Genomic DNA, 144,179 nt, shown 5'->3' on the forward strand with positions numbered 1-144,179 from the left:
TACTTTTTTAGACCAAGCAGAGGAAAAAAATATGGACTCACTCAATTCTGAGGAATAAATTATGGAATCACCCTGTAAATTTTCATCCCCAAAACTAACACCTGCTTCAAATCACATCTGCTGGTTGACATTGACCCTATGTCATGACATTGACCCTATGTGTCTTTTTGCAAGGAATGTTTTCACAGTTTTTGCTCTACGGCAAGATGCATTATCTTCTTGAAAAATGATTTCATCATCCTCAAACATCCTTTCAATTGTCCAAAATATCAACGTAAACTTGTGCATTTATTGATGATGTAATGACAGCCATCTCCCCAGTGCCTTTACCTGACATGCAGCCCCATATCATCAATGACTGTGGAAATTTACATGTTCTCTTCAGGCAGTCATCTTTATAAATCTCATTGGAACGGCACCAAACAAAAGTTTCAGCATCATCACCTTGCCCAATGCAGATCCGAGATTCATCACTGAATATGACTTTCATCCAGTCATCCACAGTCCACGATTGCTTTTCCTTAGCCCATTGTAACCTTGTTTTTTTCTGTTTAAGTGTTAATGATGGCTTTCGTTTAGCTTTTCTGTATGTAAATCCCATTTCCTTTAGGCGGTTTCGTACAGTTCTGTCACAGACGTTGATTCCAGTTTCCTCTCATTCGTTCCTCATTTGTTTTGTTGTGCATTTTCATATTTTGAGACATATTGCTTTAAGTTTTCTGTCTTGACGCTTTGATGTCTTCCTTGATCTACCAGTATGTTTGCCTTTAACAACCTTCCCATGTTGTTTGTATTTGGTCCAGAGTTTAGACACAGCTGACTGTGAACAACCAACATCTTTTGCAACATTGCGTGATGATTTACCCTCTTTTAAGAGTTTGATAATCCTCTCCTTTGTTTCAATTGAAATCTCGTTGGAGCCATGATTCATGTCAGTCCACTTGGTGCAACAGCTCTCCAAGGTGTGATCACTCCTTTTTAGATGCAGACTAACGAGCAGATGTGATTTCATGCAGGTGTTAGTTTTGGGGATGAAAATTTACAGGGTGATTCCATAATTTATTCCTCAGAATTGAGTGAGTCCATATTTTTTTCCTCTGCTTGGTCTAAAAAAGTAACCGTTACTGACTGCCACAATCTTTTTTTCTTGATTTCTTATAGTGTTTCTTAAAGCCAGAAAGTTGCCATTTGAAATGACTTTAGTTTTGTGTCATGTCTGTGATCTGCTTTTTTTCTACAAAATTAAACAACTGAATGAACATCCTCCAAGGCCGGTGATTCCATAATTTTTGCCAGGGGTTGTATATATATATATATATATATATGTAATGACCAATATTTTAACTCAAAACTTTACATGTTTTTTCCTCAGTAACTGTAATGATATCAGTTACATTTGTTTTGTAATTTAATTACTTATAACTCTGTTATATGTAACTAATTACTCCCCAACAGTGCACATCGTTAACACCATCATGAAGATATTGATCAATTTGAGAGAAAAGATACTGAGCACTGACTTCAGTTTTGCCATTTTTACTGATAAAATCTCAATTTCATGACCAAATAGAAAACAGCGATAACTGTTTGAGGCAACACTAAACCGCTAACAAAACACAAACATTCACAAACTGTTTTCTCTCTTCCTCCCTCTCATTCTATTCTTGTCTGAGACTTCTGTTTTTCTTCACCCATTTACTACGTTCATTTCTTCCATGCATCAGGCTGCTGTTATTCCACAGTGGCAGGCCTGATGCTCACTTGATTACAGCCCTGACATTCAGACCCAGAGCTGAAAATATCTTGGGAAGTGTTTAGCCCAGTAACTGTGGCCAGTGGAACGAAATATACTCCTACAGACATAAATACAGACATCCATTGTTCTGACTCACTGCTTTCCTCTCTTCCTGCTCTCACTCTCTCCATTCTTCTTCTTGTTTGTCTGCAGATTTTCTCCAATAGCTGCTTTGCTTTTAATCATTTCCTATTCCTATTTCCTGTATGTAATTACCTTTAACAGAATACAACGGGCACACGTACATAACCATCTCCCCTCGTTCCCCGTTTCTCTTTTTCCATGCCCTCTCAATCCCCGTCCTCCCTCCTCCCATTTTTCCTCCTCTCTCCTGACCACTAGCATTTGTGGTCGGTGTCCTCTTTAGGGACCGCAGCCACTGAGCCGCAACCCAAAACAATGTGAGCTATGCAGTAAACAGACAACACCATCAGACTCCACCACATATCACTGCTGGGAACTACAGCGCCGTTATTCACACACTCTGAGTGGCAGCAAAGGCTACTGACGTATGCTTTGTGCAAACTAGTGCACATATTGTGCAAAATCTGCAGACAACATGTGTACAGAAGTGCAAACATAAGAAGCAGCTTTTGGAGTTTTATAAATGGTTTTCTTTCCAAATACATCACCTCATTATCTATGAGGTTTTTTCTCTGGTTTTAAGGCTTCCTCCAATAAATCATGGGGCATGACCACACCAGAATTACCTCATAAATCGTACGAGGTCTGTGATGAAAAAAGAGGTCCTTTTTATTTTTTTCAAAAAATAAATGGATTTGATTCATATGTTTTTACATCAGACAAGCTTGAACCCTCGTGCGCATGCGAGTTTTTTCACGCATGTCGGTGACGTCATTCGCCTGTGGGCAGGCCTTGAGTGAGGAGTGCTCCACCCCACCCGTCGGAATCTCTTTGTCTGAATAGCCGCTGCGGACGGCGCGCGTTGCTTTATCAACATTTTTTCTGGACCTGTGAGGAATATCCGAGTGGACACTATTCGAGAAATTAAGCTGGTTTTCGGTGAAAAGTTTAACGGCTGATGAGAGATTATGGGGTGTTTCTGTTGCTGTAAGGACTTTCCCATGGAGCGGGACGTCGCGCAGCGCTTCCAGGCACCGTCGTCGGCCTGTTTCGACCTGAAAACATCCTAATTTAAGGCTTAATTCACCCAGGACGTCGTGAGAGAACAGAGAAGATTCAGAAGAGGCCGGCGTGAGGACTTTATGCGGACATTCCACTGTTTAAGGACATTTTGTAATGAAAGACGTGCGCACACAGATTCGCCGAGTCGTCACAGAAACGACTCGGCGAATCTGTGTGCGCCGCGACAGGAAAAACACCTCCGTGTTGAAAACCATTTGTAAGGGCAACGGAGGTGTTTTTCCTGTCACGACCCCCTGCGGTCGGGTCCGGCCTGACATGCGACTCTGCCCGCACGTTCTTTCATTACAAAATGTCCGTTAACAATGGAATGTCCGAATAAACTCCTCATGCCGACTTCTTCTGAAAGTTCTCTGTTCTCTGACGACTTACTGGGTCAACAGAGCCTGAAATGTGGAAGTTTTCAACTTGAAACAGCGAGACGCTGCCGCCTCGAAGCACAGATCGCCATCAGGCGCCGTGGGCCGTCCTTAAAGCGACACTACCAGACCAAAATCTCTCATCAGCCGTTAAAATTTTTACCGAAAACCAGCCGAATTTATCGAATGGTGTCCACTCAGTTGTGCCTTACAGTTTTTGAAAATTTTTTTATCAAACAAAGCAGCAGTGTCTGAGCCATTCCTAAACAATGAAAAATCGACGAGAGGGTGGGCCACTCCTCACTCAAAGACTGCCCACAGGCGAATGACGTAACCAACAGGCGTGAAAAAACTCTCGCATGCCCACGAAGGTTCAAGCATGTCTGATGTAATCACACGTGATTCAAATCCATATGGTTTTTGAAAAAAATAATAAGGTCCGTTACTTTTATCACAGACCTCGTATTTGTCACATCGCTGGCTCACCTCATGCGAACAAAGCTGGGACTCGCTCTTATGTAGCACACACATACAACTCAACATTCCATGGTCAAGTGGAAGCGCAAACTAGAAGCAAAATTGATTTAATGTAATTGTTCCTAGAATTTATTGCCTTTTTCACACAGAGAGTACTGAGCTCCTTGTGTCACAAGAGACTTTGGATTTAAAACTTCTGGGGGCTCTTGGAAGCAGGATATCTCACCATATTCCCCAGTGGATAATATCAGCCCTGTAACTTTGTAAAAATAGCTATGTAATATCTGACAAAAAATATCAGCATGCATTTTACATTATTTATGGCTATATTAGATAGATAGATAGATAGATAGATAGATAGATAGATAGATAGATAGATAGATAGATAGATAGATAGATAGATAGATAGATAGATAGATAGATAGATAGATAGATAGATAGATAGATAGATAGATAGATAGATAGATAGATAGATAGATAGATTGATTTATTGTCATTACAAAAGTGCAATGAGATTTCTTCACACCCAATCACTACTTACTTTTACTTCTTTCCCTCAATTACCAAAACGACAAGAGTCACAGAATATTCTGTTACATTAATAGACAATATTTTATTTAATAACTTAAATTATGCAATGAAATCTGGAATATGTTTACGGATATTTCAGATCACTTTCCAATATTTCAAATTGTGTAATTGGAAAATTGTTATATGCCAAATAAGAAGTCTACTACTTACTATAGAAATTTCAATACTACTAATAAAATTAAATTTAAGAGACAAATTGAGAACATATCCTTTGAAAAAATATATATGGAAACAGATTACAATTTAGCCTATCAGGTCTTCATGCAAATGTTCAATGAAGCTTACGAAAAATCATTTCCAATCATTAAATTATCTGGTGATACGTCCAGAAAGCAAACCCCATGGTTTTCTAAGGGACTACAAAAATCTTTATTCAAAAAAACCAAGTTGTATAAAAAATATTTATCATCTCCTTTGCCTTTAAATTTATCAACCTATAAATTCTATAAAAATAAATACACTACTCTTCTTAGGGCTGCAAAGAAGAAATACTTCAGTGACAATTTTCAAAAATCAATAAACAATATTAAAGGGACCTGGAAAATAATCAATGAACTACTTAAAAAGAAAACATGTTTATCAAAATATCCGTCAACTTTTTTAGATGGATCTAGAAGTTTCTCTGATCCTTTTGATATTACTTGCAAATTTAATAATTTCTTTTCAAATGTTGGTGCTTCTCTTGCAAAGAAAATTGACTCCACAAATATAAAACCTGTTGATTACATTAAAGGTTCATTTCCTTCTATGGTTGAATTTGAACCCACAAATTCCAATGAGGTTTGTGAAATCATTGCTGGTCTGCGTCCATCTGCAGCTGGCCATGATGGAATAAGTACATCTTTTGTTAAATCTGTTGTGGTGTGTTTTTAGATCTTTCCAAACTGTTTGATACAGTAAATCATGAAATTTTGCTTTCAAAGTTAAACAAATATGGATTTAAGGCAACTGTACATACATGGCTTAGTAATTATTTATCCGAAAGAAAACAGAATGTTTCTCTAAACCTGGACTTGGATATCAATTGTATAGAGTGTGGAGTACCTCAAGGTTCAATTCTGGGACCGTTATTGTTTATAATATATATTAATGATTTTGCATCTGTTTCTACTACTACATTCCCTTTGTTGTTTGCTGATGATACTACTCTTTTTATTTCCAGCAAAGATAGTGATAGTTGTTCAGTACTTTAAATGATGATCTTTGTAATTATTCAACCTGGTTCAAAGCCAATAAATTATTGTTAAATATAAAACAAAAGTCAAATTTTATGTTATTTTCTGGCAATAAAAAAGTAATCATGGTGTAATGAAAATTTGCATAGATAATGAAATAATATCAAGGGTTTCATCTATATGTTTTTTGTGTTTGTGGATAGACGAGAAACTGTCTTGGAGAGAACATATTGATCATGTTTGTAAAAAAAAAATAACCAAGTCAATAGGAATCATAACCAAAATAAGATATCGAGTACATCACAAATGTCTTTTGACATTATATTATAGTTTAGTTTATCCATATTTAAGTTACTGTAATATTGTATGGAGAAGTACCTTTGCAACTTATATAAACAAAATATTTCTTCTACAGAAAAAAATTTGCTCGAATAGCTACTCATTCGAAACCTTGTGCTCCAAATGCACCTCAGTTTTTTAAATTGCAGCTCTTAAATATTTTCCATATAAATATTTTCTTGACCTGTACGTTTGTTTTCAGAGCTCTCTATGATATTAAGTGGCCTTCCTTCATTAAATATTATTTTGTGCATAACCATCAAATTCATAATTATCCGACCAGGCAGGCTGCACATTTGTATTTACGTTTGCATGGAGTGACTCGTTATCAGCATCACATCAGATATCATGGCATTAAATCTTGGAATGATAATGTACATCTTGTGAACATCTTGTGTACATCTTTATATATGTATAAAAGTGGACTAAAAGCGAAGATTCTGCAGGAGTATTTACAATGACTTGTTATAATCTGGAAAAAATTGTGTAATTCTGTTGTATTCTGTTATGTTTGCTTTATTCGGGAGTAGGATTCTCTATAAGCCTTTTTGGCTTCCACCACTCCCTTGCACATTACTTATTGTATTTTTTTCTCTCTCTCTCTCTCTCTTTCTCTCTTTTGTTGTTTTATGTATATACATTATTTTGTATGTTTTATTTTGTGCTAAATAAAATCAAAATCACCTCAGGCAAAAATACAATTAATCCACAGTTATTACAAGTTGAACGTAATAATGGTACACATCAGAATTAAAACAACCATACATATACATTTGATTGTTTATGTACGCTAAACTTTGAAGCATTCGGTCATCCAAATTGAGGAAATGTGAGCATAGGGGAGCCGCAGTAGTGTCAAGTGCGGCCCTAAGCCTGTCATGTGTGCAGATGAGATGAGTTCGTTTCAGTCAGATGAGTTTGTATCAGTTTCTGTCAGTGTGTGCATAAAGTCTGGAGTTGCATTGACAACATCAGACTGTAGGGGAGGGCAGAAGATAAGAGGGTGGCAGAATGGTTCACCAAGGCCCTAGAAATTCTTCTGGAGGAAAACAGTGGGGCGTTTTGACCTCTATTATGTGGTCACATTCAGCCAAAAGCTTCAAAATATCTTAAACAAGGATCAAGCACTCTTTAAAAGTTGAATGTTTTGCCATGGGTGCAGCAATCAGCTGACCTGACCCGAGGCAAAACTGAAAGAAAGTGAACCCAAGAAAACATAGGAAATAATGAGCACTGAAGTGGAAGCCCGGAAGAGCATCAAGAAATCTATTTTCCAATGAAGACTGAAGATTCTATACTTCATATGATTACTGACTCTTATTCTGATACTTTTGTAGCAAACGGTTAAAGTTTTATTTATGGTTATTTGGGGTAACTTGATTAGGGCCCCTTCACACGTAGCACGAAGTTGGGCAAAAGACCGGAAGAAACCAGACAAAAAAAAGATGAAAAACAACAAGTTGGTGAGCCGTGTAAAATTCCAGCTGCTGTCGGGAGGGGACACGGTCGGACAGGTGTGAAAGATCCTGTGGCGACGGTTTTGTGCACGCTCATGCGTGCGCACAAACACATTGCGAGCACATTAAAGGTGTGAGACCACATCACGCTTACACCACAGTGGAAGGAATTAGATGTACAAATGTACATAAATAAATGAAAATGTCTAAGGATAAATTAATGAGAGACCACAGAACATTAGAAGAACAATTAATGTACTGTTTGAATGTAAGACAATCATGTTATTCGTAATGATTATGTTCTCACTGTAATAAATTAAAGAAAAATGAAAAAGTGACAAAAAGAAAACCAATTTACTGTGACAATTTTGGCACTCTGGCAAAGCAATTTGCTTCAGGATTAATAAAGTTCCCCTTATGATGTATAATTGATGCATGATGATGTGACGGTCTTTGTTGGAAATGACAGATCAAATGGATTGCATTTTGTCAGTAAAATATTTAATTCCTGGTGTAAAGAGCAGACAATATAAGAATTAACGGCCCTTTGTTCCCTGTTACTCTGTACAAGAACCAAGGAATTAATGAACTGACATGTTTGAATGATCATGAACACATCAACCGTGTCCAGCTGTGCAGCACACGGTGCACCGAAGGACACTGCATTATGTGGACTATCACTCGTGTGATGGGTGTGACATTTGACTTGCTAGCTTAGCGGTCATATGATCAGATGGATATATTCACGTGGACCAGCCTGGCTGATTGCGTTAGCAGTGCACAGTGAAGCACTGCTGAAAGCGTTATGTGTTTTTATTTCTTACCACCTCAGGAAAGCATGTCGACACCTGTGCTTCACAGTGCAGTGTTGCGAGGTGGTGTTCTATATGGCACAAAGTGTGTTCTCCAGCTGTGAGCAGCACTGACACAGGGCTGAACTACTGCCGGCTTGTCGGTGACACGCCCACCTGTCCGGTGCAAATTGCAGCTGCATAAGACATATCTGCACGTGTGACCTGGCTCTCATGTAATGCTGATCATTGTTATTAGTATTATTTATTGTTCTTTGTTTTAATTTAACACGGTGTGTTCACCCTGTCAGTGTCAGCTGCGAGAGTGAGTCTGAGCTGGACACGCCCCCGTATCTGCAGAGCGAAGCAAAACCATCACACATGAATGAGCTCAGGCTGTTGTCATCATTGTTTGTTATGTTTTTATTTTACCATTGTTTCCTTTAATTGAACACCTCACTGTCACTCACACTCTCACCTGACAACACGCATGTCATCTGACAGTGTTGGTGAGCCTTTGCTGACATGATCTCAGTGACACGCTCCCTTGGGCTCACAGCTGGCTGCCACTCAAAGCCCCACATTGCGATTGCGTGTCACGTGGCTGTCTGCTTGATGGCCACACTGGACTGAGCGCGGACCGAGCATTTTTTAGTTTTAACTCTTAACTCTGTAGTCCTGGCATGTGTGCACTGCTATGTGGTGATCCCACCTCCAGAGGGACATGCAGAATATGACATGATGAGCAGTCCACAGCTCCGTCAGCTGTGCGCATGAGCCTGTCACATGCATCAACTCGCGTGGACACGCACCTGCATGTGTTACTACAGCTGAAATAATCATAATGTCCCATATTGTGTAATGGGACATTATACAATATGGCCTTGGATTATTCAAAATGGCCTCGGCTTTTCTAAGTGCCGCACGAGTGGTGTTGGATGTTCGTGGGTAGCACCTGGATTCTGGCCAACTCCGGTCGAGAGTGGGTCGAATGGCCACTTGCATGGCATTTGCCAACTCTGGGCTGTTGGTCTGAAGGCTGCCTTGATTGCATCATTTGGCCACGGTTCGACATGTCCAATGATTTCATGCAGCTCTTTAGCCGTGGCACGATATGTCCAACCTGCATATGACATGCCGTGCAAATTCTGTGAACATGATCAGATGGCAGATGGCATCTTTCCCGCTGTTGGAATGGGTTTCCAGTGCGAATGGCATATAGAGTGCATGTGCCGTGCCCCGATGGATGTGCTGACTGCTATACGAGGCATTAGAGTGTGGCTCCAGTTTTCCACGAGTGCCATTCAACTCCTCCTTCATGCCCTCATTCTGCCTCAATAGTGTAATGTGTGAAGGAGCCTTTACTTTTGGTTCTTTAAAGCAGCTGTATCACAGTTGCATATTGTTATGTTCTGACCTTAAGTTTAAATCAAAAATGAGGAGACAGACATGGAGTGTGATTGCTGTTCGTTTACTGAAGACTGAACTGAACAGTATACAGGAAATCAGCCCAGAGGGCGTCGGGAGGTTACCGTAGCCTAATAGGGCCAAACTTAATAACGAGACCCCAGCTCAATACCTAACATTTCCTCCCCCCTTATTCTGTAAGACTAACCCAAATGTCCACTGAAGATAACAACACAACATAGCATTCAAAAAAGGATGTGACATTTCTTCAGCGAGGATTACAAGTCCAAGCAGTCTGGAGGCTGCCACTCGCGAGTGGGGTACCGGTGAGGATGGTAAGTCACCGGAGACGGCGGTGGCAGCACTGGTTCTGCCGTCGATGGAGCCTGGGGAACCTGGTCTGTAGCATCATTCTCCTGAAGTGTGGCTGGCAGGTTTTCAGAGGCAGCCAGGCCCTCCACTGTGTCTGCCTGGCTTGCGATGTCAAGTGCTGGAGAGCCCATCAGCTCCGTGGGGGGGCCTTTGCTGGCCAACAGCTGGTCAGTATGACGACGCCACACTGCATCTTTGCTGGTGAGTACTTGGTATGACAGCGGACCGGTGATGGCAACTATCTCCACTGGCACCCACTTGGGACCCCCTAGGTAATTACGAGCTAGGACAGGGTCTCTTACGTGGAAAGACCGTGGCGTGACTGACCTACATCAACTCTGTTCTTGCTGACTGCTCAGCACGATTTCGCTCCTCGCTGGAGGACATATGCAGTCCAGTTTGGTGCACAGCGCTCTTTTCAGGAGGAGTTCAGCAGAGGGCGCCTTGGTGGTTCTGCGTGGCGTGTTTCGGTAAGTCAGCAAGAAACTGTGGAGTCGCTGATGAAGGGAGCCTTGGGACACTGATGCCTTTAGACTGTGCTTTAAAGTTTACACAGGCTTTCTGAGGAAAGCCTCCATCTCTTCGGCAACAAACTGGGGTCCGTTGTCACTCACCAGCTGTTCCGGTATTCCATACCGACTGAACATTTCCTCCAGTCTCTCGATGGTTTTCCTGGTAGTTATAGACCTCACGATGGGCACGTCCGGCCATTTGCTGTGTGCATCCATGACCACCAGGAACATTCTCTCCTTGAATAGTCTGGCAAAGTCTATATGTCTGCACTGCCAGGGCTCAGCTGGCCATTCCCATGGGTGGACTGCAGCTAGTTTGGTGCATTTCGCACAGTCTGGCAGGTGGTGCTTGTCTAACTCTGGCCACCAGAAGTAGCTGCGGGCCAGCTCCTTCATGCACACTATGCCACAGTGCCCAATGTGGAGCTGTTTCAGCCTTGGGCTCTGCAGAGAAGGGGGTATGATTACCCTTCTGCCCCACAGCAGACACTCTGCCTGTACAGAGAGTTCCTGTTGTCTGACCAAGTATGGCTTGGTGTCAGGTGAGTCCGAAATTCTTCTACCTTTTATGATGGCATCCATCAGGGTAGATAACACCGGATCATTCCAGGTGGCATGTCTCACTTGTTTTGCGGTGACAGGGGTGTCGTCCACTTGATGGAAGTAGAAGATGTCAGTTTGTCGGGTCACTGGCCTCGCCACAGGGAGCGGGAGGTGGGACAGGCCATCTGCGTTACCATGTAGTTCAGATTGGCGGTACTTGATGTCGTAGTTATGGCCTGACAACAGCAGGGCCCATCTCTGCATTCTGCTTGTGGCCAGTGGTGGAATGCCCGTGTGTGGTCCCAGTAAGGCTGTTAGCGGTTTATGGTCAGTCAGAAGCGTGAATCTCCTTCCGAACAGATACTGATGGAATTTCCTAATTCCGATCATGATGCTCAGAGCCTCCTGCTCATTCTGTGCATAGTTACATTCAGCTTTGTTGAGGGTCTTCGAAGCGAAAGCAATGGGTTTGTCTGTGCCATCCGGCATGACGTGTGAGATGACTGCGCCAACCCCATAGGGGGAAGAGTCACAGGCTAACTGACGTGGCAATGCCGGGTTAAAATGGGTCAGCACATCAGAATTCAGAAGGGCTTTCTTGGAGCTGGCAAAAGCCATTTGGCAAGACTCTGACCACTTCCATTTCCTTCCTTGCATCAGTCCAGTGGAGTCCATGGAGCAGTTTCAATAAAGTGGAGAGATTTGGAATGAATCAACCCTAATAGTTCAGGAGCCCCAGGTATGAGCGTAACTGGTTTACGTTTTGTGGTGCTGGGGCTTCCAAGATGGCCTTGGTCTTGGAGGGGGCCTTGTGTAGACCCATGCCATCGATCACGTGGCCCAGGTATTCGATGGAGGACTGGAAAAACTCACATTTTTCCTTTCAGTCCATATTCCCTCAGCCTCTGTAGTGTCATGTCCAGGTTGTGGAGGAGGTCGGCGTTGTCCCTCCCCGTGATGAGGATATCGTCCAAGTAGCACTGTACCCCCGGTAGCCCAGCCAGAGTCTGACTGTCAGTAGCTCTTTGGACTCGGGGTCCACTGGCATCTGCAGATAGGCCTGGTTCAAGTCAATTTTGCTGAATTGTTTGCCGTTTGCTAGACTGGCGAACAGGTCGTTGATGAGGGGCAGCGGGTAATGTTCATTTTGCAAGGCTGGGTTAACAGTCACTTTGAATTCACCACAAATTCGTAGGCTTCCATTTTTTTTAAGGACAGGCATGATTGAGGTAGTCCAGTCACTGACAGGCACTGGTTCGAGCACCCCACTATTCACCAGATTGTCCAGCTACTTTTCCACTTTTGGTCGCAGTGAGTATGGGACCGGCCGCGCTTTAATGAATCGGGGGTTGCTCCTTGGTTTCAGGGTCAGCTTTGCCGTGATACCCTTCATGTGCCCTAGTCCTTTTGTGAAGAGTTCACCGTGTTTCCTTAATACAACTTCTAGAGCTGTCTCTCCATGGCTCAACATGCAGATGGTAGGCCAGTCAATCCGCACTTTATCCATCCATGATCGACTGAGCAGGGACGGGTAATTGCCTCGAACAACGTATAAGGGCAGCTTTACACATTGTCCATTTAGCTCCACTTTGACCTTGACCAAGCCCTTGACAGCCACTGTCTCCCCCGTATAGGTCTTCAGCACCACCCGTGCTGGTTGGATTGGCAAGTGGTGTAAGTGTTCTTGATACACTGTCTCTGAAACTAGTGACACTGCTGCCACGGTGTCAATTTCCATCCACACTGGTTTGCCCTCCAGCAAGGGTGTCAGTAGCTGTCAGACCCTCCAGCCAGCGAAAGAATGTGAAGGGGCAACTCGTCATCTGTGGATTCACTGGTACTAGCTTCTTTTTCCATCACATGCACCGTTTTCTTATGTGCAGCAGCTCTCTTTTGTTTGTTAGTGTTTTTCTGCATTGACTGAGTTCCCTTTTTCCTATTACGACAGGCCTTTTCAATGTGACCTTTTTTCCACAGGCATGGCACTCCAATTCTTTACACCAGCACTCTGCTGCCGGATGGCCTTGTTGGCCACAGCGATAACATGGCCTCGTTGTCGAGCTGTCCTCTGTACTAGCTACCTTCAACACCTTAGCCAAGGTTGCACTCAATTGTTGTGCCTCCTTTGCAGCCATTTCCATTGACAAACTTATTTCAGTTGCTTTGGTCAGAGTTAATTTGTCCTCAGTTAGCAGTTTTCTCTGAGTGGCCTTGTTGCGCAGTCCACAAACCAGCCGGTCATGAATGGCACCATTAAGAGAGCCCTCTTTAAATTCACAGTGCTCCGCTAACTTCCTGAGCGCAGCAACAAACATAGTCACAGTTTCCCCCTCCTCCTGATTATGTTTATAAAATCGGAACCGTTCAGCAATCATTAAGGGCTTAGGCGAGAAATGTGCACTTAGAGTTTTAACAATTTGGTCATATGTGAACTCTTCTGGCTTCTTGGGCTGTGCCAGTGCTCGGAACAGATTGAAAGTCTTTGCGCCCATTACTGTTAGGAATGTAGCTACCATTTTCTCCGCGCTGATTCCGCTGGCCAAGACAAAGAATTCAAAACGCTCTGTATACTCGCTCCATTGCTCCACAGTGTCATCAAACGGTCCAATGTTCCCCAATACACCAGCCATTGCAGAATGATTTTCCCTGCGCTGTCCTTCGTCTGATTGTCTGTTGTCTGGCCCTCCAGATGAACTTTCCTGTTTGGTGTTGTTTCCAGGTAAGCTTTCGATGCTACCTCCCGTGCTTTCGTTGCCCGATGTACTGCTCATTAGGCAATGAACTAATCGACTACGCGACTAACTTGGAAAACAAAATGTCTATTTACAAAAACGAACACTCTCAAACTTCTTCACGTGAGATCAGACGCATCCTTGTTGCCAGTTGTTATGTTCTGACCTTAAGTTTAAATCAAAAATGAGGAGACAGACATGGAGTGTGATTGCTGTTCATTTACTGAAGACTGAACTGAACAGTATACAGGAAATCAGCCCAGAGGGCAGCGGGAGGTTACGGTAGCCTAATAGGGCCAAACTTAATAACGAGACCCCAGCTCAATACCTAACACATATGAAAAAGAAACCCTTAAAATTTGTCTGAAATACTATTTTCCATATCTGCTCATAGTTTTGGGATCCACCTCTTTGTGTGGTTTGTTCTGGTTCCTGTACAGAAGATGGACTTGTTCGGATACAGTTGTTGTGTCTGTGGTTGAGCTTCTAAGTGTGTGTGAATCTGAAATACACACCCAGTGTGGAGATGTAGATACTAACTAAAAAAAACATGTAGCAGATTGTATTTCTAAAACAAACCAGATGAAAAGTCAAAAATGAAAAAAAGAATTTTGTTCAAATAAGAGTTTCATATGAGTTAATATTGGAAATGAGCCCCATGGTGGGTACAGGGAAAAGCCACCTGTTGCTACACAAAGAAACCGTTTTAAAGCTCAGTCATCAACTTCAGAATGTGGGCTTCAACTTTAAAGAGCTGGTAACACTTTGAGGGAATCACTTTATCTTTCCGCCATGGCGATGAAAAAGAGCTAATCTCAAAGTTAACGCTTGAGAAATCCCGAAGTGCACAAAAATATGCCAGTGAACAATCAACTAACAATAAAAACCTTTCAAATGTTATGAATCAGTGGCAGCATATGTTTACATGCTACTGGTTGTGAGTATATGTTTTTATTTTGTCTATGACCCCGGCAGCCGAGTCCCAAACACTAAAGAATTGACCTGACACAGAAAGAATAATCAGCAATTTAAAAAAAAAATTGAATGCCATCTCTAAGGGCTCTTTCACACTTGAACCCAAGTCTAGATCTGAGTACACTTGACCCCAAAGTCCACTTGTGCGAATATTGTGTACCATACTTGAGCATGGATTAAGGAACTGTACCGAGGCCACCTGAAAAGGTTCTCTTGGGTACAATTCGTGTGTACTCAGGTACAATTCACGGCTGGTGTGAAAACAAACTACCAAAACCATAAATGGGTACAGAGTTGGCACGTCAGCAAGACTGGCGGGACAAATGAAGGCCAAACACACCCTCATCTCATAGGTAACAAACAAGCTAACGCCAACTGGCAAATCTTGGTTCAGGTGTTTTCATTCATTTTCTATACCTGCTTACTCCAATCAAGGGTCATGGTGGGTCTGGAGTCTGTCCCAGCTGTCATAGGGTGAGAGGCGGGGTACACCCTGGACAGGATGCCAGTCTGTCATAGGGCCACCACATATAGCCAGACAAACTCATTCACACTCTCACCCACACCTATGGTTAATGTAGAGTCGCACATGCACCTAACCTGCACATCTTTGGAAGTGAGAGAAAGCCGGCGCACCTAAAAGGAACCCATATGAACACAGGGAGAATATGCAAACCCCATACAGAAAGGACCAAATGAGAAGCGATAATGCTAACCACTAAGCCATGGTGCCGCCCATTTCAGGCGTTTTGTTAACACTTATATTTGCAGACTGGGTGGTGCATAACGGGTGACTTGGGTGGAGGTATTCAAAATTATGACCACCACATTGGCTCAGTTATTGGGGCCTAACAGTGGAGATGGCATCACTAACCTCCCAATACCTATTGATTAGTGCTAATGGTGCTAATATAGAAATTAAATAATGTAAAAAATTTCACTTAACAGAAATACTGGACCAGAGATGTCTTAGTCAGTTCTATTAACTGCACAGTAAGCCATATTATTGCAGATATTTGAAATAAAATGCTCAGAAAGGACAAACATGGTGGAGTCCACAGCAGCTAGTAGCCATGACTAGTGACTAGCAGGTGACAGTGTGGCCCTGCTGACATGCACTAGCAGTCACCCAAAGCAACAAGGCCCCCATTGAGCATTTTATGGCTGACAGTAGCTTAACACTCTACCTTTTCACTCATTTATTTATTCATTCATTCATTCTTGCCACTCATCCTAGTCCAGGTCCCCGTGGCCATAGACACTTCCCTATCTTAAGTCAAGTCTTCTATCAGTTTCTGGGGATCTCAAGGTGTTCACAAGCCAGCTGGGAAATACCATCTCTCCACCATGTCCAGGTTCCTCCCCGGGGCCTCCTTCCAGTTGGACGTGCCTGGAAAACCTAGAGCAGCCTTTTAATTTATTTTTTTAATTTTGGTTAGGTTGCAGGAGTTTCATAACTTATATATATATATATATATATATATATATACACGAGGACTGTTAGAAAAGTCTCCGACCTTTTTATTTTTTCAAAAACCATATGGATTTGAATCACATGTGATTGCATCAGCCAAGCTTGAACCTTCGTGAGCATGCGTGAGTTTTTTCACGCCTGTCGGTTGCGTCATTCGCCAGTGACCAGGCTTTGTGTGAGCAGTGGTCCACCCCTCTCATCGGATTTTTATTGCGAATAAATGTCTGAACGATTTGGAGCTTTGCTGCATCAATTTTTTCCAGAAACTGTGAGAGACCTCCAGGTGGTAACCATTCGGAAAATTCAAATGGCTTTGAGGGACGATTTTATGGGGATTGCACAGATTAAGGAGTGTTCCAGCCGGTTTAAAGACTGCCCACAGCTGCTGAGAGCGCGCTGCGCTCCGAGCGCCGATCGACAGGGTGAAACACCGCTGAAACAACCAGATCATTTCCAACGTGAAGGCTTTGTTGATCCGGGACGTCGTCTGACTTACACAAAAATGGCAGGAGACGTGGACATCAGCACTTTTTCGGCATATTCCACTGTTACAGGAGTTTTTTTTTCATGGAAAGAAAAGCGGACGGATGCGCCACCGTGCCTCTCATGGCGCGGCACAAAACCACCTCCGTGTTGGTCTCACAGGACGGCTTTGAGATGGCTTTCAGACAGCTGTTGGTGGGTTTTCAGTCGTGTGACTAACCGAGAAATTGTGGATGAGCCTGGACATGCCAGAACATGTCCTGTGAGGCTTCATCACGGCGTTGCTTTGCGCCATGCAGCACCGCCGCGACGCGCGGAATTCCTCCACTCCTCTTTCCATGACAAAAACTCCTGTAACAGTGGAATGTGCCGTTCATTTCCAAACTGGACGCTGTGTTTTACCCGGGATGTCCTCTGACTAGCACAGGAATTGTGAAAGACATGGACATCAGCACTTTTTCGGCACATTGAGACAGACGTGCAGAGGAATTCTGCGCATCGCGGTGGAGCCGCATGGCGCAAAGCAATGCCGTGATGAAGCCTCACAGGACATGTTCTGGCATGTCCAGGCTCATCCACAATTTCTCGGTTAGTCACACGACTGAAAACCCACCAACAGCCGTCTGAAAGCCATCTCAAAGCCGTCCTGTGGTTTTGTGCGGCACGGTGGCGCATCCGTCCGCTTTTCTTTCCATGAAAAAAAATTCCTGTAACAGTGGAATGTGCCAAAAAAGTACTGTCCACGTCTCCTGCCTTTTTTTGTGTAAGTCAGACGACGTCCCGGATCAACAAAGCCTTCACGTTGGAAATGATCTGGTTGTTTCAGCGGGGTTTCAGCCTGTCCATCAGTGCTCGGAGCACGGCGTGCTCTCAGCAGCTGTGGGCGGTCTTTAAACCGGCTGGAGCACTCCTTAATCTGTGTAATCCCCATAAAATCGTCCCTCAAAGCCATTTGAATTTTCCGAATGGTGTCCACCTGGAGGTACCTCACAATTTCTGGAAAAATTTGATGCAGCAAAGCTCCAAATCGTTCAGACATTTATTCGCAATAAAAATCAGACGAGAGGGGTGGACCACTGCTCACACAAAGCCTGCTCACAGGCGAATGACGCAACCGACAGGCGTGAAAAAACTCACGCATGCTCACGAAGGTTCAAGCTTGGCTGATGCAATCACACGTGATTCAAATCCATATGGTTTTTGAAAAAAACAAAAAGGTGGGATACTTTTCTAACAGACCTCGTGTATGTATATATATATATATATATATATATATATATATATATATATATATATATATATATATATATATACACTCAACAAAAATATAAATGCAACACTTTTGGTTTTGCTCCCATTTTGTATGAGATGAACTCAAAGATCTAAAACTTTTTCCACATACACAATATAACCATTTCCCTCAAATACTGTTCACAAACCAGTCTAAATCTGTGATAGTGAGCACTTCTCCTTTGCTGAGATGATCCATCCCACCTCACAGGTGTGCCATATCAAGATGCTGATTAGATACCATGATTAGTGCACAGGTGTGCCTTAGACTGTCCACAATAAAAGGCCACTCTGAAAGGTGCAGTTTTGTTTTATTGGGGGGGGGGGGATACCAGTCAGTATCTGGTCATGCAGTGCAACACATCTCCTTCGCATAGAGTTGATCAGGTTGTCAATTGTGGCCTGTGGAATGTTGGTCCACTCCTCTTCAATGGCTGTGCGAAGTTGCTGGATATTGGCAGGAACTGGTACACGCTGTCGTATACGCTGGTCCAGAGCATCCCAAACATGCTCAATGGGTGACATGTCCGGTGAGTATGCCGGCCATGCAAGAACTGGGACATTTTCAGCTTCCAAGAATTGTGTACAGATCCTTGCAACATGGGGCCGTGCATTATCCTGCTGCAACATGAGGTGATGTTCTTGGATGTATGGCACAACAATGGGCCTCAGGATCTCGGCACGGTATCTCTGTGCATTCAAAATGCCATCAATAAAATGCACCTGTGTTCTTCGTCCATAACAGGCGCCTGCCCATACCATAACCACACCGCCACCATGGGCCACTAGATCCACAACATTGACATCAGAAAACCGCTCACCCACATGACGCCACACATGCTGTCTGCCATCTGCCCTGAACAGTGTGAACCGGGATTCATCCGTGAAGAGAACACCTCTCCAACGTGCCAAACGCCGGTGAATGTGAGCATTTGCCCACTCAAGTCGGTTACGATGACGAACTGGAGTCAGGTCGAGACCCCGATGAGGACGACAAGCATGCAGATGAGCTTCCCTGAGACGGTTTCTGACAGTTTGTGCAGAAATTCTTTGGTTATGCAAACCGATTGTTTCAGCAGCTGTCCGAGTGGCTGGTCTCAGACGATCTTGGAGATGAACATGCTGGATGTGGAGGTCCTGGGCTGGTGTGGTTACACATGGTCTGCGGTTGTGAGGCTGGTTGGATGTACTGCCAAATTCTCTGAAACGCCTTTGGAGATGGCTTATGGTAGAGAAATGAACAATCAATATACGAGCAACAGCTCTGGTTGACATTCCTGCTGTCAGCATGCCAATTGCACACTCCCTCAAATCTTGCGACATCTGTGGCATTGTGCTGTGTGATAAAACTGCACCTTTCAGAGTGGCCTTTTATTGTGGGCAGTCTAAGGCACACGTGTGCACTAATCATGGTGTCTAATCAGCATCTTGATATGGCACACCTGTGAGGTGGGATGGATTATCTCAGCGAAGAAGTGTTTACTATCACAGATTTAGACTGGTTTGTGAACAATATTTGAGGGAAATGGTGATATTGTGTATGTGGAAAAAGTTTTAGATCTTTGAGTTCATCTCATACAAAATGGGAGCAAAACCAAAAGTGTTGCGTTTATATTTTTGTTGAGTATATATATATATATATATATATATATATATATATATACGAGGGCTGTCCATAAAGTATAGGTCCTTTTTATTTTTTTCAAAAACTATATGGATTTCATTCATATGTTTTTACGTCAGACATGCTTGAACCCTCGTGCGCATGCGTGAGTTTTTCCACGCCTGTCGGTGACGTCATTCGCCTGTGAGCACTCCTTGTGGGAGGAGTCGTCCAGCCCCTCATCGGAATTCCTTTGTCTGAGAAGTTGCTGAGAGACTGGCGCTTTGTTTGATCAAAATTTTTTCTAAACCTGTGAGACACATCGAAGTGGACACGGTTCGAAAAATTAAGCTGGTTTTCGGTGAAAATTTTAACGGCTGATGAGAGATTTTGGTGATACTGGTGATACTGTCGCTTTAAGGACTTCCCACGGAGCGAGACGTCGTGCAGTGCTCCCAGGCGCCGTCGTCAGCCTGTTTCAAGCTGAAAACCTCCACATTTCAGGCTCTATTGATCCAGGACGTCGTGAGAGAACAGAAGAAGTCGGTTTCAGCATTTTATCCGGATATTCCACTGTTACAGCAGATTTTTTAATGAAAGACGTGCGGACGGGTCCGCGCGTCGGGACGCAGCCGGCGTGGTGCGGCGACACAGGAAAAACACCTCCGTGTTGATAACCATTTGTAAAATCCAGGCGGCTTTTGATGGCTTTCAGTGGAGTGAGTATATGAGAAATTGTTTAACAGCTGGACATGTTCCAACTTGTCCTTAAGGCTTCCAACGGAGGTGTTTTTCCTGTGGCAGAGCGTCGCGGTGGCTGCGAGCCGACGCTGCAATCCGCCCGCACGTCTTTCATTAAAAAATCTCCTTTAACAGTGGAATATCTGGATAAAATGCTGAAACCGACTTCTTCTGAAACTTCTCTGTTCTCTGAACGACGTCCTGGATCAATAGAGCCTGAAATGTGGAGGTTTTCAGCTTGAAGCAGGCTGACGACGGTGCCTGGGAGCGCTGCACGACGTCTCGCACCGTGGGAAGTCCTTAAAGCGACAGTATCACCTCAAAATCTCTCATCAGCCGTTAAAATTTTCACCGAAAACCAGCTTAATTTTTCGAACCGTGTCCACTTCGATGTGTCTCACAGGTTTAGAAAAAATTTTGATCAAACAAAGCGCCAGTCTCTCAGCAACTTCTCAGACAAAGGAATTCCGACGAGGGGCTGGTCGACTCCTCCCACAAGGAGTGCTCACAGGCGAATGACGTCACCGACAGGTGTGGAAAAACTCACGCATGCGCACGAGGGTTCAAGCATGTCTGACGTAAAAACATATCAATGAAATCCATATAGTTTTTGAAAAAAATAAAAAGGACCTATACTTTATGGACAGCCCTCATATATATATATATATAATAAACCTTTTTTTTTTCGAAAGCCTGATGATATGTAGTTACTTTGTCCTTTTGCACTGTAACACTGAAAATAAGAAAACCATTTTTTAAGACAAAGTGATTTTGAAATTGCAGCTTTGTATATGCTCTAGCCCACAGGAATTCCTTATTGCACACAGACATACTGTGCACACAAATGCCCTCCTGACCAGGCGACCGCACAGGAAACAATATGATTGAATTTCTCAAGAGTTACTCTCTGCATGCTTTCATGGCACGAGCCTTACTGTAATTGTTTGCCTGAAACAGTTGACCCATCTCTCAGAAAACCAAAGAAATGAAATGTGAAATATTCACTTTGCCCCAAAGAGGCCCTAACCAAAGGGCAGTGCACAGCTCAGCAGAAAAGCTGCACGTGCACAGAGTGAGGCATCAGTTTTTCAGAGCTTTCGAAATCAAGCTTTCCTCTATGAATGAATGTACAATAGGGAAATGTGACAGATTTTATGTAACCATTTCCTTCTATTTTAGTAGTCTTCATTTTTCTGTTCCCATGCCCATTTGGGGAGGTGATAATTTACTGCCACGATGAAAGCTTATGCAATTTTACCAGATATGCCACACACTGACATGTTAACATGGTGCACTATTACTGGGCTTTCTTAAAGGAAAAATTGGAGCACTTGAAAAGCTAAGCAGTTCATTGTTTGTGATGGTTCTGGATCCAGACTAACAGCCAGGCTTTCAGTGACTTCTTGGACTTGGCTGTTCAGAGTGCATCTGTACAGCAGTGTTCAGAATAATAGTAGTGCTATGTGACTAAAAAGATCCAGGTTTTGAGTATATTTCTTATTACATGGGAAACAAGGTACCAGTAGATTCAGTAGATTCTCACAAATCCAACAAGACCAAGCATTCGTGATATGCACACTCTTAAGGCTATGAAATTGGGCTATTAGTAAAAAAAAGTAGAAAAGGGGGTGTTCACAATAATAGTAGTGTGGCATTCAGTCAGTGAGTTTGTCAGTTTTGTAGAACAAACAGGTGTGAATCAGGTGTCCCCTATGTAAGGATGAAGCAGCACCTGTTGAACATGCTTTTCTCTTTGAAAGCCTGAGGAAAATGGGACGTTCAAGACATTGTTCAGAAGAACAGCGTAGTTTGATTAAAACGTTGATTGGAGAGGGGAAAACTTATACGCAGGTGCAAAAAATTATAGGATGTTCATCTACAATGATCTCCAATCCTTTAAAATGGACAAAAAAACAGAGACGTGTGGAAGAAAATGGAAAACAACCATCAAAATGGATAGAAGAATAACCAGAATGGCAAAGGCTCACCCATTGATCAGCTCCAGGATGATCAAACACAGTCTGGAGTTACACTTAGAAGACGACTGTGTGAAGCTAATGTATCTGCAAGAATCCCCCGCAAAGTCCCTCTGTTAAATAAAAGACGTGCAGAAGAGGTTACAATTTGTCAAAGAACACATCAACTGGCCTAAAGAGAAATGGAGGAATATTTTGTGGACTGATGAGAGTAAAATTGTTCTTTTTGGGTCCAAGGGCCGCAGACAGTTCGTGAGACGACCCCCGAACTCTGGTTCCAAACCAACAAAATTAATGTTTTGGAGTGGCCTGCCCAATCCCCAGACCTAAATCCAATTGAGAACTTGTGGGGTGACATCAAAAAAGCTGTTTCTGAAGCAAAACCAAGAAATGTGAATGAATTGTGGAATGTTGTTAAAGAATCTTGGAGTGGAATAACAGCTGAAAGGTGCCACAAGTTGGTTGACTCCATGCCTCGCAGATGTGAAGAAATCATGAAAAACTGTGGTTATACAACTAAATACTAGTTTAGTGATTCACAGGATTGCTAAAAAAGCAGTTTGAACATAATAGTTTTGAGTTTGTAGCGTCAACAGCAGATGCTACTATTATTGTGAACACCCCCTTTTCTACTTTTTTTACTAATAGCCCAGTTTCATAGCCTTAAGAGTGTGCATATCATGAATGCTTGGTCTTGTTGGATTTGTGAGAATCTACTGAATCTACTGGTACCTTGTTTCCCATGTAACAATAAGAAATATACTCAAAACCTGGATTAATCTTTTTAGTCACATAGCACTACTATTATTCTGAACACTACTGTATGTGTAGCAGCTGGTACTCGCTTACATCTGCATTATGTTGTGTTTTTGACTCCTCCCACTCGCTTCTCTCAGGATGCAAACTCACAATCTCCAGCATGGGATGCGGACGCCCTGGCCAGTCGACTAAAACCCAGCCTCTGGCCTGAGTGGCCAGAATCCTTTGGCTGTCTGGGGAGTGAGGCCTATTGACTACCCTGTCCTGCTGGCCTCCATCACATATGCATTGAACGTGTTGAACTTGCAGAGACATTGACTTATCTCGGACTTTGAGATGAAAGATGCCAGGGAAGAGTTTATGGAGTCATTGGACAGAGGTCTTTGGTGATGCTGATATCTTTACAGGAGCACAAAGATCCAAATCTTTTCAGTCCCAGTGCTTCCTGTCTTTCTGTTTGGTTATGAGACGTGAATGCAAACTAGAGGCCAAAGGTGATGACTGGATATCTTTGGCATGATCCAGCACAGTTGCCTCAGTGGCTGGAGAGGCCCAAGAAGATGCCCACGTTTCACATGGCTGTGGTTGATCAATGGTTGCTTTTAAGATGTGGGATGGATCAATCATCTGCCTGGGTGTCTGCCATCCAGAAGTTAGGTCTTTGATAGTGTAGTGGATGCAGCGATGCATGGCAACCAGTGCACGCAGCTGACCTGACTTCAACTGCTATCATCCATCCATTTTCTATACCTGTTTACTCCACTTAAGGCTCACAGGGGGCTGGAGCCTGTCCCAGCAGTCATGGGGCGTGAGGCGGGGTACATCGTGGACAGGACACCAGTCTGTCCAGGGCCCACATATACACCCTGAGGGAACCCACGCAAACATGGGCGAAACATGCAAACTCCACACAGAAAGGCCACAGGTGGGCAGCAATCCACACGACTTCTTGCTGTGAGACAACAAGGCTAACCACTAAGCCACCGTCAACCCAATCTCCCGCTATTTTGCAATGACATCACTAAATGATGCATCACATTGGGGGAGGTGATGTTCCAGTGGTTAAGCGTTGGGGCTTGAGACCACAGGCTCTTCGGTTCAGATCACGGCCCTGACCGGGAAAATCACTAAGGGCCCTTGGGCAAGGTCCTTAAACCCCTAGTTGCTCCTGGTGTATAGTGGGCGCCTTACATGGCAGCAGCCTGACATCGGGGTGAGTATGAGGCATTATTGTAAAGTGCTTTGAACGATGGAAAAGCGCTATATAAATGCAGTCCATTTACCATTTATTTAATGTAAGTTAATCTATGGTTCACAATACAGTATTTTTTTGTGACAGGAGCACGAAATGCGGGGTGGTGTGTGGGGGGGGGGGGTGTCTGCGGGGGTTGTTTATGGGTAGAGCTAGGGAAAGGGTAGGGTTAGAAATAGTTAAATAAAAAAAGACACATTACTAAAATGTGACTCATTTCATGACGGGAGCACAACAAAAAAGTGTGAAACTGGGCTGACCACCGTGGCTCACTCACCTGCCCTGATACAAAAGAAAACTCAGACTAAGGCTGGTCTCTCATTACTGATTTTTGCTTTTCCAATTCCAAGAAAATAAGGAAACTAGGCCCGATTCATTACAACAGCAGTCTAAAGTTGTGTGTCATAGTTTTTTTTTATATGATTATACACCAGGTTACTGCCGAATTGAAATGAGATTGAATGCAGGGAGCTGCTGGACATGCTTACAATGGTTCTGTGTGCAGTCTATCTATGTGCTAATGTCTGTGTTTATCTTAACACATTACAAAGCTATAATATATCTGTTAACATCTGAAAACTGTCTTCTGCTGAAGAGTGTGGCATGCCTTTCATTGGATTATGGATGTTTATTTCCTGAGGAAATCTAAAGAGGTCAGCAAACAGTGTGTCTATGAATGCACCATCCAGCACACAGACTGACCGCTGCACCCCCCTGACTGCTCTAGTCATTGAAAGTGCCCTGCTCCCAAACAGAAATAATCTGCATTATATTTTAATTCCTTAGTTAGCCTTAGTTTTTGTCCTGTAGTCCCTCAGCAGCAAAGAAGATTGTCTCTTGATTGATTCCCAGATGGGATAGTGGACACAGAGATGACTGAAAAGACCCAGTTCCGGCACGTACCATTTGTTACTGTTTTTTGCTCATTTTCAAAAATTCTCCTGATTGGACACTAGATCTGTTTAACTCATTCTCCATATGTTAACTACAATACCATTTTCTTCAACACTGCCCTTCATTCATTAAATGTACCATGTTAATGTAGATGTCAAGCATGAATAGTCTCTTACCACGAACTCCATAAATCAAGTAATATGAACATCACTGCATCATTAACAAGTTAGAAGGTAAAAGGCCTATTGATGTCAGGTGGAACCCAAGTCGGGGGGTGGTGGGTTGAAGCCTATCCCAGGAGTCATAGGGCGAGAGGCGGGGTACACCCTGAACAGGGCACCAATCAATCACAAGACCGCTGAATATACTTTAAGTTTAATGAATTAAGAAATGTAAAGAGAGTGAAACGCTTATTGAGTGTTGTTAGAAGGAAAGGTGATGTAACACAGTGGTAAACATACCACTGTCTCAGCTTTTTTGAAACGTGTTGCAGGCATCCATTTCAAAATGAGCAAATATTTGCACAAAAACAATAAAGTTTATCAGTTTGAACATTAAATATCTTGTCTTTGTGGTGTATTCAATTGAATATAGGTTGAAGAGGATTTGTAAATCATTGTATTCTGTTTTTATTTACATTTTACACAACATCCCAACTTCATTAGAATTGGGGCTGTATGATAAATCTATCTCAAGCAGGTCATACTCAAAACCTGAGTGACCTTTCACTATATGGACTTGTGAGGGAAGCCACCACTGCACCCACAACAAACTTTAGTGGCTGTGACTGGAGAAACTGCACATGGTGGCTTTTACCTGTTACTTCACTAAGCGCAGCTTCATGGTTGAGTTTAGTTCTATAAGGAGGCGAGGTGTCGGTCTTCATGCACACAAAAGCTAACATCTACAGTACTATAAATAAATAAAGCTCACGATGGGCTTCTGCTTATTGTTTGCCTTAAACTCTAATGTGCTGTGACAGAAAGCATTAGCTCCCACCGTGCAGCAGCTGCACACTTCACTTTGTTTCTATCTGTATTTCTGCACCACGTGTGTGCTGACATGCTTCTGCGTCTGTAATCAATTCCCAGAAAAATCATTCCTGCTCCCACTATTGGCTGTACAAACTGTGGTTTTCCATCAGAAATTCCTTCTGTTTGGGTTTGATTTAGAAACCAAAGCTGAATGTTTGGACTGGAGCTCCCATTCCATTTAGACTCTATCAGTCCCTTCTTGTTTTTTTGCTTTTTTTTTCCCCCCAAACTCAGTGCTACATCAAAAATACCTGAGAAAAAAAAAAGACATGAGTGTTGTTCTCCTGTTTGCTTCCTGCAGTGAGACGGCTGGAGTTGTATTGCTGCACCTAAACCTGATTACGTGGATGATGAAACCGCTGCTGGGCTCCAAGAGAAAGTCGTGACATGTTGCCATGGAAAAGTTAAAATAGAAAGCATCTGCGTGCATGTATCCGTGCACATACCAGATAAGTGCACTGATGTAATGTAGCTTGACATTTAATTTTCAAAAGATATTTCTCCTCCTGAATGCCTGATTACTCTGCAGCACTTAGCGCAGGTTTGTTTTTCTTTTCTTTTGTTTTTTTTTTCCCTGCATTTTTTTGGACCCTGAATTTACAGCAGGGAACTCACGATTGACATTGAAGGTCAACACTCTGCTTTCAAATCTTTTTATCTTGAAATCATACCTTGTACCACGTGTTGCGCAGCTTCTCAGATGTTGTTGTTGTTGATGTGAAGACGTGTTTGTCCTCTGTAGGCCGCTCTGGCTCAGACTGTCTGTCCTCAGAGACGACGGAGACGTGGTGTCGGTGTGAGGCTGCTGTGCCATAACGCCACTGACATTTACAGTGTGTAAAAAGAGCACGGAGCAGGGAGGGGATTGTGGGTACGCCTACTTACCGCCTGTCCAACAGCACCGTCTGTCCCTGCAGATGATTGCCAATAGGAGTTCAGGGGTGTTGCTGACGTTCCGGTACGGGACGGCCCGGTGCAGCTCCTGTGGGACCCTGCGTGGTGACAACAAGTCAAAATTCAGTATGAAGCATTACGGTAGGATCCTCCCTGTACACGCCTGTGTTATGTTGCCAGTGTCCTCCATAAGGACGTAAAGAAGGATGGGAGCAGAGGGCACTGTGCTGTGCACGGGGGTTAACTCTCTGAGTGCATACCTCTCATTCTTCATGGATCTTCTTTCATTGCCAGCATCTCTTTGGGGGCACCACCACCATGCAGAGAAACCCAATCCCCTGCTCTTTGTAGTTTGCAGAACAACCCCCCCCCCCACTAAAAAATTGAAATCCTGCAGCAAATGTGATTAAAAATCAAAGCAGAAAAATTCCCCTGTTGTTGACTTTGCGCATGTGGGGGTCAGGGTGCAAGTAGGTCCGTGTGTCACTGTTGGCCAAAATACATTTTCCATTGTGAGAGTGTAACGGCAAATTACTGTTCAAACTACAGAGTGCATTGTCAGCTACAATAGAAGTGTTCGCATGAGTGTAATAATGGAGCGCAAATTAACGTGTTTGTGTAGACGATACAAATGGCGAGACGTAGATAGAGAGCGATTTAAAACGAGGAACAAAGCCGCTGTTATGGGGCAAAATAGCAAGAATTAGCCAGAAATGCTCCTTTTCCATTACCCGAGCAGACGACCGACTCAGAGAGGGATTGTGGTTTGACTCGAGGGAAAGAGCCAGAGAGAAAAAAGTCTGTATTGGACCAAGTGAGTGCTGACAGACAGACCGCATACTGGAGCAAACCGGGCCAAAAGGCAAAAAATGTTGCACTCAAAGGCAGTTTCAGAGGAAGAGGCAGAGTTGCATCACATTTTAGCTGAAATGTGGTATTTATGTTTAGTTTTTAAATTTGCTTCAGTATCTAAGACTTGCTTATTGTTACACAAATAAACTTTGTGGGTTCTCATATAGTTTGCATTTGCAGGCTGTTGAAGATCTGCCCTTTGACCATCATCTCATCAGGCAGTGATCAGTAAAGAATGACAGTGTATATAGTGTAAATACTAGGATTGTAATCGACTCATGGAGAGTTCAATCAATCTTTAAGAAGGTGTCTACAAAAAAATCCACCGGCCCAGACGGCATCTCTGCAATGCTTATAAAAGCATGTGCAGAAGAACTGGCCCTTGCTTGGTGTCCTGTCTTCCAGCAGTCCGTAGACCTTCATACTGTACCAACCCTCTGGAAAAGATCCATTATTGTTCCAATCGCCAAAAAATCGTGCTCACTTGGAAATAATGACTATAGGCCAATAGCTTTAACATCTGTTGTAAGCAAGTGCTTTGAAAAGATTATGCTATTTTTCCTTAAGACGGTTGTTAACCCTGTACTTGATCCATTCCAATTTGCTTATAGGCAGAGTAGAGGCACTGACGATGCCATTAACAGCTTAACCCACTTTTCACTTAAGCACTTGGAAGATCCTACTGCTTATGCACGGATTTTATTGGTTGATTTCAGCTCAGCCTTTAATACATTACAGCCATACCTGTTGTTGTCCAAGTTAAAGGAAATGAATGTTAACCCACTTTTAATCAGATGGTATCATTCCTTTTTAACTAATAGATTACAACAAGTTAGAGTTAATCAAGCTCTTTCAGTACTCAAATCATCAAATACAGGTGTACCACAAGGCTGTGTCAGTTCTCCTGTTCTCTTCACTCTTTATACTAATAACTGTACAAATAACTACTGCAATAACTTTGTTTTTAAATTTTCTGATGATACAGCTATTTTGAGCCTACTGCACAAAGATTCAAGTCCAACAAAGTACTTCCTTGAAGTGAAACACTTTGTGCAGTGGTGTGATGACAACCACTTGGTTTTAAATGTCAATAAAACCAAGGAAATGATTCTGGATCCAAGGACTGTTGGGGACCATACTCCTGTGGTCATACATGGTATTCCCATTGACCAGGTCAACTCATACAAGTACTTGGGGCTGCACATAGACAATACCTTCAGCTGGACTGCACATGTGGACAGTTTGTGCTCCCGATTCCATCAAAGACTTTATTTCCTTCGTAGACTTCGTTTGTATGGAGTCAATCAGAAAATTATGTTGTTGTTTAACCAGGCAGTGTTAGAGAGCCTAGTTAGGTATGGCATGACTGCCTGGTACGGCAATCTTTCTGTACAATTTAAAACGAAATTTAACAGACAAATTGATGATGCAATGAAGATAATCGGAAAGAAACAATATCAGTCCCTCAGTTCACTCTATGAAGAGTCTGTTTTGAAAGCAGCTCAGAGGATACTGATGGATTCAGTTCATGTTCTTCACACAGAGTACACTCTCCTTCCTTCTGGGAGAAGGTACAGAGTTCCTCGGAGTAGACTGAATAGATTTAAAAATTCATTTGTCCCCATGTCTATTAAATTGTTAAACAATAATGTTTAAAATTGGAATTATGCAATATTTATGGTGTTTCTCCTGACTCCTGTCATGTTAATTTGTTATGGATGTGGTTGTGTTTTATCTGTATTGTTTGTTTTCTCTTTTATTGTAAGGCACCTAGCATGAGTCCAAGACAAATTTCCCTGAGGGGACAATAAAGTGTATCGTATCGTATATATATATATATATACTCAACAAAAATATAAACACAACACTTTTGGTTTTGCTCCCATTTTGTATGAGATGAACTCAAAGATCTAAAACTTTTTCCACATACACAATATCACCATTTCCCTCAAATATTGTTCACAAACCAGTCTAAATCTGTGATAGTGAGCACTTCTCCTTTGCTGAGATCACCAGTATCACCAAAATCTCTCATCAGCCGTTAAAATTTTCACCGAAAACCAGCTTAATTTTTCGAACCGTGTCCACTTCGATGTGTCTCACAGGTTTAGAAAAAATTTTGATCAAACAAAGCGCCAGTCTCTCAGCAACTCTCAGACAAAGGAATTCCGATGAGGGGCTGGACGACTCCTCCCACAAGGAGTGCTCACAGGCGAATGACGTCACCGACAGGCGTGGAAAAACTCACGCATGCGCACGAGGGTTCAAGCATGTCTGACGTAAAAACATATGAATGAAATCCATATAGTTTTTGAAAAAAATAAAAAGGACCTATACTTTATGGACAGCCCTCGTGTATATATATATATATATATATATATATATATATATATATATATATACACTCAACAAAAATATAAACGCAACACTTTTGGTTTTGCTCCCATTTTGTATGAGATGAACTCAAAGATCTAAAACTTTTTCCACATACACAATATCACCATTTCCCTCAAATATTGTTCACAAACCAGTCTAAATCTGTGATAGTAAACACTTCTTCGCTGAGATAATCCATCCCACCTCACAGGTGTGCCATATCAAGATGCTGATTAGACACCATGATTAGTGCACAGGTGTGCCTTAGACTTCCCACAATAAAAGGCCACTCTGAAAGGTGCAGTTTTATCACACAGCACAATGCCACAGATGTCGCAAGATTTGAGGGAGCGTGCAATTGGCATGCTGACAGCAGGAATGTCAACCAGAGCTGTTGCTCTTGTATTGAATGTTCATTTCTCTGCCATAAGCTGTCTCCAAAGGCGTTTCAGAGAATTTGGCAGTACATCCAACCAGCCTCACAACCGCAGACCACGTGTAACCACACCAGCCCAGGACCTCCACATCCAGCATGTTCACCTCCAAGATCGTCTGGGACCAGCCACTCGGACAACTGCTGAAACAATCGGTTTACATAACCAAAGTATTTCTGCACAAACTGTCAGAAACCGTCTCAGGGAAACTCATCTGCATGCTCGTCGTCCTCATCGGGGTCTCGACCTGACTCCAATTTGTCGTCATAACCGACTTGAGTGAGCAAATGCTCACATTCGCTGCTGTTTGGCACGTTGGAGAGGTGTTCTCTTCACAGATGATGCGAAGGAGATGTGTTGCACTGCATGAGGCAAATGGTGGTCACACCAGATACTGACTGGAATCCCCCCCCCCCAATAAAACAAAACTGCACCTTTCAGAGTGGCCTTTTATTGTGGACAGTCTAAGGCACACCTGTGAGGTGGGATGGATTATCTCAGCAAAGGAGAAGTGCTCACTATCACAGATTTAGACTGGTTTGTGAACAATATTGAAATGGTGATATTGTGTATGTGGAAAAAGTTTTAGATCTTTGAGTTCATCTCATACAAAATGGGAGCAAAACCAAAAGTGTTGCGTTTATATTTTTGTTGAGTATATATATATATATTCCAAACTGAGTGTTTTTGGGAGTGTGTCGTGGTGAAGTCCAGCATGTGCACATCAGATCATTTGGATCAATCTCTCGGAGCAATCCAGATATGGAGATGTGTGGTTGTTTGGACATCAAGAAATATGTCTCTCGTGTCTTTTTTCAAAGATGCCATGAAATGGATACAAGAACATTTCCAAGTGACTGAATATTTCCTGGAGTTCACTTAAATCAATCACCAATAAACAGAGACACTTTGGTAATGTATGGTAATTTCATTCAGAGCAGGCTCAGTTTAAATTAAGGCCTATTAGGATGGGATTAGATTTTAATGGGAGGTGGAATAATTTAATTTGACCACAGCACGGCTGTAATATGTATAGCCGATTTGCAGAGGTGGAAACCCCTGCTTCAGTGAGTAAAAGGTTCTACTCTAATAAGTTCATCTCTTCAGGCAGGTAGATGACAACCAGTGAAATCACCTGTTTTAGGTGCACAGGCAGAAACAATACTGCAGTTGAGGTTTTCCAACTCTGCTCATTTGCATGGGATTTGCACGGGTTTAGTCATTTAGAAAGAACTGGGGAAGTGATCTTCTACCTCTACCGGACTCTTCCTGAGCAATGCTACGTTTTTCCCAGTGTGCAGTTGGCTTCCTTGCTTGGCAGCTCTTGGCAATGGTGTGTGGAAAGGAAACCATGATGTTAACGTTTTTTCATCATCTCAGGTGAAAAAGTGCTAAAGAAATGTAACCCATTTTACATTTGCAATTTTAAAAAGAATAGATATCTAAAATATAAATGCATTTACATACATTTTTTAAATGAGGAAAGAAGGAAGAAAATGAACAAAATTGCTTCAATAATCCATAAGCTCACAACAAATTTTTAACTCTTGCGACATCCTGAGAACTCGTGGGATCCCCAAGAAGCTACTGGACATTATTATCACTTTACTGAGGCGTTGCTATGCCGGTAGAGTAGATTTACATCAATGGTACCTGGCTATACCTGCCCGCTGTGCGTAAACAAATGACGTCCTAGCACGCGCAGCCCAAAAACTGTCCACAGAGGGAAAAAAAAACTATCCACAGAGGAAAATATAAAAAGGCGAGAAGTGTGTGTTGGTCCCAATATGGATATTCCGGATGATTTTCTCACGGATAGTACGACAGTGAACAGCAGCTAAAGCAGCCAGCTTGATGAGGACGCACTGGCAAATTTGGAGAGCAGTGTGCACCAGCCGACACAACAAAAGTTAAAGTGAGACAACTTTTTATGTACGCATTACGTGTTGTGTATCTCAGTAAGTGATGATAATGCAAATAACATGCTGCTGTCAACTCAATCAATCAACTTTTTTTTTATATAGCGCCAAATCACAACAAACAGTTGCCCCAAGGCGCTGTCGTGCAGTATGCATTGCCCTCGTCTAACTCGGGTGAATATCTGTCATTTTGGGCGACTGGACGTGGATGTCGGGCCTCTGAAAATGCATACTGCCCTCCAAAAGCATGTTATTGTATTATCATGAACCTAAACACAGACACAGTGAATGCTGTGCGGAGTGGACGCAGAGACTCTTGGGTTTTTCCCAGCAAAAAACTGGTGTTCATCAGGGGTGTGTTCTGGCTCCTACACTGTTCATTTCTTGCATGGACTGGGTGCTGGCTAGAATTGTGGAAATTAGTGACTTAAGTACTTTTGTTGGTGAGAAAAGGTTTATGACTTTACAGACAATGCTATGACTTTTGCGGAATCAATGAATATTCTCATTACATCACTTGAGACGTTTAGTGAGGAATCTGAGTATCTGGGTTTGCAATTGCTCTGGGTCAAGACTAAGACTCAGGCCTTTAACAACTTCCAGGACATCAAAAGTGTCTCAGTGCAGTGAAAGTGTCAAACTTGGAGTGACATTCACTCATCACGGCAATGGCATTAATGTCTCTGGGTACTCTGCCTTTGAGATGGAGAGAAACCAGGGAAGAGCTTATGAAGCCATGAGATTGCTGGACAGAGGTGTTTGTCAATGCCAGTATCTCTGCAGGAGAATGGTGGTCCAAGTCTATAGGGTCCTGGTGCTACCTGTCTTGTTGTGATGGTGGTCCACGTCTTTAGGGTCCTGGTGCTACCTGTCTTGTTGTGAGACTTGGACGCTAACCAGTGACTGAAGGTGACGACTGGATGGCTTTTGCGCTAGGTCTCTTCATAGGATCCATGGATACTGCTGGGATGACTCTGTGTCAAATGAGCAGTTAATGAGACAAAGATGAGGAGTATCACTTGCATTCTGAGGGACAATTAACTTTGACAGTTTGGCCATGTGGCACATTTCCCTCTGCATGTTCCAGCAATCAGGTGCCTGAGTATTATTACATCAGTAGCTGGGGAAGGCCAAGGGGATGCCCACATTTCACCTGGCTGCGGTAGATAGGTGGAACTCCAGACTTTGTCCCACCTAAACTGGCTAAACAACACTTACAATGTTTCTGTGTAGGCTCTCAGTTGTCCAGGTGGTTTCCATAGTAGTCTACAACACTTACAATCCAGCCTCAGTATACCATGGTCAACACAAAAACGTATGATAACCTTCTCAAAGTGGTAGGGGTCAATGAATGATTACACACAGGTCAAAATTTTTAAAAAATGGTACAATCATGTTGAAAAGAATACCACATCTGTCTTATCATTGTTGTAATGGCAATCCCTTGGTGGTGAGGAAGATGGTCTCTTGTTCGATTCCTGGATGGGATAGCAGACCCGGCCATTAATAGGCCTCCTCTTGATGCTTGTTGTTCCTCTGGATTTTTTTTTTTAAGACTTCCACTCCTGTGTGGATCATTGTTTGCCAGCTGGCTAAGACACTTTCATGTTATTCCCAGGTCTTCCATTTGATAGAGCAGTTCTTGAAATTGTGCTTCAGGAGGTCCTTGTAGCATTTCTTCTACCGTACTCTGGTCCGTTTACCTTTGCTCAGCTGGGAGTAGAAGATCTGCTGTTCTTGATGATGACACACTCCATGCTCTGGAGCTTGGCTTCAGCCAGGACGCTGATGTTGATACATAGTCTTCCAACCTGATGTGGAGGATACTCCTCAGGCAGTGTTAGTGGAATTGCTCGCGTGTCTTCAGGTGGCAGTGGCAGGTGGTCCAGTCCTTAGGTCTGTACAGCAGGGTTGGCATGACAGATTTGTTGACAATGATTTTTTTTTGTCTCGTGTTGAAGGTCTCTGTTGTTATATGTGTGCAAAGCCATCTGAAGGCTGTTCCTGCACACTTGAGTCAGTGCTGGATCTCTTCCTTGATGTTGCTGTTTAATGACACATGGCTGCTCTGGTATGTAAACTAGGTCACATTCTCCAGGACTTGTCCATGCAGTCTCACAGCAGGAAGCTTTGGATTGACCATGCTGGTTGGAGGTTGTCTTATCATAAGGATTGCAAAAAGGTATAGTTTGGGGGGAGTTGCTCCAGTTAAAGTGGCTTTGCTAAATGCTTGGTCTCCCAAGGAACAAACAAGGTCAGCGTCCATTGGACTGCATTACATTTGACATGTTACTTTGTAATATCAGATCATCAAAACTATTTCTTTTTAAAACCCTATTAGTTGAGCGAATAATTTACATTACTTTTTTTTTTTTTAATTAGAGCAGCTTTATTATAATTTGTGTTGTTTTAACCCCATATCACTGTGGCTTTCAGTCATAGGTAGTCAAAATTATGCCTTTTTTAATCCTCATGATACAAAAAAGTGGCGTATTTTTCAAAATCATTAGACCATTTTAAAATTTTGACCACTGTTTAATCCTTCGTTGGCCCCTCCCCCAGCTACAGCTACCACCTGAGGAGGTTATCATAGTTTTTTTTAGTTTTTTAGTTCACTGAGACTGGATTGTGAGTGTCATTTAGTCACTTTAAGTGGTACCAAAATCCTGCTTGGCTCACAGTGTTGTGTGTGCGTATGTGTCTCGGTCTGTGTCTTTCTGGGTTTGTGTTCAGTCAGTTGTCTTTTCTTGTACAGCGTTTGTCTTTATCCTGGTGTTGGCTGCCTGCTTGCCTGTCCTCTGACTCCCCCTGGTGACGGTTCATAGTGTTGCCTGTTTTCAAGTGTCTGTGAGCCCTCATGTCTGTTGGATTCTTGTACCCTCTCCTGTCTTTGGTTGTTTTTACTGTTTGCAGTTTTTTCCTGTAGTCTTTAGGTTTTATTTGTGTTCCATTCCTGTGTTTATTTCATTATAGTTGGATTTCTATTTTTGTGGTACTGAAGACTTCCTGTTTTATTTTGATGATTTTGGTTTGCTTGTATGTTTGGTTAACTTTCTTCCTGTGTCATTCCCCAGCTGTTAGCATTTTTCCACACCTGTCAGTCATTTGTTCACAAGTCCTCTGTGTATTTTTGCCTATGTTTCCCCATGTTACGTTTGCTGCCTCCTTTACATTGATTCATGTCTGTTACTTCTGGTTATTCCAAGACTTGTCACTAAGTTGCACATTGCTGCCCCCTCTAGTTCTGTCACTGTTAGTAGTTCCTAGTCATAGTTATTAATGTTTGTCTTTACCACATGTGGTTTAGGGTACGTGTTTTGACATAACTCCCAATTTTTCCCTCCTCACCTGCACTGGGATTGTTGGACTATTTTGTCACTACTGTTTAATAAATCATCGTTTGCACCTACTTCCTCTTGTTAGTGACTGCTCTGCATATTGGGTTCAATCTGACGTTTGCTGAAAACCATAACACATGGGCTATATAATGAGACTTTTGTAACTAAAAAAAGAGAGAAAACCATCAAAAAAAAATGGCTGTGTTCATTTCACAAAGATCACTCTCACCTTTTTTGCAAGTTGGCCCCTTTGTGCTTATGTCCTGCTGTGCACCCACACTCCACAGAGCAAGGGCCCAAACTGCAGCCCAGACTGTGTTTACTATGTCCACACTCCACTCCCATGTGGGTAGTAAACATTTAACAGGATCTAAGTAAAGACTGGTATCTCTCAAACCCCAAACTGTCAGCAGCAACAGGACTTTAAATCAAATGTGGGCTTTTTGTTTGTTGCATTGTATGTCACAACTGAAGAGTAAAACATTCTAGAGCAATAATGTTTAGTGTTAGCTGCAGTCAGCTGAAGGAAATCACTTCATACTGTGGCACAACATCTTGTCCTACTGTCAATAAGTGCAAACAATGTGCGGTATCATTTATTCCTTTAATTCTGCAGTGGTTACGGTTCATGATGAGCGGCACCTTTGTTATTTGCTAGTATGATCTTGCACATGCGTGTCCACTAGCCTGAAAAACTACATGTGCCTTCTTGTCAAACTCCATCCACATGGAGCCACCTTAACATGTAACTGACAAAGCAACAAGCAAAAACTGTCACATCCAAATGTCAGATGTTCAGACCAGTCCAAGGCACATTGCAATAATCATGCTGTTAAATCAGCTTATTGATATATGACACCAGCCAGGTGGATGGATTATCTTGCCTAAAGTGAAGTGCTCACTGAAAATAAGCCTTTTGTGTGCATATATCTTAACTGATTTTCTTGAACTCAGGAAAAATAGGACCAAACACTGAAGACGCCATCTAAATCTTTGTTGAGTCATCCTGAACATGAAGTAGGTCAACAGATGGACAGTAACATCATCAGTTCAAACCACACTCACCCTCTGGCTCAGATCAGAGTAAAAACATTATCGGTCAGTGTGAGTGAGATTGTAGCACGTTGTTTGTTATTGTGTTGTTGTTTGTGCAGTGGACACTACGACAAATGAAATTAATCTTTATTGTGTGGAATTCATGTGATTATTTAATGCTGAAAATCTCTGCTTTAATGTAGAATAAAATGCAGGACATTTTTCACCAGCATCTACTCTCGTGATGATCATGTTGTAAAAAGTCGTGATGTGTATGTTTAGTAAAGGTGACGTTTAAAAACCAGACACACAGAAACTGGTCAGATGAACTGGTTAATTACTGAGCTGGCTCACTGTATAAAGACTGTGATTTTCACTTTCCATCCAGACAGAAAAGTCCTGTGAGTTCCTCTGGCGTCATTTACACACAGCTGGTGAGGTTGTGTGTGGATTTTTTTTGGTGTGTTCTGGATCCCTGTCCTCCGTGTCAGTGTTGAGCCTGACCTCCTTCAGTTTGCAGCTGAAAACAGCTTTGCTGCTCAGGATGAAGTGCGTCTTCTGGCAAACGGCCTCCTTCAGAAGGGTCGGCGCCTGTGGCAGTTTGGGCTAATGGTAAAAGGACAGATCAGCTCGTTCTCTCAGCGATCAGTGCGATCACTGGTGAAATTGGTTCAAAATGCTGCTGCCAGACTTTTGACACAAAGCAGAGTTTGACCACATTACACCCATATTGGCGTCTCTTCACTGGCTTCCTGTCCCTGTGAGATCAGATTTTAAGGTTCTGTTACTTACCTATAAAACTGTTCGTGGACTAGCACCTCCCTACTTAGCTGACCTAATTAAACCCTACGTACCGGCCCGGGCTCTGCGCTCTCAGGTCGCAGGACTACTTAGTGTCCTGAGGGTGAATAAAAAGTCTGCAGGTCACAGAGCTTTCTCTTATCATGCCCCTGTTCTGTGGAATGATCTCCCTGTGTCAATAAAACAGTCAGATTCTGTAGAGACTTTCAAGTCCAGACTTAAGACACACTTATTTTCCCGTTCGTATGGTTAGCATACTGGTATAGTATGTTACTATGCTCTCTAAACCATACAACATAGCTGGTTGCACTACTGTTTTGTAAACTTTCCCCTTCACCCTTGCTGATTTTCTTCGGTCACAAATCACTCCTGCCACCTTTCTCCACCCACTCCACCCTGCCTGCACTCTCTTCTTCACCTCTCTACCACACTCTCCATTACTTTGAACAGTTGACCCCAAATATTTAAACTCATCTACTTTCACCACTTCTACGCCTTGTAACTGCACTATTCCACTGGGCTCCCTCTCATTCACACACATGTACTCAGTCTTGCTTCTACTGACTTTCATTCCCCTTCTCTCCAAAGCATATCTCCACTTCTCCAGACTAGACTCAACTTGCTCTCTACTCTCACTACAGATCACAATGTCATCTGCAAACATCATAGTCCATGGGGACTCCTGTCTGATCTCATCCGTCAACCTGTCCATCACCACTGCAAACAAGAAAGGACTCAGAGCTGATCCTTGGTGTAATCCCACCTCCACCTTGAATGAGTCTGTCATTCCGACTGCACATCTCACCGCTGTCACACTATTCTTGTACATGTCCTGCACTACCCTAACATACTTCTCTGCCACCCCAGACTTCCTCATACAATACCACAACTCTTCTCTTGGCACCCTATCATAAGCTTTTTCTAAGTCCACAAACACACAATGTAACTCTTTCTGTCCTTCTCTGTACTTTTCCAACAGTATTCTCAGAGCAAACACTGCATCTGTAGTGCTCTTTCTTGGCATGAAACCATATTGCTGCTCACAGATCTTCACCTGTTTTCTAAGCCTAGCTTCTACTACTCTTTCCCATAACTTCATGCTGTGGCTGATCAGCTTTATGCCTCTGTAGTTACTGCAGCTCTGCACATCACCCTTGTTCTTGAAAATAGGAACCAGCACACTTCGTCTCCACTCCTCAGGCATGGTCTCACTTTCCAAGATTTTATTAAACAATCTGGTTAGAAACTCTACTGCCATCTCTCCTAGACATTTCCATGCCTCCACTGGAATGTCATCTGGACCGACTGCCTTTCCACTCTTCATCCTCTTCATAGCAGCCCTCACTTCTTCCTTGCTAATCTCTTGTACTTCCTGATTTACTCTCACCACATCATCCAGCCTTTTCTCTCGCTCATTTTCTTTATTCATCAACTGCAAAATATTCCCTCCACCTTCTCAGCACACACTCCTCACTTGTCAGCACATTACCATGTGCATCTTTTACCACCCTAACCTGCTGCACATGCTTCCCAGCTCTGTCCCTTTGTCTGGCCAATCGGTACAAGTCCTTTTCTCCTTCCTTACTATTCAACTTCTTGTACAGCTCGCAATATGCCTTTTCCTTTGCTTTTGCCACTTTTCATTTCGCCTTACGCCGCATCTCCTTGTACTCCTGTCTACTTTCTTCATCTCTCTGACTATCCCAAAACTTTTTCGCCAACCTCTTTCTCCTTATGCTTTCCTGGACCTCTTCATTCCACCACCAAGTCTCCTTGTCTTCCTTCCACTGTCCAGATGTCATACCCAGTACTGTCCTAGCTGTCTCCCTCACCACATCTGCAGTACTTTTCCAGTTGTCCAAAATTGCTTCCCCTCCAACCAGTGCTTCTCTCACCTGCTCGCTAAATTTCACACAACAGTCTTCCTCCTTCAGCTTCCACCATCTGATCCTTTGTTGAACTCTCACTCTCTTCTTCTTCTTTACCTCTAAAGTCATCCTACAAACAACCATCCTGTACTGTCTAGTGACACTCTCTCCTGCTACCACCTTACAGTCTGTGATTTCTTTTAGCTTGCATCTCCTATAAAGAATGTAGTCCACCTGTGTGCACCTTCCTCCACTCTTATATGTTACCCTGTGCTCCTCCCTTTTCTTAAAGTAGGTATTCACCACAGCCATTTCCATCCTTTTTGCAAAATCAACTACCATCTGTCCTTCCCCATTCCTATCCTTGATACCATATCTACCCATTACTTCCTCATCACCTCTGTTCCCTTCACCAACATGCCCATTGAAGTCTGCTCCTATCACCACTCTTTCATGCTTGGGCACACTCTCCACCACCTCATCTAACACACTCCAGAAATCTTCTTTCTCCTTCATCTCACAACCAACCTGTGGGGCATATGCACTGATGATATTCATCATCACCCCTTCAATTTCCAACTTCACACTCATCACCCTGTCAGACACTCGCTTAACCTCCAACACACTTTTACCATACTCTTCCTTTAAAATGACCCCAACACCATTTCTCTTCCTGTCCTCACCATGGTACAACAACTTGTACCCACCGCCGATGCTCCTGCTCTTACTTCCCTTCCACTTGGTCTCTTGCACACACAATATGTCTACCTTTCTCCTCTCCATCATATCAGCCAGCTCTCTCCCTTTACCAGTCATACTACCAACATTCAAAGTCCCCACTCTCATTTCCACCCTTCTAGTTTTCTTCTTCTCCCGCTGTTCGTGGCAACGTTTTCCTCCTCTTCTTCATCGTCTTCGCCCAGCAGTAGCCCAATTTCCACTGGCACCCTGTTGGGCAATAGCACCGGTGGCGGACGTTGTTAACCCGGGCCGCGACCGATCCGGTATGGGAATTCGATTCTGAGTCTGCATAGTTCGGTTGGTTGTTTTACGCCAGATGCCCTTCCTGACGCAACCCTCCTCATTTATCCGGGCTTGGGACCGGCACTCAGAATGTACTGGCTGCACACCCCATGTGGCTGAGTTACTATGCTTTTTACCCTTTTAAATTAATTTTATTAGGAAACGGAGCGGCCCACGGCCTCAACTTTATCTAAAGTCTGGGACTTTTAGTGAAGCTTGGGGCTAGTGGCCGGCAATCACCTTAGTATTTCTTCTGTTTTTCTTGTTGTTTAATGCTGTTGTTTAATGCTTGTTTAATGTTGTCTTTCTGGTGCCTGATTCTGTTTTTTCTGTCTGTTTGAGGTGCAGCTCCATCCAGAGATGGGAGTCGGTGTCTACTTCTGTAACCCTCCTGTCCTTTGCACTAGCAACATTTCCTGTATATTTGTTTTGTAAATTGTTTTGTAAATTGTGTCGGTAGCATGGCCCAAGCAGAGGGTCACCCCTTTGAGTCTGGTCTGCTTGAGGTTTCTTCCTCAAATCATCAGGGAGTGTTTTTCTTACCACTGTCGCCTGTGTGGTTGCTCTGGGGGTTGGAAAGGTTAGACCTTACTTGTGTGAAGCATCTTGAGGCAACTTTGTTGTGATTTGGTGCTATATAAATGAAAATAAATTGAAATGGAAAATAAATTGAAAAAAAATTAAAGAGGGAGAAGAGGAAATGAAGGAGACCACAGTGATCCTGAAGGCCAACAACAAGTAAAACAGCCTGTCTGGTGAACTCAGCTCTAAGGTGGATAACACACTGCCAGAGAAGAGCTGACTGCAGAGGAAGGTGGAAGGAGGAGAAGCTTCCCAGTTTGTCTCAGAGCCTTCTGACCAGGCAACAAGGGGCAGAGGTCAGTGACCACAGGGTATATAAGCCCTCCCCATCTCCCCCTCCACGCCCAAGATACATAAGCTTAACTCCGATTGACAACATCTTGGATGTTTCACTCACTCACTACTCATCTTCAACTGCTTACTCCAATTAAGGATCACGAGGGGCCGGAGCCTATTATTATTATTAATAATAATAATAATAATAATAATAATAATAACTTTCAGTTAATTAATTAATTACTTGAAAGTTTCCAATCCACCTAACCTGCATGTCTTGGATGTGGGAGGAAGCAGGCGCACCCAGAGGAAACCCACACAAACACAGGGAGAACATGCAAACTCCACACAGAAAGGCCACAGGTGGGAATCAATCCCATGACCTTCTTACTGTGCTGCAGATATATCTTGCATATCTAATATTTTAAAATGTAATGGACGCTGTCTGTTGTTCAGCAAATGGTGGTCCACAGTCAGGAACAGTGTTGAAACAGTTACTTTGAAAAGTTACTTTATAGTTACGTGTTACAGTTACTTTATACAGTTACTTCAGTAGCAGCTGCGGACAACTTGCCGGCAGTTGTTGAATGTAACTAGTAAAGTAACTAGTAATCTAACTTGGTTATTTTTAAGACTGAGTTCTCAATCTTAAGAGTAACCAAGTTAGATTACTGGTTACCTTATTAGTTACATTACTTATTAGTTGCAAGTTGTCGGTAGCTACTAATCACCAACTCAACCTGCAGGGCCTCTAGATCACGACTCTAGAGGAAAAGATAGATATCATCTTTTTAACATAAGCATAATGTTCATAACTTGTGATGCAGAAACAACAACCTCTTGCTGAATGTCAGTAAGACCAAGGAGATTGTTGTTGACTTCTGGAGAGGCCACACCCACTACTGACCATCAATGAGCGCCTCTTCTGGACCACCAACACTGCATCACTGTTGTAGAAAGCACAGCGGCGCCTCTACTTCCTCCGCAAACTCAAGTGAGTGAGAGCTCCTCCACACGCCATGTCCACGTTCTACCGGGGCTGAGAACATTCTGTCCAGCTGCATCACTGTGTGGGGCGCGAGCCGCACGGACTACAACAGGAAAGCCTTCAAGCACACAGTGAACGCAGTGGGAAAGATCACTGATGCCCCACTCGCCTCCCTGCAGGGCACATACACCACCCTCCTCACCCGAAAAGTGACTGTGATTGTGAGCGATGCCAACCCTATCCAATCTTAAATCTCTGTTCATTTAAATTATCTTATGTACATGTAGTGTTCATATTGTGACTTCAGTGAACACACAGACAATTAGAAATAATGCCCAGATGGAAAATAATTATGATGTAACTAATTACTCACACATATAGCCAACAGTCCTTTAATACACTGAATGTCCTTTAGGCTGTGAGCTAAGAATTGTGATTTCCCATAGCAGAGAACAAAACTCTGGCGAGTCTAGATTATACCCCCGTCACACATACGCCGATTGAGGCCAAATGGCATCAGAATGATACATCCAGCCACAGTCCAGAAGTACTGAGGTGCGATCTGAAAACAGACGGACTGCAGTCTGAGAGCAGTCTACAGTAGTGTTCAGAATAATAGTAGTGCTATGTGACTAAAAAGATTAATCCAGGTTTTGAGTATATTTCTTATTGTTACATGGGAAACAAGGTACCAGTAGATTCAGTAGATTCTCACAAATCCAACAAGACCAAGCATTCATGATATGCACACTCTTAAGGCTATGAAATTGGGCTATTAGTAAAAAAAAAAGTAGAAAAGGGGGTGTTCACATTAATAATAGTGTGGCATTCAGTCAGTGATTTCATCAGTTTTGTGGAACAAACGTGTGAATCAGGTGTCCCCTATTTAAGGATGAAGCCAGCACCTGTTGAACATGCTTTTCTCTTTGAAATCCTGAGCAAAAAGGGACGTTCAAGACATTGTTCAGAAGAACAGCGTAGTTTGATTAAAAAGTTGATTGGAGAGGGGAAACCTATACACAGGTGCAAAAAATTATAGGCTGTTCATCTACAATGATCTCCAATGCTTTAAAATGGACAAAAAAAACAGAGACACGTGTTGTGAAAGTGTAGGAACACGGACCCACAACAGGGGGCGCAAATGAACGGACAATGGAGGAGTCAAATAACACTGTTTTTACTGTTGTGAAACAGGCACAACAAACACAGCCGATTACAATATTGAAATTGAGTCCAATTACAACGGTGTCGTGTGGGCAGGCTTGACGATAGGAGACGTCTGTCCAAGTCGAACCGGAACCAACCCGATTTCCTCTGCCACCGAACCCCGGGAATACTGGAGCCGCCAAGTCCCGAATTCCCAGGTGGCCACTGCCTCCGCTCGTCGGATCCGGTACTGCTGGCAAGAAACAGAAACAGTCAGGTGTGGGTGCGGCTGCACCCAGCAACACGGAGGGTGGAGAGTCCACCTCCACCTCTCGTCAACAACAATCAAGGAGTGTAGGAAGGTGAGTACTTATCCAAATGCTGTCCGGTAGTCAGCTGTCCTACAAATAATCAACAAGAATACAATTATAGTCACACGTATGTGTAGGCGGAGATTGTTACCTCTTTGGTAAGGCGATATCTCGGCAAATGAGGTGGAGATGCCGTCCTGCTGATATACCTCCTTGTTGATTGGGATCAGCTGTCTCCAGTGATGGGTGACAGCTGTCATCCTGGCTGCTCCTGTAAGGCGGCAGCGCCCTCCGGTGCCTGGAGCCCGCACTCCAGGCAGGGCGCCCTCTGGTGGTGGTGGGCCAGCAGTACCTCCTCTTCAGTGGCCCACACAACAACACGTGGAAGAAAACGGAAATCAACCATCAAAATGGATAGAAGAATAACCAGAATGGCAAAGGCTCACCCATTGATCAGCTCCAGGATGATCAAAGACAGTCTGGAGTTACCTGTAAGTGCTGTGACAGTTAGAAGACGCCTGTGTGAAGCTAATTTATTTGCAAGAATCCCCCGCAAAGTCCCTCTGTTAAATAAAAGACGTGCAGAAGAGGTTACAATTTGCCGAAGAACACATCAACTGACCCAAAGAGAAATGGAGGAATATTTTGTGGACTGATGAGAGTAAAATTGCTCTTTTTGGGTCCAAGGGCCGCAGACAGTTTGTGAGATGACCCCCAAACTCTGAATTCAAGCCACAGTTCACAGTGAAGACAGTGAAGCATGGTGATGCAAGCATCATGATATGGGCATGTTTCTCCTAATATGGTGTTGGGCCTATATATCGCATACCAGGTATCATGGATCAGTTTGGATATGTCAAAATACTTGAAGAGGTCATGTTGCCTTATGCTGAAGAGGACATGCCCTTGAAATGGGTGTTTCAACAAGACAATGACCCCAAGCACACTAGTAAATGAGCAAACTCTTGGTTCCAAACCAACAAAATTAATGTTGGAGTGGCGTGCCCAATCCCCGGACCAAAATCCAACTGAGAACTTGTGGGGTGACATCAAAAAAGCTGTTTCTGAAGCAAAACCAAGAAATGTGAATGAATTGTGGAATGTTGTTAAAGAACCTTGGAGTGGAATAACAGCTGAAAGGTGCCACAAGTTGGTTGACTCCATGCCTCGCAGATGTGAAGAAATCATGAAAAACTGGATTGCTGACAAAGCAGTTTGAACATAATAGTTTTGAGTTTGTAGCGACAACAGCAGATGCTACTATTATTGTGAACACCCCCTTTTCTACTTTTTTTTACTAATAGCCCAATCTCATAGCCTTAAGAGTGTGCATATCATGAATGCTTGGTCTTGTTGGATTTGTGAGAATCTACTGAATCTACTGGTACCTTGTTTCCCATGTAACAATAAGAAATATACTCAAAACCTGGATTAATCTTTTTAGTCACATAGCTCTACTATTATTCTGAACACTACTGTACATACAACCCCAATCCAATGAAGGTGGGGCGTTGTGTGAAATGTAAATAAAAACAGAATACAATGATTTGCAAATCCTCTTCAACCTATATTCAACTGAATACACCACAAAGACAAGATATTTAATTTTCAAACTGATAGACTTGTTTGTTTTTGTGCAATCCAACCAAACATTGCCATGTACAGTGTTGCACTGTGCTGCTGAAGTGAGCAAAAACACAAAAAGAAATTAAAGTTCAATGGAAAGGCTGTGTCTGAGGAATCCTGTGCCTATGGGAAAGCATGTGCCACTGCCAGCTGACTTTAGCAGCAAAAGTTGTCAGGTGGCTGACAGCGGTACGTGTGTGCAGTGTGCGCATACAGCAAAGTTTGGCATGCAGCAAAGTTTTAGCAGCAAATGGTGTCCAGTCGCTGACAACGGCACATACATGCAGCGGCTCATTCAGCTGTTATGAACACACACGCACACACACACAGACACACTGAGTGATCATTTCATCATTTCAGCACGTGTTCTATGCACACACACACACGAGCAACAATGCGATTGAATGAGGGAGTGAATGCACCGATGCTGGCTTGGACACATATGGTGTGAATCCGGTCCATATGTTGGTTATACTCCGATGTCCAGTACCAGCAGGTCCTGTGCAAAGGGAGGACACAGCACTGCCTCCCACTCCGGTCCCGTGTTTGTCATCCAGACGTTTGGACATCGGGCACCTTTTATGGCCGTCTGACAGCAGTCTGTGTCATCTAACTGTTGCCTAAATATGGTGTGGATGCGATCGTGAAGGTGTGGACGAGGTAGTCTGGATGGGATCCGCCCACAGTTTACATGCCTCTTTCCCTCCCAACTGCGTCCGGATTATGGGCATTTTTGCTGTGTCGGTTTGGTTCCTGCACATTCTTGCAATGTTTGAGGGGGGCTTAAGTATTCATATGAAGGAACAAGAAGCAGACTGTCGATGTCATTAACCACAGTGAGATCATTCTTCACTCTTCTTTTCTTAACAGCTGTCTTTATTTCATTTTTATGAATATGTTTCTCTTCCTGACCCCCCACATCCTCCAACCTTCTGTTCCTCTCATTTTCATCATTTATCCGCACCTCAAAGTACACCCTCTACCTTCTCAACACACTCTCCTCGCTTGTCAGGACATTTGCATCAGCAGTGCTCAATGTTTTGTTAATAAAATTTTAGAATTGGAATTTCCAAGGCAAGATAGATGTGCTGCATCAGAGGTAATCAAACTGATCAACACTAACTTCTCAGACTGATGAGGGGTTTATATAAACTTGTATGGTAGAAAAAATATATGGCTGACCATATTACACCTCATTGTACCACTTGCATAATGATCATTGCAAAGTAGGTTGTTTGCATAATTTAACTACTATTTGGAATGCATAGTACACTGCATAACTGAAAAGTTGAAATTGCTGTTCTTACTGTGACTGCTGTGTAAGCTGAATGACAATATGAATTTGCCATGTAAACAATGTATTATTCTTCGCTCCAAAAAACTGTCTTGAGTTGTGAGTGATAACGGGATGACTACAATATTACTTTGGCAAGATGAGCTTGTTTTTGGTCAAGAAGAGAAGTGAGCATGGCAAAATATATTGTGCATGCACACTTCACCTTGGTTACTATGGTGTATTGAAAGAGAATTTGGAGGGGTTTTATCAACCATATTAGTTTTCACACTTGGCCATTGTCCTCATGTGGTTATGAACGGGTTTGGCCTTACAGTCGTAAGACTTGCACTTTATTAAATTTAAGTTTGTTTAACAACTAAAGTGACAGTAAATTGGATGGGAGTTATTACAACTGTTATGGAGCTAAATGTTCTGCACTTGGACCGGAGGTTTCTCTGTGATTTGATGCCTTCAGGCAGCTGTTCCCTTCTGCATGCTGCTCGGGGCACACTTGATCCAGTGAGATCTCCGAAGAGAAGCAGATTAGGCCCCGATTAGTACTTGGCAGAAGACTGCTTCAGAACACCAGGCGTTCTAAGTCCATTTCTGCACGCAGAGCTGACGTTTTGCCAGAAATTGCATTCGGTTTAAAACCTTTGCCAAATCCCAAAGTAGATCTGTAGGAGACTTGATGTGGTGAATCTGAGCGACTGACTGCAAACAGAAAATATATATTGTAGTATGTTGCCTTAAAATTTCGAGATTTGCCAAATTTTTTGTTTTTCACAGTGTAGATTTTTGAAGTCCAGGACAGCTGCCCTATCTGTGCTCATGCAATTCTTCCAAAACAAATTCCTCACAAAGGAAACAATCATGGGTATGTTACTCGGAGGACTGAGAGCTAACAAAGCCAAAAACATGAACTGCAACTTTGTTCCATAACCCTGACTGTCTGGATGCACAACAATCACAAAAGTTTTTTCGCATACATTTATGCTGATGGTGTTCAAATTAGTCCAATTTGAACTAAGCTGTCATTCACATTTCTAGATTGCACATATTCATCATTGGCATGAAATAAATTTCTTCTGGCTTCTCCTACTTGGGGTCACCACAGTGGAGCTGGTATGGAGCAACATGTTAATTTGATGTTGTCACAGTCACTGACATACACCTCTGTGGCCCACAGTACCACCACTGTGACCCACAGTACCAACACTGTGACACGCTTCTTTAAAACCAGTTGCTGCATTTTCAAGTTGCAGGAGTTGCTGAGCCTATTTTGAACATGTTCAGGATTCACGCTGCGATTGAGTTTCAGACTGCAACACAGCCCCAACACCATGTTCTCTGCAACAGTGGGGAGAATGTGGCTTGCACACCTGCAACATTTTGTCTTGAACCGGTGGCAAGGTGGTTGTAACCCCAATGACACTGGGCCCTTATGTAGTTATTTAGCTACTTAGCTTAGCCTGGCTTAGCTGCCCTGTCCCAGTGTTGCACTAGTGATTACAAGTCGACGGAAGTGATATAAGTCCTTTAGAAACTATTATAAATACAACTGTCATAATTTCTGTTCAAATGTGAAAACAGTTGTTTATATACACAAATTCGAGAAATCATTCATGGAAAAATAAATGTATAAGCTTCAACATATAATATTTGTCATCCATTTGATCCTGGGGCTTAGTAACTCAATTTCTAGACTGATTTACTGTGCCCCGGGTGTATGTAACACACATGAGTCATGTTGTCAATTAGCTGATACTCTGGAGAAGACATAACACATGCTCATCAGTTGGACGGGGTAGTCTTCTAACTAATAACTATTTTTTGGGGCCACCTTTCCTCTGTTGTGAGAAATAAATACAAAGACACTGACATCCACAAAATTTACTTTTGATAGGAAAAAACTGACTTCACTTGCCACTTAGCTTTACCCTTAATGTATCCAAAAACAAAACACTAACTTATAAGGGGGATGTCTTTATGCATAAAAATATGGCATTACTTCTGCAAATATATCTGGAGTTTTGCAGATATAGCTACTGATTCACTGTGCCCCTTGATTCACTGTGCCCTGGTTCCCCCTATATAGCGAAAGCCCCTCCATAGTACTGGAAACTAAATCTTAACAGACTATTCTTTAAAAGGACATCTTTAACTTTTGTCACAAATTTATATGTGCTGTGTGCAAATAATCATAAATCTAAACCTACTTCACTTTGTACAGGTTGCTTTTTAAATCATCTTGGCTCTGTGTGATTTCTTTGGTTGGGTCTCAGAAAGCTACTCTCCAGAAGCTTATATAATATACATTTAAAAAAAAAATCCACCACCAATCATCTCACATACTGCCACACATATGTTGGACCCCATGAACAACTTCCATGTGACCACACAGATTCAGGCCAAATTCATTGATAGTAATTGTCCTTGAACTTAAAAAAAAATAATAATTAAACAAATCAGCTGACAGCTAATGTCAAGGATTTGTAAATAAAGTGTGTTGGTGCTGTTGCTGAACATTTGAACCTTGCAACTGCTGGCAGGCAAGGTTCACCCGCATGTGCTGTGTTGTAATAGCACTCAGTAAACGTCAGGGGGCAGTAATGTTCCATCATGCAGACAGTCCTGTCCAAACTGTTAAATATCAAATATATAGAAATATAAATTAATTAATTTTAAAATGTGCCCAATTTAATTTTTAATATTTTACTTTAAGTTATAAAATACACAATTTGTTCTAGATCCCCTACAATTTATTACAAGATGGGCTTGTATTACGCGTAAATCAGGTTTTCACATTTAGGGTGTGTTTGTTGTTATGCATTAGACAGCGGCACGGATGGGGTTTTATCTAAAGTAGGTTTGTGGTTTGTTAATTGATTAGGATCTGTAATGAAACAGTAAAAGGATGCCACATTTTGATATTTTTGGATTTATAATATTTGAACTGTTTTACCCATTGATGAAGAAAAAACAAATTTGTTTTTGTCAAAATTGTAAGGTGTTTAAAGCTTTTGCACCATATTTGAACTGATGTACATTTATATTTTATTGACAATGTTAATCTGTTAAAGAAATTATACTCACCACAAACCTGCATGCAAGACTTGCTTTTCTACATATTCACACTGGTTCTGCTATATGTATGTTTATATTTTAGATAATGTAATAAGTTCTCAAAAGCATTTATGTGGTTTTTGCACAGGTGTGGCTACCAGCCCAGTCTCATGTTGTTTTGTTTTGTTTTCGGGACATGTATCACATTTTCGTGATGAAGTTTAGTTGACTATTTTTAACCCTAACCATAACTCCCCCACATGCGTCCTCCAAATTTCGTGACACCATCATGAAACTGGAGGTCCGCACTCATAGAGTGCAAAGCTCCGCCAACACTAGATTCCAATTCCATAAATTTTTACCTTGGAAAAAATGTTTCAAGGTCAAGGTCCTGTTCGAAGTGGCTTTTCATAAGCTAAAATATAATATAAAGATCAAAAGCGCTTTTCAATGTTAAAATCAAATAAATCTGCAATACGGATCAGATGCATATCAGACTCAATCTAGTCATTCAGAGCGCCAGTTTGCACCTGATTGTCACAAATGAGTGATTGAGATATAATGCAAAATGTACACCATTGCCATTGGCTTGTCAATATTAGATTTAAATGTCCATAAAATCCACAATCCAGATCAGATCTGTATCAAACTTTGTCAGGTGATAGTGAGTGCCACTGTGCACCTCACCTTCAAATATGAGAGTGATTGGGACACATTTGATTAAGATATAATACAAAATATACATTACATTAAATGGTGTTTTCAATGTTAAATGGCCACAAAATCTGTAATCAGATCAGATCCTAATCAAACTTTTTCAGTTGATAAAGGATCCCATCCTACATAATGCTGTCAAATCTGAAAGAAATTTGATCTTTTATGACAGTTATGATTTTCAGAAATTTTTTTCAGTGTCAAAGGACAGGGATTTTTCCTGCCTTTGACCTTTTGACATTGAAAATTTAATCAGTTCTCATAATGATATATGAAAAATTGTGGGTTAAAGGCTGATCACAGACAAACATACAGGGCTGAAAACGTAACATCTGCCCAGCTTCTAACCTCTGCCCAGAGATAATAATTTTATTATTAACTAATAGACTAACTGACTAAATCACTTCTTTTTTACTTTTTCACTTTTTTGTGATGCCATCACAAACTTGCCGTGAGATCAGGTTGTTGCAGATCTTTTTCCAAGATCAACTGCACATTATAGAGTGACAGTTTATTGTGACCAGTCCAAAGCATATCTGTGCAATAATCATGCTGTTTAATCAGCATCTTGAAATGCTCACATCTCACAGGTGGATTAAATATCTGGGTAACGGTGAAGTGCTCACTAACACGGATATTAACAAATTTATGAACAAAATCAGGGAAAATAAACTGTTGTCTGAATATATGTTCATATATGCTTGTGATCTCCCTCTAATTATTTATCTCTTTATGAATACTCCTTCCCAAGGCAGTGGTAAGAAGAGAAATTTAGATGTGCCATGTCATTCTGAGTGCACATTAACACCTCAGCAGTGCCACAGACATACAATAGGACAAAATCTTCCCATGCAGAAGTCTTTTCCTAAACCTCACCAAGACCGAAGGAAAAAGCTTCGTTGAAGCCTAAAAATGAGCACAGATGAGGTTTGTGTGTGCACCATGTGATGAGTGCAGCCCTGACAGTGATCTCCCCACACATGTGTGAGGCAGCATCTTCGGTTACTGCCCCATTTCTCCACTCACACTTGTTTGAAAGGTTATTTTGGGATTCAGAACTACGCCTGTAACCCAGCCTGTGTGAAGACTTTTTACCCTCTCGTTCTCTCTGTGTGTACCATTCCCCATGCCAGCTCTACTGGCAGCTCCAACAACAGGTCCACAGCCTTTCTGCACAGCTGCAGTGGGATAAATCCACGTTTTGAAAGCATGGACAGCAGTCCTCTGCAGGTGGTGACTGTCCCGACAGCTCCCTACCCCGACCAGAGTCCGGGCACCTGTGGCCTGAGGAAAAAGCTCTATGTTTTCCAATCCAGGAGGAACTATCTGCACAACTTCATCCAGAGTATCTTCTCCTCCATCGATCTGCGTGACCGTCAGGGCTCCACCATGGTGGTTGGGGGTGATGGGCGCTTCTTCAACCAAACAGCGATTCAGGTCATTGTGCAGATGGCAGCTGCCAACGGGGTTAGTGTCACCATGTGTGTGGCTGTGTGTTGTGTTTGAGCATGTACATCAGTGTCACCTGTCTCTGTCAATTCTCCTGTGTCATCACTTATGTCTAATTAGTATTCAAGTGGGATCAATTTCTGGTTGTATTTCAAAAGCAAAGTGAAAACAAAAACACAACTGCCCATGACATTAACTGATATTTTCTCAACGATTTCCTATCAACCATGTTTAAAATTAAAAATCTATAAACAAACAGACTTTTTGTTTCTATAAGTGTAAATACGTTCAAATATAATGCAATGCTAAAATACCCTCAGCCGTATGAGCATTGTGTTCTTTAGAATTTACATTTGTTTTATTAATTAAGATTCTATTGTCTTACGTACAGTATGTAAATGTTTAATAAAGCCCCTCTATCAATCAATTAAAAACAATATTTACATTTTAACAGCATCTGCTTGAAGCCTTGCATGTGTGTGTACATGAGATTTTGACAAGCGCAGTTGCGTCAGGAAGGGCATCCGGCGTAAAACCTGTGCCAAATCAACATGCAGATCCACCTTGGATTTGCTGTGGCGACCCCGAGTGCAAACAAGGGAGCAGCTGAAGGGACTTACTAAGGAATACATCACCCTCTGTACAACTGCTGGTAATTGAGACAAATGTAACTCCACAGAAAGTTAGCTTTGAGTTAGCGAAAGTTAGCGTGCACGCTAACGTCTGCGATTTTGCTCCAGAGGTGTTATTAGGTTACAAAAAGAGTGTTTTCAGTTTTAGCACTGTATTTCTCTCTAGCTTTTACATATTATATGACAAAGAGGTTATATTAACACACAAACGAAACAGAGTTTTGCAGCTAGCTAAACAGCCTGTGACATCATCATGCTAACATCGGCAAAATGTCTTCTAAATCACTCCAGAGGTGTTATCAGGTTCCAAAAACAGCATTTTTAGCTTTAGAAGTTTTTATTTCTTGCTAGCTTTCACATAATATATGAGAAACATGTTATATAAACACATAAATGAAGCAATTGTACAGAGATCTGCCACTGACGTCACAGGGCAGCTCTACTCTGACTGGCTGTCACCCCCGCCACTCAAAAAAAAAAAAAAATGAACAGATTGAAACAGATTGTGACTTTATAACCTCTTTAAAAAGTTCTGTGTCCCAAGAATATTCCCTGTGAATTTAAAGACTTTGGCAGTAATCGGACTGTACTTATGCTGAGCACAGACGGACGGACAGACGGACGCCAATCCTTCGTAATACCCTATGGCCATAATTGATGTCCTTGGGTAATGAAAAGAAGACTGCCCGCTCAGAGATCAATACCCACAACTTAAATGTGTGACATTGATTCATACAAATTCAGACCATCACATATGGTCCTGTGTTAACCTGACATTTAACTATTGTGTCCAAAATTGTTGCACTTCATTCTCAACAAACGCACAAACAACCCTGTATTATGTTTAGTCCACATTTGCTCTAAAATGTTTCAGTTAAACAGTTAATTCAGGGTCACCCAAGTTCAAAGGTCACATGACCAGTAGAAAAGTGATGCATAAATAAAGTGTTTATTACTAACAATAGGTGTATCTGTAACCAGTTGTTTGAACTAATCAAACTAAACAGCCCCTCTATGTAACCAAGCACTTGGCCTGTGACTTTGACTTTTAAATTCAATTCAATTCAATTTAATTAGCTTATAATGTGCCAAATCACAGCAAAGCCATCTCAAGGCGCTTTACATGAAACAATTCAACATAAAATTTAAATAAATAATTAAAAATGAATTAAAAAAAAACTCAAAATACATGATTAAAAACAGAAGTAAAAGAATAAAACATAAAAAATAAAAACTATTCATAAGAAAGAGAATACAAATAGGTTTTCAGTCTTGACTTAAAAATGTCCACGGACTCCGACTGCCTCGCGGTCGCACGATGCGAAAGGCTCTTTGACCTGCTGACTTCTTCTTCACCCTGAGAACACAGAGAAGTCCAGCATCTTGCGACCGCGACTTTTAGCTGAATTTTCTTGGTTGATCCTCAAAAATTCCACAACATTTGGTTTAAACCAAAACAAAAGTTATTGAGCATTTTTATTTTCTTTGCACATGGACAGATGGACAGACAAAAACACAGAACTGAAAACAACGTCCCTGTGCTGCAGCTGTGTGCAGCCACATATCGATGAAGTTTCTTATCAGGCTGTTGGTAAATGTGTAACAATCATAAGCAAGCACGCACACACACACACACACGTACGCATGCACGCACACAAATCTGCATATCACTTCAATACTCAAATCACTTGACTGGATTCTCATAAAGTACAGAGTTTAATGTTTTAAAACTCCACCCATAATTTTTAAAGTGTGAAATATTACTCAGGAAGTTAATGATTTATTCAACTAAAACTCAACATCTCCGACAGCAGTATAATGATGATTTGTTGGTACCCAAATTAAGTTCCAAACCTAACAAAATTAGCCATGCTGACTTTGAAATTAATTATTTTATTTTATGACACATATTACAATACTTCATTTATTTTCTATACCTGCTTACTCCAATTAAGGGTCATGGGGCCGCTGGAGCGTATCCCAGCTGTCATAGGGTGAGAGACGGGGGGGGGGGGGGGACATCCTGGGCAGGACACCATTCTGTCGCAGGACCACAAACTGACACATTCACACCTCTGGTCAGTTTAACGTTTCCATTTCACTAACCTGCGTGTCTTTAGAACTGGGACGAAGCCGGAGCACCCGGAGGAAACTCACATGAACATGAGGAGAACACATAAACCCCACACAGAAAAAACCAGGTGGGAAGAGAACCTGGCACTATCTTCCTGTGAGGCAACAGTGCTACCCACTAATCCACCGTGTCGCCCTACAGTACTTTAGTCCTATTCTTTATAATCAGGTTTAAACTTTTGTTTTGAAGATTTATCGTTGGTTTTGTGCATTTGTTTATATGTTGTGTTGCTCTTTGTCCACCTTTGACATACTCTTCTTATCCTGTGAAGCACTTTGGATTAGTAGTTTTTTATTATTATTAGTAAAAAATTAATTTCATCTTTTGTGATCACATTTGTCCTTTGATGAAACATTTAATTCCTGATGTGATGGCAAAGGGCCTTTCTCAGGGTGAGAGTGCCTCCACCTACTGAACTCGAGAACTCACTCGATAATTGTACAATTGTGAAAGTTATGTCAACTAGTGGTGACCAACCCTGCTTTTGGAGATTACCTGCCTTGCACATCTTCCATCTGCCCCTCCCCTACTCACACCCTGGTTCCTCAGGTCTGGTGTGCTGTTGCCTCTGAAAAGAGCTGATTAATTTCATTTTGACGAGAGCAGGTATGGAAGAAAATGTCAGACATGATCTCCAAGAGTAGGACTGGTGACCAGGGCCGGCCCAAGCCTTTATGGGGCCTTAAGCAGAATTTCATTTGGGGGCCCCCCTACCATCACCTCAGCACCAGATGCCTCATTATTCCATAGGCTACACTGTTATGCGTGTAACGTACCCACAATCATTAGCATTATTTGTAATTATCTTACATCATACAGGTGTCATTCTTGTTTTTAACCTTAAAGGGGTAACAAACTCATAAATATGTTTTAATTAACTTCTACATACAGAGTGATGTATAAGTATGGCTCATTAATTTAACTATTTGAAAGTAACATCAGCAGGCAGGAGACTGCATTTATAGTAAACACGTTAAATAGTTTAATTTCTTTCAAATGTGCAATGGTTTGCAAAATGTTCAATATCCAAATACAAAATAGAATCAAATGACATCCACATTATCTTACAGAAAAATAAAGTTGTAATCAAAATTAAATACTTAAATAATAAATAGAATACTTAAATAATCTCCAAAATGAACATAGAAATCCACAACATAACAGCAATGTGTGTGCATAGCAATGCACACACATTGCACTGGGGGCTACTGCTTTAACTTTGGTCTGCAAACCATTGACAGCTGAGCTACTTTCCCCACCTTTTGCACCAAATTAATCTGAGGAGTTGATCTGCCCTGCTGTTTAAGTCTAAGTTTTTCTTCGTAAGGAAGACTATCAAATGGCTTCGCCAAAATCCGGTCCACAACATTCAAATTGTCTGCCATTATGTGCAGCTTGCTACCTAGCTAACTCGCTAGCTGGGACTGGCGTGAGGCTAGTGTGAAGTGTGTCCGCCTGTGAGTGCTTTGTGACGGTGGAGGAGCTCAGCAGCACCCGCTGCTCGGTAGGGACAGAAACTGTGATAGAAGTCAGTCTCCAAACACAAGCAGCCACAAAAAAACCACCAGAATAGAAGCTCGATTTGTCGCTAGTCGTTTTTAACAAAGAAAATGCTGCTGAGGATTAGGAAAGTCGCTGTCAATCAAAAAGGGATTCAGCCTCAGACAGATCATCCAATCATCATGCAGAAGCTGAGCGTCCGGGCCAGCCGAGGCCAGCCCACTGCCCCATAGACCCCCCAGAGACGCTGAGCGTCCGATGGGCGGGACAAAGCCCAGCATTTATCCAATGACTCGTCTCGTTTCGCTGCATGCTTTGTGTCGCTATTGAACTCAGTCTGTGGACGCTGAGCGTCCACACTGTTTACTGTGAAGCTGCGGGTTTGAGTGAGAAGAAAGCCACGTCGTTACCAGTGATAATGGGCTCGCACCAAATGACCGTTCCTCTACCAGGTCAGCCAAAGGGGAACTCCCGTTTAGCCAAGCTAGCGGGAACGTCTTTTCAATTGGGACCCGGGACTTTCATCCCGCTACAATAAGAAGCTGATTCTGAACAAAAGTTGAGCGCGTTGTAGCGCATATTTAGTCAATGACATGTACACACATCAGTATATATTTGATCACTTATTTTTTGACATTTTAGGGGAAGCTGAGCTTCACTTGCAGTCTTAGAGCAATCGCCTCTGACTTTAAGACACCTAAAGCACTTTACACTAAATGAACGGAGCACTTCGCAAATAATGACAACAAAATGTAATATTGGACATGCCAAACCTACCTTTGTCTTGTTGTTTTTCTTGTCTTCCAACTTCTTCTTTTTTCTTTTCTCCACTCCAGAGGGATAATTTATTTTCTGAGACATGACTTGCTTCATTCCTCACGATTAGTCATCGACCACCTGACCCAAGCGGTGCATCTAAATTTGCCCAACGGTGGCAGCAGCCAACAGGAGGCATCAATTAACATAGTATTGGTATTTTGTCAAAATGAATTAATTTTTTTCAGGTGTAATACAATTTTGTTTAAATTATTGAATATTATTTTAATTTCATGTATATATTTACTTTTTATCACAACGTCTCGGTGCTCTCGGGGCCCCCTGGTGGCGTGGAGGCCCTAAGTGACTGCGTAGTTGGCGTATGCCTTGGGCCGGCTCTGCTGGTGACTGATGATAAACCATACACTCTGGTCTTCACAACCACTCCACCTTGACCAAACTGAGCAAATATAGGAGGTTCTAGGTCAACATTATTTCCTCGATCATCAAACATGACACGTGAAGCTGTATTTAAAAATGAGAAGAATGATTTTCATTCTTTCATGAATGTTCACAGACTTGAGTATTCCAAAGATATAAAAAAAAATGTTATATGTCCCAAAACCTAACCAACCTATTTGAATATTTGAATTCAAATAGGTTGAATCCCTATTTGAATGAGCGTCTGTTGCAGACATGGAGCCTAGGTCAAGAAGTACACATATTTTGTCTAATCAAGCGTGTGATCAGAAACCAACACAAAGATCAAAGATGAGTGATCGGGAGGAAAGAAAAAGAACATGATCAAAGTTCAATGACTGCAATCAAAATCTGTAAAAACATTCAGTAATCACATCTACAGGAAGTCCAGCATCCAGGATTTAAAGGTCAGTCATCAGGATCAAACATGAGTATTCATAATCAAAGATCAGTAATAGGATCAAAGGCCAGCAATCACAGTCATAGGTCAGAGATTAGGATCAGTAATCTGTGATCGCTCTCAAAGGTGAGCATTCAGGTCCAATAATTGTCTATCCACAGGTGTACGAGTACTTGGTCCAGATCATAATAATGATCCACATCTGGTGGACAAAGCAGTGTTTTTGTTTAACAACAATTTTGGTATCAACATACGAAGCTTGATAGACATCAATACAAGGACATGGGAGGGGTACGTCAGCAGACAGGCAGACATGACCTTTACCCTAGTGAACGGCCTTTGACAAATTTGACCTTGCTGGACAATTCTAGAACCCACCCTCATAGGTGTGCCAATTTTGATGCAAATTTGAGTGAAACATTTAAAATTGGGCCTTTGACCCCCAATTATTGACTTTTGGTAAAGGTTTGTGGCCTGGACAATTCCAAAGCCTACCTGCATATGTGGGAAATTAAAATTTAGAAATTGACCTTTGCCAAACCCTTTGCCTTTAAGAGGGATTCTGGCCTTGACTTTCATCTGCAAGACAGGTTTGATGGAAATCAGCCAGTGGACCTGGGAGGGGCAGGGTATGAACACCCATCCACCCTTTTCAGGTTTCAAATCCCACAAAACCTCGAAGACGTCGCCGCGCTGCGAGATCTCAGTAACATTGAGATCTGCATTGAGATGCTCTGATTGGGCTGCACTTTAACCACTGAACACGGACAACAGCATTAACATCGCAACATGAAACTATTTTTATATTGTGCCTGAAACTCTCATGAATATATTCTCTGGGTTTATAGATGTTGTTATTGTTATGTGGGCCGCTGAAGAGGAGGTACTGCTGGCCCACAACCACCAGAGGGCGCCCTGCCTGGAGTGCGGGCTCCAGGCACCAGAGGGCGCTGCCGCCTCACAGGAGCAGCCAAGGTGACAGCCGTCATCTATCAACTAAGACAGCTGACATCCATCAGCAGAGGGGTATCAGCTGGACGGCATCTCCACCTCATGGCCGAGATATCGCTCTACCAAGGAGGTAACGAAACTCAGCCAGCCATACGGATTAATCCATTGTTGCTTGTGGTGTAAACGACTGAAGACTGAAAAAGGACGTATTTGGATAAGTACTCTTATTCCCACATTACAGCGTTGTTCTGAGTAGAGGTGGAGGTGTGTTTTTCCACCCCACGTGTTGTTGGGTGCAGCCGCACCCCTGCTGACGAAGCTATGGACACGAGCAGGGCACATTTAGGGGCAACAGTATGCACAGAGGAGGTAGGCCCGCGGAGTATGTTTTAAATTGTGGCTCGACAGAGCACCAAGTGAGAGACTGCCCCGAGCGGGTTAAACACCAACGCCCGCCCCTAGAGACTGGGCTAAGGGTGAGCCGAGACATTTCACGTGGGACACACCCCATTGCCACACGACTCCCAGTTATGATCCTGTATGAGGAATCAACCCTGAAAGCCCCAGCACTGGTGGACACGGGCTCTGAAGGGAATCTGTTGGACAGCAGATGGGCCAGGGAGATAGGGCTCCCTCTGGTGGCGCTTACCTCGCTTGTGCAGGTGCGAGCACTAGATGGCTCCCTACTCCCTCCAATCACGCATAAGACACCACCCTGTAACCCTGGTGGTGTCCCGGAAATCACCGGAGGAGATCGAGTTTTTTGTGACTCCTGCTACCTCCCGAGTGATTTTGGGGTTTCCCTGGATGTTGAAACACAATCCCCGGATCGATTGGCCGTCCGGGGTAGTGGTTCAGTGGAGCGAGACCTGCCATCGGGTGTGTTTAGGATCCTCGGTTCCTCCCGGCTCCCAGGCTAAGGAGGAGGTCAGAGTCCCGCCCAATCTGGGGATGGTGCCGGTGGAGTACCACGACCTTGTCGACGTGTTCAGCAAGGATCTGGCGCTCACCCTCCCCCCCCACCGTCCTTATGATTGTGCCATTGATTTGGTTCCGGGCAGTGAGTTCCCGTCCAGCAGGCTGTACAACCTCTCACGGCCTGAGAGCGAATCAATGGAGACCTACATCCGGGACTCGTTAGCCGCCGGGTTGATCCGGAATTCCACCTCCCCGATGGGTGCAGGTTTCTTTTTTGTGGGTAAAAAAGACGGCGGTCTTCGTCCATGCATTGATTATAGGGGACTGAACGAGATCACGGTTCGCAACCGATACCCGTTGCCCCTGTTGGATTCGGTGTTCACACCCCTGCATGGAGCCCGAATCTTCACAAGCACGATCTTAGAAATGCGTATCACCTGGTTCGGATCCGGAAGGGAGACGAGTCGAAGACGGCATTTAACACCCCCTTAGGTCACTTTGAGTACCTGGTCATGCCGTTCGGTCTCACAAACGCTCCCGCGACTTTCCAAGCGTTGGTTAATGATGTCTTGCGGGATTTCCTGCACCGGTTCGTCTTCGTATACCTAGACGATATACTCATCTTTTCTCCGGACCCTGAGACCCATGTTAAGCATGTACGTCAGGTCCTGCAGTGGTTGTTGGAGAACCGGCTGTTTGTGAAGGGCGAGAAGTGTGAGTTCCATCGCACGTCTTTGTCCTTCCTGGGGTTCATCATCTCCTCCAACTCCGTCGCTCCTGATCCGGCCAAGGTTGCGGCGGTAGATGAGACTGGCCCCAACCCACAAGCCGTAGGAAGCTGCAACAGTTCCTCGGCTTTGCAAATTTCTACAGGAGGTTCATTAAGGGCTACAGTCAGGTAGTTAGCCCCCTGACAGCCCTGACCTCGCCAAAAGTTCCCTTCACCTGGTCGGATCGTTGCGATGCCGCATTCAAGGAGTTGAAACGGCGTTTCTCGTCTGCACCCGTTCTGGTGCAGCCCCGATCCTAGTCGCCAGTTAGTGGTTGAAGTGGACGCCTCAGACTCAGGGACAGGAGCCGTGCTGTCCCAGAGCGGGAAGACCGATAAGGTCCTTTACCCGTGTGCCTATTTTTCCCGCAGGTTGACCCCGGCCGAACGGAACTATGACATCGGCAATCGAGAACTCCTTGCGGTGAAAGAGGCTCTTGAGGAGTGGAGACATCTGTTGGAGGGAACGTCCGTGCCATTCACGGTTTTCACTGACCACCGGAACCTGGAGTATATCAGGACCGCCAAGCGGCTGAATCCCAGGCAAGCCCGCTGGTCACTGTTCTTCGGCCGTTTTGACTTCCGGATCACCTACCGTCCCGGGACCAAAAACCAAAAATCGGATGCTTTGTCCCGGGTACATGAAGACGAAGTCAGAACGGAGTCGTCGGATCCCCCGGATCCCATCATCCCGGAGTACACTATCGTGGCCACCCTCACCTGGGACGTGGAGAAGACCGTCCGGGAGGCCCTGGCACGAAACCCGGACCCCGGAACCGGGCCGAAGAATAGACTCTACGTCCCACCAGAAGCTAGGGCTGCGGTCCTGGACTTCTGTCACGGTTCTAAGCTCTCCTGTCATCCTGGAGTGCGAAGAACCGTGGCAGTCGTCCGGCAGCGCTTCTGGTGGGTGTCCCTGGAGACCGACGTCCGGGATTATATCCAGGCCTGTACCACCTGCGCCAGGGGCAAGGCCGACCACCGCAAGTCCTCGGGTTTGCTACAGCCGCTGCCCATACCTCATCGCCCCTGGTCTCACATCGGCCTGGATTTTGTCACGGGCCTCCCGCCGTCCCAGGGAAACACCGTCATCCTCACGATAGTGGACCGATTCTCCAAGGCGGCCCACTTCGTGGCCCTCCCGAAGCTCCCAACAGCCCAGGAGACAGCGGACCTCCTGGTCCACCACGTCGTCCGCCTGCATGGGATACCATCAGACATCGTCTCCGATCGCGGTCCCCAGTTCTCCTCGCACGTCTGGAGGAGCTTCTGCCGGGAACTGGGGGCCACGGTAAGTCTCTCGTCCGGGTATCACCCCCAAACCAACGGGCAAGCAGAGCGGGCCACTCAAGAGATGGAGCAGACACTACGTTGTGTGACAGCCGCGCACCCGGCGGGCTGGAGTACTCATCTGGCCTGGATCGAGTACGCCCACAACGGCCAAGTGTCATCAGCCACCGGCCTCTCCCCTTTTGAGGTGTGTTTGGGGTATCAGCCCCCATTGTTTCCGGTGGTTGAGGGAGAGGTCGGTGTGCCCTCGGTCCAGGCCCACCTGCGGAAGTGCCGTCGGGTGTGGCGTGCCGCCCGTTCTGCTTTGTTGAAGGCCCGGATGAGGGCGAAGACCCATGCAGACAGGCGGCGGACCCCGGCCCCTACGTATCGCCCCGGGCAGGAAGTGTGGTTGTCCAGCAAGGACATTCCACTGCAAGTGGCCTCCCCAAAACTAAAAGATCGATACATAGGACCATACAAAATCCTCGAAATCATCAATCCCGCCGCAGTGAGGCTTCAGCTCCCGGCCTCGCTGCGGATCCATCCCGTGTTCCACGTGTCGAAACTCAAGCCGCATCACACCTCGCCCCTCTGTACTCCCGGTCCGGCACCACCTCCTGCCCGGATCATCGATGGCGAGCCGGCTTGGACTGTGCGCCGGCTTCTGGACGTCCGACGGATGGGCCGGGGCTTTCAATACCTGGTGGACTGGGAGGGGTACGGCCCTGAAGAACGCTCCTGGGTGAAGAGGAGCTTCATCCTGGACCCGGTCCTCCTGGCCGATTTCTACCGCTGCCACCCGGACAAGCCCGGTCGGGCGCCAGGAGGCACCCGTTGAGGGGGGGGTCCTGTTGTGTGGGCCGCTGAAGAGGAGGTACTGCTGGCCCACCACCACCAGAGGGCGCCCTGCCTGGAGTGCGGGCTCCAGGCACCAGAGGGCGCTGCCGCCTCACAGGAGCAGCCAAGGTGACAGCCGTCATCTATCAACTAAGACAGCTGACATCCATCAGCAGAGGGGTATATCAGCTGGACGGCATCTCCACCTCATGGCCGAGATATCGCTCTACCAAGGAGGTAACGAACTCAGCCAGCCATACGGATTAATCCATTGTTGCTTGTGTGTAAAATGACTGAAGACTGAAAAGGACGTATTTGGATAAGTACTCTTATTCCCACATTACAGCGTTGTTTCTGAGTAGAGGTGGAGGTGGTGTTTTCCACCCCACGTGTTGTTGGGTGCAGCCACACCCAAATCTGACTGTTTCTGTTCCTCGCCAGCAGTACCGGATCCGACGAGCAGAGGCAGTGATCACCTGGGAGTTCGGGACTTGGCGGCTCCAGTATTCCCGGGGTTCGGTGGCAGAGGAAATCGGGTGGTTCCGGTTTGACTTGGACAGACGTCTCCTATCGTCGAGTCTGCCCACACGACACCGTTGGAATTCGACTTGTGACCAAAATTGTAATTTGTTGTGTTTGTTGTGCGTGTTCACAACAGTAAAGCTTTGTTATTTGACTTTCTTCATTGTCCGTTCATTTGCGCCCCCTGTTGTGGGTCCGTGTACTTACACTTTCCCAACAGTTATTGCATTTATTTTATGTAAACGTGAGAATCACAGGCTGTCTCTCCGTTATTTTCAATGGGAGCTGCTGTGAGCTACTCTTGCTTCCTGATCATGTTGTTCTGGGGGAAAGTGAAGTTTGCTCTTTAACGTCTTGATTATTGTTCTTTACAACACTTTTTGTCCTCTTTGTTCCAGACTAATATATATATGTCTGAAATTCGGTTTCCGTTTATTAAATTCCACACAGATTAAACGTAGCAGACACGGATTATTTGTTATAGTTGTTTTAGCAAGTTTTCAGGGTATCATGCAGCAGTCTCTTATTAATGTGATGAAAAGCATAAAAAATTACATTTTTGTAGTATAATATTCATTTACAATTGTCATCATGTGGATTCTCTGTTGTTTGACTGCAGCGACTCTCTGGCGTGCAAGGGATTATGGGATACATGAAAACCCTGAATATAATGCAAAAGTTTACCCTTTGACCCAGTGACCTTGTCCTTTGCCAAAACAAATCTCTTAAGGGCAAACAAGCAAACACAAGTTAAAGCTTTTTTCTTTCTGTGAAATAATGATGATTAATTTGCTGTTTGTGTAGCTTTTTAAAAAAGTTTGCCTCTTGTACTGTGAGGTTGCTTATATACAGGTGTACAGGATGACTGCCAAAATGCAGTATTATCGAATAAGAGGTGACCAAATTCAGTGGGTCAGAATAATGTCAGACTGAAGTGAAAGGGGGTGAATGTGACACCCGTTTGTTGCTCTCCTGTCAACAAACAGAAATATATGAAACCTGCTCTGTTTCTGCCATTTGTTTTAATGACCTCTTGGCTGCTCTGCAGCCTTAAACTAAATACTGAGCTTCTGAAGCTTTCCAAGAAGAGATTTAAAATAAGTTGCTTGGCACACAACTTGTTCTTGATGTGTTCTAAGTGCTGTTCATTAAATAAAACTCTAGTGCTATCCAGGGAAACAGCACGACACACAAACCCTGATATTCTGTGTCAGCCAAATCACACACACCTGTGTGACATTTCCTCAGGTGGGTCGCCTGATCATCGGACACCACGGCTTAATGTCCACACCAGCCATCTCCTGTGTGATCAGGAAATACAAAGCCATCGGTGGCATCGTGCTCACTGCCAGCCATCACCCCGGTGGACCCAACGGAGACTTTGGCATTAAGTTCAACACCGCAAATGGAGGTATGGTAACTAGAGAGGCATGCCAGGGCATCAGTCAGGCACAAAATAGTGTTAGGGGAGAAGCCAGACATTTATCAAGGCTGTCAGGCTCATTCACATGTGGCACAGACACATCATTGAGAAAAACATTTGAAATCTAGAGTAAAATTCACACAATAATGACAACTCAGCGTTATCCCCATCAACATCACCATGCCAACAGATACATTTAGGCATGCATATATTTGGGTACTGGCTTTTTTTTTTTCTTCATCTATGATAACAGATTATTAGTATTTCCTATATAAAGTGCCAGTCAAAAGCTGGGCACCCTTTCCCATGAAAGGGTGCCCAGCTTTTGACTGGTACTGCATGTGTATGTAATAAACAGAGTACAGCTGGTAACCCCAAGGCAGTGGCGACACCAGTGGTGAGTTTTCAATCAAAGTGCTTCAACAGGACAAAATCAAACAAATATAGAACACCTCAGTGAGGTGAAGGTGTGCACAATGTGACCCCAAAGCAAGTTAACAAAACTAAAAAAAAAAATTGCCTATTGCCTTAAACTTTTTTGGTGAAAACTCAAAGCTTTTCAGCCATTAAAAGATCTGCTCTGATTAGTTCAGGGACAAATTGAAAAAGTGCAGTACATCGGGTCCAGAGAACCAGGATTGGAAAACACAGATACAATATTAAGGGATTATTAACTGAGTGAGAGGTCTGTACAGGGAAATACCAGACTGAGGTGTCATAATTCAGTTATTGTGTAAAAGAGATGTATACAGAAATGTATATAAAGACACATCATAACAATAAATATTGCAATAAAAACAATATTTAAAAATGATTTGTCAGTACAGACCGAACGTCAGCGAAGTTCAGACGAAAAACATAGGTTTGATATCCCCGTACAGACCAAGCATATATATATATATATATATATATATATATATATATATATAAACATACAAACTTACAATAACGCCCGAATAAGCTTCTGACGGTGTTGAGCTCGTTCGCTTTCTTCACCTCCATGAAGAACTTGGTAACAGATGGTCCGGTCGTTACCTGGTAAACTTTCAGTCTCTGTTTTTTCGATGCTGTTTAGTGTGTTTATGGAGTACGTTCATGTCCAACTTGGTTTTTCTAATCGTAGTTTTAACTTCCTTGTGTGTAACGAAAATACGCATTGCGGACTGATTGTCATGGTAACCAGTCCCAATATGGGAAAATATCCAACCGGCAATCAGCCAATCAGAGTGCGTGTAGCATCGCAGCCATATAATAAATTCCAACACAGTATTGTTGTATGAAGAGTCTTTGTGGAATCAGTAGATTTGTTGACTGCAGCAGTTGAGAATCTGAGTGAAGAATCAGAGTGTCTGAATTTGTGATTGTCCTGGGTCAAGACAAACAACCAGGCTTCCAGGGACTTTCTGGACTTGGCCATTGTCTCTGTATGCCAGGGGTATTCAACTTGTTCCAGACAGGGCTGAGAGGGTGCAGGTTTTCTTTGCAACCACCCACTTTGGACCCATCTCTTCCTTCTCTACTCTACTATGTGATCTGTCATTCAGTTTTTGAGGTTGACCTGCTCTAGACATCTTTGGCAAACTGTGTTATACTGTTTTGTAATGAGTGACTTAACTTTTAACACTTTGAATCAACTGTTGGCCTTTTATCAGCTAACGTGTCAATAAATGAATGAATTGGTACTAACAAATACCTGGCTGTCAACCAGTTCAGCAGTCAGTTGGTGTAATGGTTTAACACATAACTAAATGTCCTGCAGCATTAGCAGTCTAAAGGCTAAATAAACCATATCAATGTCCAAATATATATGTGCCTAGCAGTATCTGTACTTATACAGAAAATATTTAAAATATGATTAAAGTTCTTCTGTTGCATCCAGGGCCAGCCAAGGAGGCTATTACAAACAAGATCTTTCAAATCAGCAGAACCATCGAGGAGTTTGCCATCTGCCCGGGACTCCATGTGGATCTCACAGTATTGGGAAAACAAACATTTGACCTGGAGAATAAGTTTAAACCCTTTGCAGGTGATTCCTTTGGATTAAGTCATGACACATTCATTAGATTTCCTCATGTCAAAATATCTCAAATGGTGGTCAAAATGAACAAACAACATTTTCTGTGGCTTTTTGTTATGCTTAGTGGAAATTGTGGACTCTGTGGAATCCTATGCAAACCTGTTGAGGAACATCTTTGACTTTGCTGCACTAAAGGAGCTTCTCTCTGGCAAAAACCGCATCAAGATAAGACTAGACGCCATGCATGGAGGTGAGATACGTGTGTCTACACATTTAATGTGTCTAAAATGTTTGAAAATATTGAACATCTACTGTCTTTCTCCATGACAGCTGTGCAGGGGATGATTTTTTCTAAATTAGTTCAAGAAGTTTTAATCCATAAAGTTCTATACAGTTGTGAGCATGGCTGCTTTGATTGACAGCAGCTGAGCCCAGCAGCTCCTCCTATCGTAGCCTCTGACTGCAACTCAGTGTCCACTCGATGCAGAGCCACTCGCTGTTGAGTTGTTGTGTCTGTTTTTAGTATTTTATTTCAAACAACTTTAATAATATGGCTTGTTGTGCGGTGAAATGGCCTCTAATACATCTGTGTTGCAATAGTCACTATGAGTGGAACTCTCATTTTATTTAATGTTGTATGCTAACGGTGTTAGCACTTTTAGCAGCTGCCTGTTTGGTCAACTTAATGCTTGATTACTGAGGAAATACGTGGTTCATTACTTTTACGGTCCACACCAAGGTAAAACGTTAGGAGAACCATTGTGCAATCCCCATAAATATGTGTTCATAAGCACCCAAACCAAGGTTAGCCTGTTAGCTAGTGCGTGGATTCGAAGCTCAAGGTGTGTTCAGGTTTTTTTGTCACACAATAAGCCACCTACGTCATTCAGATTTAACACTGAAAACCCTATTTAATGTATACTTTACATTATATCTCAATCCAACATGCCCCAATCACTGTCATTTGAAAGTGAGATGCAGACTGGCACTCACTGTCGCCTGACAAAGTTTGATCTGGTGTTGCAGACCGAACGGTCCCCCTAAAAATTGGTCCCTCTGATAACGCGGTGATGACACGGTTCACAGATTATCACCTTGTTTCTGCTTCACACTGCACTCCAGTCATCATCTGTCTCAACAACAGATATCTGAAGCTTTTGTACAACAATCATTTCCACATAAATTCAGCATAATTTCATCATGAAAGGCGGGGGAAGGTGGCTAAACAAGCTGCTAGTTGATGCGTTCACTGTGTGTTGGACATTTCAAAGCATCACTGAATTTCGCCTTGTTTCTGCTTTAAATGGCCTTGTTTTTGCTTAAAACTGACTTTAGAATGATTTAAGAGGTTTTACCTTTATCATCTGAAGGTTAATAATCCCATTAATCCATTTGATTGCTTTGGGTGAAGAGAGTCCATTTCACACGAGGTGCTATGGTCCGAAATGACGCATGCACAAATGCATAAGGTGGACAGATTTTTAGGGGTGGACCGTTCGGTCTGTGACACCGGATCTGATCCGGATTGTGGATTTTGTGGACATTTGGACAGTGCCTAGGTCACTCTCATTCGTGACAATGAGGTGCAACCTGCCACTCTCAATTAATAGACAAAGCGGAATTAGCGGATATTTGATTTTAACGTTGAAAAGCCATTTTGATCTATAGTTTGTGTTATATTTTAGCTTATGAAAAGCCACTTCTAGCAGGACTTTGACCTTGAAAATTTTTTCCAAGGTAAAAAAAAGTTGTGGAATTGGAAACTAGTGTTGGTGGATAGATAGATAGATAGATAGATAGATAGATAGATAGATAGATAGATAGATAGATAGATAGATAGATAGATAGATAGATAGATAGATAGATAGATAGATAGATAGATAGATAGATAGATAGACAGACAGACAGACAGACAGACAGACAGACAGACAGACAGACAGACAGACAGACAGACAGACAGACAGACAGACAGACAGACAGACAGACAGATAGATAGATAGATAGATAGATAACTTTATTAATCCTGAAGGAAAACATCAATCATACAGCAAATAAATAACTAACATAGATGACAAAAATACAATAACATTACATTAAAAACAGTCAGTTGTAAAACTGACAGAGTATAAAATTATACAAACATAAAAAGACACAAGACTCTTGCTAGATCAGAGTGTTGTGCAATCTAATGGCACGAGGCACAAAGGACTTCCTTAGTCTGTCTGTGGTGCAGCGCGGGGACAGCAGGCTGCCGCTGAACACGCTCCTCCTCTCTCTGAAGGCCTCGTATAGAGGGTGTGAGTCCTCTGCTCAACCACATCTTCCACTGGAGCCAGCTTCAGTCCCACCACTGACCCAGCCTTTTTAATGATCTTATTCAGGCGGGAGATGTTCTTCTTACTGGTGCTGCACCAACAGACCACAGCATAGAGGAGAGCACTCGCCACCACTGACTGATAAAACATGTACAGAAGTTTAGAGCAGATGTTAAATGAGCCCAGCTTTCGGAGAAAGTACAGCCTAGACTGACTCTTCTTATAAAGAACGTCTGTGTTGGCTGTCCAGTCCAGCTTCTTGTCCAACATTACTTCCAGGTACTTATAAGATGGTACCATCTCCACATCACTTCCCCCTATGCGTATCGGCTGAGGGATTGGATTGGATTGGATTTCTGAAGTCCAGAACCATTTCCTTAATTTTCTGAACATTCAGCTGGAGCTGATTCTTTTGGCACCAAGCCACAAAATCCTCCACCAACTGCCTATACTGTCTCTCCTCTCCCTCTCTGATGCAGGCCACAATAGCTGTATCATCTGAAAACTTCTGTATATGGCAAATTGCAGTGTTATGGCGGAAGTCAGATGTATACAGTGTGAATAGAGCAGGAGACAGTACTGTCCCCTGGGGGGCTCCCACACTGCAGCTCAGGGTACTGGAGATGTTTTGTCCCATGCGGACATACTGCGGCCTGTTATTTAAATAGTCCATAATCCAGGACACAAGGAGTGGCTCCACGCCATTCCAATAAGCTTCTCCTGCAGCAGGTGAGGCTCTGCGAGCGTGGTGCTCTGGTTAATTTTTTTATTGTTAGTATGACGGGGCAGCATGGTGGTTAAAATTGCTGCCTCATAGCGAAAACGTTCTAGTTTATTTGTGACCTGGTCCTTTCTGCATGGAGTTTGCATGTCCTCCCCGTGTTTGTGTGGTTTCCTTCCGGGTGCTCTGGCTTCCAAATGAATGAAGGATATGCAGATTGGAAACTTTAAATTGAACATAGCTGTGCGTGAGAGTGTGAATGTGTTTGTTTGTCTGTCGATAAGTGTTGGCCCTAAGACAGACTGGAGGCCTGTCCAGGGTGTAACCCGCCTTTTGCCTGATGACTGCTGGGAAAGACAGTGCACCTCCAGCCCTGGCAGGTTTATGAGACAACATTCATGTGTCAGAGTGTTTTCTTTGGGTGTGACATGAGGTGGAAAGTGGACGCGGCTTTATAGGAGCTGCTGACTTCAGAATGATTAAGGTTACTGATCTATTTAGAGAAGCATAACCACAGCATGAACCAGGAAGTCCTGATGAGCAGTGTAGGGTATTCAAACAGGGTATACAAACGCCTCCTTGTCCATTCTCAGGGCCATCACTGCTTTCTCAGCTCCCTCTGTATCCTAAGATTTACATCAAGCTGTGCACTACGACTGTTCTGGATGATATTTAGAGTGTCCTCAGATATGAAGCACCTCCTACTATGGACACAAGCTGCTCTAATACGGTTGCCAGCAACTTTGAATAGGTCACAACAGGTGAGGGTAAATAATTCCTTATCTGAAGCCAAAACATGCAGCACTGGAGTGCCCCAAGGAGCTGTAAGTTCTCCTATTCTTTTTTCATTGTACACAAATGAGTGTAGGAGTGAACGGCCAGATCACAACAAAATTTTTAAAATCTCTGATGACACAATCATTTTGAGCTTACTGACATCAGGTGAGAGTCCGTCCATATACTTGGATGAAATAGACTCCTTTCATCCATTGTGTGTGAGGCACCAATTGACTCTTAATGTTGTAAAAACTAAAGAGATGGTCTTTGACCCCAAAGGTCTGCTGTTCCATGACCCGTTCATCATTGGAGGTAGTGAGATAGAACAGGTAGAGTTTTTTAAATACCTTGGTGTCTATGTGGACTGTCTTCTCAAGTGGAATGTTCATGTGGATTTTTTGTGCTGCAAATTGTCCCAGAGGCTTCATTTTTTAAGAAGACTCAGACTGTTTGGTGTGAGTTCAACAATATTGGCTTCTTTTTAGAACACTGTGCTGGAGAGCCTAATAAGATATGGCATGGTAGCCTGGTATGGCTCTCTTACTGTCTAGAGCAAATCCAAAATTGAGAAACTAGTTCGATACGCCATGAAAATTATTGGCAAGAGAGAGTACCCCTCTTTAAAAACTATTTTCGAAACCTCGGCCCTGGCGTAAGCTAAAAACATTCTTAAGGAGCCTTCCCACACACTTTTCAGCGAATACGAGCTCTTGCCATTATGGAGACGGTATCGGGCTGTCCGGTATAAGAGTAATAGATTTAAAAATTCTTTTGTTCCTTTGTCTATTACTCTTCTGAATAAATCTGGATAGCACCTACAGATGCTTTACTGGACATTGAGGGGTCTCACTGAAGACTATCTCATTTTAACTGACTGTTTCCTGTGTTCCCGTAATTGTATATTGTGTTGTTGTATGATTGTGTTTTTATTATTCTAAGCACAGCACTGCAAGCCCAAGACAAATTTCCCTTGGGACAATAAAGTTAATCTTGAACCTTGAGGTTCTGGCCAGTGAAGAACTCCCACAACCAATTGTGCCCATGTTTGCAAGTCCTCCAGCCAAATTTCATGCAACTTCCTGAGAAACAGTGACCTTGACGTCAAGCCAATTTTAATCTTGGGCACTGAGGAGGCAGTAGCCTGCAAGACATCTAATGAATCCTCAGGAAAGCCACAACAGGTTTGTGGTTGGAATTCACAAACTGGACACTTCTGTAGACCCTACAGTTCTGCAGAATTGGTCAGTGTTTTCCCACAAGGACATGGTAAGTGTCCTTGGCAACACTGCTGGTATTAGAATACCATGTGCAGTGGTGTACATCTGGACAACGAAACCAGGATCCAGCAACTGTATGCCCCCCACTTTTTGAAAAGTCAAGGAGCATTGCACCATTTTCACCATGGTTACCAGATCCATGCAGACCAACCAGCCCTTTAATTGCTCGTGGTCCCATTAAAATCACCTGTGACCAATAAAGTGTCACCTCTGGGGCAGTCATCAGTTACAGAGTGAAGCTGTAAATATCATCACTCATTACACAGTCAGAACATAGACTAACATAGCAAACACAACATCCAGTGAATGTTTCAGTCTGAGTGTCATAATAATGCTCACTGACAGGGGCAACATCTGGCACCACTGGAAGGAACTGCTCTGCCACAGCAACTGGAACGACCAGACCAAAAGTAGATGTATCCACCCAAAGAGACATGGCCACTGCAGCCACTATAATATGAAGTTTTACCAGCTCAACTGACATCAGTGGAAGACAGTCATTCTTGCTGAGTGAAAGGATGTTCCAGATGCCCACCTGCATGAGCCACCTCAGGTTTGGGCCTGGGTGCCGCCAACCCCTGAGAATCGCATCAGTCTCCATCTTCCAAAGACAAGACCCTTGGTGCGATCCTGTGGTTTCTTCTTTTCAGGAGATGAGGTTAAATATTGACTTGCCCCATCCCCTTCATAATGCACGGCTCCTTCTGACTGACGGCAGTGGCAGAGTTATGGAGAACAGAAATAAGAATCCTTCATTTTTGTCTAAGTTGTGCAAGATGTTTTTATGATGCCTGAAGTGCCAATCCTGCAGCCAACCCCCAAAAGGATTAACTGTGGGCTGGAGGGCAACCTGCAGTTCTGGATACAGACCTATGCATCCACAGAGCAGTTTTAAATTGTTCTGTGTTTCCTGCAGCTGCAGACCTGATTTTGTTGTTTCAGCAGTGACTGGTCAAGTCTCCATGAAGTGGTCAGTATCTGAGCATGTCATGTCATGTCAAAAGACTGGGGTTTGAGTCCTCAGAAGTGAATACAAACTTTGGGGAAGTGGCAATGGTCAAGAGAGTAGAGAAGTGGGTTTGGAGTCCTTGGATCAATTCCCTAATCAGAATCACTAAGGTGCCCTTGAACAAAGTCCCATTACCTCCGAGTTGTCCTGGTGTGGAATTGAGCACCTTCCAGGGCAAAACTCTGACAGTAGTCTGTGTTTCTGGTTTGTTTCATTTTAATGTTATTTGAGCATCTGCATCAACTAAAAAAAAGCACTAAAGAATTACAGTCCATTTATCTTCTTTATCTCATTCCTGCAGTGGTAGGACCATATGTGAAGAGAATACTCTGTGATGAGCTGGGCTGTCCCGTCAATGCTGCCATAAACTGTGTCCCAATGGAAGACTTTGGGGGTCAACACCCAGATCCTCATCCTATTTACGCTGCAGATCTGATTGACTGCATGAAAGATGGACAGTATGACTTTGGTGCAGCATTTGATGGTGATGGGGTAATTTACAGTATACACACACACATACACACACATTTATGGTAATATTTTTCAATAAGGGTATGTTAACCCTCTGGGGTCCACAGACACATCCAACAAAAGCATCATCAACTTTACATCATATTCCTATTAATTCATGCAGTAATAAGCATCAACTAGTCTGGAGTAGGGAGTCCTCAAAAAATGAGTGGTTATAGAAACAAAAGACCAGTGAGGAAAGCCACCAAGAAACCCAGACAACTCCAAAGGAGTTATAGGTTTCTGTGGCTGTAATTGTTGAAACTATGCATTGCGCAACATTTGTCTTGGGAACATTCATGTATCCATTGTTGTCTTTAAAAAAAACTGGCTATAAAAGTGGTGATTTGATGTGGTTTAGAAAAGTTCATGTTTACCTACTGACTTGTTGCATTGAGTTTCTAGGGCTTATATTTTAAATGATAGCCTTTGTTACGTGTTTGTTTTTGATTGTTCATAAGATAAGAAGGATTGTGTTTCAACAGTGCTTTTCCATCTAGCAGATGCTCAAAGATCTTTACAGTGATGCCTCACATTTACTTCCCCAGCCAAGGCCAGTACCCATTTTTACACAAAGAGGTTATATATGAGTACTAGAGTTCACACTCCCAATGCTGCCTACTAAATGCGAAGGTCCCTTCATGGACAGCGACATGACACCTCCTAATCAATCAATCAATCAATTTTATTTATATAGTGCCAAATCACAACAAACAGTTGCCCCAAGGCGCTTTATATTGTAAGGCAAGGCCATACAATAATTACGTAAAAACCCCAATGGTCAAAACGACCCCCTGTGAGCAAGCACTTGGCTACAGTGGGAAGGAAAAACTCCCTTTTAACAGGAAGAAACCTCCAGCAGAACCAGGCTCAGGGAGGGGCAGTCTTCTGCTGGGACTGGTTGGGGCTGAGGGAGAGAACCAGGAAAAAGACATGCTGTGGAGGGGAGCAGAGATCAATCACTAATGATTAAATGCAGAGTGGTGCATACAGAGCAAAAAGAGAAAGAAACACTCAGTGCATCATGGGAACCCCCCCGCAGTCTAAGTCTATAGCAGCATAACTAAGGGATGGTTCAGGGTCACCTGATCCAGGCCTAACTATAAGCTTTAGCAAAAAGGAAAGTTTTAAGCCTAATCTTAAAAGTAGAGAGGGTGACGAACATCCGGGCAAAATATTGACGAAGTACCCGGATGTTAATGCATTTTCAATGGAGATTTGTGACTGAACACACTCAGAAAAACGCTTGTAAAATATGTGTTAAAATGCCATTTGACCTGGATATCGAGCCAGTAAAATTAATTAACATTAAATTATGTCAGGAAAGTATTAAACATACTCTGACACACACACATTCCCAAATATTAGTGTTGAAAGTTACATGGATCTGCGCTGCTGAGACGCCCTGCTGCAGCTGCTGCTGAATTCAAAGCAGCACGGCTCCTAAAACCATTACAAAACATTTATATATATTATATTTTTACACATGTCCTTTATTGACCGAGTTTCATTCATGAAGTCAGTGGTGTGTGTGCACATCTCTGTGTGTGAGTGGTGTGTGTAAGTGAAGTGTTAATGGTCTGTGTCCTCGGACGTCTCAGGCAACAGTAGGAAACATACACCTGTTTATCAACCAAATGTCACGGACAAAGTGACAAAAATAACCAAAACCACTTACTTATGGACGAAAATATTGTCTCCCTTCTTCCTCTGTTTGTGGCTTTGCCAGCATGCGCAGCTTTCCAGCATATTCCACGTTTCTTGACGAGACTAATTGAGCACTGCCTCCTGATTTGCCCGGAATTAAAATGCGACAACACCTCCTTGCCAGAACACAGCTCAGTGCGAGTACGGACTCTAGTTCTCATATATAACCTCTTTGTTTTTGTAGCTGGGTGGACTGATGGAATAGTTTTGTCCAAGAACACAGAGAGGTAGCATGAACAGGATTCGAACCCAGGTCTACATACTGGCAAGTGAAAGATTCTGTCATCTGAGAGATAATGTACAATTACTGAGAAGTGATGCTATTTTGAAACCGTTACCATTTAATTGATTTTGCACAGGAGTAACTCTGATGTATGCCGTACATTAGGTTTATCCCCAACAGTCGTAGGAGGCAGAGTTGACTCTCCAGTAAATGTAAAAATCTTCACCCACTTGAAAACCCCGAGTGTGGAGACCAGTGTGATGCGAAGGTCTTATTCACATAGGAATGTGGCAACACACAATTCATAACACATAATTCATTCTACACATCTGCAGGTCACGAGGTCTACAGGTCGGCTTAACATCGCACATTTTTGTTTCTGACTCTCGGCTCTGTAGGATCGTAACATGATCCTCGGGAAGCACGGCTTCTTCGTCACCCCGTCTGACTCTGTTGCTGTGATTGCTGACAACATTTTCTGCATCCCATACTTTCAGCAAACCGGGGTGAGAGGTTTTGCTCGGAGTATGCCCACTAGCGCAGCCTTAGACAGGTGAGCTTTCAGGCATCCACAGGTCAGTGCCTCAAACCACTCTGTGGATGTGGTGTGATATTTTAAAAAACTACCACTCATGTCATTTCTGAAAATGCAAAACTGAAAAAACTGTATCATACTAAAACATCCTGCACCTTTTCCCCCTTCCTTGTTTTGCTATATTTGCAATAGAGTAGCCAAAGCAACAAAAATCGAGTTATATGAAACTCCCACTGGATGGAAGTTCTTCGGGACTCTAATGGACGCGGGCCGACTGTCACTGTGCGGAGAGGAAAGCTTTGGGACAGGTATTACATCTCTAAGCAATGAAACGAAATTAAAAGTATTTTCATTTTGTGTGCTAAAATACCCTCGGCCATATAAGCATCATGTTCTTTATAATTTGCAGTTGTTAATTATTAAGATCCTATTGTCTTAGGTACAGTTTGTACATGTTCAAACCAATTCATCATTTATTCATGTTGTGCAAATCAAGGAATATTTGTAGATCACTCTCTGTGCATTTGCAGGTATTGAGACAAATTTAATTCCATAGGAAGTTAGCTTTAAGTTAGCAAAAGTTAGCATGCCGCTAACATTGGCAAAATATCTTGTAAATGACTCCAGAGGTGTTATTAGGTTCCAAAAACAGAGTTTTCAATTTTAGAAGTGTTTATTTCTCGCGAGTTTTTACATAATATATGACACAGAGGTTACATTTACCCACAAACGAAACAGAGCTTTGCAGCTCGCTACATGCCTGTGACGTCACCATGCTAATGTCTGCAAAATATCTTCTAAATATGTTCAGAGGTGTTATTGGGTTCCAAAAACAGCATTTTCAGTTTTAGAATTGCTTATTTCTCACTAGCTTTTACATAATATTGTCATGGTTCTCCCTGACCCCTGGTTTTTATTCTGTTTTTAATTTTGTTGTCATGTGTGAGTATTTTCCCCAGACGGCACCCTCAGTTTAGTTCCACATCTGCCGAGCCTCACTGCTCATCTCAGCTGCACACCTGCTGTGAATAAGCAACTGATGAGCGGCAGACTATATAAACTCAGACTTTCAGATCAGTCGTTGCCAGATTCTTGGTTGGTTTTCCTGTCCGTGCCATGAAGCCAGATTATTGCATGAGAATCCACAGCCAGATTCTTCCAAGAGATCCCAAAGATTCCAGGTGCTTTCATGATCCTGTGGGCTGAGCCTGATTCCCCTCTGTGACCTTGACCACGTCTTCCTGCTGCTCACATGCGCCTTAGACGTCAGAGCTTCCCACAGCTAAACTCAAGGTAACCTGGCCAACTCTTGAATTCCTGTATTAGAGTGAACTGTCTTTCCTGATGTTCCAGACGCCTTCCTGAGTGGCTCCCACGCTACCCTGGTTCCTGGCTCCTGACTACCTGCACAGCAATGTCACTTTGGAACTCTTGGGCTCTCAGCTCAGAGCGCAGCTCTGCTTCTTATCTCAGCGAACTGGACTGCATTTATATAGCACTTTTCCATCTGCATCAGACGCTCAAAGCGCTTTACACATCAGTGCGTCATATTCACCCTGATGTCAGGCTGCTGCCATGCAAGACTCCCACTACACACCGGGAGCAACTAGGGCATTAAGGACCTTGCCCAAGGGCACTTAGTGATTTTCCAGTCAGGATGGGATTTGAACCGAGGATCCTCTGGTCTCAAGCCCAAGGCTTAACCACTAGACCATCACCTCCCCTCAGTAGGATTCCATTCTCACTTGTTCCTACCTGTGACTGTGCTATGATAAAGAACTGTTCCAAGAACTCTTCCTAAGAACTGTATGAACTCTGACATTGAAGGATAAAGAGCCCAGCCATCTAAGTCCTGCTTAATTGAAACTGCGTCACAAACACGCACTGCTTGACCTCTGACCTCTGGAGACAATTTATGAACTGTGAACTCTTTCTGAACAGTAAACCTTATTTTCTAAGAAGAGAACATTTTTTCCAGAACTGTGAACAATTCTATTTTAAGCCTTCTGAGAGCTGTGAATCGTTTAAGGCTTCCAGTGTGACGAGTGCAATCACTCACCATCTGTGTCTTCATTCCCTCAGTTCTTGTTCTCAGGTCCGTGCATCCCACCTGGTCCTGGTCCCTGAACCCCAGCTCTCAGTTCTCCTTCAGGACTGGCTCGGGAAACTGCAGCTCCCTATTTTCACCAGCCATTCTGCAGGCATCCCCAGTGCAGCACTTTTATTTGTCCGTATAAATAAATATCTTTTCTTTTGCAAACCACTCTGTGTCTTGCTCCCTAGCATTTGGGTCCATTGCTTGAATCGGACCGCTTCCGTCTGGACCTCTAACCTTAAGAAATATATGAGAAACACACTTAGAAATGCACAAAATGAAGCGGTTTTGGAAAGACCAGACATTGATGTCACAATGCAGCTCTACTCTGATTGGCTCTCACCCCCACCACTCAAAAGCAAAACTGAACAGACTGAAACAGAATGTGACTTTTTGACTTCTTAAAATTGGTCAAGGGTAGCCATCTTTGAACTTGTGCAAGGTCTGTGTCCCAAGAATGTTCCCTGTAAATTTGAAGCCTCTGGCAGTAATAGGACTGGACTTACGCTGAGCAAAAGACAGACGGACGGACGCAAAGCCTTCGCAATACCCGATGGCCATATTTGATGGCCTCGAGTAAAAATGGCAATGTTATCAATTTTACCAGAAATTATGATACATCCATTCATTTTCCAAGCCCACTTATTCCATTTAAGGGTCACGGAGAAGGGGCTGGAATCCTATCCCAGTGGACTTTGGGCGAGAGGCGGGGTACAACCTGGACAGGCTGCCAGTCTACACAGACACAAAATGAGGAGGTGCTCACTGCATAACTCCATGAACACACTCTTTGGTGTTTACTTAATGTAATATACGAGGTCTGTGAGAAAAGTATCGGACCTTTTTATTTTTTCAAAAACCATATGGATTTGAATCACGTGTGATTGCAGCAGACAAGCTTGAACCCTCGTGGGCATGCAAGAGTTTTTTCACGCCTGTCAGTTACGTCATTCGCCTGTGGGCAGGCTTTGAGTGAGGAGTGGTCCACCCCTCCCGTCGGAATTCCTTTGTCTGTCAACTTGCTGAGAGACTGGCGCTTTGCTTTATCAAAATTTTTTCAGAACCTGTGAGGCACATCGAAGTGGACACCATTCGAGAAATTCAGCTGGTTTTCGGTGAAAATTTTAACAGCTGATGAGAGATTATGGAGTGTTACTGTCACTTTAAGGACTTCCCACGGAGCAGGACGTCGCGCTGCGCTCGGAGGTGCGGTCGTCAGCCTGTTTCAAGCTGAACACCTCCAAATTTAAGCCTCTGTTGACCCAGGACATCGTGAGAGAACAGAGAACTTTCAGAAGAGGTCGGGATCGGCAGATTATCCGGACATTCCACTGTTAAAGGAGATTTTGTAATGAAAGACGTGCGGACGGATTGGCACGTCGGCAGGCAGCCAGCACGGCGCGCCGCCACAGGAAAAACACCTCCGTTGGAAGCCTTAAGGACAAGTTGGAACATGTCCAGCTGTTAAACAGTTTCTGAGATACTCACTCAACTGAAAGCCATCAAAAGCCGCCTGGTTTTTACAAATGGTTATCAACACGGAGGTGTTTTTCCTTTGTGATTACTTGCATAAAATTGTCAGTACATAAATCAACTCACCCAAAAGCCAAAATAAAAAAGAGGCAAAGAAAAAAATTAATGAAGAAATAAAGCAAAGAAAAGAAAAAAGTAAAAAAAAAAAAGAAAATAAAACAAGGAAGATTTAAGTTTGATAACTAGTGCTACAATTTCTTAAATGATAAACGGACTGCATTTATATAGCGCTTTTCCATCTGTATCAGATGCTCAAAGCGCTTTACAGTTATGCCTCACATTCACCCCGATGTCAGGGTGCTGCCATACAAGGCGCTCACTGCACACCGGGAGCAATAGGGGATTAAAGGCCTTGCCCAAGGGCCCTTAGTGATTTTCCAGTCAGGTGAGGATTTGAACCCATGATCTTCTGGACTCAAGCCCAACACCTTTGTTATTAGTCCTTAGTCGTTATTGTCCCCTGTAAAGAAGCTGAACACACAGTGCATCTGGTAAAGTATTCGCCGGTAAATCTACGCTACCGGCCTAGCAACGCCTCGGTAAAGTGATAATAATAATACAATAACATGCTTTTGGAGGGCGGTATGCATTTTCAGAGACCCGACGTTCATGACCAGTCACCCAAAATGACAGATATTCGCCTGAGTTAGACGAGAGACGAATATCTGTCATTTTGGGTGACTGGGCATGGACGGAGCATGTTATTTGCATTATTATCACTTTTTACTGAGATACACAACACGTAACGTGTACATAAAAAGTTGGCTCACTTAACTTTTGTCGTGTCGGCTGGCGCGCGCTGCTCTCCAAATTCGGCAGTGTGTCCTTAACAAGCTGGCTGCTCTAGCTGCTGTTCATTGTCGTACTATCCATGAGAAAATCATCCGGAATATCCATATTGGGACCAACACACACTTCTCGCCTTTTTAGTTTTTTTTTTTTTCCCTCTGCAGACAGTTCTTGGGCTGCGTGTGCTATGACGTCATTTGTTTACGCACAGCGGGCAGGTATAGCCAGATAGCGTTGACGTAAATCTACGATACCAGCTCAATAACGCCCCGGTAACGTGATAATAATGCCCAATACCTAGAAATGCACAGAGGGTGAACTACAAATATTCCTTGATTTGCACAACTTCCGCTCTTGTAAAAAGCTCATGTACACACACACACACACACACACACGCACACACACACACGCAAGGCCTCATGCAGATGCCCTTAAAAGTAAATATTGTTTTTGACTGATTGATTGATAGATGTGCTTTATTGAACATGTACAAATTGTACATAAGACAATAAGAACTTCATAATTAATTAAACAATTTCAAATTATAAAGAACACAATACTCACTGGGCACAATGGGTATTTTAGCACTGCATTATATTTTTCCATTTATGGAAAGAAATAGCTTGCAATGCATGGCAAAGTCATGTTTTAGTGTAAAAATGTGCATCACTCGTATAAAATATTTCATTATATCTTTCCTCTTTGGTTAATAATCCTTTACACAAAGCTGACATTAGTTTTGTTTTTTTGTTTTTTTAATCAAAACATGATAGGAATGGGGTGGGGGGCTTATAATTAACTTTGGGTTTATTTGAGTGTGCCACTGCTTTTGGACAATGTCTTTGATTCAGTGTATTAGGTAGATTGTGTAAATTATTTTCATGTCAGGTGCAGACCACATTCGTGAAAAGGATGGACTTTGGGCCGTGCTGGCATGGCTGTCTATCTTAGACACAAAAAGAAAAAGTATGAAGGACATTCTTACGGACCACTGGAGAACATATGGAAGAAACTACTTCGCCAGGTGAGATGTTGTGGAACTGACTACCAGTAGGACCAGCAAATGTCAGTGTTTTATCTCATCAAACATCATAAAAGTAAATATTAAAATGAATAAATGAGTGTTTGAACTATTACTGGCTGGGACAGTCCGGGGTCTCCATTGTCGTATTTTGCGCTTCATAATGCGCCACACATTTTCAGTGGGTGACAGGTCTGGACTGCAGACAGGCCAGTCTAGTACCCGCACTCTTTTACTACGAAGCCACACTGTTATAACACGTGCAGAATGTGTCTTGGCATTGTCTTGTTGAAATAAGCAGGGGCATCCCTGAAAAAGACGTTGCTTGGATGGCAGCATGTGTTGCTCCAAAACCTGGATGTATCTTTCAGCATTGATGGTGCCATCACAGATGTGTAAGTTGCCCGTGCCATGGACACTAACACACCCCCATACCATCACAGATGCTGGCTTTTGAACTTTGCGCTGGTAACAATCTGGATGGTCTTTTTCCTCTTTTGTCCAGAGGACAAAACAGCCATGATTTCCAAAAACAATTTGAAATGTGGACTCATCAGACCACAGCACACTTTTCCCCTTTCGTCTGTCCATTTCAAATGAGCTCGGGCCCAGAGAAGGCGGCAGCGTTTCCGGATGTTGTTGATGTATGGCTTTCGCTTTGCATGGCAGAGTTTTAACTTGCACTTTAGATGTAGCGACGAACTGTGTTAACTGACAATGGTTTTCTGAAGTGTTCCTGAGCCCATGTGGTAAGATCCCTTACACAATGGTGTCGGTTTTTAATGCAGTGCCGCCTGAGGGATTAAAGGTCATGGGCATTCAATGTTTGTTTTCGGCCTTGCCGCTTAAGTGTGGAAAGTTCTCCAGATTCTCTGAATCTTCTGATTATATTATGGACTGTAGATGATGGAATCCCTAAATTCCTTGCAACTGAACGTTGAGAAACATTGTTCTTAAACTGTTGGACTATTTTTTCATGCAGATGTTCACAAAGTGGTGATCCTCGCCCCATCTTTGCTTGTGAATGGCTGAGACTTTTGGGAATGCTCCTTTTATACCCAATCATAACACTCACGTGTTTCCAATTAGGTGTTCTTTGAGCATTCATCAACTTTCCCTGTCTTTTGTTGCCCCGTTCCAACTTTTTTGAAATGTGTTGCAGGCATCCATTTCAAAATGAGCAAATATTTGCACAAAAACAATAAAGTTTATCAGTTTGAACATGAAATATCTCGTCTTTGTGGTGTATTCAATTGAATATAGGTTGAAGAGGATTTGCAAATCATTGTATTCTGTTTTTATATACATTTTACACAATATCCAACTTCACTGGAATTGGGGTTGTACACATTTACCAGAATATGACACTTCGAGTTTCCCATAAAAACTCACGCTGAACAATGAATGTTATCAGTTTTCGGCCTTGGAGAATAGACTGTGAACTCTATCAGTACAGCTGCAACACCGCAACGCCACACAAAGACAATAAGGTGTTGGGAAAAATAATTTTGTCAAAATCCCCAATATGAATATATACCACTGATTCATCTTGTGGGTATGCAGCACAAGTTTATTTAATGTTCAGTAGAGATTGAAACATGTACATTATTGTCACTCTCACAAGATGACTATTGTCATAGTCATGCTGACGCACACTCGAGTGAAATCCTTGCAACATACAATAGTGGTGTTTTAGCATCATTGTTACCCATATGACATGGGCACGTTTGGTATGAGGTAATATGACAATGGCTGAGTTACTGTGTATGGGTTGTTTTACTTGACTTTACACAGATCTTTGTTGGATTTACAAAGAAATCAAACATGGTGTGAAAGGAATAGTTCAATATAGTTGAGTGATTGACATGTTTCCATTGGTATTACACTTCAGTGCTAAATTTAAATGAATGATTTTGATGGTACTCCTAAGTCTGAATGATTGACATGGTACTTTGGTGCTGGTAATACCCAGCTTCTTCTTACAGGCCATAGATGCAATTTGCAAGTTGCTTTGTTTTCTGTTAAATATTTATCATTACTGAAATTGTTTAAATTAGTTCAGAAACAATGAGGAAAAATTTAACATATTTGTAAAGCATTTTATCTGGAAAAGTCAAGATCAAATGTGATCCAGTTTTGAATCTAATGTAAGTTTGACTCTAATTATGCACTTCAACCTTTACAGTTAATTCGATCATAATCCGCACATTTGATCTAAGAGTTTCCAGTTTTTAATTACACTATGAAACTGATGACATTTAAGTAAGATCGAGATAAAAAATGATCTAGAAAGTATCAGCACATATTCAACTTAAGCTCTTTAACATGGTCTATCCTACAGTCTATCCAAAAGTTTATTTTCTCTCGTCCACAGGCTTTTTTCTCATTATGTGCCGATTAATGTGCGTACGTACCAAATGCGACAGCACACAAGCTTTGCGTGATGTCACGTTTGGTGCATACAACTATTAATAGGCATAATTAGGGAGAAACAAATCTGTGAAAGAAGGCAAACACTCTTGGATTTAAAAAGAGAACTTCCTTTAAAATGTTCAAATTGCTATCAAAGTTGTATTGGTCACTTTTTTTGACCGGGGGAGTTTTGCAGTGCTAATTGTAACCATTATAGCTCATAAATTCAGATGTTTCAAAGTAGACCAAAGAAGTGCGTTATGAAAATCAATTTCTAAGCACATATTTACTATTTACCCCATGGTGTGTGAGTGTGTGTGTGTATATATATATACCTGACTAAGGTCCTTCTCTCCTGAACCTGGAGTTTGCCAGAAAGCACCTCAAGGACTCTCAGTCCACGAGAAACAGAATTCTCTGGTCTGATGTAGTCTTACACACCTCTCTGCAGCTTCTCTCCCCCTGCCATCCCCTCATTACCCCATCCCCGTAGAGACGGTGCCTGCTCCCAGACTACCAATAACCAGCAAAAATCTATTTAAGCATAAAAATTCAAAAAGAAAAAATAATATAGCACCTTCAACTGCACCACAGACTAAAACAGTTAAATGTGGTCTATTAAACATTAGGTCTCTCTCTTCTAAGTCCCTGTTGGTAAATGATATAATAATTGATCAACATATTGATTTATTCTGCCTTACAGAAACCTGGTTACAGCAGGATGAATATGTTAGTTTAAATGAGTCAACACCCCCGAGTCACACTAACTGTCAGAATGCTCGTAGCACGGGCCGGGGCGGAGGATTAGCAGCAATCTTCCATTCCAGCTTATTTATTAATCAAAAACCCAGACAGAGCTTTAATTCATTTGAAAGCTTGACTCTTAGTCTTGTCCATCCAAATTGGAAGTCCCAAAAACCAGTTTTATTTGTTATTATCTATCGTCCACCTGGTCATTACTGTGAGTTTCTCTGTGAATTTTCAGACCTTTTGTCTGACTTAGTGCTTAGCTCAGATAAGATAATTATAGTGGGCGATTTTAACATCCACACAGATGCTGAGAATGACAGCCTCAACACTGCATTTAATCTATTATTAGACTCTATTGGCTTTGCTCAAAAAGTAAATGAGTCCACCCACCACTTTAATCATATCTTAGATCTTGTTCTGACTTATGGTATGGAAATAGAAGACTTAACAGTATTCCCTGAAAACTCCCTTCTGTCTGATCATTTCTTAATAACATTTACATTTACTCTGATGGACTACCCAGCAGTGGGGAATAAGTTTCATTACACTAGAAGTCTTTCAGAAAGCGCTGTAACTAGGTTTAAGGATATGATTCCTTCTTTATGTTCTCTAATGCCATATACCAACACAGTGCAGAGTAGCTACCTAAACTCTGTAAGTGAGATAGAGTATCTCGTCAACAGTTTTACATCCTCATTGAAGACAACTTTGGATGCTGTAGCTCCTCTAAAAAAGAGAGCTTTAAATCAGAAGTGCCTGACTCCGTGGTATAACTCACAAACTCGTAGCTTAAAGCAGATAACCCGTACGTTGGAGAGGAAATGGCGTCTCACTAATTTAGAAGATCTTCACTTAGCCTGGAAAAAGAGTCTGTTGCTCTATATAAAAGCCCTCCGTAAAGCTAGGACATCTTTCTACTCATCACTAATTGAAGAAAATAAGAACAACCCCAGGTTTCTTTTCAGCACTGTAGCCAGGCTGACAAAGAGTCAGAGCTCTATTGAGCTGAGTATTCCATTAACTTTAACTAGTAATGACTTCATGACTTTCTTTGCTAACAAAATTTTAACTATTAGAGAAAAAATTACTCAGAACCATCCCAAAGATGTATCGTTATCTTTGGCTGCTTTCAGTGATGCCGGTATTTGGTTAGACTCTTTCTCTCCAATTGTTCTGTCTGAGTTATTTTCATTAGTTACTTCATCCAAACCATCAACATGTTTACTAGACCCCATTCCTACCAGGCTGCTCAAGGAAGCCCTACCATTATTTAATGCTTCGATCTTAAATATGATCAATCTATCTTTGTTAGTTGGCTATGTACCACAGGCTTTTAAGGTGGCAGTAATTAAACCATTACTTAAAAAGCCATCACTTGACCCAGCTATCTTAGCTAATTATAGGCCAATCTCCAACCTTCCTTTTCTCTCAAAAATTCTTGAAAGGGTAGTTGTAAAACAGCTAACTGATCATCTGCAGAGGAATGGTCTATTTGAAGAGTTTCAGTCAGGTTTTAGAATTCATCATAGTACAGAAACAGCATTAGTGAAGGTTACAAATGATCTTCTTATGGCCTCGGACAGTGGACTCATCTCTGTGCTTGTTCTGTTAGACCTCAGTGCTGCTTTTGATACTGTTGACCATAAAATTTTATTACAGAGATTAGAGCATGCCATAGGTATTAAAGGCACTGCGCTGCGGTGGTTTGAATCATATTTGTCTAATAGATTACAATTTGTTCATGTAAATGGGGAATCTTCTTCACAGACTAAAGTTAATTATGGAGTTCCACAAGGTTCTGTGCTAGGACCAATTTTATTCACTTTATACATGCTTCCCTTAGGCAGTATTATTAGACGGTATTGCTTAAATGTTCATTGTTACGCAGATGATACCCAGCTTTATCTATCCATGAAGCCAGAGGACACACACCAATTAGCTAAACTGCAGGATTGTCTTACAGACATAAAGACATGGATGACCTCTAATTTCCTGCTTTTAAACTCAGATAAAACTGAAGTTATTGTACTTGGCCCCACAAATCTTAGAAACATGGTGTCTAACCAGATCCTTACTCTGGATGGCATTACCCTGACCTCTAGTAATACTGTGAGAAATCTTGGAGTCATTTTTGATCAGGATATGTCATTCAAAGTGTTGGGAAAGTGTCAGTACACGGACCCACAACAGGGGGCGCAAATGAACGGACAATGAAGAAAGTCAAATAACAAGGCTTTACTGTTGTGAACACGCACAACAAATACAACAAATCACAATTTCGGTCTCAAGTTAAATTCCCAACGGTGTCGTGTGGGCAGGCTCGACGATAGGAGACGTCTGTCCAAGACGAACCGGAACCACCCGATTTCCTCTGCCACCGAACCCCGGGAATACTGGAACCGCCAAGTCCCGAACTCCAAGGTGGTCTCTGCCTCCGCTCGTCGGATCCGGTACTGCTGGCGAGGAACAGACACAGTCAGACGTGGGTGCGGCTGCACCCAACAACACGTGGGGTGGAAAACACCACCTCCACCTCTAATCAGAAAACAACACTGTCTAGTAACTAGGATACTTATCAAATACGTTCCTTTCACAAATGATGAAGGGCTGGCTGAGTTCGTTACCTCCTTGGTAGAGCGATATCTCGGCAAATGAGGTGGAGATGCCGTCCTGCTGATATACCTCCTCAGTGATTGGGATCAGCTGTCTCCAGTGATAGATGACAGCTGTCATCCTGGCTGCTCCCGTAAGGCGGCAGCGCCCTCCGGTGCCTGGAGCCCGCACTCCAGGCAGGGCGCCCTCTAGTGGTGGTGGGCCAGCAGTACCTCCTCTTCAGCGGCCCACACAACAGGACCCCCCCCCCTCAACGGGCGCCTCCTGGCGCACGACCGGGTTTGTCAGGGTGGCGACGGTAGAAGTCGGCCAGGAGGGCCGGGTCCAGGATGAAGCCCTTCTTCACCCAGGAGCGTTCTTCGGGGCCGTACCCTTCCCAGTCCACCAGATACTGAAAACCCCGGCCCATCCGTCGGACGTCGAGGAGCCGGCGTACGGTCCAAGCCGGCCCTCCGTCGATGATCCGGGCAGGAGGTGGCGCCGGACCCGGAGTGCAGAGGGGTGAGGTGTGATGGGGTTTAATCCTGGAAACATGGAATACTGGATGAATCCGCAGTGAGGCCGGAAGCTGGAGCCTCACTGCGGCGGGATTGATGACCTTGAGTATTTTGTACGGGCTGATATATCGACTTGCAGTTTTGGGGAGTCCACTTGAAGGGGAATGTCCTTGGTGGACAACCACACTTCCTGCCCAGGACGATACGTGGGAGCCGGGGCCCGCCGCCGGTCTGCATGGTTCTTCGCCCTCGTCCGGGCCCTCAACAAAGCAGAACGGGCGGCACGCCACACCCGACGGCACTTCCGTAGGTGGGCCTGGACCGAGGGCACACCGACCTCCCCCTCAACCACCGGAAACAACGGGGGTTGATACCCCAAGCACACCTCGAAAGGGGAGAGGCCGGTGGCTGATGACACTTGGCTGTTGTGGGCGTACTCGATCCAGGCCAGGTGGGTACTCCAGGCCGTCGGGTGCGCGGCTGTCACACAGCGTAGGGTCTGCTCCATCTCCTGGTTGGCCCGTTCTGCTTGTCCGTTGGTCTGGGGGTGATACCCGGACGAGAGACTGACCGTGGTCCCCAGTTCCCGGCAAAAGCTCCTCCAAACATGCGAGGAGAACTGGGGACCGCGATCAGAGATGATGTCTGATGGTATCCCATGCAGATGGACGACGTGGTGGACTAGGAGGTCCGCTGTCTCCTGGGCCGTTGGTAGCTTCGGGAGGGCCACGAAGTGGGCCGCCTTGGAGAATCGGTCCACTATCGTGAGGATGACAGTGTTTCCCTGGGACGGCGGAAGACCCATGACAAAATCCAGGCCGATGTGAGACCAGGGGCGATGAGGCACGGGCAGCGGCTGCAGCAACCCCGATGTCTTGCGGTGGTCGGCCTTGCCCCTGGCGCAGGTGGTACAGGCCTGGATGTAACCCCGGACGTCGGCCTCCAGGGACGCCCACCAGAAGCGCTGCCGGACGACTGCCACGGTTCTTCGCACCCCAGGATGACAGGAGAGCTTAGAACCGTGACAGAAGTCCAAAACTGCAGCCCTGGCTTCTGGTGGGACGTAAAGTTTGTTCTTCGGTCCGGTTCCGGAGCCGGGTCTCGTGTCAGGGCCTCCCGGACGGTCTTCTCCACGTCCCAGGTGAGGGCGGCCACGATAGCGGACTCCGGGATGATGGGATCCGGGGGATCCGACGGCTCCGTTTTGACCTCTTCTTCATGTACCCGGGACAAAGCATCCGATCTTTGATTTTTGGTCCCGGGACGGTAGGTGATCCGGAAGTCAAAACGGCCGAAGAACAGTGACCAGCGGGCTTGCCTGGGATTCAGCCGCTTGGCGGTCCTGATATACTCCAGGTTCCGGTGGTCAGTGAAAACCGTGAATGGCACGGACGTTCCCTCCAACAGATGTCTCCACTCCTCAAGAGCCTCTTTCACCGCAAGGAGCTCTCGATTGCTGACGTCATAGTTCCGTTCGGCTGGGGTCAACCTGCGGGAAAAATAGGCACACGGGTGAAGGACCTTATCGGTCTTCCCGCTTTGGGACAGCACGGCTCCTATCCCTGAGTCCGAGGCGTCCACTTCAACCACTAACTGGCGACTAGGATCGGGCTGCACCAGAACAGGTGCAGACGAGAAGCGCCATTTCAACTCCTTGAATGCGGCATCGCACCGATCCGACCAGGTGAAGGGGACTTTTGGTGAGGTCAGGGCTGTCAGGGGGCTAGCTACCTGACTGTAGCCCTTAATGAACCTCCTGTAGAAATTAGCAAAGCCTAGGAACTGTTGCAACTTCCTACGGCTTGTGGGTTGGGGCCAGTCTCTCACCGCCGCAACCTTGGCCGGATCAGGAGCGACGGAGTTGGAGGAGATGATGAACCCCAGGAAGGACAAAGAGGTGCGGTGGAACTCACACTTCTCGCCCTTCACAAACAGCCGGTTCTCCAACAACCGCTGCAGGACCTGACGTACATGCCGGACATGAGTCTCAGGATCCGGAGAAAAGATGAGTATATCGTCTAGATATACGAAGACGAACCGGTGCAGGAAATCCCGCAAGACATCATTAATTAATGCTTGGAACGTTGCGGGGGCGTTTGTGAGGCCGAACGGCATGACCAGGTACTCAAAGTGACCTAAGGGGGTGTTGAATGCCGTTTTCCACTCGTCTCCCTTCCGGATCCGAACCAGATGATACGCATTTCTAAGATCGAGCTTGGTGAAATTTGGGCTCCATGCAGGGGTGTGAACACCGAATCCAACAGGGGCAACGGGTATCGGTTGCGAACCGTGATCTCGTTCAGCCCCCTATAATCAATGCATGGACGGAGTCCGCCGTCTTTTTTGCCCACAAAAAAGAAACCTGCGCCCATCGGGGAGGTGGAATTCCGGATCAACCCGGCAGCTAATGAGTCCCGGATGTAGGTCTCCATTGATTCGCACTCAGGCCGGGAGAGGTTGTACAGCCTACTGGACGGAAACTCACTGCCCGGAACCAAATCAATGGCACAATCATACGGACGGTGGGGGGGGAGTGTGAGCGCCAGATCCTTGCTGAACACGTCGACAAGGTCGTGGTACTCCACCGGCACCGTCCCCAGATTGGGCGGGACTCTGACCTCCTCCTTAGCTTGGGAGCCGGGAGGAACCGAGGAACCTAAACACACCCGATGGCAGGTCTCGCTCCACTGAACCACTACCCCGGACGGCCAATCAATCCGGGGATTGTGCTTCAACATCCAGGGAAATCCTAAAACCACACGGGAGGTGGCCTGAGTCACAAAAAACTCGATCACCTCTCGGTGATTTCCCGACACCACCAGAGTTACAGGTGGTGTCTTATGCGTGATCAGAGGGAGTAGGGAGCCATCTAGTGCCCGAACCTGCACAGGCGAGGTAAGCGCCACCAGAGGGAGCCCTATCTCCCTGGCCCATCTGCTGTCCAGCAGATTCCCCTCAGAGCCCGTGTCCACCAGTGCTGGGGCCTTCAGGGTTACATCCTCATAAAGGATTGTAACTGGGAGTCGTGTGGCAATGTGGGTGTGTCCCACGTGAATGTCTCGGCCCACCCCTAGCCCAGTTTCTAGGGGCGGGCGTTGGAGTTTAACCGCTCGGGGCAGTCTCTCATATGGTGCTCTATTGCACCACAAACAAAACAAGCTCCGTGGGCCCGTCTCCTCTGTGCATCTGGTGCCCTAAATGTTGCCCTACTCGTGTCCATAGCTTTGTCAGCAGGGGGAGCTGTGGCCCCACGGAGCGCAGGGGCCGTGGAGCGTGGGGAAGGCGGAGCGCGGTCGGAACCGGAAGGGAGAGACACGGCGCGTGCCCGGCCACGCCCTTCGTCTCGTTCCCGCCGACGTTCTTCTAACCGGTTGTCTAACTGTATGACGAGATCGATGAGCCCATCTAAATCCCGCGGTTCGTCCTTAGCCACCAGGTGCTCCTTGAGAACCAAAGACAGTCCGTTTACAAAGGCGGCGCTGAGGGCAGTGCTATTCCAGCCGGACCTCGCAGCCGCAATGCGGAAGTCGACTGCATAGGCAGCTGCGCTCCGACGCCCCTGTCTCATTGACAGTAGCACGGTTGAAGCGGTCTCGCCCCCATTAGGGTGATCGAACACGGTTCTGAGCTCCCTTACAAACCCATCGTATGTCAGAAGGAGCCGTGAATTCTGCTCCCAGAGCGCTGTAGCCCAAGCGCGTGCCTCACCGCGAAGCAGGTTTATTACATAAGCTACTTTACTAGCATCGGTCGCGTACATGACGGGACGCTGTGCGAAGACGAGCGAGCACTGCATCAGAAAATCCGCGCACGTCTCCACACAGCCTCCGTACGGCTCTGGGGGGCTTATGTATGCTTCCGGGGAAGGTGGGAGAGGTCGTTGAACAACCAGTGGAACGTCTATGTTACGCACAGGGTCTACGGGAGGGAGAGCCGCAGCGGCGCCCGGAGGGCGCGCTTCCACCTGCGCGGCGAGAGCCTCCACCCTGCGGTTCAGGAGGACGTTCTGCTCGGTCATCAAATCTAACCGAGTCGTGAAAGCGGTGAGGATCCGCTGCAACTCACCGATTACCCCTCCTGCGGACGCCTGCGCGTCCTGTTCTTCCATTGGCCGTTCAACAGCCGGTTGACGCCCCTCGGGATCCATGACGTTGGCCGAGATATCCTGTTGGGAAAGTGTCAGTACACGGACCCACAACAGGGGGCGCAAATGAACGGACAATGAAGAAAGTCAAATAACAAGGCTTTGCTGTTGTGAACACGCACAACAAATACAACAAATCACAATTTCGGTCTCAAGTTAAATTCCCAACGGTGTCGTGTGGGCAGGCTCAACGATAGGAGACGTCTGTCCAAGACGAACCGGAACCACCCGATTTCCTCTGCCACCGAACCCCGGGAATACTGGAACCGCCAAGTCTCGAACTCCCAGGTGGTCTCTGCCTCCGCTCGTCGGATCCGGTACTGCTGGCGAGGAACAGACACAGTCAGACGTGGGTGCGGCTGCACCCAACAACACGTGGGGTGGAAAACACCACCTCCACCTCTAATCAGAAAACAACACTGTCTAGTAACTAGGATACTTATCAAATACGTTCCTTTCACAAATGATGAAGGGCTGGCTGAGTTCGTTACCTCCTTGGTAGAGCGATATCTCGGCAAATGAGGTGGAGATGCCGTCCTGCTGATATACCTCCTCAGTGATTGGGATCAGCTGTCTCCAGTGATAGATGACAGCTGTCATCCTGGCTGCTCCCGTAAGGCGGCAGCGCCCTCCGGTGCCTGGAGCCCGCACTCCAGGCAGGGCGCCCTCTAGTGGTGGTGGGCCAGCAGTACCTCCTCTTCAGCGGCCCACACAACACAAAGCGCATATTAAACAAATATGTAGGACTGCTTTTTTGCATTTATGCAATATCTCTAAAATCAGAAAGGTCCTGTCTCAGAGTGATGCTGAAAAAACTAATTCATGCATTTATTTCCTCTAGGCTGGACTATTGTAATTCATTATTATCAGGTTGTCCTAAAAGTTCCCTAAAAAGCCTTCAGTTAATTCAAAATGCTGCAGCTAGAGTACTGACGGGGACTAGAAGGAGAGAGCATATCTCACCCATATTGGCCTCTCTTCATTGGCTTCCTGTTAATTTTAGAATAGAATTTAAAATTCTTCTTCTTACTTATAAGGTTTTGAATAATCAGGTCCCATCTTATCTTAGGGACCTCGTAGTACCATATCACCCCAATAGAGCGCTTCGCTCTCAGACTGCAGGCTTACTTGTAGTTCCTAGGGTTTGTAAGAGTAGAATGGGAGGCAGAGCCTTCAGCTTTCAGGCTCCTCTCCTGTGGAACCAGCTCCCAATTCAGATCAGGGAGACAGACACCCTCTCTACTTTTAAGATTAGGCTTAAAACTTTCCTTTTTGCTAAAGCTTATAGTTAGGGCTGGATCAGGTGACCCTGAACCATCCCTTAGTTATGCTGCTATAGATGTAGACTGCTGGGGGGTTCCCATGATGCACTGTTTCTTTCTCTTTTTGCTCTGTATGCACCACTCTGCATTTAATCATTAGTGATCGATCTCTGCTCTCCTCCACAGCATGTCTTTTTCCTGGTTCTCTCCCTCAGCCCCAACCAGTCTCAGCAGAAGACTGCCCCTCCCTGAGCCTGGTTCTGCTGGAGGTTTCTTCCTGTTAAAAGGGAGTTTTTCCTTCCCACTGTAGCCAAGTGCTTGCTCACAGGGGGTCGTTTTGACCGTTGGGGTTTTACATAATTATTGTATGGCCTTGCCTTACAATATAAAGCGCCTTGGGGCAACTGTTTGTTGTGATTTGGCGCTATATAAAAAAATTGATTGATTGATTGATGAGACAAAGATTGAACTCTTTGGTGTGAATGCCAGGCGTCATGTTTGGAGGATACCAGGCACCATCCCTACACTGAAGCATGGTGGTGGCAGCATCATGCTGTGGGGATGTTTTTTAGTGGCAGGAACTGGGACTCTAGTCAGGACTGAGGGAAAGATGAATGCAGCAATGTTCAGTCACATCCTGGATGAAAACCTCCTCCAGAGTGCTCTTGACCTCAGACTGGGGGCACGGTTCATCTTTCAGCAGGACAATGACCCTAAGCATACAGCCAAGATATCAAAGGAGTAGCTTCAGGACAATTCTGTGAATGTCCTTGAGTGGCCCAGCCAGAGCCCAGACCTGAATCTGATTATCTCTGGAGAGATCTGAAAATGGCTGTGCACCAATGCTCCTCATCTGACCTGATGGAGCTGGAGAGGTGCTGCAAAGAGAAATGGGCAAAACTGCCCAAAGATAGGTGCACCGACCTTGTGTCATCACATTCAAAAAGACTTGAGGATGTAATTGCTGCCAAAGGTGCATCAACAAAGTATTGAGCAAAGGGTGTGAATACATGTGATTTCTTAGTTTCTTGTTTTTTAATAAATTTGCAAATATAAAAAAAAAGTTTTCATGTTATCAATATGAGGTGTTGTGAGTATAATTTTGAGGGGAAAAAATTAATTTACTACATTTTGGAATAATGCTGTAACATAAAATGTGGAAAAAGTGAAGCGCTGTGAATACATTCTAGATGCACTGTAGGACATGACTGACATCTGGTGGGGGATATATGGTATTACCGCTTTATATTATTATTGTTATTGTTTTTATTATTTCGTTCATTTTCTATACCCGCTTATTCCAATTAAGGGTCATGGGGGAGCTGGAGTCTATCCCAGTAGTCAGATATTTAATCACTGTGGTATACTGGTTGTGGAATTGATGTAGTTACTATTGTTCTTATTTTGTATCTGTATTTATGGTTTTCTGTCCCTTTTAAGTATATACAGTGAAGAAAATAAGCATTTGAACACCCTGCAATTTTGCAAGTTCTCCCACGTAGAAATCATAGAGGGGTCCGAAATTATCATCTTAGGTGCATGTCCACTGTGAGAGACATAATTTAAAAAAAAATCCGGAAATCACAATGTATGATTTTTAATAATTTATTTGTATGTTACTGCTGCAAATAAGTATTTGAACACCTACCAACCAGTAAGAATTCTGACTCACACAGACCTGTTAATTTTTCTTTAAGAAGCCCTGTTATTCTGCACTCTCTACCTGTATTAATTGCACCTGTCTGAACTTGTTACCTGTATAAAAGACACCTGTTCACACACTCAATCAATCACACTCCAACCTGTCCACCATAGCCAAGGCCAAAGAGCTGTCTAAGGACACCAGGGACAAAACTGTAGACCTGCACAAGGCTGGGATGGACTACAGGACAACAGGCAGCTTGGTAGAAGACAACAACTGCTATCATTATTTATTAGAAAGTGGAAGAAACATAAGATGACTGTCAATCTCCCTCGGTCTGGAGCGCCATGCAAGATCTCACTTTGTGGGGTAAGGATGATTCTGAGAAAGCTCAGAACTACACAGGAGGACCTGGTCAATGACCTGAAGAGAGCTGGGACCACAGTCACAAAGATTACATTAGTAACACATGATGCTGTCATGGTTTAAAATCCTGCAGGGCAGCAAGGTCCCCCTGCTCAAGCCAGCACATGTCCAGGCACGTTCGAAGTTCACCAGTGATCATCTGGATGATAAAGAGGAGGCATGGGAGAAGGTCATGTGGTCAGATGAGACCAGAATAGAGCTTTTTGGAATCAGCTCCACTTACCATGTTTAGAGGATGAGAACAAACCCAAGAAAACCATCCCAACCGTGAAGCATGGGGGTGGAAACATCATACTCTGGGGGTGCTCTTCTGCAAAGGGGACAGGACAACTGCACCGTATTGAAGGGGGGATGGATGGGGTCATGTATTGCGAGATTTTGGCAAACAACCTCCTTCCCTCAGTAAGAGCATTGAAGATGGGTCATGGCTGGGTCTTCCAGCATGACAATGACCCCAAACACACAGCCAGGGCAACTAAGGAGGGGCTCCGTAATAAGCATTTCAAGGTCCTGGAGTGGCCTTGCCAGTCTCCAGACCTGAACTCAATAGAAAATCTTTGGAGGGAGCTGAAACGCCAAACCTGAAAGATTTGGAGAAGATCTGTATGGAGGAGTGGACCAGAATCCCTGTTGCAGTGTGTGCAAACCTGGTGAAAAACTACAGGAAATGTTTGACCACTGTAATTGCAAACAAAGGCTACTGTACCAAATAATAACACTGATTTTCACAGGTGTTCAGATACTTATTTGCAGCAGTAACATACAATTAAATTATTAAAAAAATCATACATTGTGATTTCTGGAATTTTTTTTTTTTTTTAGATTATGTCTCTCACAGTGGACATGCACACAAGATGAAAATTTCAGACCCCTCTATGATTTCTAAGTGGGAGAACTTGCAAAATCGCAGGGTGTTCAAATACTTATTTTCCTCACTGTATATATATATATGTGTGTGTGTGTGTGTGTGTGTGTGTGTGTGTGTGTGTGTGTGTGTGTGTGTGTGTGTGTGTGTGTGTGGTGTGTGTGTGGTGTGTGTGTGTGTGTGTGTGTGTGTGTGTGTGTGTGTAAACTAATTGTTTCTCATTGTAAGTGAGAATTTCCTCAAATTCAGAGGTGACCTTCTTTGAAGTCATTTCTTGCTGTGACCCCTTTTTTTTGTTTTTTGATAATGGGAGAGATCAGAGTTTAAAAAAAACAAGCACCAAATGTCCAAAACAGGACACATCATTTATATGTTTATTGTAATAGCCAGCGTATTAGTGTGTTCAAGCCATGTGTGTCCTTTGCGCACAGCTGTGATGTCCCATACAGACACTGATATGAGCATGTACTTGTTACACATGGAGACATTTATTCTTAAACAAACAAGCATGGAACAAAGTTAAATATGTTTGCCTTTCCAACAAATTACTTCACTCTCTCTCTCTCTCTCTCCTCTCTCTCTCTCTCTCTCTCTCTCTCTCGCTCTCTCGCTCTCTCTCTCTCTCTCTCTCTCTCTCTCTCTCTCTCTCTCTCTCTTAAATTCTCTGCTGCAACACCTTTCTGGAACAGCAGTCTGTCAAGCATAATCAGTTAAAGCTGTACAGACTTTCAAATGTAGCAAAACTGACAAAATTTAGTTTCCACTGAAATCCAAGCATTGTATAGGTTTATTTTTGCAACATGATGCAAAATTACAGCTCATTTTAATGAAGAGAACATATTTCCCTGAGAGAATTCCATAGTGAATATTTTATTTTCCTTTTAATGCTGTCCGCAGGAGGATGTGTGTGTGCACATGCATGAGGTTTTGAAATTACTGGAAATGACCTCTGAGTCTGCATGATGTGTGTACACGGGGTGTGCACAATAACATCATTAAGATGTCTTATATAAATCACTTCAGTGGTGTTATCTGGTTACAAAAACAGTGCTTTTAGATTTAGAAATGTTTATTTCTCACTAACATTTACAAAATACAGCACTGTTCAAATGTTTTAGGCACATTTAATGCATCATAAAAGCATTAAAAATGATGCAGACCTAATAAATGCCTCACAGCGAGAAGGTTGTGGGATCGATTCCTTTCTGTGTGGAGCTTGCATTTTCTCCCTGTGTCTGCATGGGTTTCCTCCGGGCACTCCGGTTTCCTCCCACAGTCAAAAACATGCTTATTTAGGGTCTGCTCCTTTCTCTGGCCCTGACCAAGGCCGAGTCTATCTGGAGCTGGTTCCCGGGCACCGAACTGTGGCTGCCCACTGCTCCTAGTGGTTAGCTTGTGTCTAAATGTAATTAGGATGGGTTAAATGCAGAGGACAAGTTTTGTTGTATATATGTGTGTGGAGGTTATTGGTGGCTGGATGGCGGCCAACTATTTGTCTTTAAATATAGCAAAAACTGAGGTCCTTGTTTGTGCCCCTGACAAGTTTGTTCCCACTGTGGTTGGGAATCTTGGTTCTCTGGCCCCTTTTGTTCGCTCAGCAGTGAGGAACTTGGGTGTTACGTTCGATCACTCCCTCAATTTTGACGCGTATGTTACCCGCCTGGCACAGTCTTGTTTTTTCCATTTGCATAATATTGCCCGTCTGCTCGGCATTGTGTCTCGGGCGGAGTTGGAGATGATCATTCATGCATTTGTGTCGTCACGTCTGGATTACTGTAACTCACTATTTTTTAGCCTTAGCAAGTCCTCTTTGGACCGCTTACAAACAGTTCCGAATGTAGCTGCAAGGCTGCTGACGAGGTCATCAAAGAGGTCACATTTAACCCCAATCCTCTCTTCCTTGCACTGGCTCCCCATCCATTTCAGACTCCAATTTAAAATTTTAGTACTGACTTTTAGAGTTCTGCATGGTCAAATGCCATCTTATATCACCGAGCTATTACATCCATATGTGACAAGCAGGTCTCTGAGGTCTTCGGACCTGGGCCTATTGGTTGTGCCTAGGACAAGACTGAAGACCAGGGGAGACTGTGCTTTCGAGGTGGTGGTACCTAAAATGTGGAATGCACTGCCTTTGGACCTACGCTCCGTGGACTCTGTTGAAACATTTAAAGTGAAGCTAAAGACCCTTTTGTATAGGCTGGCTTTTACCTAGTTTTATGTTTGTGTTTCTGTTGCTTTTAATTTCTTTGTTCTTATGTGAAGCACTTTGTGATTTCTATCTTGAAAGGTGCTATATAAATAAACCTTACTTACTTACTTACTATGTATGTATGTATATATGTGCAATGACAATAAAGTTTCTATTCTATTCTAAACATTTTACCAATGGTTCCAACATGAAACTAAAGTCACTCATGGTAATAGCACCATTAAGCTACAAAACATAATAAATCAATAACACTAATAACACTGTTAAACTAACATAAACCATAATCACAACATTAAAACCTTGAAACCTACCCCCTTAAAAATCACATGGTGCATTGCAGTACAGCATCCATTGTTTATTGGTTTGCTAAAATTGCTAATTTCTCCAAAAATATTTGTCCTATCAACTTTTCATTTTCACAGCGTTCATCCTTGACCCAAAATACATAAGCATACCAAAGGACAAATGCCAGATCTCCCCAGTTTTTGCATGATTGAAGCCATACACACACGCACACTATTATAATATAGATGGAATAAAAAAATATAGCTCACATATTCACTTTTGTTGGAACCGGATTTGTGTTTACATGCCAACAAAAAAAGTGTGTGGTGGGGGAAGCATCAAATGCTACTTTTATTATAACTCTGGGATGCCTAAAACATTTGCACAGTACTGTGTATGAGAAACAGAGTTATACAGAATTAAGCTGTTTTGGTGCATTTTCCACCAGCTTGGTTTATTTTGTTCAGACAAGACACTAGCTGAAGTCACTGTGCATCTCTACTCTGACTGGCTGTTGGCATGTGCTTCCCAGCATCCCTCACACAAGTCGGGGGAAGCTCCCATATGATGTATGACATTGCTGTGGTCGCTATCATAGACTGTATGGGCCAATCCAGAACGTAGTTCAAGGCTGTCTGTTCATTTGAAAAGTTTTCTCTCCAATTTTGATAATATTGGCAGTGTCATATAATGATTCCACTATTTAAAGGTGAATAAAATTATAGTGGTGCCAAAGAAAATTCTTTTTATGACTTAAATCTTTACAACCCAAAGGCTGTACACCTTTAACACCAATGTTTCAAATTCACAAAATCCAGACACCATCAGCACCCACTAAATTACCTCTCGACCATGATAAATTGAATTGCACATGCAAACCTCACCTATTTGCATGTTTCCAACCGCAATTTTGTGCACTTTGGTGAACAAACCCCAAATTACATATTCATGAAGGCAAACATGCTAAACTGACAATATGCACTATTTTTTTGCATTTGACAGATGCAGTACTCTTTGTGCAGTGTTAGTAACTCTGCATGCAGGTGTACTTACAAATGCAATGGTGTTTGCGTACGTTTATAAATATGCAAACCTTTAGGCCTGTCACACTAGAGCACGAATGTTGTACAAATCTCACAAATTGGAAAAAGAATTCAAGCTGTATTCGTATGGGACAGACATTTGTACAGCTGTGTACGAATACCCAGAATGTGGTACAAAGCCAGCTCGAATGATTTGTGCAATTTGGAGTGTAGCAGCACCCGAATCCAGGTCAACTACCCAGAGTGCAAGTCAAATGTGGACATAAACCTTGCCCAACAAAAAATAATAACAGAATAAAATAAAAAAGACAATGAATAAAAACAACACAGCACGAAATCCCACAAAGCCGGTGTAGCAGACCTAAAAATCGGTCCGCCTTTTGCATCTGCGCATGCGTCATTTTGGACCACAGCAGCACATCTGACTCTCTTCACCCAAAGCAATCAAATGGATTAATGGATTTATTAACCATCAGATGATAAAGGTAAAACCTCTTAAATCATTCTAAAGTCAGTTTTAAGCAGAAACAAGGCTGTTTTAAGCAGAAACAAGGCGAAATTCCGTGACGCTTGAATGAATGAATGAATGAATGAATTTATTTGGCACACAGACTCAACAATAACAAAAAACTGATACACAAGACAATTCCACAGTGACATGTGTGACCAAAAGGGGGTGAGCAGAAGCAAAGCTTATAAACGCCCACCCCGTATATACATACTTCTTCTTCTTCTTCTTTGTCTTTCGGCTGTTCCCGTTAGGGGTCGCCACAGCAGATCAATGGTTTCCATCTCACCCTGTCCTCTGTATCTTCCTCCGTCACACCAACCACCTGCATGTCCTCTCTCAGCACATCCATGAACCTCCTCTTTGGTCTCCCTCTTCTCCTCCTGCCTGGTGGCTCCATCCTCAGCATCCTTCTCCCTATATACCCTGGGTCCCTCCTCTGCACATGTCCAAACCATCTCAATCTCGCCTCTCTGACTTTGTCTCCAAACCGTCCCACCTGAGCTGTCCCTCTGATATGTTCATTCCTAATCTTGTCCATTCTTGTCACTCCCAAAGAGAATCTCAACATCTTCAGCTCTGCCACCTCCAGCTCTGCCTCCTGTCTTTTTGTTAGTGCCACTGTCTCTAAACCATACAACATAGCTGGTCTCACTACTGTTTTGTAAACTTTCCCCTTCACTCTTGCTGATATTCTTCGGTCACAAATCACTCCTGCCACCTTTCTCCACCCACTCCACCCTGCCTGCACTCTCTTCTTCACCTCTCTACCACACTCTCCATTACTTTGAACAGTTGACCCCAAATATTTAAACTCATCTACTTTCACCACTTCTACTCCTTGTAACTGCACTATTCCACTGGGCTCCCTCTCATTCACACACATGTACTCAGCGTTGCTTCTACTGACTTTCATTCCCCTTCTCTCCAAAGCATATCTCCACTTCTCCAGACTAGACTCAACTTGCTCTCTACTCTCACTACAGATCACAATGTCATCTGCAAACATCATAGTCCATGGGGACTCCTGTCTGATCTCATCTGTCAACCTGTCCATCACCACTGCAAACAAGAAAGGACTCAGAGCTGATCCTTGGTGTAATCCCACCTCCACCTTGAATGAGTCTGTCATTCCGACTGCGCATCTCACCGCTGTCACACTATTCTTGTACATGTCCTGCACTACCCTAACATACTTCTCTGCCACTCCAGACTTCCTCATACAATGCCACACCTCTTCTCTTGGCACCCTATCATAAGCTTTTTCTAAGTCCACAAACACACAATGTAACTCTTTCTGTCCTTCTCTGTACTTTTCCAACAGTATTCTCAGAGCAAACACTGCATCTGTAGTGCTCTTTCTCGGCATGAAACCATATTGCTGCTCACAGATCTTCACCTGTTTTCTAAGCCTAGCTTCTACTACTCTTTCCCATAACTTCATGCTGTGGCTGATCAGCTTTATGCCTCTGTAGTTACTGCAGCTCTGCACATCACCCTTGTTCTTGAAAATAGGAACCAGCACACTTCGTCTCCACTCCTCAGGCATCCTCTCACTTTCCAAGATTTTATTAAACAATCTGGTTAGAAACTCTACTGCCATCTCTCCTAGACATTTCCATGCCTCCATTGGAATGTCATCTGGACCAACTGCCTTTCCACTCTTCATCCTCTTCATAGCAGCCCTCACTTCTTCCTTGCTAATCTCTTTTACTTCCTGATTTACTCTCACCACATCATCCAGCCTTTTCTCTCACTCATTTTCTTTATTCATCAACTCTTCAAAATATTCCCTCCACCTTCTCAGCACACACTCCTCACTTGTCAGCACATTACCATGTGCATCTTTTACCACCCTAACCTGCTGCACATCCTTTCCAGCTCTGTCTCTTTGTCTGGCCAATCGGTACAAGTCCTTTTCTCCTTCCTTACTATTCAACTACATATATACATATATACTCATTACCAACCCCCAGAGCAAGCACACAGGCGATAGTGGTAAGGAAAAACTCCCTCTGATGTATTGAGGAAGAAACCTCAAGCAGACCAGACTCTAAGGGGTGACCCTCTGCTTGGGCCATACTATAAACACATTTAACACAACACAAACTCAAGTCCCATCATCATAAACATATCTAGTGAACACCATATCTTCATCTACATACATAGATACATACATATATACATATATACACATACCTATGTATACCTACACATTCATACATACATACATATGCAATGCGTGTGGTTTTATTCTACATATTTACAAGATAGAAAAACAAAGTGCTTTGAAATGTCCAATGCGCAGTGAACGCATCAGCTAGCAGCTCGTTTGGCCACAGCACTCTGATCGCTTCTGCCGCCTTTTATTATGAGATAATGCTGAATTTATGTGGAAATGATTGTTGTACAAAAGCTTCGGCACCCACGGTCTGGGCAGGAAGCAAGAGGGGGAGGGGCAGGATCACTGCTGACGTCCGCTCTTTTGAAGGCTTGTCATGTCACAATGCTGGGTGGCGCGTTCACATCATATTAAAGATATTAAACACTGCTCTTAACCCACCTGTGCCATTGAGCACAGACACTTGACAGGGGAAAGTGATTATTATCAGCTTTAGGGCGTAGGCAGGATTACTTTGTCCAACACCTTCCAGCTGAGCTATAATCATGAGCCAGGTGGACGTGTAGACATGTTCCACGCCGCAACAGGTTTTCCAAGAAGTGGTGAAAAAAAGGCAACACCAAGGAGGTTCACTCGTTGCTGCAGAACATGGCAAACTGCAAATTCAACATCAACTCCTTCAGCCCAGATGGACAGATGGCGCTCCACCAGTCCATCATTGGTGGGAACCTGGAGTTGGTAAAACTGCTGGTGACATTTGGCACAAATATCCGACTGGCCAACAGGAAAAGGCTACAGAACAGTCATTTATAGTTACATAGTTGTGACAGATTTAAGGAAAAAACAACTTTTCAAGCATCACCACCACCAACCACTGCAAAGCAACTTCAAATCCAAAATGCAGAGCTGCTTTTACGTATCACTCCTCTGTGAAAATTTCTAATAAAGTAAATAAAATGAAACAGCCATGGTGGCCAGTTTTGTCAGTACTGAAGTTCTCCACTTAAGTGTGTGTTAACACCGATCATGCACTCCTCTCCAGTGGGAGGTGGCCGGAGTATATGTGTTTGCATTAGCGTGTGCGCGTTTGGAGTCCAGAGCACAGATGTCCCCCTTTTCAGCCACCACAGTCTCCTCTAACTCAGCTGCAGTGCAGATTCAACCTGTTATCTTTTATTTTTTGTCATTTAAACTTGTTTTAGGTCAGAGTCAAACACTGCACGTGATGCTCATCATCACGGTGACACCCCGGCTCTGAGATGCACTGATATGCTGCGCAGCTCACCTGACCGGGCTGACGTGCAGTGCCTGTGATCATGGGGTAATGTCCGGAATGAGCATGATATTACAGATCCATTGTCAGTCCACCTTATGTGTCAGAGGATGTACCTGCATTATCATGTTATTATGGCTGTTAGACCCCGTCCACATGGCCGCAGTGCGCATCAATGCATCACGAAGACGCACTGAAGCAGCACCTGTGATCGCAGCGTAACGTCCAGAATGAGCATGTAATCACATCCATTGTCAGTCCACCTCATGTGTCAGAGGATGTACCTGCATTATCATGTTATCATGGCCGCAGTGTGTGTCAACACATCACGGAGATGCTCTGACTCGCTGTGACACAGTGTATTTGATGTGATTGCACAATATTCACATCTAGCGGACATGATGATTGTGTGCCACAGATGTTGCTCATTACAATATTTCCTTTGCACACCGCAAACAGGATGCGCAGGGGGGGGCTCAGCGGGGGCACAATCGGACGTGTCGATGTGATCATACTGCTCCGAATGATGGTGGGTTGCCATTTTGGATGCCAGTTTGAAATGTCATTTGAGCTAGCAGTCACTCAGCAGTATGACCGCCGTACGAATATTATTCCCCAATTTGAATGCAACACGACAGTAGTGTGCCTTTCCCCACATTCATGCTGGCTGTGACAGTTTGGCGTATTTCCCTAAGTGCCACACGGATGCTCTCCAAGGAATTGGAATGCAGGTCAAATTGCACGAATGATATTCAAATGTCCATTCGTTCGGCAGTAAGAATGCAGTTGACTGCAACTCGTCCGCCGTTCATATGTTTTCCAGTACAAGTGGCACACAAATGTGCTGACTGCTGTAGGAATGCTGTATGAGGCGTTCAAGTGCAGTTCGTGCTCTCGTGTGATGGGGATATTAGTAAATCAGGCCCTATAACTTTACATAGAAAATCGTCATCGAAACTGACATGTAAAGCACCTTCCACACTCAGACCAGAATAATAACATTTCAAAGAATATTTGAATTACAGTTTATTGTGTTTTTGATAGTTGTTATTATTTTGTCCAGATACGACTATGAGAATGTCGACATAGATGCCGCCTGTGAGATGATGGAGGACTTGGAGATCACAATAGCAGACAAGTCCTTCGTGAAGCAGAGATTTGCTGTGGAAGACAAAATGTACCACGTGGAAAAAGCAGATAACTTTGAGTACACCGACCCAGTAGACAGCACAATCTCCAGAAATCAGGTGCATGACACACAAATACTGAGTTGTTTTCCATTAATCAGGAGATTTTTAGATGTACAGGTGCTGACTCTGTTCTTGAGGCTATTAAATTCCAGTTTTCACTTTGTACTGAGCTGCTCTCACTTCAGGGCCTGCGGATAGTCTTCACAAATGGTTCTCGGATCATCTACAGACTCAGTGGGACAGAGAGTGAGGGCGCCACAGTTCGAATCTACATCGACAGCTACGAGAAGGAACAAATCTTTGAAGACACACAGGTAGAGTATGTGATTATGAACATTTGATGATTCATTTCATAAAATAGTCACGTCTTGGAATAGGTATTTTTTTGTGCTTTAAACACCATATGGCCCTTCAGACCTTTTCTTCTGCCAAGGGGGTTAAATTTTTTGTTGCCATTTGTTTGTTGATTTGTTTAGCAACAGAAGATCTCAAAACAACACAAGAGGATTTCAATGAAATTTGGTAGAAAGGTTACACTTGCACCAAGGAAGAAGAGACCAAAATTTAATCTAGACCAAATTAAGGGATGAATCTTGTCTTTGATCTGTTTTGCACCAGATGCAAAGCAAGTGTTATTGCTGGGTCAGTGTCATGGCATATTTCACTCAATGCCCTGCATTTGTTTTCATGCACAGCACCCAATTCTTCTAAAATGAGTCTACTTGCACTCATGAGGTAGTGTTGGTCTAAAAATCAGGTGTGATCAAGTGCACAGACAGTGGGTGTGTGTTTTGCATGGCACCAGAAACTGTTTACACTGTCAACCACCAAAAACCTGGAACAGTCAAGTGCAGTGTATTTGTGGTATTACAAAGTTGCAACATTCAGATGCACCATTCATCAGCAGGTATTCAAAGAGTTGACACCCTGCATGTTGGTAACAATATACCAACATGCCATGTGCCAATGTTCTTAGCACATATGGTCACTGGTGCAACAGTTTATCTTCCACTTTAAATATCGTCCCTACTTTCGCTCTCTCTCTCTCTCTCTCTCTCTCTCTCTCTCTCTCTCTCTGTTTGTGAACAGCCTGTAAACCACAATTTTTCCTATATCGTTATGACATTTTTACAGAGGATTCCTATCCTGATAGGCAAGAACTTACTCAATTTTCAAGGTCAAAGAGCGGTGATCAAAGATGAGTAATCAAGACCAAAGATTAAGATCAAACATCAGCAATGAGTGATCAGAATCAATGACCAGGACCAAAGGTCACGATCAAAGATCAGTAATTATATATGAGTGCTCAGGAAAAAAAAGATCAGAATAACAGGACAGCAATCAGAAGCAAATGTGAGTGTTCGGGATCTCAGAATGTTGCCTTCTTGCAACGGATAAGGCAAATGAGTCAAAAAAGAAAAATGCCAAGAAAAATGCTCCTTCCCAAGTCCAGGACCAACAGACTGAAAAACTCCTTTATCCATCAGGCCATAAGACTGTACAACTCCTCACTCAGTGGGAGTTGGAGTAACAGGAAGACAGAGGACAGGAAGGAGAGGAACAGTAGTAGCCAGTAAACCAGTACCAGTATGTCTGGTATTTATATTTATATTTGCAAATTGTGTGCTGCTATACAATGCTGCTGGAACCTCACTTTCCCTGAGGTTCCCTTTTTTAATCCCAAAGGATTAAAAAAAATTCCATCTAATCTAATCTAAAAATGGAAACAGAAGATAGGACATTGGCAGAGGTGAACGCTCTGAATGCCGTTCTTACAATAAACTAACACAATGTAATAATTATAAAAACCATTTGAACACATCTGCAGAAAACCACCCCCAGCTAGCACAGAACATAACTGCTACATTGCTGGGAGGTTGCAATCTGTTGCAGTTCTGTTCCATGCTATTGCCCTCTCTGGTTAAAAGTGCTGTAATTTCCTATTCTCCAGATACTGCTTTGTGATAATAGCCTTTAGCCAAAGATTAATGAGGAAATGCATCTGTACAGTAAGACAGCCAGGAGTTTAATTGTGTATCATCTGGTACAGGTCATGCTGGCACCCCTGGCAACCATCGCTCTAAAGATTTCCCAGCTCCATGAAAGAACAGGTCGAAGTGGCCCATCACTTATTACGTGATCCATTAATTGTAAAATGACACTTTCATTTTCTGCTAACTTTTTTTGATGAAATGAGCTGCAAGCTGGAATGTGTCAGCACATACAACCTGCACTAGTTTGTATTTTCCTTTATTATATAACCGCTAAATGTCATTGTGTTACATTAAACAACTGTTTATTTTGGTTCGTGTGTGATTTGTGTGTTTTTGTCAGTCTTATTGGATTGTATCCTGTTCAAGGCAGGGTTTCATTCTATGACACTTATTGCATTTCACTTTTATTATCTGATGTAACGGTATCTCATACAAGCCATTGGCAAAACCATCATCAGCACTGAAAATGGTAAAACGATAGCATGGTGTAATATTCAGTCCAACATGAGGCCAAAGTCAGCTCTTTCACTTGCTTTGAAACCTGCATGGCTTCCCAAAGCGTAGCTGCAACAATCACTCAGATGTTGAAAATTAAAACTTAGTAACAACCAAACAGAATTAAACAACATTCTGTTTTTAAAAAAATCTGTTTTTCTGTTTTTAAACACATCCAGCTGAGCATAACCACTATTGTAATGATACTGGTTTTAAGTTCCACTTTAGAATTAGCATTAGCAACAAAAACAAATACAGTGCATCCAGAAAATATTCACAGCGCTTCACGCTTTCCACATTTTATATTACAGCCTTATTCCAAAACGAAGTAAATACATTTTTCCCTCAAAATTCTGCTCACAACACCCCATAATGACAACAACAAAAAAAAGAAATCACATGTACATAAGTATTCACACTCTTTGCTCAATACTTTGTTGGCTTTGGCAGCAATTACAGCCTCAAGTCCTCTTGAATATGATCCCACAAGCTTGGTGCACCTATCTTTGGGCAGTTTAGCCTATTCCTCTTTGCAGCACCTCTCAAGCTCCATCAGGTCAGATGAGGAGGATTGGTGCACAGCCATTTTCAGATCTCTCCAGAGATGCTCAATCGGATTCAGGTCTGGGCTGTGGCTGGGCCACTCAAGGACATTTGCAGAGTTGTCCTGAAGCCACTCCTTTGATATCTTGGCTGTGCGCTTAAGGTCATTGTAATACTGAAAGATGACCCGTCACCTCAGTCTGAGGTCAAGCGCGCTCTGGAGCAGGTTTTCATCCACGATGTCTCTGTATATTGCTGCATTCATCTTTCCCTCAATCCTGACTAGTCTCCCAGTTCCTGTCACTGAAAAACATCCCCACAGCATGATGTTGCCACCACCATGCTTCACTGTAGGGATGATGCCTGGTTTCTTCCAAACATGACACCTGGCATTCACACCAAAGAGTTCAGTCTTTGTCTCATCAAGTTATGTGCCTTTTACTAAGGAGTGGCTTCTGTCAGGCCACTCTACCATACAGGCCTGTTTGGTGGATTGCTGCAGAAATGGTTGTCATTCTGAAAGGTTCTCCTCTCTCCACAGAGGAATGCTGGAGCTCTGACAGAGTGACCATCGGGTTCTTGGTCACCTCCCTGACTAAAGCCCTTCTCCCCTGATCGCTCAGTTTAGACAGGTGGCCAGCTCTAGGAAGAGTCCTGGTGGATCCAAAATTCTTCCAACTACAGATGATGGAGGCCACTGTGATCATTGGGACCTTCAAAGCAGCAAAAATGTTTCTGTACCCTTCCCCAGGTTTGTGCTTCAAGACAATCCTGTCTCGGAGGTCTACAGACAATTCCTTTGACTTCAGGCTTGATTTGTGTCAAGTGTGGGACCTTATATGTAGACAGGTGTGTGCCTTTCCAAATCATGTCCAATCAACTGAATTTACCCCAGGTGGACTCCAATTAAGCTGTAGAAACATCTCAAGGATGATCAGTGGAAAAAGGATGCACCTGAGCTTAATTTTGAACTTCATGGCAAAGGCTGTGAATACTTACGTACATGTAATTTCTTGGGATTTTTTTTGTTTGTTTGTTTGGGTTTTTTTTTTTTTTTTGCAAAAACCTCAAACGTTTTTTACATTTTCATTATGGGGTATTGGATGTAGAATTTTGAGGAAGAAAATGAATTTCATCCATTTTTTTAATAAGGCTGTAACATAGCAAAATGTGGAAAAAGTGAAGTGCTGTGAATATTTTCCGGATAACCCATTTATAACATTCCGTGTAAGGCTGTGTGACATAACAATATGCATCCTTAGGATGTGATAAAAATGCAATTAATATAGTCTATATTTTACTATGTAGTATGCTGCTAATGCCACAGTTAACAAACTAGGCCATGCTGGGCACATTAGTTAGCCTGACTGGAGCTAGCTAGCTAATTCCAGCGTTATTTCTCTTTACATGTTAGTCTGTCCATCAAACATCGATGACATTGATGTCTAAGACCATCATTTATAAAGTATATAGCACAATATTTACCTCCTCTGCTTAGAAAACAGTGAGAGCAAACCATATTTTACTGTAATTGCTGCCATTCAAAGATGTACATGACATTCAGAGGAAGACGGGAAATGAACTGAGCACTACTTTATTGCAACCAGATTAGAGTTTATAATAAAAGAAAGAAAAAAATAATCTTATTACCATGTGGTCACATGCACTACAAGTGACAGAAACAAAGTCACGACGTGCCATTCATTTTCAATCAGAGTGGGCGTATTGCAGTGATAATGCCATAGCTAATGAAAATGATGGTGACATTGGCTTTGTGGTTTGATGGGTGTTTCTGGCCCTTGCACACTACATCTCTGTAAGCTGTCTTGTAAATCACTTCAGAGGTGTTATCTAGCTATAAAAACAGCATTTTTAGATTTAGAAGTGGTTATTTCTCACTAACTTTTCCAAAATATATGAGAAACAGATTTAGATAGCTGCTTCGGAGCGTTTTCCACCATCTTGGATTATTTGGTTCAAGCGAACAGTTGACGTCACACTGCCTTTTTACTCGGATTGGCTTTTAGCGTGTAGTCTTCAGGTCTATTATGGCTTCACCTGGCTGGTGGCATAGCGACCATTGTCCCTTGCTGCCGCAAAATTCCCTCTCTTATTAAAAATGAATGACAAGTTTGTGCTTGGCCTCTGTCTCTTCCTGTCACTTGTAGCTAATGTGACCATAGCTTAAGAAACAACAGTCTCCAATACGAGCGAAAAGGCAGTGTGACATCAGCTGGTTGCTTATTGCTCAAACAAAATAAGTCAAGATGGTGGAAGATGCTCCAAAACAGCTGTATTTCTGAATAAATCTGTTTGGCTTTTATCTCATATGCTTTATAAAAGTTAGCGAGAAATAAACCCTTCTAAATCTAAAAACCAGGTTTTTGTAACCAGATATTATCTCTGAAGTAATTTACAAGGCACTTACGGTAGGGTGACCATATTTTGATTAACAAAAACAAGGACACTCAGCCCAGAAATGAGAAAGCCGGTACTAATCGGCAGAACCAGAATGGTTGGCAGAACTGGAATAATAATACAATTGACGGAATGATTGACAGAACTGAACCTTACTATGTCCCCTACTCTCAAGATATTGATAGCCAATCTCAAGATAATGTAATAAAATATCATGCAAAGCAGTAAATCCCTCTGTCATGTTCAAAGCACAAAATGATCTCTTTTCTCTCCCAATTACCACTAATTGCTGGAATAGGAGATCACCATATTGGAAAATTTACCCTCACTAACACTAGATGGCACCATACAAACTCCCGTTCTGCCATTCCGTCACTGTTCTGTCAAGAGTTTGGGGCTTCTAATGCCGACCTATAGCTTTATATAATAGCTAAATAGCTTGATTATTTTAATGGTGAGATCTGATCATCTCATCAGTACTTGTTTTGGGTGTAATATAAGCAAAAATGACCCATTTGGCTGATCCGCAGTTGTTTCGGTTCCATTCCATAGTTCCATTCTATAGTTCTGGCGATTAGTAGCTCCCCAAAGAGATACTCAAATGATACTTGACGTTTACTCAAAGATGAAAAACAATGAAAACCAGGACATTTTCATCACTTTCTAAAAAAAAAAAACCTCAGGAGGGCAAGGACGGGATGTGAAAACAGGACATGTCCTGGAAAAACAGGACATTTGGTCACTTTACTTTAAAGGGATGTTAGCATGCTAACTAGTGATACAGGAACATCACTGTGAAAGACGTTTAACTGAAACAAATCAACCAAAATTGCTTCCATTAAGTAGTCAAACATGGAAGAAAAACTCAAAATGACACTGTTGGGTTTTCCTGTCCTTTATATCATGAAACACTGTACACATTAACACTAAACAACGACAATCTGGCCATGCCCTGGGAACGCCCATCAAGTGACAAACGCCAGCGGCTTGTCGCCCTCATTTGCAGCTAATGTGACCGTAGGGTTAACCAGTGAACATTATGCCAATTAAACATTTTTATTCCTGAAAAATATTGTTTGTAGTTTCATTTCTTGAACCAGTTCAAAACCTTGACATCCAGCACACATCCTCAGTCATTCAGTCAGTTTAAAACTCAGCAGTGAATGGCTGAAATTCAAATTAAAAGTGTGTGACCTGGAGGGTGAGCAACACAGTGTCACCCCGCTCACATAGGCACACTCTTACAATACAACAAAGCATGTACCTGGAGTGTGACATTACTCTGAATGATTATAAGAACTGGCCTTGTGGTGCCTGGACAGCAGCAGCAGCAGCAGCCAGCAAACGTGGTCTGACTCTGTGATCATTCATTCCCTTTGAAGCTTCATTTCCATATTTAACTGAACCTACAGCATGAAGGACACACACTGAATCAAATTTTGGTTCACAGGACATCATTTTGGAGGATTTAATTCACACTGAAAGCTGACACGGAGCTATAATAATCCATTTGTACTTATTTATTTAATGCTGATTGTAAATGTGCATCACCACATAAAGTTATTAACAACTGTAAAACAGTAACAGAGAAATGGTAATACAAGCAGAAAATAATCTACTAATTCCCAACCTTGGGACGTCAGTCCAACATGAGATTTTTTGTTATGCAAAAATATGTTTAGAATATGCAAAATATACTTTAAAAAAAAAGCCTCAGCAACATACAGATTTTTAAATTTAAAAATAAATATACTTGATCATAAGTCCTCAGAACACATAGTGAAGCCACACACGCATTTCAAACTATCAGGCATGTAGAGAACATGCTATGCAGGCCTGAACCGTGACCTCTGACCTTGACTGTTGACAGATCCAAACCAAAATCAAATCAAATCATGCCTTTCCATCCATAGGTCCAATGTACCTGCCATTATTGAACAAAATTGGTTTAGATGTTCTTCAGATATCTTGATACTCGTAAAATACGTGATTACATCGAGACCCAAGACCAGGATGTACATAGTACACCTCAGGTGTTATCACTAAATGTTCATTTGAGAAAGTCAACTTGTTTTTATTTACACTTGACAACATAAATATGTAAAATACATCACATGATTGTAGTTCAGTAGATTATGTTTAGAAGTGGTAACATATGGAAAATATTTGCTCAATAAACCTGTGGATCCATCTGTTTATTCATTAGATTAGAAAAAAGTACCTGATAAATGTAACAGATGATTTCTATGGATTAACCCTTACCAAAAAGTAGTATATGCAAGTATGTTTCAAGTATACTTCTAGTTTACTTTTTATATACGTAGTACTATTTTTTGGTAAGGGAAAACTGAAATATTGAGTCATGTCTCTTGAAACTGGTTCATTTAGTGTTTCAAGTTGTTCAAACACTGAATTATCTTATTAAACAATCAATCACTTTCAGGTTTCAAGCATTTTGAAATGGGGGGAGCACACTTTTCTGAGCAATTGTTTCATTTCATTTTTAAAGCAATTTGAAACTCTTAATCATGTTCCAAACATGATTCATGGAACATAGGTAATACAAACCCTACTTGTTGGTAGTTATGAACATTTCAAAATAGTGAGTCTTTTTTCTGACACAATTGTTTCATTTAGTGTCTTCAAGCACTTCAAGGCTTATTTTCTGAAACAGTTGGTTGATTTGGTTGAAAGTATCAAAAAGCTTTCTTGTGTCACTATTGGTGCTTTGCATTTGCACTCAGAGGATGTAACTGAACACTTTAGCTGTTGCTAACAACCATGACTGTCTACAGTCCAGCAGATAACAGTATTTACAGCAGAATGCTGCAAATGGTGATGCAAGCACCAAATTCAGCACAAATACTCCTTAGACATTAACTCTTTTGAAAAAACTGATTGCCTACTTGAATTTCAATTAGTGGCCAGGTGGGGGTCAATTAAAGAATTACACAGGGGTCAATTTTTTTAAAAACTATACCACATTATTTGTCTGATCACAGAGATTCTAATAAGGTATAGTTTGGACTATCTGTGACTGAATGTTATGGAGTTATTCACCCTATTGAGGTTTCAAATCCCGCAAAATCTCACAAAACTTTGGCGAGGTCGCCACTCTGCGAGATGTCAGTAACATTGAGAACTGCATTGAGTTGGTCTGATAAGGGTGCACTTTAACCGCTGCACATGGACAACATGTGCAGCAACATAAAACTCTTTGTATATTGTGCCTAAAACTCTCATGAATATATTATCTGTGTTTTTAGATGTTATTGTGTGTGTTTTATGTAAGTATGCGAGAAGCTCAGGTTGTTTCTCCGTTATTTTCAATGGGAATCGCTATGAGCCGCGATCGCTTCCTGTTCATGCCATTCTGGGGGAAAGTAAAATTTGCTCTTTACCGTCCTGTTTATTGTCATTTACAACACTGTTTGTCCAGTTTGTTCTAGAGTAATATATGTAAAATGTCTGAAATTCAGTTTGCATTTATTAAATTCCAAGCAGGTTAAATGTAGCAGACACAGATTATTTGGAATATTTGTTTTAGCAAATTTTCAGGGTCTCATGCATGCAGTCTCTTATTAATGTGATATAAGCATAAAAAAAATACATTTTGGTAGTATAATGTTCATTTGCAATTGTCATGTGTATACTGTATGTTGTTTACACTGCAGTGACTCTCTGGCGCGCATGGGATTATGGGATATCTCAATAGGGTGAACGGGGTAAAAACAGCAAGAATGGTAACAAAGGGCAATTTCAGTTTAAACAAATCAAAATCAAATCAAATCAATTTTATTTATATAGCGCCAAATCACAACAAACAGTTGCCCGAAGGCGCTTTATATTGTAAGGCAAAAGCCATACAATAATTACAGAAAAACCCCAACGGTCAAAACGACCCCCTATGAGCAAGCACTTGGCGACAGAGGGAAGGAAAACTCCCTTTTAACAGGAAGAAACCTCCAGCAGAACCAGGCTCAGGAAGGGGCAGTCTTCTGCTGGGACTGGTTGGGGCTGAAGGGAGAGAATCAGGAAAAAGACATGCTGTGGAAGAGAGCAGAGATCAGTCACCAATGATTAAAAGCAGAGTGGTGCATACAGAGCAAAAAGAGGTGAATAAAAAGAAACACTGGGTGCATCATGGGAACCCCCCAGCAGTCTAAGTCTATAGCAGCATAACTAAGGGATGGTTCAGGGTCACCTGATCCAGCCCTAACTATAAGCTTTTTCAAAAAGGAAAGTTTTAAGCCTAATCTTAAAAGTAGAGAGGGTGTCTGTCTCCCTGATCCAAATTGGGAGCTGGTTCCACAGGAGAGGAGCCTGAAAGCTGAAGGCTCTGCCTCCCATTCTACTCTTACAAACCCTAGGAACTACAAGTAAGCCTGCAGTCTGAGAGCGAAGCGCTCTATTGGGGTGATATGGTACTATGAGGTCCCTAAGATAAGATGGGACCTGATTATTCAAAACCTTATAAGTAAGAAGAAGAATTTTAAATTCAGGGAGTGAAGAGAAGCCAATATGGGTGAAATATGCTGTCTCCTTCTAGTCCCTGTCAGTACTCTAGCTGCAGCATTTTGAATTAACTGAAGGCTTTTCAGGGAACTTTTAGGACAACCTGATAATAATGAATTACAGTAGTCCAGCCTAGAAGAAATAAATGCATGAATTAGCTTTTCAGCATCACTCTGAGACAAGACCTTTCTAATTTTAGAGATATTGCGCAAATGTAAAAAAAGCAGTCCTACATATTTGCTTAATATGCGCATTGAAGGACATATCCTGATCAACAATGACTCCCAAGATTTCTCACAGTATTACTGGAGGTCAGGGTAATGCCATCCAGAGTAAGGATCTGGTTAGACACCATGTTTCTAAGATTTGTGGGGCCAAGTACAATAACTTCAGTTTTATCTGAATTTAAAAGCAGGAAATTAGAGGTCATCCATGTCTTTATGTCTGAAAGACATTCCTGCAGTTTAACTAATTGGTGTGTGTCCTCTGGATAGATAAAGCTGGGTATCATCTGCGTAACAAACAGGGGTCAAAAGATACAGTTGCGCTAATTTTGGCAAAAAAAAAAAAAAAAGTGATGCAAATTATTGGTTGACTTAATAGGGTTTTAAAAAGGAATAGTTTTCACCATGTGGCATGTTTAGTTATCACCAGTGGCCGCTGGCCCATAGGGAGCACTCGGGCACAGCCCTCCCAGATGTGGAGGGGAAAAATTATAAAATATATTTTTTTTAAAAGTATTGTCATTGTCAGTTAGTATTGTCATAGTATGTGCCTACATGTAATCTGAATTATTAAAACAACTGACTTATTTAACACTGCATTTCCACCGACAGAACACATCATTTCTCTTCTTGGGTGATTACTCAAACATCCCCTTGAAGTGCAGTGAAATAACCAATTGCGTGTGGTTTCTAAGGAAAAATAATCAATATTTGGCCAATCAGCATCGTCAGATTTAATGGCTTTGGGGCGATCGGAATTTTCGTCCCTGGACCAATTGTATACGGTTGCTAAGGAAAAATAATAAAATTTGGCCAATCAGCATCGCCAAATGTAATGGCTTGGGGCCAGGATGATACAATTTTCGCCCCTGGATTTATCAAAGTGCTGCTGTTTTGGGTGGAAACAAAAGCCCCACCGACGACTGGGTTATTTATTTTTTTGTCTCCGTGTGTTTTGCTGGAGTAAGTTGAAGAATTTTGGGATACAGTTTTTGGGAGGTGAGTGGGGAACCTGGGATAAAGGAGCGACCACAAACTGCCGCACAATGGCTGCGTTCATGTAGGCGGCTCAGAGTTTGTTGAAGTTGGAAATTCACATGTGAAGCCAGTACAATCTTTGAAAAATCTTTGGTGTCATGTTTGATCAACTTAGAATGACAAATTATGTGAATTACATCTGTCAGAAAGAATAAGAAACGAATAAGACAAATAAGAAAATATTTGGATAAATCTGCCACGGAGAGAATTGTGCACACTTTTGTGACCTCTAATATAGATTATTGCAATGCTCTGCTCTATGGAGCACCAAAGTGTGTTATCAATAAGCTGCAAAAACTGCAAAATTGTGCAGCTAGAGTGGTGTGTGGGGCCAGGAAATATGATCATGTCACACCGTTGTTGAAAGATCTCCACTGGTTACCGGTGAAATATCGTATTTCTTTTAAGATTGCCCTTCTGACATACAAATGTCTGAACGGGCTAGCACCACCTTACTTAAGAGATCTTATTGAAGTGTACAGCCCACAGTGTACCCTACGATCCAGTAGCCAGCTCAACCTGAAGGTTCCTAGATGTCGAACTCAGGTTGGGACTCGAGCTTTCACACACGCTGCGCCACGTGTGGAACTGTCTACCCAGTGACATTAAAATCCTAGATTTGGACAATTTTAAGAGACACTTAAAGTTATATTATTTTAAACAAGCATTTTAAGCTATTATTATATTTTATAATTTTAGTTATATATGTGTGTTAATTTTATTTAATTTAATTTATTGTAAGTGCATTCAGATGTTTATTATTATGCACTAAACAAATAAACTGTTAAACTGTTACATGACACAGAATCCAATGGATGCCAACATTGTTTGACCTTTACTTTGGAGACCAAACATTCAACACAGTCAAAACTACAACCCCTGGCAAAAATTATGGAATCACCGGCCTCGGAGGATGTTCATTCAGCTGTTTAATTTTGTAGAAAAAAAGCAGATCACAGACATGACACAAAACTAAAGTCATTTCAAATGGCAACTTTCTGGCTTTAAGAAACACTATAAGAAATCAGGAAAAAAAATTGTGGCAGTCAGTAACGGTTACTTTTTTAGACCAAGCAGAGGGAAAAAAATATGGAATCACTCAATTCTGAGGAAAAAATTATGGAATCATGAAAAACAAAAGAACGCTCCAACACATCACTAGTATTTTGTTGCACCACTTCTGGTTTTTATAACAGCTTGCAGTCTCTGAGGCATGGACTTAATGAGTGACAAACAGTACTTTTCATCAATCTGGCTCCAACTTTCTCTGATTGCTGTTGCCAGATCAGCTTTGCAAGTTGGAGCCTTGTCATGGACCATTTTCTTCAACTTCCACCAAAGATTTTCAATTGGATTAAGATCCGGACTATTTGCAGGCCATGACATTGACCCTATGTGTCTTTTTGCAAGGAATGTTTTCACAGTTTTTGCTCTATGGCAAGATGCATTATCATCTTGAAAAATGATTTCATCATCCCCAAACATCCTTTCAATTGATGGGATAAGAAAAGTGTCCAAAATATCAACGTAAACTTGTGCATTTATTGATGATGTAATGACAGCCATCTCCCCAGTGCCTTTACCTGACATGCAGCCCCATATCATCAATGACTGTGGAAATTTACATGTTCTCTTCAGGCAGTCATCTTTATAAATCTCATTGGAACGGCACCAAACAAAAGTTCCAGCATCATCACCTTGCCCAATGCAGATTCGAGATTCATCACTGACTATGACTTTCATCCAGTCATCCACAGTCCATGATTGCTTTTCCTTAGCCCATTGTAACCTTGTTTTTTTTCTGTTTAGGTGTTAATGATGGCTTTTGTTTAGCTTTTCTGTATGTAAATCCCATTTCCTTTAGGCGGTTTCTTACAGTTCGGTCACAGACGTTGACTCCAGTTTCCTCCTATTCGTTCCTCATTTGTTGTGCATTTTTGATTTTTGAGACATATTGCTTTACATTTTCTGTCTTGACACTTTGATGTCTTCCTTGGTCTACCATTATGTTTGCCTTTAACAACCTTCCCATGTTGTTTGTATTTGGTCCAGAGTTTCTACACAGCTGACTGTGAACAACCAACATCTTTTGCAACATTGCGTGATGATTTACCCTCTTTTGTTTGATAATCCTCTCCTTTGTTTCAATTGACATCTCTCGTGTTGGAGCCATGATTCATGTCAGTACACTTGGTGCAACAGCTCTCCAAGGTGTGATCACTCCTTTTTAAATGCAGACTAACGAGCAGATCTGATTTGATGCAGGTGTTAGTTTTGGGGATGAAAATTTACAGGGTGATTCCATAATTTATTCCTCAGAATTGAGTGAGTCCATATTTTTTTTCCCTCTGCTTGGTCTAAAAAAGTAACCGTTACTGACCGCCACAATTATTTTTCCTGATTTCTTATAGTGTTTCTTAAAGCCAGAAAGTTTCCATTTGAAATGACTTTAGTTTTGTGTCATGTCTGTGATCTGCTTTTTTTCTACAAAATTAAACAACTGAATGAACATCCTCCGAGGCCGGTGATTCCATAATTTTTGCCAGGGGTTGTATTCCATGTATTAATCCTTGAAAAATTGGAGTCTGTGGGGCTGCTGCGCCTTTAAAAAAGTCACGTGATGACGAGGCAGGAGGCGGAACCAGCGAGGAAGAGGAAACAGGAAGTGCGTCCCCACAAATCGCAGCACGTAAACAACAAAAAAACAGAGAAACTTTGTGGGAATGGCTGGTATTAAAGGTAATTTATGAGTTACGTGCTCTTCTTTAGTTATCCTCTTAAACTTATTTTGACGTTTAAAGCAACATTGCCTGAAAAACTTTGTTACCCGGGTGTTTAACACGTTTAAAGTTCTTTGTTTTGTGTTGCTTAAATGTCTGAGGACGTCAGACTCTCAGCGGTACTGCAAACACTTTGTGTGTGTGTGTTTCTTTTTCTTTTAGCGTTGGTTGGTTTGTCCTTCAGTGGAGCCATCGGCCTGACTTTTCTTCTCCTGGGATGTGCTCTGGAACAGTATGGGTAGGTTCTGGGTTCCAACAACTCATTTTAGCTTTAGAAACACAGATCCAATCCAGCTGGTGGCTTTTAGTCTTCAACACGAGAGAGGAAAAGACAAAACGGCTCGAAAATGTCTAAAAGTTAGGCAGGCAGTTAAACTACTACCCCCAGTATTTCACATTGGTTGAAAGGATCTGTGTGTGTGTGTGTGTGTGTGTGTGTGTGTGTGTGTGTGTGTGTGTGTGTGTGTGTGTGTGTGTGTGTGTGTGTGTGTGTGTGTGTGTGTGTGTGTGGCAATTAACAACTATTTTGATAACTATTTTATCATTTTGGGTCTCTTTTTTAATATGAAAATTCTTTGATTTCAGCTTCTGAAATATGAACAATTCTCAGTTTTGTTTTACTAGTTTCTTTGCTCCATTGCTGATGCGGCCGCTCGTAGCTGTGGTCGCAAGGTCTATGGTGCCTGTCGCGGCGGCAATCCCCGAACCTGGTGGTGGACACCGGAAGTAAGGGATGCCGTCAAGCTGAAGAAGGAGTCCTACTTATCTTTGTTGGTAGGTGGGACCCCAGAGGCAGCTGACAGGTACGGGCAGGCCAAGCGTGCCGCAGCCCGTGCGGTCGCAGAGGCAAAAACTCGGGTCTGGGAGGTGTTCGGGGAGGCTATGGAGGAGGACTACCCGTCGGCCTCGAAGAGATTCTGGCAAACTGTCTGACACCTCAGGAGGCGGAAGCAGCTCTCCACTGGCACTGTTTACGGTGCGGGTGGGGAGCTGTTGACTCTGACTAGGGATGTTGTTGGGTGGTGGAAGGAGTACTTCGAGGATCTCCTCAATCCCATCGTCACGTCTTCCGAAGAGGAGGCAGAGACTGGGGACCCAGAGGCGGACTCATCCATTACCCAGGCAGAAGTCACCGAGGTGGTTGGAAAGCTCCTCGGTGGCAAGGCTCCTGGGGTGGATGAAATCTGTCCTGAGTACCTTAAGTCTCTGGATGTTGTGGGACTGTCTTGGCTGACATGCCTCTGCAACATCGCGTGGCGATCGGGGACAGTGCCTCTGGATTGGCAGACCGGGGTGGTGGTCCCTCTGTTTAAGAAGGGGGACCGGAGGGTGTGTTCCAACTATAGGGGGATCACACTCCTCAGCCTCCCCGGTAAGGTCTATTCCAGAGTACTGGAGAGGAGAATTCGACCGATGGTCGAACCTCGGATTCAGGAGGAGCAGTGTGGTTTTCGTCCTGATCGCAGCACACTGGACCAGCTCTACACGCTCCGTCGGGTGCTCGAGGGTTCATGGGAGTTCGACCCAACCAGTCCACATGTGTTTTGTGGATCTGGAGAAGGCGTTCAACCATGTCCCTCGGGGCACCCTGTGGTGAGTGCTCCGGGAGTACGGGGTCCGGGGTCCTTTGCTAAGGGCTATCCGGTCCCTGTACGACCGCAGCAGGAGCTTGGTTCGCATTGTTGGTAGTAAGTCAAACCTGTTTGCAGTGCATGTTGGCCTCCGCCAGGGCTGCCCTTTGTCACCGGTTCTGTTCATTATTTTTATGGACAGAATTTCTAGGCGCAGCCAGGGTGTAGAGGGGGTCTGGTTTGGGAACCACATAATCTCATCTCTGCTGTTTGTGGATGATGTGGTTATGTTGGCTTCATCAAATCATGACCTTCAGCGTGCACTGGGGCGGTTTGCAGCCGAGTGTGAGGCGTCCGGGATGAAAATCAGCACCTCCAAATCCGAGGCCATGGTTCTCGATCGGAAAAAGGTGCTTTGCCCTCTTCAGGTCGGTGGAGTGTCCTTGCCTCAAGTGGAGGAGTTTAAGTATCTCGGGGTCTTATTCACGAGTGAGGGAGGGATGGAGCGTGAGATCGATAGACGGATCAGTGCAGCGTCTGCTGTGATGCGGTCGCTGTATCGGACCGTCGTGGTGAAGAGAGAGCTGAGTAGGGCAGAGCTCTCGATTTACGGATCGATCTACGTCCCGATCCTCACCTATGGTCATGAGATTTGGCTCATGACCGAAAGAACGAGATCGCGGGTACAAGTGGCCGAGATGAGTTTCCTCCGCAGGGTGGCTGGGCGCTCCCTTAGAGATAGGGTGAGGAGCTCGGTCACTCGGGAGGAGCTCGGAGTCGAGCCGCTGCTCCTCCATGTCGAAAGGAGTCATTTGAGGTGGCTCGGGCATCTTTCCGGATGCCCCCTGGACGCCTCGCTGGAGAGGTGTTCCGGGCACGTCCCATTGGGAGGAGGCCCCGGGGAAGACCCAGGACACCCTGGAAGGATTACATCTCTCGGCTGGCTTGGGAATGCCTTGGGGTTCACCCGAAGGAGCTGGGGGAGGTGTGTGTGGATCGGGAGGTCTGGGCGGCTTTGCTTGAGCTGCTGCCCCCGCGACCCGACTCCGGATAAAGCGGAAGAAAATGGATGGATGGATGGATGGATGGATAGTTTCTTTGCTCCTCTCTTGATTGTTTCAGAAAATAATCGTTAGTCCCAGCCCTACAACCAGACCATGTGCTGTCAATACTGTCCCGGAAGTGTTTCAAGAGCAGATGAGATAGGCACAAAAATCAATATGGTCTGATCTCCCCCATGCCCTTTGCCATTATCACTGGTCACACATTGAGCATCCAACTCTAACAGGCTTGCAAGCTGGCATTATTTTGTGACAGAACATGAGAGAGAGAGACTGATTGACTATTTCCATTGAATTAGTGTAACGCATCCATTAAACACTTTCAAAACACAGGAGAGCTGAAGAATCAAATTTCATATACATTACCAAGTTCAAGTCCTGCTTGTTTTTTTTTTTTTTGTTTTTTTCTTTACACAAGATACAGTGCATCTGGAAAGTATTCACAGTGCTTCACTTTTTCCACATTTTGTTATGTTACAACTTTATTCCAAAATGAAATGAATTCATTTTTCCCTCAGAAGTCTTCTCACAACACTCCATAATGATGACATGAAAAAGTTTTTTTTTTTTTTTTTTTTTTGCAAATTTATTAAAAATAAACTAAGAAATGAACATAAGTATTCACACACTTTGTTTAATAATTTGTTGATATACCTTTGGCAGCAATTACAGTCTCAAGTCTTCTTGAATATGATGCACCTATCTTTGGGCAGTTTTGTCCATTCCTTTTTGCAGCACCTCTCAAGCTCCATCAGGTTGGATGGGGAGTGTCCGTGCACAGCCATTTTCAGATCTCACCAGAGATGTTCAATCAGATTCAGGTCTGGGCTCTGGCTGGGCCACTCAAGGACATTCACAGTTGTCCTGAAGCCACTCCTTTGATATCTTTGTTGTGTGCTGAGGGTCATTGTCCTTTTGAAAGATGAACCGTCGCCCCAGTCTGAGGTCAAGAGCGCTCTGGAGCAGGTTATCATCCAAGATTTCTCTGTACATTGCTGCATTAATTTTTCCCTCAATCCTGACTAGTCTCCCAGTTCATGCCACTGAAAACATCCTCACGGCATGATGCTGCCACCACCATGCTTCACTGTAGGGATATTGCCTGGTTTCGTCCAAACATGATGCCTGGCATTCACACCAAAGAGTTTAATTTTTGTCTCATCAGACCAGAGAATTTTGTTTCACGGTCTGCCTGGAGGTGCCTTTTGGCAAACTCCAGGCAGGCTGCCATGTGACTTTTACTAAAGGAGTGGCTTCCATCTGGCCACTCTAACCATACAGGCCTGATTGGTGGATTGCTGCAGAGATGGTTGTCGTTCTGTAAGGTTCCCCTCTCTCCACAGAGGAATGCTGGAGCTCTGATATAGTGACCATTGGGTTCTGGGTCACCTCCCTGACTCATTGCTTTTATTCATGATATTCACAATAACCGACAATGTCATCACGCCCAGCTTGTATGCCACTTTTGCTTAATAAAAACGCTGTGCACAGGAAGACAGTTCGACGAGAGTCGAGAGAGAGGTGGTGACTGCTCTGAGACTGCTCTTCCCTCTGCATGCAGCTGACAAAAGATTTGCTGGTCTCGTGTTCACTCATTTATAGATGTCCGTAAGGGGTAATGTGTTTTGACCCTGACAGCCCTTCTCCCCCAATCGCTCAGTTTAGGCGCGTGACCAGCTCTAGGAAGAGTCCTGGTGGATCTGAACATCCATTTACAGATGATGGAGGTCACTGTACTCACTGGCACCTTCAAAGCAGCATAAATGTTTCTGTACCCTTCCCCAGATTTGTGCCTTGAGACAATCCTGTCTCAAAGGTCTACAGGCAATTCCTTTGCCTTCATGCTTGGTTTGTCCTCTGACATGCACTGTCAGCTGTGGGACCTTATATGTAGACAGGTGTGTGCCTTTCCATATCATGTCCAATCAACTGAATTTACCACAGATGGACTCCAATTAAGCTGTAGAAACATCTCAAGGATGATCAGTGGAAACAGCATGCGCCTGAACTCAATTTTGAGCTTCATGGCAAAGGCTGTGAATACTTGCGTACATGTGATTTCTTTGGGGGGTTTTTTTTGTTTGTTTTGTTTTTTGTATTTTTAATAAATTTCAAAAATCTAAAAAAAAAAAAACCCTTATTCACATTGTCATTATGGGGTATTGTGTGTAGAATTTTGAGGAAAAAAATTAGTGGAGCGCTGTGATTAGTGTCCAGTTGCACTGATACCCTTTCCCTGTTGAAAAGCCTCTTTTACGTTGTGTGGTTATGCCTGTTAAGGTGGTTTTAGTAAATATAGGGGCTTGTCCAAATGGTAGTTTGTAATTATTTTTTTTTTTTTTCTTGCAAGTACATGCCTTTGTTACATAATGCTTGAAGACATATTGAATGAATAAATGCATTGTTTCAGGCTTCTAAATATTTATTTCCAGCTAATATAAAACAAATTGAATTAAATGGAGAGGACTAACTTGACTCGGACACAGTTGATCCATCATGCTGAAGCAGAAGCAATGAGCCCAGATACCCCAATCTCTCCAATACCTGGACACTAACAGACCACCGTTATGACAGAAGTCTAAGTTTACATCGTGATATTGATGCTTTTCAGCATGTATACCGCATGAAGTAGGTATTAATCTTAAAGTATCCTATTGTGTTGTTAACTCGTGTCGAGTGTTGTGTTTTATTCTGTCAGGTCAGGTCTGGGAGCATGCGCTGGTCCCACACATTGTCACATCCACCACACCTGGTACTGTCTTGTGTCCTGGATGGCAATTGCCCAGGAAGATGACTGGTCCATCCCCACCTCTTGAAAGTAATCATCTAGCTGTCATGGCCAGGTGAAACGTGGCCATCACCGTGACCACCTTCCGACTGTGGGGTCCTGAACACAGGAAGCGCCTGCGTGTTTCATCATGTCCAGAGAAACAAACCAAATGGCCAAAATGTTGTAGCTTTAATTCTGTCAGAATACAAGTGATATTTATCATATTTGTCTCCCTACATAACCACTCATTTGACATAGAATCATTCCATTGGCACCCAAGGATCAGCCAAAGAGACTTGGTACTAAAGATGACTAGTCATTGCCTGAGGTCACTGGTTAGCATCCAATTCTTGCAAACAAACAGTAGGACCATAAACTCTTAGCCTTTTGTTTTCCTACACAGATATCAGCATCATCAAACACTTCTGCCCAGCAGCCTCGTATCTCCATAAGTTCTTCCTTAGCATCTCAATATCAAAGGCCGAGGACCATGGAACATCAATGTCACAGCTGAGATTAGTGAATGTCTCAATAAATTTTGCACTTTCTCTTCTGTCCAGGAAGTCACTCAAGACATGGGTTTTTGTCTTGATTCAGGATAATCATAAATCCACACCATCCAGTTCCTCACCCTGCTTCTCATCTGTTGCAGTCAGGGGATCCATTGATTCCACAAATTGTATTCGCGGGAATCTTTGAGGGAAATTGTCTCCTCTCGTTTTTACATTTAGAACTATATTCCTCTCATGTTGCAGTTGTGATTACAACCAATTAGTTGCTTAAATTGATACAAAAACATCATTATGTTTTCAAGTTAAATGCGGCATGTGGCTCAAAAGTAGCAATTTCAGTTCTCTGTGTTATCCACAATCACATAGTTTCCCACAGCATAAATATGCACAATTTAGATATTGAAAGTTATGATTGATGTCCGTTTCAACAAGATAAAAGTAATCCAACTTCATCGCGATTAACAGAAGACTAACACAGTGCTCCCCTTGAGATAAAGATGGCTCTTTGCACAAGTAAATGTGACTCACTTTCTGTCAGGAAACGCAGACAGGATGGAGCCCACTAGAACATTTCTTTAAGGCACTTTCAGATATATTTTTGGTAACATTCTGTTTTCATTGATGAAAAAGTAGCCATAAGAATAGCCAGTCACACGCAACTGCTAATGAGAACAGATGTGTTTTGAACCTGGTTTGAAAGAACTCATCAGAATTAGAATGTCTTATGTTAGTCAACACGTCATTCCAGTAGAAAGGAGCATCATAGCCTTCTGGCTTCATTTTCACTTATGGGGAAACAAAGATGCTCTGCATTTTTTTTTTTTTTTTTTTTTTAAACTATGTGACCTTCAAAACCAATCTCAGATGGTTAAGTTTACTTTGGCCTCATATGTAGGATGCTGTCTTTGTCCGTATGATTCTGATTGCGCAAATCAGTTGTGTTGTCACCAAGTAGTTCATACTGTGATGTCTAAAAATATGAACCGTCCTCTTAAGAGTTCAACAGCCCTCTCTCTCTGTCTCTCTCTTTTTAAGGGTATACTGGCCGATGTTTGTCCTGATTTTTTATGTATTGAGCCCAATCCCGACCTTTATAGCCAGACGCCTCAGTGAGGACACGGACTCAACCAGCAATGCTTGCAGAGAACTGGCTTACTTCTTGACAACTGGAATAGTAGTATCATCATTTGGATTGCCAGTTGTCCTAGCTCGCAATAGAACAGTGAGTTCCTACTTCCTGGGTTCACTTAATTACAGCATTCACTGCCTGTCTGACAGCACTCGTTCATGAAGACGACACTGGATCCACGTTCATCTGCTGCATTGCAAAAACCAAAACATGATCATATATGACTAATTTTTTTATGTGTCATTCCTACAGATTCAGTGGGGTGCCTGTGGTCTGGTGATGACTGGTAATGCTGTCATCTTCCTCACCATCCTTGGCTTTTTCGTCGTGTTTGGAGGTGGGGATGAGTTCAGCTGGGAGCAGTGGTAGAGTGTGTCTTGGATATGGATGGTTAACGTGGGTGGACATCTGAGTGGATTGCAGAGTGAGAGGCACATGTGTCTGACCATCAGTGTGGATTATTTTCATATATAGACCTTGCAATGCCAAATTTAAACAAGATATTATCAGGCTAATTTTGATGTTAGGGGGATAGGAGTTGAAGACAACACTTTGTATCCCCATTATTGTGCCTTGTGTCTAGGACCAGAGAGACTGATGCTGATAGCTGTCATTAGCTACTATAATTCCTGTATTTTAGCTTGTTTTGCCTTTAAGCCTTCCTCCCCAATGCAGCTATGTGCTAATTCATTATGCCTCAGTAACTCAATCTTATGAAGGCATTCTAAAGAGTAACTTCACTGTAATTTGAAATGCAGTGCTCAAAGCATTCCCTGTCCTTGTTGGCTGATGGAAATGTTTGTGCTGAACTACAGCTTTCTGTTTCGCTTATTATTAGCACTCAGTGTTTCCTGTTTATTGAGAGGGTGTTATTATAATATGTGCAATTAATCAGGATCACATGTATTTGTAAAGCAGGTTATATGCATTTTTAAAAATAGTTTATAAGACCTAAAAGGACACTTTTTCTGAATTATTCAAAACATGTTCTAGTGAAAGTGACCCTTTACAGTCTGACTTTATTTGGTCTAGTTGTTTACGTTCTCACCAAAGATCAATTTACTCTGTAAGTTGGAACATTTTCATTACTGACGTGTTTTGGCCTGTACCAAGGAGAATCATGATGCTCAAATGTCAGAGACAGCACTTGGGAAATTGCTCTGTCTTCATACCTCTAAGCTCGCGTGTCACTCATCAAAATTACTTCTAATATTGAGAATCAGGTTGTGAAACAGATTTACATGTTGGATGGTAACTGTGGTACTGTGCAAATCTTTTAGGCATATATGAGGTGCTTAAACCTATAAAGTGCAAAATATTGAGCATTTATTTTAAAAAAAGTAAAATATGTAAGAGTTTTTCATCTTTAAAATGATATATATAGAATTTCTTTTCAGTGATAAAATTACATAATTTCTATCAGGTTAAAAAAAGTAAATCCTTTTTTTTTGGTTCCCTGAAATTTATAAGAAAATTGAGTTTATTTAATCATATTTTACACTTTTTTTTTTTAGCATGACCATCATTAGCTGTCTTTGTATTATGTATCATGCCTTTCACATCCAAATAACTCAAGTTTTTCTTTTTTGTCTATTTATTTTGTGTTGGATTTTTATTGTTTTTATTTATTTTAATTTGAAAATCAGGTTTACCATACAACATTATATTTAATGCATTTCTTTTTAAAGAAATACATCTGAATAGGTTGTATTATACAACTTTCCAGCATCCTACTTCCTGTAAGTTAACAGGTCTCGTAAAAACATATCTTAGAATTTGGAGCCAAAACTACATTATTTGATGCATTAATATAATATAAATTAGGAATTTAATTTTTTTTTAGAATTGTAGGGTGCCTAAAATATTTGTACAGTCCTATGTGAAGTGTCCTAATTGAGAAGGCTTTGCCCTGAAACTCATAAGTGCCTGTTGTACACTTTAACACGTGAGCCTTTATTTTTATGAGATATGTAATTACATGTCAATATCATCACTGCATATTTTCAGCACTGTGACATATTTTTAATGAGGTACAAATATTTGTACAATTTGCCCACTTCACAATGGCAGTCTCCCATATTTTGTTCTGCTGTTCCAATCCGAACCCACCTCACTCTGAAAACACTAATGAGCTTTGAAGAGCTCTGAGATGAATTTAAAATTACCTGACTGCATTTTGTTTTCTTACATTGATTAAAACTCTGTATAGCAAAACTTCTTGTAGTGGGTCTTTCTGTTTATTCACCACTGATGATGTGAAACACCGACAGGAAAAGTGGGTCGCACAGTGGGTTTTTAAGATAAAAGGAATCCTCAATTTTAACTCTGTACACTCAATGATTGTCTCAGTGTTCTGCTGATGGATGATTCATTCAAAAAAGTGCATGCAGGCTGTATGATTCGCGCAAACCACAGTAACAACCTCACAGGAGGAACAGGCTCTTAAAAACAGAATGAACGCTGAGGTGTGGGTGAGCATGCTTTGGGGGTCAGGTACACACTTGTCCTGTCAACTTTTGACAGGGAGATCTTTCCCTTACTGGCAGAATATCAGCTGTGTGCAGCTAAAAAAAAAAAAAAATCTTTAAATGTTCAATATGTACAACATACTCGTATAACTGATCAGTTGTTTTTACCGAGAAGCAATAGTTGTTTCACTTTCTGCTCTCCTTGTCTCCTTGCTTGTTACTGAATACAACTGGGAAACAGCCAGTTGTGAACAAGATACACAACAGATGGCGGTTGGTAAAGTGGCAGCTCATCATCAGGACTTACTGAATATGTTTTGATAAAAACTGACGAGCTAAATAAAACTTTCAGTGGTTTAATTTCATTAGTTCTGTAAGTGCACTGAAGCTACCTCATCAATTTGCACGTTAAATCAAGTGTGCTTAATTGCAAACAAAAGGAAGCCACACTCTGCTACAAACCCATTCCTACTGTAATCAAACAGTGGTTACTGCTTGTAGTTTTTCCAGTGGAAGGAGTTTTTACAGATCAACATCCCACAGAGGTCAACAAATAGATCATCACTGTTGTGCCAAATATACTTTAAAAAGATTCACAAGATCTGCACGTGCAGAGAAGTCGATAAGTGCATGAGTGTTGTGTCTTCTGGTTTATGGAAACTAACTGATCCATTAAAAGACCAACATGAAGACCAGAAGATAAAGAGCATATTTCACACCAATCAACACTTTTTAAAAAAATTATGTACCAGATTAGGAATCATTACTTCCAACTCTTTAACGTGTGAGTCCTGATGTAGCTGATAAAACTAAAATTAGCCATACAGCATCTGAAAAAGGCACACAGATTCAGAGCTATTTTTAGCCTTAAAGATGATATAACCTAAGGCGCTGCCTAAAGGAAGGTCAATCCACCTTTGTCCACTTCATGATTTACTCCAGTACACACAGTCAATGGTCTGTTTTTGTCTCCAAATTTAATATGGCTTTAAAATCAAATTACTGTATTTTGCGATCAACAAATGTCTGTCTCGCCTCTTTGTAGCCTGCAGTGTATTCTGAAAAAAATAAACAATGGCATGCGTATCAATAAGACTGAATAATACAACTCCTGGCAAAAATGATGGAATCACCGGCCTCGGAGGATGTTCATTCAGTTGTTTAATTTTGTAGAAAAAAAACAGATCACAGACATGACACAAAACTAGTCATTTCAAATGGCAACTTTCTGGCTTTAAGAAATCAAGAAAAAAAGATTGTGGCAGTCAGTAACGGTTACTTTTTAGACCAAGCAGAGGAAAAAATATGGACTCACTCAATTCTGAGGAAAAAATTATGGAATCACCCTGTAAATTTTCATTCCCAAAACTAACACCTGCATCATATCAGATCTGCTCGTTAGTCTGCATCTAAAAAGGAGTGAACACACCTTGGAGAGCTGTTGCACCAAGTGGACTGACATGAATCATGGCTCCAACACGAGAGATGTCAATTGAAACAAAGGAGAGGATTATCAAACTCTTAAAAGAGAGTAAATCATCACGCAATGTTGCAAAAGATGTTGGTTGTTCACAGTCAGCTGTGTCTAAACTCTGGACCAAATACAAACAACATGGGAAGGTTGTTAAAGGCAAACATACTGGTAGACCAAGGAAGACATCAAAGCGTCAAGACAGAAAACTTAAAGCAATATGTCTCAAAAATCGAAAAATGTACAACAAAACAAATGAGGAACGAACGGGAGGAAACTGGAGTCAACGTCTGTGACCGAACTGTAAGAAACCGCCTAAAGGAAATGGGATTTACATACAGAAAAGCTAAATGAAAGGCATCATTAACACCTAAACAGAAAAAAACAAGGTTACAATGGGCTAAGGAAAAGCAATTGTGGACTGTGAATGACTGGATGAAAGTCATATTCAGTGATGAATCTCGAATCTGCATTGGGCAAGGTGATGATGCTGGAACTTTTGTTTGGTGCCTTTCCAATGAGATTTATAAAGATGACTGCCTGAAGAGAACATGTAAATTTCCACAGTCATTGATGATATGGGGCTGCATGTCAGGTAAAGGCACTGGGGAGATGGCTGTCATTACATCATCAATAAATGCACAAGTTTATGTTGATATTTTGGACAATTGAAAGGATGTTTGGGGATGATGAAATCATTTTTCAAGATGATAATGCATCTTGCCATAGAGCAAAAACTGCAAAAACATTCCTTGCAAAAAGACACATAGGGTCAATGTCATGGCATAGGGTCAATGTCAATGAGCAGATCTGATTTGATGCAGGTGTTAATTTGGGGGATGAAAATTTACAGGGTGATTCCATAATTTTTTCCTCAGAATTGAGTGATTCCATATTTTTTTCCTCTGCTTGGTCTAACAAAGTAACCGTTACTGACTGCCACAATCTTTTTTTCTTGATTTCTTATAGTGTTTCTTAAAGCCAGAAAGTTGTCATTTGAAATTACTTTAGTTTTGTGTCATGTCTGTGATCTGCTTTTTTTCTACAAAATTAAACAACTGAATGAACATCCTCTGAGGCCGGTGATTCCATAATTTTTGCCAGGGGTTGTAATAATAATGATTACATATGAAAGTGGTGTTACTGATTTCACTCCTGCTGTGTTCACACGCAGAGCCATATAGAATTATTGTTCCACTGTGTGGTGCGCCACAGAAAACACGTCCCTTCGTCAGCTGATAGATTTGGTGTCACTGACAGTGGGCCTACAGGCAGTGCTTAGCTTAGCCATCGCTTTAGCTCAGCTAGCCAGTAACGTGCTGTTGGACTATTTTCTCTTTTTCTTTGTATGTTTTAATTGCTTGGATCCATGTGTGCCAAAATAAATTCAATTGAAATTCAACTCAAAGGGCTCTGAGCTGGTTCACATCACAGCTGTCCTGTTAAAAACAGCCACTAGTCGTCATCTTTCTGTCCGACTCTGTGATCACAGAAGCGGCTTCCTCATTCAGATTGGATGGTGTCGCTGCATGTAGCATCTTAGTTTAGCATGATGCAATGCCATGGCACAAACCACAAACATGGCCGGTTCCACGCTTTTGGGAGAGGAATCACGTTTTGTTATGAATTTTCTTCTGGCCACATGAAAGGATAAAATGCGTGGTTAGATCCATGATTTGAAGACCATTCTCACGCTGTGCAGGGCGTCACTTGTGCTGTTTGTACAAGACACACTATTCAAGCTATTGAGGTTTCAAATCCCACAAAATCTCCAAGATAGCCACTCTGCGAGATGCCAACAACATTGAGACGCTCTGATAATGCTGCAATTTAACCACTGCACACTGACAACAGCATCAACATCATAAGGTAAAACTCTTTTTATATTGCTCCTAAAACTTTCGTTAATATATTATCTAGGATTTTAGACGTTGTTATTGTTTGTTTTATGTAAACATGCGAGAATCTCAAGTGACTTCTCCGTTATTCTCAATGGGAATCGCTGTGAGCAGCATTCACTTCCTGTTTTTGTCGTTCTGGTCGAAAGTGAACTTTGCTCTTTAATGCCCTGCTTGTTCTTCTTTACAACACTGTGCTATTTGTTCCAGAGTAATATATGTAAGATATCTGAAATTTGGTTTGCGTTTATGAAGTTTCACGACAGTTGAAGGTAGCAGGCATGGAATATTTTGAATATTCATTTAGCAAGTTTTCAGGGTCTCATGCATGTAGTCTCTTATAAATGTTATGAAAGGCATAAAAATTTACATCTTGGTAGTATAACAGTCATTTGGCATTGTCGTCACGTGGTTTCTCCATGTTGTTTTGACTGCAGTGCCTCTGGCGCAAGGGATTATAGGATATCTCAACAGAGTGAATAAAAAAATCCCACGTTCCTCCTCAAAATATTATTTTTGGAAAATCTGGCCACCTGATAAGCAACAGTCATGTGACTACATTCTTGCAAAACACAGATTTTAACCATTTTGAAGTATTCACCATTAAAGTCTACAAAAACACTGATTTCACACTTTGATGATGATGTCGACAAAATTCATATTCCTCACAGCGTACTAATTTCCCAGTGTTTAATTTATAGTAAATAAAATCGCACATGAGCTGACTGTTCTACAGTGTATCTGGAAAGTATTCACAGCGCTTCACTTTCCCCATATTTTGTTATGTGACAGCCTTATTCCAAAATGGAGCAAATGTTTTTTCCCCTCAAAATTTTACTCACAACACCCCATAATGACAACATGAAAAAAGTGCATATGCTCAAATCTTAATTTTTATTTATTTCAGATTCAAACTTCATGTACCTTTATATATTTTGTGTAGACTAAATATAGAAAGTGCATATGCACAGTACTTTTTGCCACTTTTTAAAGGCACGCACACATGTGGTTGTCAGTTCTCAGTTTTAATCACTGTGGACCACAGTGTCCATGCAGAAGTGGTCTCTGCTTCCACAGTGTGATTTTTTTTAATAAACTGATCTCAGGAGGCAAACAATCTCTGTTGCATGATCTAAATTAACGATGTAAAACTCAAGCTGTTTGCACATGAAAACCTCAAGCATTCATTTCATTTCAACCAGATTCCACTCAAGAAGAAAAACTGTTTTCTCTTTATACAGTTTATTACTACACGAAGTTTCATGGCTTCCTGCTGGAAAACCTTTTTCCAGTCGTCGTAGTAAAAGGAAAAACAAAAAAAGATATGTATGAAGATGAAGGTAAATATGAAAAATATTGAAGGAAAAAGAACCCCCAGGGACACCAGTTCATCTCTATTCCAGGATAGGTGTTGCTTGGCAACAGCCAAGTTACCAAAATGACAAATAAAGATGAGTCTGGCCTTGAACACACAGTGTGATACAATGTAGTACAGCAAGTGTTGCTTTTAAAACATAAAGATGATGTGGGCGCATACAGCAGCAGACTTAGGTTTACATACACCTTGGCCAGAAATTTGAAAATTTCTCCTGCTGCATATACGTATCCCATCTTATCAAATAATCTGTATGTTATGTCAGTCAGAATGTGCACTTTGTTTCCAGATACTGTAGTTATTTCAAAGTAATGCGATTTATTTCAGTTTTGTTTTGCAATGTTTGATTTTAAGTGGGGCATGCAGTTTTCATACACAAAGATAAGTCCATATTAAAACAGCATGAAAACTTCCACAATTGGAATTAGATGTAAAAGTTTCTGATTGACTAATTAACATCAGGTTAATTGGAAAAGCTTCAGTGCCCACATGTAGAACCAGAACCTTCTTACATTTTAGGATTGTAGAGCAAAATTTTGGATCACCATGAGTTAGATTCTAATATAAATGTTATCTAGAAAAGATTCATGGTACTAGCAAGTGTGCAGTATAATATCCACAACTATACAGTAAGAGGCTTGGGACCATGCAGATGTCACTTCAGCGAAGAAGGAGGCCCCATCAACATAAAAAAAAATATAAAGTTTGTCCTGGTGATCACCTGTAATCCTTTATCAAGTACTTGGTCTCCAAGTATAAACTGGACCACATTTGATGCCCCAAACTCCCCCAATTCCTACATTATGGTTCTGGCGTTCTGGTTGACCTTTGGAATAAAGGTTCAACATTTCCTGGGTGTTAATTTCCTCAGTGTAAAGTTTGTATGGTCCCAACCTGATATTTTTGTATAATGAGTTGTTGAACCTGTGAACCTACAGGGAGGTGACTGTATCAAGTTTAGAGACGCAGGCTTGTGTCTGGAGGATCCTCAGTTTGATTTGATTTCGTGTGAGACAGATTGAAGTCCTAAGTTCCCAAGTTGGTCCTGGTGTGCAGTTGAGTTGAGTTGAAGCGTGGGAATGATTTGTATGTTGTGTACATGCAGTAGATTTTCTTACATTTTTCTATTCCTGTCTAACCTCTGGGTTTTCATGCATGTAACCTAGATATCAGGCAGAGGATATACACACCCTATTTTAAGTTTTTTCCATTCAGAAGTTCAGTGCATCTGTAACTGTGAAAGGATGAGTGTGGTCATCATGTCTTTCTCAGAGTGCAAGTGTGTGTGTGTGTTGCCTGTCTTTGTGCATGTGTGCACCTGTGTGCCCCTGTATGTCACTCTGCTTGTAATACCACATTTGTGATAACACGCAATGCTTATTATGATGTAATAAAGGAAATACAGCACCAGCCGCATTGCAGATGTTTTGAATATGCTCAGATTGCTCTGTTCCAGTCTTGTCTCACCAAGTTGTTCTTATCTACGCCAGTTGATATGTTCCAACACTATGATGTTACTGGTGTAAAGCGTGTGGTTGCAACACTTGTTGCAAAAACTATTGTAATAATGGTCACTGTTGTAATAATTATTACATTAGTGGTTGGAAAGAGCCAGTTTTGCCAACCACTATTGTAATAACGGTCACTAATGCAATAATTGTTACAATAGTGGTTGGCAAAACTGTTATGCACATTCACCGTCCATCATGTTCGGCATTTGGTACATTTCCCTTCCATCAGAATCTGTCATTTTAGGCCCCAATTGGGTATTTTTTGTTGTTGTTGTTCTTTTTTGTTGCCACCAAAAAGGAAGTCAATCAGGTATCAAAAATCAGCAATGGGAAGCCACCCTTATACTATGTCTGCTCCACCCCTAATGTTAATGTCTGCTAACAAGCAGAGTTAAACAAGCAGCATCAGGAAGAAATATAATACCCAGTATGTGGGCAAATTCAAGACAAAATATAGAGAAGAAAGGAAACCTAAAACCACAATTAAACAATAGCTGTGTATCGTGTACAGATAGATCCAGAGGTGAGCTGTCTGTCATCACATCTTTTGCATCCAACTGACAGTGTTTTTTTGTGAATGCAAGGGTATTCACTTGTGCACACATTAGTGTGACACCGTCCCTGATGTCACATATCCATGAGTCGCCAACAACGCCAAGTTTCCAGGCAACAGTTTGAGATGAAGGCAGCTGTTGTCAGACACATGGTGTGACCTCTCCACCCTTTACAAATGAAAGCAATAGCTCCTCCCTGTGGTATAATGACAATGCGATACTACAGAGCGTGTTATTGTTTTAAAAAGTCTGCTTTCTGTGTCTCAGACTGGATGCTGTCTCATTGTTAAAGTGTGTATCAGTAGTAAGTAAAATGTCAAATGAGCTGACTATACTAGGGGTTGCGGCAATGTCACTTTCAGTTTACTTCCATGATAACAACATAAGAAAATTGCATCAAATTAAACTGTGCGCTACTTAAATAATCCACTCGACTTGACTGTTTTCACGTGAGCCACCTTTGTGCCTGGATGTGAGACTGACAGAATTCTAAATAAATAATTATGAAAATATTGATGTATTTCATCTTATTTTGGTGCATATGCCCAGAAAAATTAAGAGGAAATCAGCTTGATTTCACCTGCCTCTGATAAACGCTCAGAAACCTCGAACTATGAGGAATATGTATTTTTGCGATTTATCTCACTCATCTTCAACCGCTTATCTGGAATCAGGTCACCATATTGACCACCTCTGACTGGGGGATCCCGAGGCATTCCCAGGCCAGTGTGGAGATATAATCTCTCCACCTAGTCCTGGGTCTTCCGCGAGGTGTCCTCCCAGATGGACGTGCCTGGAACACCTCCCTAGGGACTTGCCCAGGCAGCATCCTTACCAGATGCCTGAACCACCTCAACTGGCTCCTTTCAATGCGAAGGAGCAGCGGCTCTACTCCGAGCTCCCCTTGGATGTCCAAGCTTCTCACCTTATCTCTAAGGGAGACACCAGCCACCCTCCTAAGGAAGCCCATTTTGGCCGCTTGTACCCGTGATCTAGTTCTTTCGATCATGAACCAACCCTCATGACCATAGGTAAGAGCAGGAACGAAGACTGACCAGTTGATCGCGAGCTTCGCCTTTTGGCTCAGCTCCCTTTTTGTCACAACAGCACAGTAGAGCAAATGCAACACCGCCCCTGCTGCACTGATTCTCCGGCCAATCTCAGGCTCCATTGTCCCCTCACTCATGAACAAGACCCTGAGGTACTTGAACTCCTTCACTTGGGGCAAGACCGCATTCCCTACCCGGAGTAGGCAATCCATCAGTTTCCTGCTGAGAACCATGGCCTCAGATTTAGAGGTGCTGATCCTCATCCCAGCCGCTTCACACTCGGCTGCAAACTGATCCAGTGAGTGCTGGAGGTCACAGGCCGATGAAGCCAACAGGACCACATCATCTGCAAAAAGCAGTGATGAGACCCTGAGCCCACCAAACTGGAAGCCCGCCACCCCCCGACTGCACCTTGATATCCTGTTCATGAATATCACAAACAGGATTGGTAACAAAGTTCAGCCTTGGCGGAGGCCAGCCCCCACTGAAAACGAGTCCGACTTACTGCTGAGCACCCGAACACAGCTCTCGCTTTGTGAGTACAGAGATTGGATGGCCCTGAGAAGGGACCCCATCACTCCATACTCCCGCAGCACCTCCCACAGTATCTCCCAGGGTACCTGATCATACACCTTCTCTAAGTCCACAAAAACATGTAGACTGGGTGGGTATACTCCCAGGCCCCCTCCAGGATTTGTCAATCAGAGGTTCGACTATTGGCCGAACCCTCCTTTCCAGCACACTGGAGTAGACTTTACCAGGGAGGCTGAGTAGTGTGATGCCCCTCTAATTGGCACACACTCTCTGGTCCCCCTTTTTAAATATGGTGACCACCACCCCAGTTTCAATTATTATTATTATTAGTGCATCCCTCTGACAAAATCCAGATTATGCTATTTAACAGTGTTTAAAATAATTGACTGACTATTTCTCTGATAATTTTAAGTACAAGTTTATGATGAAATTAGATCTAGTGTTCGTAGCGATAAGATCAGATTATTGTTGTATAAGCATACCAATGTAGCAAGCATCACAGCAAGAAAGTTAACAAATGTGTTACACCACCAATTAACCCTTCATTCATGACATGGATACCATAATCGTACAGAGAGAACACAGTTGCATACCTTTATCCTTTGCTAGTTTCTTCTTTTCTTTTCCCCTAAATTGGGCACCTGATGGCTTTGACTGTTTTCTATCCAGCTGTTTATTAGGCACCCAATAATTAACAGATTCCTCCTTCACGACCACAAGTCAATACTAAACTAGTATACCTGGGTGACCACATAATCATTTTGTATCATTTCACACCAATCAGAAAAATGTGCAGGAATTATAGGCATGTATTTATAATATTAGACTGAGAGTTGTTTTTTGTCATTCAGTAAAAAACATCACAAATGCTGTCACAGAACGAAATATCAATGCACTGCAGGAATAGATAAAAACACAGAATAAAGCACAGAATACCAGTCCAAGATGTGCAATAGTGATATATTTTTATATTTTAAACCTGTTGAGTTTTACTTTATGACCTTCTTGTTTCTTCTTGGGCAGCAGGACGGCCTGGGTGTCACTTCGCCAGCAGCTTATTGAACTCCTCATTGTTCTGAACAACCAGCTACAGGTGACACAGGATGATACGAGTCTTCTTGTTGTCATGGACAGCATTTCCAGCCAGCTTCAAGATCTCAGAGGTCAGATACTCCAGCACAGCCACCAGGTAGTTTGGAACGCTGGCATCAACACACTCCGCATAGTTCTCCTTCCTCAGCGGCCTGTGGACACGACCGACCGAGAACTGGAACCCGGCCTAAGAAGAGCAAGATTTCGTCTTCGCCTTAGCTTTTCCAGCAGCTTCTTTGCCTCTTCCAGACATACTTGCTAATCAACAGCTTAAACTGTAAACCAACATTAGAGATGTGCGTTATTTGGAAGAAAGTCAAGGTGTAACTGACTTTAGCCCACTAACCACCCCACCTGGTCTCTTCCATTAGAGAAACCTAGAGGTGAACTGTCCCCCACATGCCCCTCCCTTTTCTTACACTGCTTCTGTGTACCATCCTTCTCAGCAAGCAAGGGCACCTGCAGCTTCAGGGGGTGCCAATGCCAGATGTGCGAGACGATTTTTTTTTAAGTGCTCGTGCCCATGGTGTCAGCCCCCCAAAAATGCCACCCCTGGCGGCTGCCCGGTTTGCCCGTACCAAAAACCACTACTACACAGTGGAACAATAATTCTACATGGCTCTGTGTGTGAACATAACAGGAGTAAAATCAGACACCACTTTCACTTGTGTAATCATTATGAGTCAGTTGTCAGATGTATGCCATGTTGTTTTATTTAGTTTTTTTCTGAATACACTGCAGGTTACAAAGAGGTGAGACAGACTTATGTTGATCGCAAAATACAATAATTTGATTTGAAAGCCAAATTAAAGCCATATTAAAGCCATATTACATTTGGAGAAAAAAAACTTCCCATATTGATTGTGTGTACTGGAATAAGTCATGAAGTAGACACAGGTGGACTGACCTTCAGACGGGTAGTAGTCAACACCTGAGGCTATGTCACTTTTATGGCTACAAATAGCTCTGAATCTGTGTGCATTTTTCAGACGCTGTATGCTAATTTTATTTTCATCAGTTACATCAGGACATGCACAAGTTAAAGAGTTGGAAGTAATTATTCATAATCTGGTATATAATTTTTTTTCAAAGACTGGTGATTGGAGTGTGATATGCCCTTTAATTTCAATGCAGTCCGCAACAAGTGCAACACAAACTGACGTGATATTGTCTTGCAAGAAATGTCTTTCTGACAAAAGTAACAAATGCCTGAGATTTGTAAACACTGCGTTTGACCTCTCAGTGCAGATGAGGTGTGCAATGCACTGGGCTGGCAGACTGAGCCTGAGGTGAATCAGGGCATGTATTTTTAGCCTGTGTGTCAGCAGGGAGATGCCCCGTCAGTACATAAATTCTCCAAGGATCTTTGTTACTCGATTTTGTACCAAAACCAAAACTAGAATCGATAGAGTCTATGTGTCTCACGATCTTTTGTGGAGATTGTGTAGTGAAAGGACTCACACAGATTCTCAACACCCTAAGGACACAGAGGTTTAATGCACATTACGAGCCAAAAGCCAGATAATGAGCGGACAACAAGACAAACATCAATCTGCTTGAAGAGAAACGACAGCCAGCTCTGGGGCACAATTTCTGGGTGAATGCAGAAAACTACACTAATCTGACGTGATGGTGTTTTGCTTCCCATTTGCCCTCTCCTTTCAACTTCCTGGTCCCCGGTCACTATTTCAGCACCACACTCTCTTGGGTCCTGCTGAGCAAAGGAGAATTACCAAGACACAGAACCAGTGAGATGGAAGGAACCATCTACAGTGATGATAAAGAGTGCCTGAATATCCTCTCCTCTGTGGTTTGGGAACAGCACTCTGCTTCTTCTACAATTTGCCGATCAGTCCTGGTGCCATATGTGTTTCATTTTGTGGCTCCAGTAGACAACAGCAGTTTACCCAGCAATAGGTAACTAACTGGGGAGAGCTGCTGTTTGGTATGCATATGTATTTTGAGTCAAGGATGAATGCAGTGAAAACGAAATGTTGATAGGACTACTAATATTGTAGAAATTAGGGATATTAACTAACATTGCAAATTACATTCTGGACTAACACGCCATTCCAGCAGGGGGTGGTAAATCATCTAGATATTAAAAGTCAAGCGGTCCATGTGTACATGCATGCGTGTGTGTACCTACCTTCAATCATGGAGAAACTGTGGAGAGCTGACTTTTGCTGTTTGGTATGCTTATGTATTTTGGATCAAGACTGAGTGCTGCCAAGACGGAACATTTATACGACTGATATTTTTGAGAAACTACAGATATTAGCTAACAACAGTGAACAATGGATGTTGATAATTATATTCTGGACTCACCAGAGCTCTCGGGGGGTGGGGTTGGGGGGGGGGGGGATGCAATTGTGCTGCAAAGTGCCCAGGACTTTTCTTCAACAACAAGGAATTAAAGTATTTTTGGACATCGTTTTCTTCGGACATGTTAATGAATCCACTAAAACTAACAGGTAAGACTTTATACAGTGCTGTGAAAAATTGTTTGCCCCGTTGACCCTTTACATGTTACAATTTTATACGGGCATCAAAAAAAAAAAAAAAAAAAAAAAAAAAGTAGGCCTTGTATATTAGAATTTCCAAAGTCATGCTTTTTAAACTCACAGTGAAAGTAAATCTCTACAGTTTGATATAAATTAATTAAAAATCTAAAAGCCAAAATAATGGTGTGAATAAGTAAGTGCCCCCTTTAGTATAGCACATGTAAACCATCACTTTTATATTCAGTTTTCTTCGGACATTCAGGGGATGGATACGTGAACATTCCCAAGACAATGACTATGTCTTAGACATTATTTACATGACTTATGAAGAAATACAAACAGTATAGCACTCTATGGTAAATCTGTGTGGAGTAGCTAGTTCTCAAAAACTGAATGACTGTATAAGATGGTGAAGAGTGAGGAAAGCCACCAAGACAACCAGGACAACCCTGAAGAAGTTATAGATTTCTGTGGCTTTGTGTGTTGCATCACCAGTTAGACAGCTTCATGATGAAGTGGTATAGAGAAGGTTTCTATAAAAAAAGAAAAAAAAAAAACACTTGAAAGTTCAGCTACAATATCCCAGAAGGCACATTGGAGATTCAAGCATAGATTTGATGTTTTGTTGAAAGAAAATTATTCTCTGTAGAACTCCACTATGAAGGCAGGAGTGGTGATACAAACTGCAAAACATGCACTATGCACAATCTCTTCAGTCACAGCCACAGAAGTCTATAACTTCTTCAGGGTTGTCCTGGTGTCTTAGTGGCTTTCCTCACTCTTCACCTTCATTTGGGAATTTTTCCTCCATGTTATTTGACTTGTCTGTGCAAAAGACAAAAAAAAAAAGAAGCTTGGATAAATGAGTTGGGTTGTGTCAGGAAGGGCATCAGACATAAAACAAGCCAAAATAAAGATCCAGAGTGCAAGTTAAATTTCCATACCAGATTGATCAAGGCCTGGGTTAACAACCACCGCCACTGGTGCCGTTGGCCATCAGGGTGTCGACGGAAATTGGACTTATGCTGGGTCCAAAAGGTGGTTTCCTTGAGTGAGGAAAACAATTTGAAGCTAAACACTGCAAAAACTTTTGAGCAAACAGTTAAAACGGTAAATTTCTTGGAGTGTTTTAATCTGATGACTTGAGCTGGAATTATAACATCAGTGAAATTGTTAAAAAGTTTCGACAGCGGCTTTTTTTCTGCGTAAGCTGAAAGAATTCCCTCTTATCAAGAATATTCTCTTAAATTTCTATCATAGCTGCATTGAATGTCTTCATACAAATGTTATAACTGCATGGTTTGGAAATGCCACTGCTAAAGAAAGAAAGGCTTTGAATCGAGTGGTTCATTCAGCCAGAAGGACTATTGGTGTCAGGAGTTGAGTTTTGGGTTTGGTTGTCTGTTTTGTTTTTTCTGTTATTTTGTGTATTTCATTGGGTCTGGTTTATTTATTCTCTTGCTGGGTTTTTCTGCTTAGGGTTGTCTGTCTCTGTTATTCTCTCTCTCTCTCTCTCTCTCTCTCTCTCTCTCTCTCTCTCTCTCTCTCTCTCTCTCTGGCCATGCCCTGGTTCTGGTGCTTTCCATGCAGACCTGTTTCTGATTTGCTGATTGCCACCTGGGGTTACATAAGCTCACTGAGGTTGTTTGTCTCTCGCCAGTTTGTCGTGCCTTGTGCCTTCATTCCAGCTCTGTATCTGCATTCCATAGTCCTGCCTGCCTCCTTGTGTGTACCTGACCTCCATCCTGTTGCTTTGACCACACCTGTTTGTCTAATGATTTTTGTACTGTTGTTTTTTCTGGACTGCTTACTCTTGTACCGACCTCCGCTAACCATAATCATAAAGTCTTCTGAAAACCAGGGCTGTCTGTTTGAGCCGTGCATTTGTGTCCTGCCATTCCTGACCATCCAGCCTGATAATTGGTGTGGAACTGTCTGTCCTGGAGGACATTTACAAAAAAAGACTTCAGTCCCAGTCCTTAGCCATTACTAAAGACCTCCTGCATCCCACCAGGAACCTGTTTGAGCTTCTTCCCTCGGGTAGGCGCTATCGGTCTATTAAATGTGGGACATCAAGCTTCTTCCCACAAGCTGTGGCAATGATCAATATTCTGTGACTAGTTCTAAATGTATCTTAAATTTATTTTGTGGTGTTTTGTGTATGTCTTGCTAGTGCACTTTGAGCTCCTTGCACCTTTTTTCCAATGTGGTTTTAATACTGCAAATGGCAAATAAAGTTGAACTTGAACTTAAAGAAGTTCAAGTTGTTGTATTATGGTGAGGATAGAAAGAGAAATGGTGTTGGGTCATTTTGAAGGAAGAGTATGTTAAGAGTGTGTTGGAGGTTAAGTGAGTGTCTGACAGGGTGATGAGTGTGAAGTTGGAAATTGAAGGGGTGATGATGAATATCATCAGTGCATATGCCCCACCAACCCAGTCTCATGGCATGTCATGTTTCAGCAGCATGAAATATACATTAATCTATTGGTTTGTGATATTGTCACGAAAAGCGCCACATTCTTGTCACGGCAGCACAAATTCATTCTAATACATTCCGTGAAGGCTGCACAAAATTAAAAGTGAAGTGTTTGTGTGTGTGTGTGTGGGGGGGGGGGGGGGGGGTCAGGGTGGTTATGGTTAGGGTTGGGGGAAGGAGTAGGGTTAGGCTATGATTAAGGTTAGGGTTGTGGGGTAGGAGGAGGGTTAGTAATAGTGAGTTTAAAAAAACCCATCACGAAAATTTGACTCATTTCGTGACGGGAGCACAAAAAAAAAAAAAAAAAAAAAAAAAATGTAAGACTAGGCTGGCCCCACAGGTATGTTGCAATATGAAGGAGAAAGAAGATTTCTGGAGTGAGTTAGATGAGGTGGTGGAGAGTGTGTGCTCAAGCTGCACCAAGAAAGAGTGGTGATTGGAGTGGACTACCAATAGGCATGTTGGTGAAGGGAACAGAGGTGATGATGAAGTAATGGGTAGATATGGTATCAAGGACAGGAATGTGGATGGGCAAATGGTGCTTAATTTAGCAAAAGAATAGAAATGGCTGCAGTGAATACTTACTTTAGAAAAGGGAGGAGTACAGGTTGAAATATAAGAGTGGAGGAAGGTGCACACAGGTGGGCTACATTCTTTGTTAGAGATGCAAGCTAAAAGAAATTGGAGACTGTAAGGTGGTGGCAGAAGAGAGTGTAGTTAGACAGCATAGGATGGTGGTTTGTAGGATGATGTTAGAGGTGAAGAAGAAGAAGAGAGTGAGAGTTCAACAAAGGATCAGATGGTGGAAGTAGAAGGATGAAGACTATTGTGTGAAATTCACTGATTAGGTAAGAGAGGCAGTGGATGAAGGAGAAGCAATTTTGGACACCTGAAAAAGAACTGCAAATGTGGTGAGTGAGACAGCTAATAAGGTACTAGGTGTGACATCTGTACAGCAGAAGGAAGACAAGGAGACTTGGTGGTGGAAGAAAGATGTCCAGGGAAGCATAAGGAGAAAGAGGTTGGTGAAAAGGAATTTGGATAGTCAGAGAGATGAAAGCAGACACGAATACAAGGAGATACGGCGTAAGGCAAAAAGAGAAGTGGCAAAGCTAAGGAAAAGGCATATAGCGAGCTGTACAAGAAGCTGAATAGTAAGGAAGGAGAACATTACTTCTAGCAATTAGCCAGACAATGGGACACAGCTGGAAAGGATGTGCAGCAGGTTAGGGTGGTAAAAGATGCAGATGGTAATGTGCTGACAAGCAGGGGGAGTATGTTGAGAAGGTGGGGGGGAATATTTTGAGCTGATGAATGAAGAAAATGAGAGAGAGAAAAGGCTGGATGATGTGGACAGTTTAAATCAGGAAGTGCAAGAGATTAATAAGGATGAAGTGAGGGGAACTATGAAGAGTGGAAAGGAAGTTGGTCCAGATGACATTACACTGGAGGCAGGCAAATGTCTAGGAGAGATGGCACTGGAGTTTCTAATCAGATTGCTTAATAAAATCTTGAACAATGAGAGAATGTCTGAGGAGTGGAGACGAAGTGTGCTGGTTCCTATTTTTAAGAACAAGGGTGACGTGCAGAGCTGTAGTCATGCTTGATACTGGGAATATGTTTTCATATCTCAAAAATGTGACTGGCAAAAACTAATGCCA

The 144,179-nt window shown here is 42.8% G+C and overlaps 3 protein-coding genes and 1 long non-coding RNA gene across 6 annotated transcripts in view; 2 read left to right on the forward strand and 2 right to left on the reverse strand.

Annotated features, from left to right (window-relative positions):
• The window catches only part of LOC117521928 (KN motif and ankyrin repeat domain-containing protein 4-like), a 50,504-nt gene extending 23,109 nt beyond the window's left edge, over nucleotides 1-27,395 (reverse strand). For 2 of the 3 annotated variants that reach the window (XM_034183293.1, XM_034183292.1), the window contains exons 1-3: nucleotides 27,350-27,378; nucleotides 27,081-27,187; nucleotides 26,867-27,000 (exon numbers count right to left, since the gene is read on the reverse strand). In XM_034183293.1, coding sequence (XP_034039184.1) covers nucleotides 26,867-27,000; nucleotides 27,081-27,187; nucleotides 27,350-27,363 — 255 coding nt within the window. In that variant the 5' untranslated portion in view covers nucleotides 27,364-27,378. Of the gene's footprint in view, nucleotides 1-26,866 lie in introns of all 3 variants that reach the window. The other variant, XM_034183294.1, reaches the window with a different exon arrangement.
• A 24,389-nt stretch (nucleotides 27,396-51,784) lies between these two features.
• LOC117522428 (phosphoglucomutase-1-like) lies at nucleotides 51,785-106,839 on the forward strand. The gene is made up of 11 exons (XM_034183832.1): nucleotides 51,785-52,187; nucleotides 64,589-64,751; nucleotides 66,643-66,789; nucleotides 66,905-67,030; nucleotides 73,181-73,371; nucleotides 75,718-75,872; nucleotides 76,047-76,162; nucleotides 81,160-81,295; nucleotides 104,410-104,593; nucleotides 104,722-104,850; nucleotides 106,587-106,839. The coding sequence occupies exons 1-11, from the start codon at nucleotides 51,930-51,932 to the stop codon at nucleotides 106,674-106,676; spliced, it is 1,695 nt and encodes a 564-aa protein (XP_034039723.1). The 5' UTR covers nucleotides 51,785-51,929; the 3' UTR covers nucleotides 106,677-106,839.
• Nucleotides 69,090-87,315, reverse strand: LOC117522429. The gene is made up of 3 exons (XR_004564216.1): nucleotides 87,304-87,315; nucleotides 80,203-80,208; nucleotides 69,090-69,353 (listed from the first exon to the last, which is right to left on the reverse strand). It is a non-coding gene; the product is annotated as an uncharacterized LOC117522429 (long non-coding RNA).
• An 11,556-nt stretch (nucleotides 106,840-118,395) lies between the features above and the next one.
• Nucleotides 118,396-127,800, forward strand: LOC117521925 (leptin receptor gene-related protein). Its single transcript, XM_034183288.1, has 4 exons — nucleotides 118,396-118,502; nucleotides 118,706-118,781; nucleotides 125,493-125,679; nucleotides 125,839-127,800. The coding sequence occupies exons 1-4, from the start codon at nucleotides 118,487-118,489 to the stop codon at nucleotides 125,953-125,955; spliced, it is 396 nt and encodes a 131-aa protein (XP_034039179.1). The 5' UTR covers nucleotides 118,396-118,486; the 3' UTR covers nucleotides 125,956-127,800.
• Nucleotides 127,801-144,179: the final 16,379 nt, after the last annotated feature.

Source organism: Thalassophryne amazonica, chromosome 12 (genome assembly GCF_902500255.1).
Source record: "Thalassophryne amazonica chromosome 12, fThaAma1.1, whole genome shotgun sequence".
NCBI classification, from domain to species: domain Eukaryota; kingdom Metazoa; phylum Chordata; class Actinopteri; order Batrachoidiformes; family Batrachoididae; genus Thalassophryne; species Thalassophryne amazonica.

Bases quoted from the DNA above. Each gene is read 5' to 3' on its own strand.
- LOC117522428 (XM_034183832.1), top strand. From the start codon at position 51,930: ATGGACAGCAGTCCTCTGCAGGTGGTGACTGTCCCGACAGCTCCCTAC. The intron at 64,752-66,642 runs GTATGGTAACTA...TGTTGCATCCAG, and splicing joins GTTCAACACCGCAAATGGAG to GGCCAGCCAAGGAGGCTATT. The intron at 75,873-76,046 runs GTGAGCTTTCAG...TATTTGCAATAG, and splicing joins ACTAGCGCAGCCTTAGACAG to AGTAGCCAAAGCAACAAAAA.
- LOC117521925 (XM_034183288.1), top strand. The intron at 118,782-125,492 runs GTAGGTTCTGGG...TCTCTTTTTAAG, and splicing joins TGTGCTCTGGAACAGTATGG to GGTATACTGGCCGATGTTTG. The intron at 125,680-125,838 runs GTGAGTTCCTAC...TCATTCCTACAG, and splicing joins TCCTAGCTCGCAATAGAACA to ATTCAGTGGGGTGCCTGTGG.